Genomic DNA, 121,683 nt, shown 5'->3' with positions numbered 1-121,683 from the left:
CAACTCCTGAGATTCTGTGATCCTGTGATCCCTACTCATCCCAGTGGCTTTTACTATTAAGGCTGTCGTAGAAGCCCTTCTTGACGCTCCTAACATTCCTAACAACTGCCAAGGTAAGCTCTGGCTTTCCTAACACCATCTTTCCATGCCCAGACAATTTTTCTAAATTTCTCCTTTGTATCCTGTCCCTGATTCCACCTCTCAAATGCTGCCTTTTTGCATAGGAGCTCTACAGTTATACCTGTTCTTAATAAAGCTGTTTTCTTGATAAAGGTGCTTACTTTCCTGAGGGTTCTTATACTTTGCTGCTATCACTTCCCTGGCCTGCATGCAATACTGTCACAAAAACTCCAACTGTACATGCTGTCCCTAAAGGCCTGCCAGCTTTTTTGAGCTCTTATGTTCTTCAGAGCTCTCTCCCATGGAATTCTCCCTGTCTGCTAAATAAATAAAGACTAATCTGAAGTCCACTAGACTGAAGGTTCAGGGTCTGTATCCTGCTGATCTTGTCCCTCACTCCTTTCAGGATCCTGAATGCCAACCATTTATTTCATGGTCACCACAGAAAATGTTGTCACTGATTATCATGTCTTCAACCAGTTTTTCCTTGATAGTGAATAGCAGATCTGGCTGTGTTAACATCAGTTCACGCGTCTAGTACAAGTATCAACCAGTTATCCCAAACACCCTTCAGAAGCCTTCCTCCTTGCGTGCCACCACATTGTCATTCCAGAAGATGTCAGGGTCCGCTGCGAGGGCCACCTTCTGTGACACAGAGATGTTCTCCAGTTGTTTAAAGAAGTCTTTAAGCTTACTTCCTCACTAGATCAGGTGGCCTGTAACATACCAAGTTATTTCAAATTTTTTTAATTGATCAAGTCAGTAGCCTTCACCTGCCTAAGTGATTTCACCATCTGGATTCTTGGCTTTCAGCTTCTCTGTAGGCACAAGTGATTTGCTCTCCCAAAACCCATGGCAAATCTATAAACACAGACAGTCTTCTCCTCACGCCAGTGAAGGATCCTTCTGGCCCCCAAGCATTCGCAGTCACATCTCTGCTTCTTAAGCTCTGCCCAGTCATATTTACACACAATGTAGTTGCTGGTGCTGGTTCTTGTGCCAGCTGTGGTGCATAAACACACCAGCACATATCTGAAGACCCTGATGGGATTAACATCCACACCAGCAACATGCACCAGTCCCTTTGCTGCTATCACTGCCCTGGCCTGCATGCAATACTGTCACTAAAACCCCAACTGTACATGCACAGGTCAGGGAAATCCACTGGCCTCACCTCAGTGGAAAAAAGAATCAAAGCTGAAAATGCCATAAAAAGGGAGGCTTCTTCCTTTTGTTTCCACACATAACTATTTTTGTGCTTTCTTCTGAAAGCCACATGAACAAACTTAGTAGATATATGCTTCCTTTAGCACACTAAAAGGTCTTAAAAGTTTTGCTTATCACAATTAGCAATGGTCTAAAACCCTGCAAGATGAGCTGACAAAAAAGTGCATGAAAGAGCAAATAGGACAGAGAGACCCTGTGGCCGACAGAGCAGCGTATTGGCAAACTCAAAAATGTCATAAAGAGAAGTTCCTTCAAGCCTGAAACAGTGGCTTTCAAATAAAAACTGAATTCACTGACGCATATATGACAGTAATTTCTTTGATTCAAATTAACCAGTTGTTTTAGCTCGCGTTTTCCGCTTGTACTTATTGACAATATATTCACACCAGGTTAACGGACTGACCTTTTTTCTTCTTTTCTTTAAGTGACTGTAAGGTTAGCTTTTTGGACTTTTGAAGTGGTTGGCCAGATGCTTTCAAAAGGAAGTTAAAGTATGTGAGTTTCAATCTCATTAAAAAGGCCTCTTTTTTTTTTTTAAACAAACTTTCCTTTTGTTCATATCGGCACTTACTTTTTTAAAAGACCCCAAGAGAGAGTTCCAGTCTATAGATCGCTTGTCCTGAAGAAAGCTCTGTTAACTATTTATAGATCATGTCCTTTTGTACCGAACTAGATCAAGCAATTTATTCAGTGCATGACTGCAGGAGAGAAATTCATTTGCTCTAAGTGTCATCAAGGCAGCCTTTTACCTGCTATGAACAAGACCAGAAGATCTGAATTGCTGGGCTTTTACTTCAAATGCACATTTTGACATTGTGTGGGGTGCCATCATTTCTTTCAAGTTTTCAAAGTATTAAGCACATCCATAGAATGGGCAGTCCTTAATCACAAGAAGAACAAATAGCCCATGACCACTAGAATAAAGCAAACACATGTGCACACATACAAATGATCTCTCTTTTCTTTAAAGTAGCACATATAGATGCAAATTACCGTTAGCTGCTTTGGTATATCTTACTTTAGAAATGGGAGCATGCCAGCCTAGAGACCAAGAGAAGCAGCACACAACAGGCAGCAGCTCCTCACTTAACAACAGAATCAAAACAAAACAAGAGAAAGGAGTGATGGCCTTCATCACCTCTGATCAGCAAGGGCTTTCTTTGAGCATTCACCAGGGAAATTATCCTCTCTGCAAAACCTAGTAGAGAGGCTGTACACAGCAAAAATGCTCCACTGCGGCAAATGCTTTCTTTTACTACTTCAGTTGTCTTGGTGGAGTCATTACTAACATAGTATCTCGTATTTGTAACCTGCCTGATTCCACTAAAGTTAAAAAAATATGAAAGTTCAAAATACAGCAAGAAAATAAAGCAGCTATTAAAAAGCATTGAAATCTGTTGGCAACAGCTTCAGACAGAAAGAGCACAGCAGGTTTGGGGAATATGGGTGTCTATTCTTAGAGGACCAATGCAGAAGAGAAGAAAGAAAAAACATGTCTTGCTTGCCTTTCCCAGTTGCTCTACTGAGACAAATCCCCTGGCTCTGCCTCACTAAAGATGCTCCAGCCTGGCTACAGGTATTGCTCCTAGATAGCTGGAAAATGGTGCAGGTGGTTCAGAAAGTATTGCTACTATCATGTGCATACCGGGCACTTTCAAAGTTGCATTGCACTCCAACTTTCCTTGGTTGACAGGATGACGTGCTGGGGATATTCTCCTCTTTAGTAGCCCTTGAGCCATGATTCATGCTTATGTACTGAAATCACTATACCTGCCTGATTCCTAAATACTTTCAGCTGCAGTTTCCATTCATTCACTTTGAGGGACACAGGGATCCCAAGCCCCATCCCACCTGACAGTATAAATTCTCAAAGAGTAGAATGATATTAAAACACCAAAGTGCCACTGCAACACATGACAGACCAAAACTCATGCTACCATTTCAGACAAAGAATGATGAATGGTTAAAAAAAATTCTATTCCAAAATGTGTTCTTTATCATGGACAATATCCATCAAATGAGAAGTGTTTTATTTCATACATCATTTATAACTTGATGCAGAGATCCATCAAAATCAGCAGGCTCCAAAATGACTGATGAGAAAGAAAAGCATCACTTTATTATATTTGGAAGTTGTACTCTACCTTGGCCTAGGTATGTAGGGTGGATGCCCACACTCAACAGAGTGTGCCACTGATTTCAATTACTTTTCCCATTGTACTACCATGGCAGCAGGACTATTATCTTCTCTCCAAATTAGTAAACAGCTAGAATAAGCAACAGTTTAAAAAAAAGTCTCTTTGATTTGACATTGTGTAGTGACAAGAAGAAAGTACAGTGGGCAACTGGGTATGGATTTCATCCAGCAGTTCCAACCTGCTGCTCTCAGCTGTCACAACAGGATCTAGGTCAGCTCTAGTCCTGCGCATATCCCCAACCCAAGGTTATTCACCACTTAAACTAAAAGCTTTACATGCAAAATATCTGCTGTTGCATATCTTCCCCAAATTGTCCCAGATGCTTCAGGACAAGCAGAACATCCCAGAATCACACCTGGTTATTTTTAAAGCCAAATCTGTTCTGATATCATCTGCAATCCAATCTATGCCCTTCAATCAAACAGCCAAAGGGAACACTTGTGTATGCTGTATCAATCCACTGGATTAAGGAAAAAAAATTGAATGGTAACACCTAGACTAGCTATATAGTTTCCCAAGTATAAGAAAAATAGTGGTTGTAAGAGACCTTTTCTTTCTTATAGCCAGAAGATAAAAAAGCTACTTCTATTTTTGAAATAAAAATAAGCATTGAGGAAGAGAAGACTAGACACACAAAAAAACCACCTGTAAAACTATTCCCATTGTTTGGTTAGTTTCCAAGTTTAATAAGTTTAAAATCAAAGCAAGTGTTTTAACTGATGACTTTCAAGAAGCTGGTCAGAAGTAACAGCATCATCAGATGCTTCCCAAATCCCTTTCACCATTCCCTGCTCCCCAGCCACACTCCTGAATCATCTACTTTGGGCATGTTTGACTAGCACCAAGGCAACAATACCCAAATACCAGCCATCTTGCACGAAAAAGAAAGAAGTGGAAGGAATTACCAGGAGTAATAGTACTCTCAGAAAAGGGAGCGAGAATGTTGGACAGGGCTTTGGGCAACCTGGTCTGGTGGGAGGTGTCCCTGCCCATGGCAGGGGGTTGGACTGGATGAGCTTTAAGGTCCCTTCCAACCCAAATCATTCTGTGATTCTATAATGTCTCTGCTCCAGAGGTGTCAGTGATAAACAGAAAAGGAAGGAATATGGGCCCACACACGAGGGGTAAGGATGCAAAGCTGACACAGCAGGGAGAAGATGAGATACCAGGAGAGTTAGAAGTCACTTACACAAAAGAGGAAATGCTAAAAAGCTTAGAAGTGTTTCCATAAGCAGAACAAATCAAGTAGCAATGTAAAAAAGATGTTTACATCTAATGCTATTTAACTTAGTTAATGGGATTGCATTGTTTGTGTTAACAAACCGATTACCGTGAATTCACTCAAAAAGCATAAAAGTAAGTTTGTGAACAGACACCTCTTCAAATTCAGTATTTCCTCATGGTTCCAGCTACTTACATTTAAATAGGTGATACTGGCTTTTACCAGAGTAAATTCAAATTCACCATGCTAATAGAACCAGTTAAATAAAAAACAGTATTTCCTTCAAAAATGCCATGTAAATAAAATTTTAGTTCTTTTTTATGTTTTGGGTTGAATAATCTTAATTACATTTTTAGCACATGAAAGTTGATATGGAAACTGTTCCACAAGTTGTTTGGAACATTCAGTTTTCCGATCTACGTAAATGTAGGGGAAAAAGTGAAGTGCACACCCTGAAACAATTTGGCATTAGAGACAGATTACCTACATCCTTTAGCATTGAACAAAGATGACTTCCTCAACAGAGAAACCTCGTGAAATTATTACGATACTGTAACTACAAAACTGCATCAGCACCTGCTAAACAGCCTTTTTATTTTAATCACTAATAAATATTCAGACTTCGGAAAAATAAAACGCATCTTTATAACAGTTGTCAGCAAGAATAGACTAAGTTTTACACTAATAAAACATGGGATTGCCACACATTAAGCTGCATATTCACTACAACACTGAAATTCTGGAGATATGAATTAGATATCAATTAGATACTAAATTAGAAGCAAACACACAGAGAATAGAAAACATCTCACGCAGCAACGAAAGGGGCATCCTGACACCAGGGGTTTTATAGGCTTTGTGTGTTTAGATATCATGGGAAACATAGATTTCTTTTTTGAAGCTTTTGTCACAAAGGGCTTATCTATCACAGAATTGCACTGTGGAGCTAAACACATTCTGGGACCTTTCAGAAACTCCATTAATATTTCTTAAAATTTTCTATCACCTTTTTCTAAAAACCTAGAGGACAAGATGGAATCTTTCAGCCTAGTAGCCATCATTTCATATTTGCCGATGTAGCCACAAAACACCAGTGAAATTACAAAGATAGAGAAATGTGAGAAGTTTACCTGTGGATAATATTCAAAGCCCTAGCAGTCCTCAGAGACACTAACATTTTCCCACTGGAAGGTACAAAACAAAAAAATCACATTAAATATTTTGCTCTGTACAAGCTTTAGTTCAGAAAGTAAGAGAAAATATAACTGCACAATGCATTCTTTGGAGAACCAGGGCTTTCATCAGGCTGCACCTAAAATTCAAAGAATCAATGCAGCTCATGTGGGAAATTTAGGAGATGGTCAATGAAATAAAGCAAAGCCAAACCAAAAATGCTAAGACTTTCCTAATATTTTTAAAGAGCTTAAAAGAGGTTCTGTGCAAGTATATCAAAAGGAAATGTAATACAGTACTAGTGCAAAAGTAGGTAAAATGAAAAATTAAGTAGACAAAGTTTTAAAAAGCTGAACGTTTTCCAAAAAAATCCAAAAGCAAGTTAGAAATACTAGGGGGAACCCCCCAGAAAAATTAAAATAAAACACTAGCAAGTGAAAAAATTAGTTTGGGATTCAATAAAAAGCCAAAATAGTAACCCCAGGTCAAAAAGGCAAAGGATGTGATCTCAGAGCAGGGAAATCAGAGTTTCTGTCTAAACAGTGGTTCTACCTAGAAAACAGCATTAGCAAAGCTAACTTCACACACTAAAAATCAAACACATCATAAGTTTTGGAAAGAACTATAAAGAGCCTGGTAAAATCATTTCTCCATAATTTGAGGCCTCATTATTCAAAAGGTGGTGACGAATTAAGGACACAGCACAGAAAAAGCAGCAAGGACTGAAGGTGGGCTTGCATATCCTGTAATGAAAAACAGCAAAAAGTTGAAAGGGGCAGTGTTCAAATTATTTGTGACAGGCCTACATAATACCACACTACCATACTTGCTTCCCACTTAAAATGACCCTCCAGACATCAAGTCCAATGCTTTGACTTACAGGTAGACTTCAGCACGCAGAGGACAGGTAGGAATAACAATAACAATTTGAACATCTCCTGCAGGTGTATCATCACAGTTCTCTCCTATTACTCACCTCAGTAGAGCTAAGGAGAAAAATTAGGATGAGTCAGGAAGAATCTTTTAAACTGATGAACAAGAAACTTCCCTTGGGAACAAACTGCCAGGGCTTCCCCTGCTCGCTGTGGGACAAAGGCCTATGAAGGAAGGCAGCGCTGTCCCTTCACGTTTTCCTCTACTGCCTTTCCCAAGCACAGAATGCAATGTTTCGCAGCACAACTGCTCCTCTGTAAGGGACTGGGATGACCCCTAGATCTGAGAGCCAGAGTTTGGGCTCCTTTACCCTCCACACCAGGTGGAAAGCAGCAAAGGAGAGCCAGGAAACACACCACCATCCCAGTCCAGATTCTTCTTCTCGTAACAGAGCTATGTCATCCTTACACGTACATAAAAACAGATATACTTTTACCCTAACAATTTTAGTTTATCCTCTATTTTAGAAACTTTCAGAGTAAGCTGCAGAATCTCCCACTGCATGTTAAGAGCTCCAAGTAATGAGCTGTGTCTGTAAGCACTCCTTTAAGCAAGCGAGTTAACCTAGTGCCACGTGTACAAAGGGTCAGCAGACGTGAATGGAAGATTCAGCTGGCTTCAAATACTTAAAATAAAATTGTTATCCGGAGCTAAACAACGTTGAATGATGCTAGCATGGTATTTTAACTTCCAAAAGAATCCAATAAGCTTTTGTGAGTGCCATTGATAGAACAGCACATGATACTACAAGAGCTATTAGGAAGCTACTTCTTGGAAATGAATGATAGCACAAATCACAGACAAGCCCTAGTTTTCATACAGCCATTATATACATGTCATTTTCAACTTGCCACTACTTGCACCTCCCGTAACAATTATTCTCAATTTCTTTTCATCCATCCCATAAAAAATGATTGCTTCTGCTTTACTTAATCCTCCACTTACATCAACCCTATTGTTCGTTTCCTTCCCTTTCATCTTCTCCACATTAATTCCCCACATCGCTTTTGATCTAGCTTTTTGTTTCCTTTTTTTCCCCTACAGATTCTTCCTGATGAAGAATTTACAGCCATAATGTTCATCTGACGTGCATGGTGATATTTTATTGATTCGCTACTCTGTCTATTAGTTTTGTATAATGAATAACATTATACAAAACACAAGATGGGTTGCCTACGCCTATATCTTGGATCTTAAAAGTCAATTTAACTGAACTTGAAAAATGCTCCATTTTATCGGTAAATATTCATATTTAATTATAATTGGAGCAGCATACACAAAGGGCAGCCAGAGAAAACAAACATTTCCTCCTCACAGTCCAAAGAATTCCTCTTTGCCATAGTGGCAAGCAAAGTAAATAGAATAATTGCGATTTTCACTGCTGCTAAATAAGAAATAGAAAAGCTCTCTAGGAACTGTTCTGTGTGGCTGTAATAAATGCCCAGAGAAACAAGCTAACCTGCATTATTCATCCCTCTGCAGAAAGGATGGTCTTTTTAGAACCGGAAAGACTGCAATAAGTGGAGCAGCTGATGTAAACAGTAAGTTGTGTTTTAAATGCTTGCTGTATTTAATTTTTAAGAAAAAAAAAATGGTACTTATATCGGGCAATTTTTAGAGCTTCATGCTGAACAAGTGCAGGTTTTATGTTGATAAATTAACAGCAATACCCAAGTATATAAACCTCTCAAAAATTTTTTTTGCTTACCCTACTATACTTACTGCAAGATGAATATAACCTAAGCTAAATTTTGTGTTTACTCAGTTGTGTCAAAACCAGTCACTGGTTAAAAAAAAAAATAATCTTTGAGCAGTTCCAGAAGTAGAAACCAGTCTGAGGCTCCCTCTCCTCCAGCCTCACAGTCCCACAACCTGCAACAAACTGTGTTCCTCCACCAACACTCGATCTCCAGTGTCACGAAATCTTGTATTCCTCCTTGCATTAGTACAACGTCAAGGAAAGAAGGGGTATCATTGCTCCCCATCTCATGAGACAGGTAGGAGGGAGAGTGGCCCCAAGCTCTCACGCTGAACTCAACGCCAGCAGTGTTTGTTAGTCCACAGGTGGCAACAACCAGTGTACGTTCTTCAAAGGAGGCAGGTGTACAAACACCCAATCCATCGTGTGTCAGTAGCAACAGGTAGGAAAGGGACGCCAATGCCTCAGCCCAGGCAGGATACTGGGAATTGCAGGCATGTGCAAGTACCAACCCTCTCTAAACAGTTTCACTCGCCAAAAAAAACTAAGCACCTGAAGTCTTTCCAATACATTAAAAGTTAATCCTTGATTTTGATGAAGGCATCCCAGGAATGAAAGGTCAACATAGCATCTGCATACAACACTGAGCTCTTCTACAGACCTAGGCTGGTTCTTTGGTATGCAGAGTGAATAATTTGTCAGGTTTATCATCAGAGTCACCTAAGATTAAGGCAATACTGAACAAATTTAGAGAACTAATCTCTACTGTCCTCCCTCTGCCCTAACTACTGGCTGGGGACAGTGAAATGCTCTTTTCTTAATGAAAACTGAAAAATACTTCACAAAAGGAAAAATATCTAAAATACAGATTTTTAGGTCTCCTTAGCTTTCCTTTTACCTGCTACAGTTATTTTCATGAAAACACTTGCCCATATCCATCACCTCTCCTAATCTGCAGAATAAGCTCTCCTTATAACATGAGCACAAACACTTGATGTCTGCCTGGAAAAGATGATGACTCGGCAAGGGCACCATTTGGTATGACAGGCATTAGCCACAACACGGTTGTTGCCAGACCTCTGGCTTGGTGTTTTGAAGGCATCCTAAGAGGAACAATTTGGAGAAGGACTGGAGAAGCAGAAGAGGGAAACTTTACAATGAGTAAATTGAAATTATGTCTGTTGCCTTTCTAGTCAATAGATAGTAGAATGGAAAGCTTAAGTATCCCTGAGACTATTAATTTATATTAAGAAACAATAACTAACAATAAAAATCCTTCAACACAGACAAGTGAAGTTGACAAAAAGCCTGTTTTTTCTGCTTTTAAGAAAACCTGGGAAATACAACTTTTCTGCCTGCCTACCTACACCAATTTTCAAAGCAATCACACTCATTACTGCCAGCTATGAAGACTGACACACATACACACCTTTGACAGTACACAGGTGATGTATCTACGAAAGGTCAAACTACCTAGAGCAATCAACAAGACCAGCTGTCAAAGCCCTAAATGCATAATGAAATGCTAAAATTCTAACACTGAAATGTCAGAACTACAAAACGATGACACACTAAAGCAAAACAGACATATTTTACGTATTGATTTTCTCACTGGTCCTGAAAATATTTTGGCACATTCCTGAATAATACTTGTATGAAAATGTAATTCAGACAGGTTCATTCTGTGACAACAGACCCCATGAGGTAGAGCACGCATCATTCAGGTCTACTGTTGACTCCTGTTCTCTACAATGGATGATTTCTACTTTTTCCACAGAGACAGTTTAAAACCTGAGATTTTTTTAAAAGTTAAGGAAGCCCTCCATTTTGCATCACAGCACCTACTGACTACAAAAATAATCAGAGCTTGTTAACATACATATAAAATGTAATTACCTGGCTGCGCATTGATCTTCACTGTGGGGAGTTTCCTTGTTATAACCACAACAAAGGTGGCATCTAATGATAGTAATGGCAAGCAGGACTGGGAAAAATGAATATTCAGAATTATATGATTAATGAAAAGAAACTCTCAAAATTCCTGGAGCTTGACAAACTTCCTACCCAAGAAGCTGCCAGTTATTGCATTAAGTTTACAGGTCTTCTGTTTGTTAATGATTGCAAAATTTGATCATTTCGTAGCTTTGTACTTCTCTCTATAGGAATACAGTATCTTCCTGCCCATGAAGTGAGGATTGTTCAGGTTGAATTACCTTTGATGCCATTAAGAGTGAGGCCCTGGGCACTGACATTTTCTGATACAAAGAATTTCAGCCACCTCACAATGGAAACTTTTCATACGTTTTTCCTCTGCGCAGCCAGATAATGTAAAACAAAGAAGGATCTCTCTTTTCAGATTCTCCAATTCTTTCAAGGTTTCAAGCCATTACGCTACTTGCTACTTAGAAAAAAAATCAGAATATAGATACATTAGTATTACTTTTCATATCAAATACGTGCCAATTTTTTCTTCGCACATTTTGTTTCCAGACAAAAGACAGCAGAACTGTCTTATAAGTGACAAAAATGGAATATACTTTCAGCACAGACACATATTCTGTATCCGTACTCTTGCTGAAGGCATTAGTTCAGCTAATAAAGCTCAAACTTGCAAAATCCTCCTTACCATTATATTATGTAGAAAGGAATCTTATGTCTTCAGAAGCAGAGAAATACTGAATAAAGCAGCTCAACTAGGCAGAAAATAGAGGTTTGAAGTACTTTACTCACCAAGTTAACCTAATTGTGAATTAGGAGAATGTCAAGATGGAGCCATATCAATAGGACCCCTGCTTTAACTGCTTTTATTTTATCAGCTGTTGTGACTTTGATGTGATGAAATAAGTATTAATCAATTCTTTTACGTAATTTCTCTGTACGTCAATCCACACACCTACTTATTGATGTGGGTTTTTTTTCTTGAAGTGCATCCTGCTCTATTATAGACCTAAAAATGAAATCTATGTTCTCTTCAGTTTGCTTACTGTAAGACCTGCACAGCCAAACATGGTTGAACTGAGACTTGCATCAACAAGTGTCTTCTGGGACATAAGCTATAGTAGGTTAGCTCCACTTTATGTTCGGGCAGCCACAAAACTATAGTAGTTGTTTTAGGAAAAAATATTTGTGGGTCTTATGAGCTATTGCCAGAATTACAGCAATTACAAGGATAGCAAAAGACAGTGCCCCTACTAACGACGAGTAAATTTTTACTCTGTTTCCCAGATCTCCTATTAGAGATAAAATAGATTAATTTTGACAGCAAACATTTTCACAGTAACTTTCACAGTTACAATACTACTTGCAGCAAAGGAGTCTGCCAGTCCTCTGCGCCCTTGGAAACAAAGCACTCTCTCTCTCGTCAAGTTTCCAAAGCCTTAAGATTTTCTTGAATGTGGACACAACACAGTTCCAGTCTCCTTAATTCAGCTTCTCAGTGCAGAGTCCATTTGCCTGGGAGATCTGCCTGCTTCTGGTGTGAATAGTTCATAGACAAAGATTTCTCTTCACAAGAAGGTACCATTTGTGCTTTCTTGAAATGACATGACTGTGCCATCTACATAGATGCTGCTGCTGTGTTGTCAATCACATTAGGAGCACACTGTTCCTCAAAAAACGTTTCTGAGACTTGATAATGACAGTGTGGTATCCTTCAACCCCAACCAGGCAAAGCTCCCCTTCTTACCTGGCATGCATCATGTTCTCTGCATTGGGCCCCTTTTCTGTGGCAGGATACCTAACGTAAAAAAGCTGGCAGCTCTTGTTACACACTCACTATGGTTCCAGCCCTAGATGACAAGAAGTATCTCCAATAAAACCACTACTGAGAAAGCTGGAAGAGGAAAAGGAGTAGCTTTCAACTTAACCTACTCTGATAGAACCTATTTCTTCCTGTTCCCTGGACTCAAACCAGAACGGAGCATGGGGTGTTGGATGCGATGTGCTCTTCACACTCAACAGGATCTTTGCTCGAGTCCCTCCATTTGCTTTCACCTTTGCTTGAGTCCTTCATAACTCATTTGATTCCTTCAAAACAAACAGTGCAAGCCAAGATGGCTACTTGCATAGCACAGATGTGCACCATAAAGCACATAGTACTTGCACCCACAGATGTGCACCATAAAGCCATATCAAAGCTATATGTAGAACTCTACTTGTGTGCATTTGCTTTAGCAGAAAATAAGGAATAGCCTCTTTGTAAATAGTAGTTATATGAAAAGAATCATAATAAGATGGGCCTTAATTCAGTATTTACAACATCCTTAAACTTGGGAATAGACATTTTTTCTTTGTTGATTTTCCCTTAAATTAATTGTTTCTAAAATAAATTATACAGTTTCATTAATGTGCCTAGTTTTTTGATGCAATGTACAGACTAATACATGGTATTGGCATTATGGGAATCATACAAAGTATAAAGGACGGGGGGGGAACAAAATAGAGGGACCTGTTGTGGACAATGACAAATAACATTAAAGGCTGGCAAACTCAGCTGGAGATAAAGGGTACCTTACAGGTGAAAGGCTCAGACACCTCATTTCTTCCCAATGTTAATCAATCTTCTACTTGCTTTGCACAGATTGGTTTTAGTGTCACAAGAAAAAGATTTAGTAGGATACACTCAGAGATTATTCCAAGTCATGAAGCTATATCTAAATCTTATTGTTCCCAAACTTACCTGTGCTTTTTATTTACTCTTCAGACATTTCTTAGAAATAAGACCAAATTCAGAGCTGGAGCACTTTGGTTCAGTTCAAATGCAACACAGGGTAGTGCTTTTTTAAACAACAACAACAAAAAAATACCAAAAACCAATGACATTTTAATTTAAAAAATTCACCAAACTATGTCATGTGGATTAAAACAATTCTTGATTTAATATTTTAAAGAGATAATTAGGTCTAAATGAGAGAGAAAATACAACATTAACAGATTTTGAAGAAATAATACAACATGTCAGCCCATGTTGTTTTTAATTCTGATCTAGAGAAGATGAGTAATACGTGCTTTAAAAGCCTAATTTTAAGTACTAAAATATGCTGGTAATTAGGAAAGCATACAACAGAGATGAAATATAACCTAGAAGACCAAATGAGAATTTCTACTCTGAAATAATTTCATTTGTTAATCACTCCAGCTAACTGTACCAGAAGTAAGCTTGCTAAAATGAGAAACTAACAGAGACCATTAAAAAATTCCAGCTGAAGAATAAAAAAAACCAAACCACCAAACCAGCACATATCTAGAGAAAGAGCTATGCAGATCTAGTAAAGCAGACTAACAGTGCTGAATGACTGAAAAATGCCAGAGTTTTGTGTAACATCAAACTTACTTCCTACTGCCATTTTCAAATTTCCCACCTATTCTGGAAAACATTCCTAATATTGAGCTTCCTGGGGCATATCCTTACCTACTGAAATAGCTTCTGCTGGGAATGTGAATTCTTCAACAGATTCAAAGGATCCCACTCAGTAACTCCTTTAAAAGCTTTCATTCTTAAGGCCACCTAGCACTTCAGTTTCAAGCATGTTTTTACAAAGCAAAACCACGTACTGTGAATTAGAATTTATGACATAAATTACAACAAAACAAGTAATGAGCATTCGCACTCCACAGGGTCAGCCTGAGCAACTTAAAATCACTTTTGGTGCAGTCTGGATTGCAGTGTATCCCATATAACAGACCAACAGGATTTGATCTCACCACAGACTTCGGCTGGGCAGACTGACAGACAGATTGATCATGACTGACAATGACCATCCCTTGGCCCTTTTCCCACCGGTTCCTATGAACTCGCCTATTTCAGCAAGTTTTCCTTTGCCAAGGACAGGAAAAATCCATTAGCTGTGTAAGGAAGAGGGTCTATTTCTCTCTATTTTACCTTAAGAGTTGCCCTTTTTCAAGGGCATCCTATTCTGGTTGGTTTTGTTCTTGGTCTGTTTAACTGTTAAACAAAAGCGGCCCAGGCTCCCAGTTTCTTGAGATTTGGATGTATTATGTATCTCTGTCCTTCTCTTCATCTATTGCTGTTATCTTTATACAACAAAATCAGACTTCATTCTTGCTTACTGCTTAAGTGTTCAAGGTCAGGTCAGACAGGCCTTTGAGCATCCAGTGAAAGATGTCCCGGCCTATGGCTGTGGCGTCGGAGTAGATGATCTTTAAAGGTCCCTTCCAACCCAAATCATTCTGTGTTTCTATTATGCTGATTGGCTATCAATATAGCTTTCCTTTCAAAGTTTAGATTATAAAATGACTTTAAAGGATTATAAATTACTCAAAAGTATGTTTGTTATAAATTAACAATATGCAAAGCTCACCATCATCAAAATAAAGATGCCAGTTTAATCACACACAATATTCATTAAATTATTTCCCTTCTCCCCTATCGGCCAAGAGAAAATATTAAATTAAAATGGGATAAACTGTGCATGCAAACTAGTCTGTTACCATCAAACAACTGGGCTGCTCCACAGCGACAAAGAGGTCGCTGTGCGAAAATACACAGCGATTACGGCAATAAAGGAAACAGCTGATAGGGGTTAGCTGGTGGAAACAAGAGGGCAGCCACCACAGAAAGACAAGGTTGGAATGGAGACAGAAGGAGCACAGGAGGAGCAGAGGAAGAGCCTGCCAAAAGACATAGATCTGGGAGATGGAGCTACGGTATGAGGGGGAAGAGAGGAGCCTTAGTGCCAAAACTGTCCAAATCTTCCCATCATCACGCTGTATTTTCAGTTTCCTACAACTCGGATGAACTCTGTTTAGGCTAAACAGCCATTTAGAAGTTACTTTAGAAAGGGAAAACTTCAGAGAGAAATATGCAGCCATTTCTGTCACAGAACAAGGATATATTTTTGGCCACATGGCTGAAGTCTTATAGACTTTTCTACGAAAGGCTGCAACATCTCCTTTATGATTTGGAACATAGCACCAAAGGAAGAAGCAGCAGTATAAACAACCCATAAGCAACAAAAACTGGACACTGAGGGCCCCGTGACTGGAGAAAGCAAACTGGAACAAAGACTGCAAGTGTCAGTGAAGGAGGTGCAGAGAACATGGAGAGGAAAAATTGGAGTAAGAAGTAAGGTGTGGAGAACTCAGTGAGAAAGTGGCCAAAAAATGGAGAAAGAAAACAGAAGTGGTAACAGAAACACACGAAACCTAAATCAGAGAATCAGGAGATGGAGCATCCACTGACTGAAATGGGACAAGCAAAAACAGTGCTGAGGCCCTGAGAAAGGAAAACAGAAATGAGGAACAACGCATGGATGAAATCCTGGAGGCCCGTGGAGCAGGGCACAGCTACATGGGAGAAGGTCCTGTAGAAGAGAACCACAGCTGACTGCTAAGTGAAGTAGAAGTCCAGAGGGGAGACTCAGACTGGACAGACAGTAAGCATGGCCCAGGCGAGAAGACTGAGGGGTGGAAAAGTGGACTACCCAGAAGAACACAACCAGAATCAAGAGATAAGATGGGAAGAGGCAGGACTTGAAAAATGACACAGTAGTGGCAGTGAGCAGAAAGAAGCAAACACACAGAAGGCACAACTTTTGAATGCTCAATCACCCTTTAGAAATGGAGCCTGGAATAAAACTCAAATGCCTGCCCCTTGCTGTTCATTTCTATTACTGTGCTGCACCGAAAATGGCAGTTTAACCAGCAATTACACTCTCAGCCCACCACAGAGGTCTGTGCAATGACCTTAATGAATCCAACCCAGCTAACAAACCCTCAGAGCATCAGCATTACATTACAAAGCAAACTGGGGGGGAGGAACTATTGCATACGAACAGAAGTTTTCGTTCTCACATAGAGTTGCTAAATTCAGACACAACTTTATGTGAGTATCACAAACTGATAAAATTTGAGATATGAAGCACTACCTGACTTCATCTCCTTTGCATTCATATTTTAAAGAGGTTCAAATACTGCAGACACATTATTGAACAACACTTATTAACAAAACTAGTGTCCAAATTGTTCAGGCAGGCTCACTGCATGCTGCTCAAGTATCAGTCCACAGACAGGAGTATTTTCTTCATCATACTTTTCATGTCTCCCTTAGCACACAGTATTTCACTCCTTCATGTTAGAGAAACATCAGTTCATTTTCATCATATTCACACCATCAAGTAGGGGTAAGACACTGACAGATCACAGTTTAAAAAGACTACTAAATACAGGATGCACTTGAAACCTGATACTGCAGGGTACTTTGCCTTGTAACTTTAAGTATTCCAATAGCAGTGATTTCCCCAGCACCTGTAAGTATTCAGCATTTCCACAACTGACTCTAGTGTGAAGTTTGAGGCCTAGAGAATGAAGCGCATACAAAACTGACTCCATTTAGAAATTATGGTTTCAAAGATTTGGCCAGCACCTCTGTAAGATTTTGGCAGAGGCAGGGACATAAGTCAGCACACAACCCCATTAATCACAAGGCTGACCCTTCTCTTCCCACCCTCCCCTTGTACACTGCCTCTCTCAAAATTTCTGCAACAGATGAAACAAAGGTCTACAGACAACAGTTCCCATCACTAAAACTATGGGAAATACCCAGAGCTGGCCTATATAACACACCGAAAAACAAAGGGATTCTGCACTCAGTCACATAGTTAACATTATTGCAAAATGCACATCTGACATCTGGCATTCCTTAAATCTAAGTGATTTTGGAACTGCAACAACCACCTTTGAAATGAAGACTGGTGCATACGATATTACCTGAAATAATTCTAGAATTATGGAGCTATAGGTCTAGTTCGGTTTCCTGTTGATTTCAGTTTATTGTATGTCCTTGAGATCTGTAGATTTTCTCTGGAAAATGGAACAAACCATTGGCAGTAGTTTATGACTACTTAAATCAGGTTCCTTTTTTATTCTCTATATGAGCCACAGACAGTGACGCAATTAATTTTTAATAATTTAGAATAATTTCTCTCCTCCTGCATTTAGAATGACCTTGTTCTTCTTAACCCTTTCAGTAACAGTACCTTTAGCCTGGTCTCAGAAGGAAAAAGGTTAACAAAATGCACTATTTGCAAGTCCCTCCTGTAAATCCTCACCATATATTCAGCTTCTGAACCCACTGTCTGGTCAGTATTAATCAAACATATTAAAGTCCCTTTAAGTTTTATGAAAATGAGAAGCTATACAAAGAGCAAAATTACTGCCCGCATTCAACTCCTGGACAGACAAGGACAATTTGGTTGTCACCCAACAGCTGGGCTGGCCAACCTGTATGTTAATGACTGGTGAGGCACTGGCACAGGTTGCCCAGGGAAGTTGTGGATGCCCCTCCCTGGAAGTGTTCAAGGCCAGGTTGGATGGGGCTTTGGGCAACCTGGTCTGGTGGGAGGTGTCCCTGCCCGTGGCAGGGGGTTGGACTGGATGAACTTTAAGGTCCCTTCCAACCCAAACCATTCTGTGATTCTATGACTGCACGATTCAGACCTGCTTTCTGGCAGAACAAATGGGGAAACATGAAGCAGTCCATTGGGACACGGTGAGAGGCAAATGGAAGAAATGGCTGAGTAAGGCTAGTGGCAAGAAGAAGTATAGCAGCGAGAGTTTCTTCAAGAAGACACACAAGTTTGCTGGAGTTACTGATGTGGACAAGTAACAGGGACCTCAGCAGCAGCCCTACAGACCAGCCAGTTCCACCAATGCCAGGTTGCTCACAGGCCACCACATCTCACTCTCCTCTCCTATCAACATGTCCTAGGTGCCACCATCTGAGGCAGTTGGGCTGGACCACCCTTTCTTTGTCAAGGAAAAGGAGAGGGCAATGGCAATCACCAGAAGCAAAACCAGCTCAGTTACATTGCTGGGAAGCAGCAAAGTACAGCCAGCACAATTTTGCAGATAATTCCCCTTAGTCTAAAGGGCATCATAACAACAAAGCAGCCAGTGGGGAACAGACACAAGCAGAGCATCTGTCACCTTGTCTTCCTTCCACTCGTTTTCCTTAAGCATCAACCACAGCAGTATCCAAGTATCTGCCGAATATTTTACACTGATGAATCAGACGCTTATCACTGCAGCTCTCATGATATTCTTTGTCGTGGAGGTGTTGTGACACAGCATAACGCAGCGTCACGTGGAGATGTGCAAGCCAGCTCTAAACAAATTACTTCAACGAGGTGCAGCACAGCTGCATTAACGCAGCATTGCCCAAACTTGGTTAGCCAGTACTCGTTCCTTTGTACTGTACTAAACTGTGCCACGTAAATGCATCCTAAAATGAGGAACAGCACAGAGTACAATGTCTCTTTGGTGACTACTGTATATAAATAATAAATAGGACTGCTCTCCATTGATGAGCCTGATCATTTGTACCCCTAATCTTCATTTTCATCCTCCCACAACCCAGGTTCCTCGATTTTATTAAAGCATCCTGCCTGCATTCAAATTCTTCCTTACAACAAGCTTAATAGCCAGGCATACAGCTGTCCCGCCAGTCTCGTGTAGCAAGATCTATTCCACTGATCTCCAACTTCCACCAACAGCCAACACTGATACCGAATGAACTCTCCTGAACAAAGCTATGTTTTCTTAATAATAACAGTTGTATAAACAGAAGGTCTTCTCAGTTAAAGGGAAACCAACATCAAAAAGCAGTAAAACATGGAACCCTAAACCCTTCTTTCTTTGAAGAAACACGTTTGAAGCGAGGTGTTTCTAGTTATGGGTGAATGAAATGAGAATTCAGCTGCAACAAACGGACATCCAGTCCGTATGAAAGACTAATTAGATCCATCTGAGAAGCTGTGTCTAAAACTGCTTCACGTATTTCAAAGGAAAGCTCTTTTAGTCTATCTTTTGAGAAGACGACATCAAAACATTTAGTCACAGCTGACGCACATCTAGCCACTACAGCAGCATTATTTTTCATAAGCCATAAAAGCTACATTAAAGTAATGTTAATAGTCTGGCTTACTTAAAAATTAAATTAAAGGGGGGGGGAAAAAGCACCAAAGAAATTTAGAGCTAAGAAAGAAACTCAAAGCAGCAAGGACCTTACAGTTCCTCCTATGCCAAAGCATCAAGAGATCCCAGAGTAGAGTGTCATATGGAATATTAAATGTGCCGAGATTTGCTCAGAGAATAGAATTAAAGACGAAACACCATCCAGGAGCTGCAGAGTTAACTATGGCTTTTGTGGTAATAAGCCAGGCTCTCAACATCACATTAGCATGCTTTTAAATGTAACTATTGCTACTCCTGAGCCAGCAGGAGGAGCTCACAACATTTTTTTTAATCTCTTAATTCTACAAAATTTGCCAGGGGGGAGGGTTGGGAAGATGGAAGGGTTTTTGAGGGCAGGGAGGAGTTGGTTGGGCTTTTTCTTTCCAGTTTTGTTGGATGCAAAATGAATGGTAAAGAAAAGCAACTAAGTGATGCTTGTTTAACATTGTTTTTAGAAGCTAGAAAATAATGATGCAAATACTGTGGTGCAGGATCTGAAGTATGCACGGGCGCTCCAATGAATGGAAGACAACAGCCATGCCCCAAGGGGTTTTCAGTCTTATACCAAAAGACTACAGCAGGACTGGAAGGGTGGCAGGACACATTAAGAGCTGTTATGCCCAAGACAAGACATTCTGAAGAAAGAAGATGGTATGTTATTGCTCAGTATTGTTACAGATATTTAATTTATATTTCAGTTTAGTGTTCACTGGAATTCCTAGAATCACTGGGTCACGACCCATGCCAGAACACAGTGTCCATTTTCATCCCACAGGAATCCATCCTATGAAGCCACCTGTGTGGGTAAAAATCTTCATTAGGTAATTCAGAATTACTCACTGTAATCTACCTCCTCCCCTGCCTTGCAAAAATTACATTTTAAAACAATGAAGAGAAGCCCAGTTCTAACAAAAGGAAATTAAATATCCAAACTAACCATGCAAGCTTTAAAAATACTGTACATTTTAGCATTTCAGACCTTTCATTGTATTTTCATTTTTAAACATTTCTTGTAGGCTACATACCAGTGCCAGACCACACGTTACTGTGATTTTTATAGCAGAACTACAAATCTCCAAAAACTACTACAACCAAGCTATTACACTGCCCTGACATAGAACAGAGAGCGTATTTAAAACCATACAATTAATTCATTACTTTTCGTGTCATTTTTAGTTCTCAGCCTTGCAGATATTTTCTCCATATGCTTACGAAGTACTGTATGAATAAACTAACTGAGATATGCAAACAAACCCACACCAACAATCTCTCTTTACAAAGCAAACATGCACCTATTGTGCCAGTCCCTTATGCATACCTACTGCTAAACTAGTGTGGTATGTAAAAAACATGCAATCCAGACACACGCTGCTTCTTTTTTTGCTTAGTACACAAGCACACTTAATACATTTTTACCTCTCTCTCACCTAACATGTCCCAGCATCTAAATTCTCTTAGAGACTCAATGCAGGCAAACACATACCAGGAACACCGAGTTCACAACAAGATACTGAGGCCAAGGCCACTTTCATTTAAAAAACACAGTGTCAGCAGCCACAGAAACGCAGCAATTAAAGCACTCGCCCCCAGAGTCAGAATGCGAGGATCAACGCTCTCCTCAGGTTGAAAGGTTCAAGCACACAGCGCTTCCCTCCCAGGAGGGACGGTCCACCCAATGAGCAGGGTAGGATGGGGCAACTCCTATCCTTCCCATAGAAATCCGAAAAAGAAAGCAGGATCCGTAAAGCCCCAAAGTCAGTCCCCAAGAGCTCTACTACAGCCCAATGATAAGGGCAGTCAGTGATTTGCAAGGGTGGAAAATCATGGGTCCAGCTCTTGCTACAGGGCTAGTGTATGCATTCTGCATCAAAATGCTATTACAGAAAACAAGTCTTACAAACAGAAAATGCTTCAGATTTGAACCTGAAGTTAAAAAGTAGGTACCCAACCTTTGAAGCACGGAGGTTCTACAGGTATACAACATATACAGCTTGGTCATGAAGAGTTTTGTTTGCACAACTACACATGCACCGCAATGGAGGATTTCTGTGCTACTGCACAAATAAAACACAAACTTGGAAAAAAGGCAGGAAAAGGTTTCTGCTTACAGCTGTGAGGATTATCTAACTGATCCTACCCCTCCACTTGTGCCTTTACACCTGCACTTTCCCTTCATTCAAACTAACACAGGACATTGGAATAACAGTATATTTCATTCCATGCATATAGCAATATAACAAATATAACATTCCAATATATAGCAATATATATTTAGAACTAGACTAACCAGAAAATATTCATTTACTTCTGCTGGGGATATATGTTAATTTATATCTCTACTGGCTACCTCTCTTTATCTTTTAAATTCCTACAGGTATTTGCTTTTCATTCCTATTAATACAGCCCTCTTATTTCTTTTATATGACCAATTAGTTATATATTATTATGTGCCTGAAGCATACCAGAAGTGTAAAATATTACTAAAAGAGAACCGATAAAATACCAGAATTATTAACAAGATCATCAATTTTATGCCATAGGGCTGGGCAATGTTATTCTTCTACTTAGACTATTGGAAAAGTAAAACTTAATATACACAAAATTATGATCCTGCTCCATTCACATTTGTGTTTAAGAAATTAAATGTGGACTAAGTTTGCTTACAGCAACTTTCTGTATCATTGCTCTGATTTTACATTACGCTATTCCTTTTTAGATGTGATGCTTTGCATACTTCAAAAGCTGCTTTTAGTTTGATTTTTGGGTGATATTTCTTAAGCATTTTTTATCCTCCCTAAAGAGAATTTACAAAAAAAAGAAAATACTTCCCCAAGTAATTTTAAAATCAACTTACCCCTCAGTCATAAAATTTACAGCAAATTAATACAGTAGAGTTCTCCTCATTAAATGTTTATTCTTTTTAATTTGAAGTCAAAGCTTAATTATAACTACATATACATGAATTGACTAACTCAATTAAAGCATGCAGATAACTACTTATCTACTCTATGCTGATGATACAGGATGTATTCAGATAACGAAGGAGGCAATGCCTTAGATCTGTATTTTATGATCTCATTTATGTACTATACAATAGGTACTCTCTTGAAAATACTAAGTACACAAGCCAACTTTCCACCTACACAGATATCTAATAAATTCTTTACTGCTTATGATAAAAATATAGAAAACACATTGCTTTTCCCTAAAATTTAAAACATTCATTAATCAACTTCTCATTGGGAAGAACAAGCTTCACAAATTTTATGTAGAGATTTCATGTCTGCACTATATTTCCTTGTTCTTAAATTTGAATTTAGGAAGTTATCCAATATTTTGTGAAAACGGTAGCCCATTGTGGTAGCAATCTGAAAAAAGTAATTAAGCTTTCTCTAGTCCTCTTATTCAGTGTTTGACCTACACAGGTCCCTCTGGAAACATATCAAATTTCCATTTGCTCAAAGTAACTTCTGAACTATTTCACCTTGTGCTTTTTTTAAAAAAATAAACAACTTTCATTCACCACAACTTCAATGATAAGAAGCTACTTTATAACTGAAAACATCTGGAAATTCTTTGTCAACTGAACAGATGAGAAGATGAGGCTAAGTGGTCTGGGAAGCTATGCATCTACTACAGAGATGAAGAACCCTAACAGAAACTTTTCAGACATGAGAAAGGAGAATAACAGCAATTACTTGCAGAGAAATCACACAAATCAGCAGTAAGGAATTCTTAAAACAGAGGATTCCTATACTGTAACAAGAAATCAGAAAAGGGATCATGCAAAAAAGGTTTTTTAAAATGCACTTTATTGCATAAATACAGCTACAAATTCTTTCTTGAACTAAAATTGGATCCTCAACCTAGGCAGAGAGAAAAAAAAACTTCAAAGAGAAACATAACTGTATCTTCTAACATACTTACTATTGGTATTCATCATTTGGGCTTTTGGATTTTTACACTGCTTTTGTGAAAGCTGAGGTGTAGCAAAAAATCAAGATGATCCATCCCTTTCTACCACCTTCACCACCACAAAGATATCAATAGAAACCAATCCTTAGTTGCCTAATTCAAGTGACATCAATAATGGAATAAAAAAAACCCCTGAAGAATATTGAAGGAAGTAAGGAGGGTGGGTTACAGCAATGAGAGGACAGCACTGCAGTTATGTAATTATTTACCTTTCATTCCTTTGTTGAATGAAAAGTATAAAGTGGTGTTTGAAAATTGAACTTTAAAATCTCTTTTAAAATTTACTTTAAGTTCAGTAAATCGAACTTTATTATTGGATACTTGGTCCAATGTATTTATGTTCTCCCTTGCTTAGGCCACTTATATTCTTTGCTATTATTTTTATTATATGCTTTAAGTGCATTACCTACATGAAATCCATTCCCATTGCAGACAATGTGTTCATGGCTGGCTGTGATGCTGAAGTCCTACCCTCACCAGCACACCATTAGCAGAGGAACTCCACACTGGCTTTGAGCAGGCAGGAGTGGAAGTCTCCAAACAGGCAACAAAGCCACTGTCGCATAGATCCAGAGAATCCTTGGTGGCTAACATCTGGCTCTGAAGGGTGAATTTAGGTTGGTGCAGGGAAACCACACAGCTACCAGGTTTGGCCAATATATGTAGGTGCCCATTCGCTTTTGTCTCTCCCACCCTTTGGTGCTTTGCAGAACACTCACATTTTGTAAAGTAAGGACAGACTCTAACCTTCATCAGCAAAACTGGACCAAGTCTTTGCATCAATGAAATCAAAATAAATACATTTCATAGCCAGACTGGCAAGCAAAAAGGGCAAGATGAAAAAGATTCCTGTCTGAAATTGAACTAAATAGAAGTTTACAAAGTTTGGTGGAAGGATGCTTCTGGGGTGTTCATTGCTGTTTTATATTAGTCTGCAGTAAAGGAGGGTATTCTTCCTTCAAATTCTATTTTAGCAGTAATCTCAACTGTAAGGTGTTTAACTCCATTTATGAGAAAAGCTATTTTAAGCATAAGAACACTAATCACAGCCCAGAATCTGAACATCTGTCTTCCAAAGAACTAAATGGATATATATGACAAGCAGTTAGCTTAAAGAGTCTTCTAGCAATTAACGTACAGGACAAAGAACAAAGAATAAATGACATTTATATTAATTTAGTTGGCAAGTTCTTGGTAGACAAGCAAATCTCACTGAAGTTGCTAAATTTTGTCAAGTCAGGTCTCTAGAATATTTTAATCGTGAAAGCGTTTGTTGTTACATTAATAGGGTATCACCAGAAACAACTGTACAATACTGAAAATTCTACTACACTAATTTTATACAAACACAATTTATATTTATTATGTATATAAAATTTATATTAGTATATATGTTGCTGGCTTCCAAACAACAACAGAGCTATTTCTATTTTAAAAGAAAAAATATCAAACTAGGATTCACAAAACCTTTTAACTTCTACTGGAAACAAGAAAACAATTATTTTTGTTTGCACTGCTTCAGACAAACAGCATTGCTCATATTTGGCCATTTCTCTTTTAAGTCCTTCAGTTTGGGGAAGCAAGGCCTCTAAAGCAGCCTAAAGCCAGCTTGCATCAAGGACCTCTCTTACAAATAAAGCAGTTAAAAACAGATGGTTACCAAACTCAAACTCCTGAAAAATAAAGAGCAGCGAAGAGCAGTTAACAGCACACAACTCATTAAGATTCTCATGGTAAAGGAGGGAAGCCACAGCTGACCCACAGGCTGAGATGCTGACGAATGATATGCTGGCGAACAGCGGGAACCATGCAGAGGCCTGCTGCTCGCACTCCCTGCGCAGAGAGCAAAGCACTGCACACTGTGAGGTGCGGAGGTTTCGGCTGGTGAGAGTAGAAGAGTTAAGGAAAAAAAAGAAAGGAGTCACTGCTGGAAGAGTCCCAGTGGTAAACAAAGTAAATCGGGATGCGAACGCTGCTGCTGCAATGCACGGTTTGAGCAGGAGTGAGCTTCTGAAGGGGAATGTGAAGGTGGCCCTCCCACCGGGCTACCCAATTGCACCACACATTCAGCTATCTTTGCCACAAGCCACAAGGGGACACAACTCCACAAAGTCAGGAGCCCATGTGACACAGACTTAATAGCAGAAAGTAAATGCAGAAGTTCAAAAAGTGAGGCTTGTGTTTCTGAGTGAAAGTTTTAGTAAAGAAGGTTTTGAATTTCCCCATATTTTATGAGGGTATGTTTATACCTCCTGATCAGAAACAAGATTTCTCATTCCTAGCCTTTCACTTCTCTTCTTCGAAGTTTTAAGGCAACTGTTTTTCCATTGTAAAGCTTTGAATAATAATTCAGAAGTTCTTAGTTTGTGCTGTATTTTCTATATTCTTATCTGTGGCACAATCACACAAGAACCCCAGTAAAAAGAAAATTATTAATAAAGAATAACATGACCTCTGCTATTTATTCAGTAACAATGAAAAATAAGTGCAACTCTAAATAACCCTGATATTCAAAAGCAGTTACCTGTTTTTTTACAAACCCAAGCTCAGGAGTTAATTTTAATACTCTATACCTTAAGGTTTAAATGACTGTGATTAATTTAAATGACCTCTGGTCACAGTGAAATCCGCCTACTGTGATTTATTTCACCAGCCAAGGAATTTTCCAGTTACAAATAAATAAGGAATTATCTCTCCCCAGGTACAGAGGCTTGGTTAGGGTAGAATGAAATGCCAAAAGCTTCTGTCTCCAATCCCTCTAGCTCAACCTTTAGGGTACGCAGCCTGTCCTACCTACTGCCTCCCTGTTGCTTATTCACCCCTTCACCCGTGAGGCTGGGGGATGCTCAGCTCCCCAGGGGTGGGTGCTCCTCTCTCCTTACCTAACAGTAAGAGGGAACAGCAGTAGCTTCCTACAGGGATGCAAGGAACCTCCACAGGTCTATTGCTTTCCACCCCACCCCAATGGGATTCTTGCTGCTATCCCGCGGCGCTTTCCCTGCTGAGGGAAAGTAGCAGAGAGGGCCCTAAGACAAAGGAATCTACAAAAACAAACAAGAAAAATAAGATCATGCTTAGTTACTCATCCTTGCCTAGTCCATTAATGCCAGACCAGCCACTTGCTTATGTTAGAGGTGTTAGTGTCTGAATAAAAAACTGAAGGACTAGAAATCAGACTCCATATATGTCTTGTTAAACTACACTAGCTGTAATGCCCATACTGCTGCATGACACCAGAACTGTTTAGCAGTCCTGTTTAAACTGAGACATGGGCTTGGACTATGGTATAGGCAGGAATGATTTTCTGTATGTTAAAATTATATATGAGCAGCAATAGCATTACACGTTCAGCATCCTTTCTTGGAGTTCATACCTCCTGGAGATAAGTGCAGTTTACAACCCAGCTGCTCCACTGCAAGTGGAATCCAGAACTGACCCATATATGAGTTTGTATGCTCAGTTACCTTCACAATCGACAGAGACAAGAGTAGAAAAGGATGCTTAGTCCTTCTGTCTGTAAACTTCCCTCAGTTTGATTTAAAGATATGTCTTTATTGAATTTAACTATGCAAGTATAAGTGAGAGCCTAGATAACTAAATGAAACTTAAGTACATCACTCAAAAATACGCGTACATGCATGCATGCCTGTGTAATTAGTTGTGCTAAATCAAACTCTTAGTCGGGAGAGGTCTAGTTATGGGAATTAGACTTCTGGGCTGAGAGCAGAAAGGACCTACGCAACACCCACAGTGACCAGCAGACACCCTGTATCTTCCTCACAGCTCCAGGCTGACTGCTGTTAGATAGAGGCGTTGCAACAAAAATGAGGAAAGGCTGGGGGCAAGGACTACTGGTTTGTGTGACTACTCTGCCACATTAACCAGTGCCAGCCCAACTCTAAATGGGACTGAAATCTTAAGAGATATTTTGGTTTTTGAGCTATGGCCAGTTAGGGACACTATATAAATTTAATTCAGTAAAAAGCTGCACACAGTCATGGCCTTTGCTCCTGAAGCAGCATTCCATGTGTGGGGTGAGTGTCCCAGTCATGCAGCAACACTGTGTATTAGGTACTGAGTAGGCAGTTGTTCAAGACCTCCTGGAATTCTCTCCAAAAGAAACACTACAACTAAAATGACCAACGTTCTTTTACACTTAAAGTAGTACACCTGCAAGAGAAAATTTTTAAAGATGCTGGCCACAACAACTGACCTTCTGTACCTATGATCCACATAGAATATAAAGGATCCCTGCTCTCTATTCATATTCTCACATTTATCATGAGCATATATAAAATACAGTGTGATGGAGGTAAAGGCAGCATTAAAAAAAGATACTGGTTAGGCATCTTCTTCCCCCAGTGAGGCCAGCAAAAAGATTTCTTTTTAAATAAGATCCCACCTAGGTTTTCCTTTCAATTTGCATAAGAGAAAATAACTACCTAAAAACATGACCAATTTCAACTGAAAATAATGACTTTTACTTGACATTTCAGTAGAGCAAAGCAAAAGTGAACCACTGAGACAGTATCTTCATTAGATAAAATGTTAATTTAAATGGTCTTTTTCAAAGGAGTCTCATGATTCTGAAGGCAACATAGGTGTGAACATCATGACTATAAAAATATCATGGAGCAGGTGTTGCAGAAGTTTCTTCAATAAAGGCACACAGGAATAATAAACAGCTGTTCAAGGAAAACTAGAGGACTCTTGAGACTTCTCGTAGTCCTGCTTTTCAATGGTTTAAGAAAAAATCACTTCTTTAGACCCTTTTGAAAACTTTTGCCTAAAAGTCAGCAGATAACATGTAATTCAACTGTCTATTTAAAAAAAAAGTCTAGGTTTAGGTGTGGAATTACCATTAACAGACTTAAGAAGTTGCTCTCTATAAATCTACCTTCTCAATGCTCCAATTCATCCAGCTAGCGTCTTGGCTTTATTCTGCTCAACAACGTTCTTCTGTTGCCGTAGTCTGTCTTTCTGCCTTTCATGCTAACACCATTAAGCACTTTAGCAAATACCTTAGAATATTTGTAAAAACAATAGTTTATACACATTCATCTGAAGTGACCTAGCCACATCTTGAAACACTAACACTTTACTATGACCACATACAGTTTTACCACTGAGGTGCTGAATAATTCCATTCCAGTATGATTATGTATTCAACTTGCTTGGTTCTTTAATTTGTTTTTGTTTGTTTGTTTTTCAACACTAACTTAAGCTAATGTAATTTTTGTCAAAACTGCCCTTATTTTCTTGCTCTCATATCTACAGTGGAGCCTAAGACCTTACTTCTAAACAAGACACTAAACAAGGTCATTAATTCAAATACTAAACAAGTAAATACAAAAATGTTCCACAGGCATGAGCAGAGAAAAATCTTTGTACACTTATCAATATAGAGAGTCTTGTTTTGCAACTCACAGCAATGCCTACAAAAGACAAAACACATCTATGTCTGGTCACTGAACAGATAGAGGATTGTAGTAGGTGTCAAGGATAATATACATTGATTCAATACATTGAATTTCTTAGAAAATCAGCAGAACTTACAGAAAATGATGTGCCATCCTTTGAAACTGCAACTGGGTGAATTCCATCTCCTAGACGCACAGAGAGGTCCCAGCTACTTCTCTTTGATTTAGCAATAGGAATTCTAAAAAAGAAACAGACAGAAGAAGAACTTTTAACAGAGATTTCATGCTTCTCCCATTTTAACCAGAAGCGCTTGCCTCATAGAATGGTCATGAAGGATATAAAATATCATTAATCTATAGACACAGTTGGAGAGCATACTTGAAAAAAAAAAAAAACTAAATACATTTTTCTGTCAAATGGCATATAAGGAGAAAATACACTCCACTTTCTTTCTAGATTTGCCTTGACATACTGGGTACACTGATAAAGTTATAGGAGGCTCTTGAATACAGCCAGCGCTTGCTGCAGAATTAGCTCAAACGGATGAAAAGCAGATGAGAAAGTGGGTTGGCAGGAGAATAGCAACAGTGATAGCTGGAGCATTCTTTGAAAGAGAAAAATATAATCATTATTTCTTTCATCTCATTCTCAGTAAACTGTAATTAAAGGCCAATTACAGACAAAAGATTCAGCCAAACAAGTAATACAAGTGATTTTATAATTAATATACATTTTAGAGTATCTCATCTGCAGAGCCCTTCAAGGAAACTGAAAAAATAATGATATATCATCACAGTCTCCATGCAGGATTATATCTATTCCAGCAGCATTCTGTGGCTGCACCAGTTATCAGGTAATACAAGAAACGTGAATCTTTTCAACTTTAGTGTTAAGCAGCACAACTGACAGCAAAGAAATGAGATTCAAGACTCCTTTCTTGGAAGTTCAGAGTGAAATAATTTTCAGCTATTTTATTTAAATATATATTTTATTTCACCTTCCTCAACTCCTCAAATCTTTTCCACTTTCTTGTTAACAACTGCTGTTCAAAGGTATGCTATAACTTTTCTGATGAGTGGTTGTCATATTCTAGCACTGGCAAGCGCCATGTTACCTAAAGAGAAGATATGAAAGTGGAGTTTAAACTCCATTAAAGCAAAGACATTATTTTGGTACAGCTTTTATTCCACATTGACTCCTACACATGTTTAGATTCTCTGTAAGAAATCTAGAGAGAGAAAAAGTTCATCACCTTTAGGTCTCTTCTTCAGGATAATTTCTGCTATACTATTAATCTATTGTGCATTCAAGAGCTTACTACACCATTGTACTGCAGTCTTCAGGGTCCTAAAACTTGGAAACACATCTTTCTGTATTGTGTCACATGCATCCTCCTGAGGATTTGGGTGCCCAGTGAACCACATCTCTGTCGAAGGGAGTGCTCAGGTTCCCTGTACAATCAACAGGGAGAAGCACCTGTGAGGCCTCCAGAGGCCACAGGAAAAGAAACTGTCTGCCTAACCCAAGGATAACACACTGACTTGCTAAGGATTTCAGCAATTTTAAGGTTGAGTTTTTAGACGCCTAAAATATAAAGCAAGTACAAGCTCAGGTTTTCCAAAAACTTTGTCTTGCAACACGCCTGAAAAGGGGAAATGGAAAGGCTATGAGCTAGACAAGCCTAGGTACATACTTACATAGTTACTTCGGGATCCAAGCCAAGTAAGTCTTACACCAGATTTTGCCTAACAACTTAGTTCACTTCTAACTATCACAATCTACGAAGTTCAAGAAAACAGATACTGAAAATAACCTGTTCCCATACTAATGATGCTAAGTGTTACCTTTCGCATTCAATATCCAGCAACAACTGTCAAAACAACAAATCTGAGGAAATATCTATGGCTTATTGAGTGCAATGACATTTCTCAGCACCTCGTCTTGAAATTCCTGTATGACACCAAAACATTTAGACTGGCTGACAGGAAGCACGACAGACACAGGAGTTCCTGAAGAAGAGGAACAGGAATTTCCTGCACAGGTAGCAGGCAGCAAGCTGAGACATTTTCATTGCACTTCCTGGCATCGGAGCACCAGTAAGGAGGAACGTAGCAGGGTTTTGGCAGAGCCTGGCTGAATTCTCCATGGTACTCCACTGCATTAACCAACAGGATTTAGTGGTTTACAGCAACCTCATATTTCTTGCATGAAAGGTAAGACCTCATCTCAAACACAGCTTAGTAGATCCACTTCACTGGTGGCATGAGATTCCTTATAACTTTGCTGGCACGGCCCTGGTTCATATTGCGTTTGACTGGAAGTGACCTCATGAATCTGGCTGCTGGCCATCAAAGGAAAGACAGTCTTGTTCTCCAGCAGGGATTATTTTTGTTCAGTCCCGTCTTGCTGAGCTTTGTCAAGTGTATCTCCAAACAGGATGCATGCCTCTTGAATGGCATGACTATGATCCCTGCTTTGCCTGGGTTTCAAACAGTCATACAGGCGTATAATTCCTCTCCCTGCAACACTGGTGGTCAGGAGGGCAAAGTACAGAGCTGCATCTAAGACCAAGTACCCAGCGAGTTGTACTTCCCTCCTGGAATTGCTGGATCCATTTGCACAGGGATATTTTTAAGCTTTGCTAATCAAATGCCTGTGGCTCTGTAAGCTAAGACAGATACTCACATTAGCTCAGGAGACCCCTACTTTTTCTTCATTAAATCAAACTCTTCTCAAATAGACTATTTTTATGGGATTCGGAGGTTGGGGGTTTTATGTTAGGAAGGATCACAAAGTCCAAAAGTAAGGATCAAAGTCCAAGCTTTTTGGATATGGAAGTTGCTCATATGGAAGTTAACTACTTTAGAAATGCAGATGTTTCTATTGGGCTAAGAAACAGGCTTCTTGGTGGGTTTTGTTGCTGTTTTGTTTTGTGGTGTTTTGTTTTTTTAATGTCTGAGAAGTTGGAGTGCATGGGAAATGATCTCTTTGTTCTTGGGCAAGGTTGCTTCCTTAGCTGAGAACTCCTCTAAGTCCTCTAAAGAAAAAACATCTGGACTGCCGAATATATTTTCTACCAGCTCACGGAAAACTCCCCGAACTTCTGTCTGTTTTCAAAAACATGTAACTTCGAACACTTAAAATTCTACACACTGAACTGAAATCTGACTTATTCTGTTTACAGAAAATACTGAAAGAAAAAATGTCATTTTTACCATTATAAAAGACAAAATAATTTAAGGTCCTTCCCCTTCCCAGCTCAAATTCAGAATCCACACAGTACGTCTTTCGTAGGGTTCAGCGTGCCCACCCTGTCTTCTTCCAGTTTTGGCAAATGAATTGCCATCGAAAAAAATCACTGAGTGCAGTTCATCAAAGAAGTTTAGCAACGTTACATGCAAGGAGAGGGAGAGAGCAAAGGCAGCACCAAGGCCACAGCGGGAGGCAGGTGGGGATGGGTGTTAGGAACTCTCTCTGTAGAGGAATGGGCAGTTCTGAACCTCTCCACCCCAAAATTGCCTTCTAAAGAAACAGGGGCACATATAAAGAATACGGTGGTGGCTTGGCTCTAAGTCACCCAGGCATTACTCTAAGTGTTGAAGTCATAAAAACACGTAAATGGTGCAAGAAGCAAAACAGTGGTGTTCATCTGCTTCATTAGTTATTTATTTTCAATCTCTGGTGCTGTTTGTTCAACTACAGATTATGTCATGGTCCCATAATTTATGTCATACATTGCACAGTGTATTATGTCCCTTTTACCCTCGAGAGAGAGAGGGAGATACTTGGTAGCAATGCAGCAATTACAGCCCCGGTTTTCTTTGCAAGTTTTCAGTGAGGAAAGTAGACAACTGCTAAAAATTTTAGATCGACACACGCTTACTGTGCTCATGGAAAACAGACACGAGTTAAACTATTATCTATTCTAGCAAAAAAAAAAAATAATGAAAGAAAACAGACATTCACAAAAGCAAGTCAAGTAATAACTCTGCCCCAGCCCGTCCATTTTGATTGTCATTAACCAATCAGATAGAAGGAACTCAATAAAACTACAATTTTCTGCAGGTTTGTGGCAAATAAACTCCCCTCTCCCGATTACTGTTGATGATGTAATGAGCTACGATAAATGCCACCAGCTCCTCAAGGGTCAGGAAGTTGAGTATAGATTTTTTAACTTCCAATTCAAAATGTGTTCTAATGCTAGAGGGGGAAAACTTACAAATTCTCTTTACTTCTGATATTTTTGCTTTATAACACTTTACGTAAACACAGAGAAAACCCAAGCTATCATAAATTCTCCCATAATGAAAGACTATAAGCGTTTGAAAACCACATTATATGACACTCTGTAAAGCTGTTTTTCAATTGTGCAATTACCTATTCAGCAGTTAAATAAAAGTGAAATATTGACTTAAAACAATGTTAATGGTCAAAGAATCATTAAGAAATCCTTCATCATAACTTTCACAGCAGGTGGCCTGTAAAATGATCAAGAATAATGTGCTGGATTCTGTAGCCACCAAGGTCAGTTTCTGCATACAAATCTTTGCAGGGGGAAAAAAAAAGACCTTCAGAAAGTGGGCCATTCATCTGAACCAAGTTCAGAGAATTTCCAGCACTGTGAAAAGATATGTTATGCAAGCACATAGATGTATTCAGTGGGGGTAGACTGAACCAGCTACATGGAGACTACAAAGGAGCCCTCCCATGGCTCATGAATAAGTCGAGGAAATGATCAGAAAAAAATGGAGAGATGTTTAGACAGATGGCCCACTTAAAATGCCTGGGACAGGGCATAAGCAATTTTAATGAAACTTTAGATCTACCATATAAATTGTTTCTTATTTTCTTCGCACTTCCCCCCCAACAAAAAATCTCAAGAAAGGCAAATAGAAATTTAACAACTCAAACAAGAGCCTATCGTAGGATGTAAAAAAAGGAAAGGGGGAAGTAAATCTCACACTTTTGAGCATTATTGGTTTAATAAGTTCACACACAAAGAAATATCCTTCACAGAACCTTCAGCTATCAGATGAATATAAAAGCAGGGAATGGATAGATTAAAAGAATTCTAAACAGAAGTGTACTGCCAAACAAAACAAAAATCTAAGCTTTACTATCTGAGTACTTTCAACACTTTCCAACATAAAAGTTCATCTTTGCACAGAAAAGATAAAAGCAGCACTTTCACAGGATTATTTTAAGAACTAAAAATTATGTGAAAGGAATGTAAGAATCTGGGAATATTTTATTCAGCAATTTGAAGCATTTTCTACATCTATTCACACACAGTTTCTACATATATTGAGATTGATTCATCTATACATATCACGTGCACTTTTACATAAAAATAGCTTTTCCTTCTTTCTGCTTTGTGTGTGCTTATATATACACATATACCCCTTCCACTTAGAGTATGAAAATATACCATCATTAGAGTAAATTATAGTTCTGCATGTCATACAAAATAAGAACCTCTACGAGCCAGTGTGCCAGCTGATCAGACAAAGGCTGAAAGAATTACTCAATGGTTATGTCAAAATGGTTTTACATTACATTTTTACATCTTCTTACATATTACATTTAGATAAGTAACAAATACGCATATATATATATATAGTCATGTACTCTATCTGAATAGTGACCACAGGAAAAAATTCAACTACGTGGAAGGTAAACTATTAAATAAAAAGCACACGCAATGGAGTGCACTGTGCTTTGATTCAAAACAGGGTACATCTGAATGCTTCCTTTTCCTTCACAGAAACCTTTTGGGGGATCTGCATTGCCATAAGGGCCTGCAATCCAGTGCCCAGTGAAAACCTCCAGTGCCTTCATCAGTGAACCCCAGATCAAAGCTAAGTAAAAAAAAAAATAGTTAAAGCTAAATCTTATAAATCTAGGGTGAATTTAGCTGCCCAGATCTAAGTGTGTGGGCTCAACCGCTTTCATCTGTTTAACTAGCAAGTACCCCTGCAGACAACCTGAGCTCACACTGGCTTGCCCTCTTCCACTCTGCAGGTCTCTAAGGGTGCAGGGGTTGGGTGCTGCAACCAGAGTCACCCTAACATGATTGCTTTGCAGAATTAAATATGTGGGTTATCACCCTGTGAGGGTTCAAATATACCTCCCATCTCTCAAGAGAATGAGACAAGGTCCAAGAAGGCATTAGGGGACTCACCATCCTACCCTGTTGATAGTAGGAAGGAACGAGAGATTCATGGAGATTCAGAAATCTAGCTTTGCAGCCTGACGATGCATCCTCTGGGACAAAAGGTTTTGACATTTACTCCAGGAAATTTCTATTCACTTCACATTTAAACTGCATGAAACAAAGCAATCCTGGGAGCTGCAAGTACAGCTCAAGACCTCTCAATATCAGGGGAGGATCAGACTGCCCAGTCCTTCAGTAGATGCCAGCACACCTTGAAAATTACAAATAAATGTAAAGCATGGTATCTGAAACTCATTTCCTCTCCTATGACATGTCAGGGCCTACTTCAGCATTTGGGTTCTCTCAGAAAAAGGAAACATCACAAGCATTAATGATGGATAAGAGATGTTGCTCCTTGTCTCATCTGTGAGATGAGAAGCAAGGAAGCTTCAAATCACATGTTCACAAGTACAGAGAAAAGACATTTATTTTCCATATAATTTACAAGTCTGTGCTTCTGATCTGTTCTTCAAACCATCTTTCCTAAATCAGCAAGACTATTTACCAAAGAACGAACTACTTGCAAGCAAGTGTTTTTGATCAGATCACTCAATATTGACTTGTGCATGCTGACAATTGTTACAGAAAGAAAAATTTGAAAATCTGTTCATCATCAAAAATTTGGGGCTATTTCTCCTCCATTAAAGTAGTTAATTTCACAACTGTGTTTCTCTTTAACACCCTCCATTTTTATTAAGAGTTTACTTTGGGCAGTTGGAAAACATCATAATCATCATCATAATCATCATCATATAATTATTAATAAATAATTAATGATAATATATTATATTAATATATAATTAATATTATTATACACATATATAACAGATAATATTAATAATATATATAATAATAATAGTACACTCCGCAAAAGGAAAATTACAAACTCCTTTTCCTTTACAAGTTCTCCTGTATTTCTTTGAACAAGGAAACTTATTAATTCTTTTATTCTGCAGGTATTTAGGAATAGTCTTAAAATAATTATCTCACTTTCTTCTAATGCTCAAAGAGCCTCAGAACAAATCACTGTGATGCAGCAGGGAGGACTACAGATCTGTTAACAATCATCTGGTAGCAGTTGTATCCTTCCATATAAGATGACGGTATTGCGATGTAGCTGTTCATTGGGCAGGCTGCTTCCTGCACCTCCATTCAAAAAAAGGCTGTGCCCAGTAATATTGTGCTATCTTTCACTTTGAAGGGAGTTTAGAGTATTACAGGTTTCCTGTGCATGTTAAAAATAGGCAGCAAGCAATCTCTAAACTACTAATATGAAAATGGAGGTGAAATGATTAAAAGATTACGTACTGATAAGTTTGGTAAGGTAACAGTCATTCAGTTTTACATCTTCACATAAGACAACTTTCCATACTCTTTTTTTTTTTTTAAACATCCAGGCAAACTGTGCATTAGTCTTGCTCTACTCATCCCAGTAGCGAAATCTGCCTTAGTTTGAGATTAGTAGGCTACATCTAAGTTGCCACTAACTGCTGTAAACCTGAACTCAAAACACACTTGCTGCTTTAATCCATCATCCCTTTTGTCAGAATTTAGCATTTCAGTTATTCACCCACATTTTCAGTAGAAGTTTGAGAGTATGGTAACTCAGAATTAATCTAGACAACACATAGTGGGTGTGAGAACATCAGTATTTTAGTTCAAAAGTCAAATACATACAGTGAGTATCAGCTCATCACAAACTAGAAATCCACTCATACCAATACACACACTAATTATAGCTAGATTAAATACTGATTCATCTTTTATTCACATAAAGAGATTATCTTAATTACTGTTTCTGCAATTACAGTCCCTCAAAACCATAAGCTCAGTATTTAGTTTAGATATTGGGCAATAGTTTAAAAAGTAAACAAAAAAATACTTAAATTCAGGCTCAAAACCCCTTACTTAGTTGTCCAGTAAAGAGTTATGTTAAGTGCTTAGCACCTGCCAGCTCCTCTCAGTTGAAAGCAATGAGAATGCTGCAGAGTGCAGCACATTTGAAAAATCATTCTACCAATCTGGAGGACAGAATACCTTTATTAGAACCAAATCTTAAACTTCCATCTTGAAGAAATCTTGGCCTGACATTCCAGCACTGTCTCTATTCCGTTATATAATACCTCCTTGAACACACCACTGTTTCTCCAACTAGCAGTAATTTACAAAGTTAATCCCCAAAAAATACATTAACCCAACTCTTTCATATTCAGAGATACACATCTGCACCCATAGACTTTCATATCCTCCATTAAAGGCAGTAACATCTGACTGAAATGCAGCATTTCTTTAAAGAATAAAGTTCATAAGACCCAGTACAGTGAAACCTGTCAACACTTGCTTAACTTACTAACTCTAGAACCAGATCAGGAGCAAGACACAGCTACTACAGTCAAGGGAAAAGGAAAGACATCAGAATAAGGCCACCTCCGAGGAAATCTGACAACAGCACTGTAAGAATATCAGCCTTCTTCAAGGCTCACAGGGAACACATTGTGCAAACTAATTAAGAGTTATAAATTATATTACACTAACAAAAAAAAAACAAACACAAACTGTCTTAGAGCCAAACTGAAAATATCTTCATACAGAACAACATCTCCAAATATCTTTTTAAGGTTATTAAGCACAATGTATTGAGTGGTACCTCTCCTGCGTATAATAGTTTCATTTAGGTCTCTCATCTAAGATTTAGTGCAGTCGCTTTTGATGTGTCAGTCCCCTCAGAACTGACCAGACTATATTGCTATAAGTATGGAATGATTTTTCTTTTTTCCACACTTTGTCATACCAATAATTTGACTTGGTCTCTTTAAAGCCTGTCACATATGCAATATGCTGAAAGTAATTATTTTAAACAGAATTCTACTCTTTTTGTTGTTGTTGTTCATCTTGGAAAATATGTTTGCACGAGACTTCAGGAGGGTTCCAGAGTGCTGTAAGAGCTCACCTATCACACAGAGCTTGCCATCTCCTGTAAAGCTGGTTGCAGCAGAACCAAGAGAGTCCATCCATCTCAAGGCCATGAGGTTAGTTTTGTGATATAGCTGACAATTCAAGAAATACACTGAATGCACATTCAGGATGGCACACAGTCCCAGAAACAGATGGTAAGATGTTCCCTTACTAGCCAACCTGTATGCCATAGTGCAAGAAACAAAAGCTCACCAAGAACAATGATTAATTTGAAACAACGTAGTTTTCTAGACAGTGGCTAGCATTTCAAAAAGATGCTCCTTTACTGCATACACAGGATCTAGTGCTGGGTGACAGCACAAATATGAATGATGTATCTACCAAACCACAGACAAATGTGATTAGAGCATTTGGCTGGAGGTACTCAAGGCAGTTTCCCACAGGCAGTGTGACAGCTACTTCCTCTCCCTAACATGTAAAAAATGTGGCACATTTCACAGATTCTAAAGCTTTGTTCTCTGTTTGTTCTGCACTGAATTCCTGTGGAACAAATTAATGCCACTAATTCTGTTAGAGGAAAAAAACAGCAGATGAGAAAAACCCCAAGAGTTCATTAAAATTATATTAGATAACATAAAACATGCATATCTTCAATAAGTACTAATTCTTCATGTCTAGACAGTTAAAGCACATAGCAGAGCTCCAACGACTCACAATACCTTCAATACATCTTCTACTGTACTTTCGGCTTACACCCAGAGTTCACATCACTGAGACTCTGTCACCTGACATTAACCATCTTTTCCCTTTATAACTAATGGAAAGAGAAAGGTACCTCTCCACAATGAGTAAGACCTTACATAGGCTGAACTACCTTTAGGTGACGCTTATCTGTATTTATTACATTACTTAGGCACTACAAATCTGGGCCAAACGCAGGCTCAAATTGTTATTTGACAAAGTCATATGTATTCAAAAGAAGATAAATCTCTATTGCTTTCAACATATTTTCATCCTTTTAATAGGGCACCTGCCATTGTTCATATTATGGTCTCACAAGTAAAGAGAAGAAAGCAAATAAGAAAAAAAAAGTGTGTAGGTTTCCTACTTCACTAAAGTTATACGCATCAGATGTGAATGAAAGAAATCCAGAAGAAGTTATCCATTAAACTAGAGTTGATTGTGAAGGACAAAAAAAAAATGTGTAACATTGTGTAACACATGCCTCATGCTCAGTATTAACAAAAGATACTTTTGCCCACTATGCATTCAGCTGACTAAAGTCAAAGTAGAGAAGACACTGGCTGTGTAGGTGGGATGGACCCACGGAGTGGCAGTAACACAACTGCACATGAAGTTTAACACAAGGGGGGTCATCATCTTAGATTTTCTTCTGTTTATTTTGGGATAATCGTGATCCATGGAGCATGGGAACATAAAAATGGACATACTGGGTGGCCCAAATACCCACCTGGTCCAATATTCAATGATCAACAGTAGACAGTTAAATAAGGTATAAGAACAGTACAGGACTGCAGTTGCACTCCTACAATTTACTTAACTAGAAGTTCCTTCTCCTTACTTGCCTTTCACCATGACAATTAGCACTAATCAAAGTAGTTCAGCAATTCACAAAGCAAAGAAATAGATGTCCCAAATATAAAACATTCTTCACACACAGAATATACATAAATAACATAAGCCACATATAACATGCTATACAGGTACCTTTTTATATGCTATACAAAACATTGTTCTTTAAACGTTATTTCTTACACATTGATTTAATATTTAATGAATATGATTACACTTTTTTTTCAAAGATGGTAAGGTTCCTCTTTCTTAGTAAGCTACTACATAAAACTATACTTGTCTGTGCATGTTCCTACTATAAACAACCATGAACAACCACCACTGTGGTCAAGAGGATGTTCAAAAAGAACACTAAGTTTATTTTTTGACAGAAAAAAAAAAGACATTTTGAACAGAAATTGTAAAGTAAAACTGTTGCACAAACAGGACATGACATACATTACCTATCTGGTTTTGATCCAGTGTCTGCAACTATGTCCACTGGTATCTTCTGAAAATTTAGATGGAAAACTACCAGTAATCAGCAAAGAAACAAACAAATAGCAAGGGAAAAGCCAAAGTATTTTCAAAATACACCTTCAGAAGTAGTGTATGGCAGCTGAGAGAGGCCACCTTAGGAAGATGTTTAGAAACTGTTCCCACAACTTTGCCTTCAACCCCAACCCTTCCTCTGTGCTCTCCCGCTTCCACTGAGGGAATCCATACATGTTGACAGCCACATTCCTTCTAAGCCAAAGTCTCCTCACCCATATCCAACATAATTTCTCTAAAATGCAAATGACTGCAGTCCCTTTTGGGCCTTCCTGTGTGAGACGAGGTGGCCTCATCTCTGAAGAGTGGTGTTCCACTCTAAGGGCTGTGAACGCAACCATTTCAAGCAAACCAACTTACTTTAAACGCAAACAGCAAAATCCTATCAGCTCTCACTACCTCTTGCTTCTGGGAAGACACATCCAAATGACTGAAAGCTGAGGAAGTTCCGGAATAGTGCTGCAATGCCTGGTATAAGGAGAATGAAACTTAAATGGCCAGAAGACTACCGGGATTTTGGAAATCCCTGGAAAAGGGATTCAGTCTATTCACTCAGAAAGGTTCACTTCAAATAGGTGTTAAGACTTGGGAAAAGGAAGCCTGTAGTAGAGGCAAACATGCAAAGTCCAAGATAGAAAAGTAGAAAAATCACAGCTAATAGAGGAGTAAGGTGAATTTAAAGTTAGTAAACATCTTTAAATGATTGTGATTTGCCTGAGGATATAAGTAACAAGAAAAAAGGATTTGCTGCAGGGGGGTGTGGGGAAAACATAGCGTTTAGAAGAGAAGTACTCTCACTAGTTCAAGGAAAGGAACAGATAAAAGCTGTTGGTTTATGGCATCTCCCTTGTCTAAGGACTTTAAAGGCTGGGTGCAGCCAGATGAGGGCTTGCTTTAAATTTCAGTGTCTGGTAGAAAAATGGGCAGCGGGGCCTGGAGAAAATCATTACTGGGTGACCAAGGCGTATCAGATCATCACTCATAGCAGAGAGCTCAGCCTCAGAAACAAGTGCCACAGCATAGGGGTCAAGACAGAAGCTTTAAGTTCAGGAAGGATAACAAATATCCCAGTTTTTTTGATATGTTTTTTAAATGTGGAATTCAATACATAAATAAATTATTTGTTTCGTCGCACTATTAGCTGCAGCATGACTAATTTTACTGAGCACCACAGAGAGACAGGATAAAGACCTGTCATCATCTCCTTTCTAAGTCAATGGGTAAACATCCCTGGTTTCAAAAGAACCGGGTCCTGCTCTGCTCTTTCCTGCCCAATCTTTCTCACTTTGAAGATACACGTTAAAGGGAAGCCACAGCCAAAACAAACTCCAAGCACCACATCTAGCTACATGGAGAAGTAAACCACTAAAGAATGGTTTGTGAAAGATACTAAAGAGTCATCCATAATCACAAAAGAAAAAGTCATCTGAGCAAAAAATACTCAGGCCTTTGAATACTTAATATGAGCCAACAAAAATCAGTGTATTTTTTATTTAAGACACCATCTACCACAAGTATCCCATTTGAAATACGGTAACATATTCATCTAGTTTTTAAGACTCACAACACCACCAGTTACAAAGGTGAATATTTAGCATCTAAGGCAGAACAGAGAGGGCTACCTCTAACACAGGTAGCTGATCACTGATTTTGAGTTGTGCAAGTGTCAGGCGTGGGATTCAACTCCAAGATAATGAATAAAAGCACAATTAGCAATGCAACCTCTTAAAAATTTCTCCCATTAAAATTACATAAATCTCCATTGACACAGAGCAAAAAGTAGGCCTGTGGTCTTACATATAAAGAAATGAAAAATGATGTTCTCTTTATTATTACTTGGTAACGCGCATACCAGGGGATGTCTTACCAAGAAAGTGAAGAAAGAGCTCTCCAAGACTTCTGAGAAAGGCAGGACTCATTTTTCTTGTGAAAATGTTTCTCCAATATTTTTGCTTAAACACACACACACTCTCTAAAACTATGCAGAAGTGACCTGCCTCTCCAAAAGCTGAAAAGAGAGAAGCCTTAGCTCAATCTTATATGTTTACACTTTTAATCTTACCCTTAAACGAGACTGAATTGAGCATAACCGCACTGAAGGTCAGCTTCTATACAGGCATATCAAGTTTCAAGCCAACAGCTCTTCTATTTAAAATATGTTAGATAAAAAGGTAATATGCTCTCTCTAAGAGTCCCCTTGAGGTTAGAAGAACCAATAAATTAACTGTTACCATATGTTTGGCTCTTTTTGGCAAAATTCAGTAACAAAACACTGCCAAACCTCTTTTGGCAGGTAATAAGATTTGGTAGCTTATAGTACAACTTGGGTAAAAAGGAGACTGGACAGAAAACTTGGAAATTAATAGAAGAAGCTGCATCTCTATCCTTGTATAGTTAGCTATATGCTATTGAAAGAAAGTCTAATGAAGTCAACCCTATGGGTCTGATCTATAATAAGCAGCTGTCTCCTCAAAAAAACCTGAATCAAATGCAAACCCAAACACTCCAGCTAATACAGTAGTGCAAATATATTCTGCATCTCCTTTTTTTAAACAAAGCTAGATATATATGATCTATTTTGAAAATGAGAAGCTCTGTAATGTTAGTACTCCAAAGTGTTAAAATGCATATTATTAGTGCTTTCATTATAGTGGGTTTATTTCTTCATAAATAAGCAAAGTCTGGGCTTATTTGCAATGGTGTGTTCTTCTCTTATGTTAAAATTAAATACTTTTGTTTTCTCCACATTCTTTATACCTACATAATTGAGAATAGAAAGTGACAGATAAAAAGCCTTTAACATTACACCTCCAATTGTAATTATAGACACAGGATATTAAATTCTGGGTATTTTAAGGACATCTATTACAGACTTTAAAAATTCCAGCTAAACAGGTGGGGGCAAACCTATTCCTATTCCTTTACCAAGACAGGCAGGACATCCTCTGCAAGGTCACAGTTATATGAAATCAATGCTTATTCAGATATAAAAATATTCATTTTATTTTTGTAATCACTTATGACAACATACCCTAAATTCATTATTCTCATTTCCAATAAAATTAATATAGCTTGTTCTTCATGCCTTTATGGTTTGCATGTACAGACACTTAAAAATTCCAATCAATTGCATCATCCCATTAAATTCTAATTTTATGTATATAAATCACTTGCTATTCAGCTTACAGCTCCACACACACATCTGGCAAGCAGTTTGAAGCAGGTTGACAGGTACAGGCCAGACATTTCACTTCTTAAAGTCATGTTATTGCATGGTTAATCCTATATTTGCATTAATTTGATTACAAGCATTTACAGGTAAAAGTAATCCTGAAGAGTAGGTCTAAAGATATTATAAGTTTCTGGAAGGTTTTTCCAGAAGAAAAATATTTTTGCCTTCTACAGATGCTCGCCTCATTCAGCCATTTGGGATTTTATTAATAATCCTCTCATTACTGTATTAATCTTCTGATTTCTTATTTTTTATTTTAAGTAAGGCAATTTCCATGAAGACTTGACACTAAAATCAGAGACGTCATTACCCTGCAAAATATATCCTCAGTTCAAAGTATTTAAGAGGGTTAAACAAAATGCAAACATTTAATGCAACATTAAGCATGTGAAATAAAAACTTGATTGCCTAAAGAAAGCATGCTATGCTGTTACCCTGGTGACAGGTTAAAAAAGGATTGTGAGCTGAATGGCTGTATGATATGAAATTAAAATGTTTCACATTGAACAATCCAAAATGAATTGGGAAAGGTTAGAGCAGAGGAGAGAGAAATCAATTCTCCAATGGCAATGGTGAATGGAAGTGAAGTCTGAATAGGATTTGCCAGTGGGGTGCAACAGCTGCCAAATATCCTGCAGCCAAAGAATTACAATAATACTGATGAAGTGTGCAAGAGCTTTTGGAATCATTGCAGGGAACAGAGAAATACTCCTACAATAATGAGGCCATTCTATGTCCCATCCCACTTTCGCAGATGAATCAAAGGAAAAAGAAACAGCTGAAAATTGTAATACTCAATAACAAAAGTATAAATGAATTATCTGTCCCTTCAATCAATATCTTATCTGTAACTACAGCCTTTGTGAACCTTGAATGAAGCAAGCATGCTAAAGAATGGACAAATCAACACACATACATGTAAAAGTATGCAGACAATATTGAATGAGAGACTTTTTTTCTCCATATATTTTGTTGACAACATTTCTACCGCAACGGCATCCAGAAAAAGCTATACATCACACAAACAGCAGGACACAACCAGTGCCTCAAGGAACTTCACAAGGTAAGGACCTGATGTTCATGCTTATCTTTTTTATGTTAATAATCCTAGGAAAGAAACATCAGTAAAACTTCTCATGTGAATGCATTTACTGAGCTTAAGAGTCCCTCAAAGTCAAGAAAATCTTTGTCCTTCCATAAAAACCTCCAACACAACTTCATTTCTGCCCTTCAAAACTCCAAATAAAATAAACAGATGGAGAGGAAAAACTATGCTAAAAATAGCTGTAAAATGACCAGGGAGCACATGGTGATTTGTACGCACCTTGTTAGTTCTATGGTTTCATGCAACACTTTTTACATGGAGACAAATATTAAAGAACAGGTTTAGGAGGTGTAAACCTGAATGAGAAAAAAAGAATTGTTAGGCTTATAAAAGGGATCAAAGCAAAGGAAAGACAGAAAGGTCTTCTGGTAAAGAGAGGATCTTGCAGAAGAGGAGGTAATAAGCAAGGGATGGATGAGAAGAGGGCCAGATGCTCAACTAAAAAGGGCCAGGAATACAGCAGCACAACAGAAAATATTTGCATGTGTATACTATGTAAATTCAAGTTTCAACATTAAGTGAACAGTAGCCACAGAAGCTATAAAGCTCCTACAGCAACTGCTCTAATAAAAAATAAACCTAAGTACATAGCCAAGTCCATCTACTTTAGAGAACGGCTTTGCCACCAGCAGTCACCTCTGCAAGATGCATGTCACTGGCTTTGGGGATCTTCCTAAGAGATGCCCAGTGAGGTTCAAACTTTTCATAATTATTGCCTTCATAATGATTTCATAGTGGTTATCAACTCTAAAGACTGAGCAAGAGAGGATACCTGAGTGCCCAGGACACCTTTTTCCCTATAAATGACATAGGATGACAGGCTATGTAAATTTCCCATAACAGACCATTCTGTTTCTAGAATATATGTTAATGAATCATATGAAATGATAGTTCTGCTTTCAAACTATATAAATACCTTATATTACTTATGCTACCAACTCCAATTCCATTAATTGAATCCAATCAAATAAACAATATGATACATACATTCTGTAGAAGTGGACATAAATGCTACACCTTGAAATGTCCCATTTCAACATTCATACTTTACATAAAAGCTTATTGCCACTGGCCACAAGTACCTGTTTCATATATTTGCATCTACTTCTTTCTCTCTAGCATATATAATCCTCTTTCTGTAATGAGCAACTGAAAAATGTACATAAAGAGTAAATAAACCAAAGATGCTAGATTATTACATAGGGGCACGTGGTTTAACAGTGACTAAGCAATAATAAAAAAATACATTAAGTAATTATTTATGAGAGGTCAAAAGAACAACATCAAGTAGCACCTAAAGAGACAAGAGAGAGTTGTTACAAATCAGAAGAGCACATTATAAACAAGGACAGCACACACAAAAAAACAGTCTTAGTACCTTGCTAGGCTACACGGAAATTGCAAAACCACACAGTGGAATAACAGTCTGAAGCTGCAGTAGTGACATAAACATATCTAGCACTTTCAATGGCACAACAGTAAATCCTAGAAAGAATGCTTGACTTGTTGACCAGGGTACCAGAACAGTAAGGATAGGACAGTGTTATTTTGATGAGCTGAGGATGACTTCAAAACTCCAAAGCGAGGGAACGAAGAAAGCCACAAGTGGGCTGGACTTGGTCATCCTTTCCAAATGAAAACAAAGTGGTTTACCTTTATTTCACACCGAAGGGTGTTTGTAAGGCAATGCAAAGGATAAATATTTAGCTCTACTTGCAAAAACTGTTCATGTTATTACTGCAGTTCAGGGGCGGGGAGGGCAGAGAGCAATAGAAATCAAGTAATACAATTGATACAATTCAGCAGTGCCTGTGACTGCTGTGAGTCAGAACTCTCCCACTTTCCAAGTGGCCTGTTCAGATGACTCCAGTGAGTTTTCCCGACATCACCTTCCTTCTTCTTAAAATTAATGTCACATAACCTTATCTCGTGCTGCTCCAGCAGTGAAAGGGCACCAGAAAGCTCTGCTATTGGGCAGCTGACCACCCCTCCATATGGGGAAGCCCTAGGCTGGCAAAGAGCTGGCTCCATCCCACACTCCAGTAGGGTAATAGGTGCAGTCCATGGGAAAGCAAGCATGCCTGAGAGGTGTGGGGCTCCATTGTTCTCCAAGCGGTTCCCTCACTGCCCTGATCCTGCAATGGCAACAGGCATCCAAACCATCATTATTAAGTGTACCTGAGGATTTACATCAATACACTGGTACCAAACCAGCCTAGACACAAACCTACAATAACTCATTAAATAAAAAGCTCAATGCATCTGTCTGTTCTTGCAGTTCACCAGTCATGTTATGGCCACGGCACTGGACCCCTGGATTTTCAGAATTTTAAAACATATAAAAATTCAGACAAGCTATTTCAGAACTTGACAAAAACTTGCTTTTATTTTATCTTGTCACTCTACACAATTGCCCTTCCTGTGAAAGTATTACTTTATGCTTAGAAAGCATCATCCATTTTAGGTCTCAAAATACTTTATACATGTTGATAAATAAGTAATTACAAAACCTCAATAATGTAATAAAGTATTAAGGCCATTTTGTTAAATGAGGCCCAACCCAACTGACTTCTCTAAGGTCTCCCAAGAACAGTTAGGAGTTTAACTCAAGACTCCCTAATCTCAGTCTCCTATATTGAAAACACAGGAGCAAGAAAAAATTTAAGGGTTTTTGCTAGCAATATAAAACATTTTCCAGTGTGTTACCATCCTTTTGCATGCAGCATCAGGTAATATGGGCATGCAGCCTCACTGTTTTTTTCCAAGCCATAAATGATGAAAGGGTAAAACCCATAGAAAAATTAGAAAAATACACTTAGCAGCCAACACAAGCAACACATAGGAAGTGCTGCAGGCAACTGGGTTTAGAAGTATAAACATCACATTAGTAGACCCATGAGATAGCATGATGTAGCCACACCTGGAGAATCACTCTCCTATTCCTCTCCCAACCCACTAATGAAAACAAGTCTGAAGCCAAAATGTGAAGATTCGACTGTACAACATCATTTTTGGTCTCAAAGGCTAACTACATCAAACAGATGTAAAATAAGCTGGATTGACTTCAGCCAAAATATGTTTCCACTTGAAACAAGATCGAGGTCTGTCTAGAAGACCTTAGGATTTTACTAGATGCTGTAAATCTGTTCAGCAGCTGTGGGTGGCACCAGTTTCACAATAAACTGGACTATGGAATAAGTAGGAAAAATCCTAGGTAAAATAACTGAAAGCTGAACAATGAAGCAATCATCAATCATTCATGGCTCTTTCCTGTAGGAAACATGTGCTCCGATTATCTGGATACCACTGTGAAATATTCACATTAGCATCTGACTCATAAAATACCAAGCACTTTCATTAGCTAATTATCTTTAAAAAAAATAAAAACACACAACCTTCTTCTCAAGAAAACTGGTTAAATAATGAGTTACATTTAAAAAAAGCAAATGCTCTAAAATATTAGTTTACATAACAAAAGTAAGTGTCTATATTTCTGTAACTCTGAGGATGCACAGGTCTCCAAAGGTTGGCAAATTAATCCTCAGAGACTGTTGGTGAGGCCAGGGGCATACAGCAATGCTGTGAGTGGAAACTCACCTGTGGGTGCTCCACCCAAATCATAACACAATTTACTCTAACACAGGAAAGGCAAAGCAGCCTTCAGCTTATGGCCTGCATTAACCTCAGAGTGACATCAACTATTGCCACAAAGAATCCCACTACAGGGGTCACATCTAATTGAAACTGGCTGAAGAAAGTTGAGCTTTTGATCCTAATGAGGCAAAAGCTCGCAAAGCATCAGAGCACGTTCCAGCCAGAACCTTACAGTTAATGATTCAGTCACTCACAGGATCCCAAAATATGTATTTTCCAGTCACATCCCTGCAAATATCACCCACTGTAGAGGAGAACTCCCCTCACAAGACTGCTACCAGTCTGATCTGTGTCACAGATCCCAAGCTCACCTCTGCATCCCCCTTCTATGAGCCATCCTCTGTTCATCTCTTCCTCCTTGCTACACATTCCCACCCTTCCAGCTCTTGCAGAATAATTTCACGTGTCACAAGTACTTAACCTGGTTCTGTCAGAATAATCTCAAGTTAAGTATTACTGCTTCTAGGCTAATATGGGTCATTTTAGCAGAACCAGAGCAGAAAGCAACTACATACAAAAGCACGTCTGTATATCTGGAGGAGGAGGAGAAGGGAAAAGGCAGAGGCCAAGGAAAGAGCAGGCTGGGACAACAATTCCTTCATCTGTCAGCTCCATTTCATCCAATCACAGTCTCAGTAGCACTGCTAGTGAAAAGTGGAGCTTCTGTGAAGACTTCCAAGCATGGCTCTTTCTAGCTAGCTATCTGGCTAGAATAACAATCCTGAGCTTGGACTGAATAAATCACGGCAAAAAAAGACCTCAAAATACCCCTGCTGTTGTGAAAAGAATGCATATGATACATATGGCTCCCAAAAGGGAAAAGAAAAAACAAACCAAAACCAAAAATAAGCATATAACTCAAGTTCAGCAAAAAACCTGTCTATTTGGCAGCTGTGACAAGTTTAGAAGAAATGCATAATTTCAAAATACTGCTTATCAGTGCAACTCCTCACACAAATTCCGCAACTGCTTTCAGTGCATGCAAAAGAAAAAACTGCTGTCAACATAAATAGTGCCAGAGAGCTGAAGTTTTGAAGATGATCATCAATATGACAATACAGTTTACCAACACACTGGGAGAATGTTATGGATCAACTCTGGGACATGCAGTCTGCCTAATCTGCTTACTTCCTCCAACATGGATTTAAAATTCACACAGACTCCAAATGCCCAATTCTGCCACAGCAAACCGCATCCAAGATTACAACTGGCCTTTTTGATCTGTTGCCAGTAGCATGGGTTCCTACTCTGCACTTTTAATTTACTGGTATTTTTCAAACAGATTGCAGTCATACCAATAAAGATGTGCTTTCTGTGGTCGCAATCCTGCTCCCTAAAATGTCCCTGTGACACGGAACACCTTCAAAAACAAGTCAAGATGCAGTTTGGGTAAGTTAAGGCGATGCTGTGAGGTATCTTGGTGGGACTGCAGTAACTTGCATGCTCCAGAGTTGTCAGTCCCCTCTAGAGGGAGTCCAGTAGCTGCTCTGAGGAGTGGAGAACACTGTCCAGGACACCACAATCCTTTGACCTCATTCTGCCTTTATTTCTTTGACTTTTCCACTGAAGGAGCTGCAGGATTTGGGGGAAAGGGTATCATTATCAGGTTTGGATTTCTTCAGAAGTTACACACCAGTAAGCCTTCTGCATTAACCTCATCGTAATTTGGCCTCAAACAGGCAGATTTACTATCACTAAGACAAGTAGATCTAACAACATATGTGGATTAAAACAACAACCTATTCACTAAGAATCACACTGAGATGCCAGTTAGAGAAAATTTTAAGGCTTAACTTCTAAAGGATTAATTTCAGAGCTGCATATGTCACAACAGACAGAAAAAAAAAAATCATCCTTTGAAAGCTGAGCTGAACGCAGGTACACCCAATCACGGCAAGAGAAAGTGAGCTTCCCTGGACTGGAAAGACTTGTCAGCTTCACCATTTAAATTCTGAAAAAAAAAATAAATCAGACCTTAATCTAGTCTTACCGAGCACAAACTGCATGTGATCAGATTTTGCTGCCTTCTCTGCTCATGTTGGAATGGAGGAAGTTAGGTTAGAAGGACTCAAAAAAATATAAGCTCTTTTTTTTTTTTTTTGCTTTCTTTATCTCTCAAATCAGGAGTGTATTTGTTTCCCCGATGTAGCACAAGAGAGATGAATGATCACGCCTGACTGCTCAATGCAATACTTTGTTTACATATTTGACATCTTGGTTAAAATAGTTGTACATGTCTTTTTTTATTCAGATACATAAATACCCAGTACTGAAAGAAAATACTTGCAATAGAAAGAAAACATTAAAAGAGTCTTCAACAATTGGAGCATTTTTCTTTTCTTGTTAGCAAGTAAGAACATCTTCCAGGCCATAGAAAAAAAATATCTCAAATTGGAGCAGGGAATGCAAAAGCAGTTTGAGAATCACAACTTCACTCAACAATTCCTATCCTTACTCCATGTGCAAAGTAATCCATTACTTCTCTATAGCAGTACCAGACTCCTTAACTTCCTATGCTGGCCAATAAAAACTACAATCAAGGCTCCTCCTCATTTTCTTTCATTCATCTTTTATTTAGAGATCAGTGGCCTTAGAGTGTCTGTTCTCCTTATGCCATTTGCTATGGAGGACATAAGTTGTGGAAGGAAATAAGAAGGTGCTTTACTTTTCCACATAGGTGCATAATGCAAGCAATAGCCCTACATATGCTCTATATTACAAAGTCATTATGCTTGCTCTAAGTGTCTCTCTTTTTTTCCCCTCCTGTGTGGTTTTTTTTTAGCACCATATGGTACTATTTATCTTTGTGGGTACAAATAAAAATAAAGACTTCTTGAAACCACAGTTGATTTATTCCTGACCACTGTAAAATCAGTAATAGAATATACTGTCAAACCACTGGCATAGAATGTAAATAATGTCTACCCTGCATTCTGACTTCCCCCTCTCTCACACAAACATGCAACTACATTAAAGATGTGAGTAAAGAAGAGTGACGCTGAAGTTAGGATTCACTGTACGCAGCTGTTGCAAACACCGACTACCCGAGCAAGGTTCACATATTCAATTGTCATAACAGGTCTCAAAGTGTTGACAATGATGGGCCAGAGGACAATAAAAGCTAGAAACATCCCAGATGAAAAGAGCACGCTGTTCCAAAAAGCCAAAGCAGTGAATTAGTGTTCTGACACAAGGTACTGCAATGGTTAGCCAAATAACCAAGTACTACCTAGGTTACTAGAGCTACTACCCAAAAGATTGAGGGACCACTCAAAGCACCAAAAAACATACTTAAGATAAGGTGCTGACTCTTCCAGCACTTACCAGTCAGAAAGGGTTCTCAGAGTTAGACCCTAAACTATTAAAGTTCTTCATCAAGGTAGCAAATTACTCATGAATCCACAGTATTTTAAAGCTCTGTAGCTGAACATTCATATTATCTCAAAGTGCTTAGATCGCTTCAAAATGGGCACATGGGAAATTTGTGATGCTCAATTTGTGGTTAGTTACTAATGCAGCAACATTTTGCATTAATGAAACTCCTGATGTGCATTAATTACTGTACTGGCTTGTAACACATTTTTGTGCCTATTAGTTTGCTAATACGTAGAATAAAAATAATCATGTATGACTTGTCTGAGTAGGGAAATGTAAGCCACAGCTCATTTGAATTTAGAAAAAACAGACTATATTAAGAAACCATGCAGTTTCTCACCAGTGTCTCTCGTGCATGAGAAGATGCCATTAACAAAACACATCAGCACATCCGAGTTCCTAGAAATGAACTTACCTTGGAGTCCCTAGAAATCTCTGCGATCTCAGTTGTTCAGCCACGTACAAAGATGCTGCTGTTGCCAGTAGTTCTCTCCTTTCAAGATCTGTCAACGTGTGTCCTAGTTTGCAATAAGCAGTTAAAAAAAATTAGACACTAGAGAACAACACAGACAAAAAGTAACAACTACCAGTGAGGACCCTATTCAGTCCTTACACACGAAACCGACATTTTTCCCTCTAAATTAAGATGAAGCTCAGCATAAGAGACGCTCCGAGTTTCAGAGTTTAAATTGCGTGTTTTCATACAGACCAGCCCTACTGCTAACAGTAGTATCTCTGTTAAAAACAATTTGACAACTGAAAGAAAAAAAAAAAGAAACGATGCTGCAGCATCTTGTTTTCGTTACTGAAATGTCACTGGTTGACATATTGTGCCTCATGCTGGTAAGGAATCCATCTGTACCTTAGAACTTACTCAAAATATACCGCATTCTTTCTCAGTACTTTACCTTGCAAAGGCTACACATCTTCCAGGCAAAAGGGATAACACAACAACATAAATCCCAGAAATAAATGTAGATAAAACTACTCGTCAGCCCTGGGTTATTTACTGTCATTTGTGTAGTCATTAGTTTGTGATTAATTGAGTCAAAGTCATGTCTGGCACTTCATAAGCAGAAAAATGGCTCAAAGTAGCCCACAGTCTGAAGGCAGGCAAGCTAAAAAAGGTTTGGACAAAGAGGTGGAAACCAGGCCAACTAGAAGGACGTTTTCTCCAAAACTGATCTTGTTCCAGAAAGTGAAGTTAATTAGAAATTCAATTGTCCATTCAGCAGGCTAAAGACAGAGCACAGTGACAGAACTTACTGCTCTCTACAACTATTGCTCTCTTAAGGGAGACCTTATCAATCTCTACAAGTACCTGCAAGGAGGTTGTAGGGAGGTGGGGGTTGCTCTCTTCTCCCATGTAACTAGTGATAGGACAAGGGGAAACGGCCTCAAGTTGTGCCACGGGAGGGTTAGATTGGATATTAGGAAAACTTTCTTCACTGAAGGGGTCATCAGGCACTGGAACAGGCTGCCCAGGGAAGTGGCTGAGCCACCATCCCTGGAGGCGTTCAAGACAGGTAGATGTGGTACTTAGGGACATGGTTTAGTGGTGGACAGCTTGGACTTGATCTTATAGGTCTTTTCCAAACAAATGATTCTATGATTCTAAGTGTTTCAAAAGCTAGAGGAAAGGAAAAGGCAACAAATAAAGTTTAAAAAAAATAGAAAGGTAAGACTGAAAGATTCAGCTGAAACCAGTTACAACAGAGCTCTCAAAGTGCTTTATGCAGCTGCTGTCTGCCTCAGCAGACCTTCACATGTACGTATCAGAGCAAATGCCATCATCCATGGCAAGTACAGAGTCACATGAAGGGATGGAGGAAGAGATGGGGAAGGGGTTCATAAGACTGCATTTGCCTGAGCAACTCTACCCACTGGGGCACACTTGCTTCCAGTCCTGCAGCAGAGAAAGAGTTACACCGTTCCCTCCTACACCTCCACACTTCCATCCCCTCAGCACTACTGTATGTAATGTTAACTCACATTCCTCAGTAACAGCAAGTTACCATTTCTATCAGAAGCATAAGACTAATGCAATCCTCAAGAAAACCCAGAATGGAGACCTCTGCAAAGGACTGGAGCAGACTTGAGAGTAACAAGTGCACAATTTCCAAGCAGGATGTCTTCTGCACAGGACCCATCCTTTCACTGGGCACATTAAGTATGGATAAAGAGGCTGCATAGAGTCTGCCTCAGCAATGCAATCATGCCACAGCAATGGAGACACACTCATTACAGTTCCAGCTAACAGTACAAAGGAACTGTCACAGGCCAAAAAATGTAAATTTAAAAATAACAAAAGCCAGTAAATCTGCATCAATTGATTTTTAATTTAGTCCTTATTAACATATTCTGGCTAAAGATTACTGCAACTTCCTTTGCTCAGTGTTTATTATTTTTTATCTGCCTTGAAATGGAAACTGCCTTCCACAAACATACGCAGAAATACAAATGTTGAAAGGTTGAGGAATTGGCTTGAGAAACAAACTCGATCTTCCTTTGGCCAGTTACTAGAAAAACTGATAGCAAGGCAAAAAGTGAAAAAATGCTGAACTTTTGTACTATTTGTGTATATATACAAACACACGTATGTGTATATACAAGCCTTATATAATTATACAATACAATAACACCAACTACCTGGCTTTGAAATGCACCAACATCCCAGTTGTTTGCACCTCGGGAGGGAGATCTGAGATCATTTTTCCAAAATGTTGTATCTAAAATTGGTAATTTGTTTACATGTCTCAGCTAAAGATACACCAGGAAATCCATCCTAAAACCCTTGCTTTCCAGCCACCCTGCCCAATACCCATGACAAGTCAGTGTAACCAAAAGTGCAAGTTCCCACCTGGTCCAATGCACACTGGTACTACCAATTCATATAAAGGAGCAAGGTAAAACTAGAAAGATCCCAATTTGATGTTTTTATTGCATGACCTTCATCTTGGATGAAATCAGTAACTGCTTTTGCACTTGCTGTCCTGCAAAAACTATTTTCTTCCTGTACCTTCAATAAAAATCAAACTCCAAACAGCGAACAAAGGTCAATAATTTAAACAGGTTAACAACCAATCAAGAGTTACATTCACCTCTTCATTATCACAAACAGGAAAAGAATGTTTATCCACTTTCTCCATTTGTCACTATTTGCATTAGTTGTGGCACAGAGGTAGCAAGCAGAAAACCAGTCATGACCATAGTATCCAATGTGGGCAATTTGCATTTATTTTCTTAAGTCTCAGAGATAATATATACTGTTAAGAAGAACACACCAAAATTAGGTTTTGGTACTTTGCAATAAAGATACAATCCTACCACAGAATGTCCTTAGCCTAACTTTGGAGGCTTACCTCAGACGCCTGATTGAAGGCTGCTTCCTAAGGATGGCAATTTACCGTTATTATTCAAGACAGACTGCCTTGGTTCTCTGAACTCCAGTCCCATTTCCCTTGCCTACTGCTCTTGCTCTGCTGCTACGCTCAGCAGAATTTAAGCAAATTTAAAGTTAAACTTTCAATTACATTACTATATTTAGAAATATACAAATGTACCAGATAGCAATACCTTTGTTTCACTTCAAGTCTTATTTTACCTTACAAGCTGCTCCTCAGGATTTCAACTGGATGTCTTGAGGTTTAAGTTAACATTCACTATCAATAACGATAATAACGCAGCCTTTCATGTTCACCATGCAGAAGATCGATCTGAAAAGTAGCAAAGCTACCTCTGGGGCATTTGTCCAAGTGCTGCCTTGATAGGGAGCGAAACCAGTAAGCAGCAAAGGTTGCCCAGCTTCCAGCATGGTAAGTCCTGTCATTGCTCTTTTCCTACCCTCATCACTGCAGACTCCTGGGCTACACGGAGACTTCACCTCCACCACAAAATGTAAATCAGCTCCCAGATATCTCTGCTCAACCTGGGATATACTTCTGCATTCTCACTAGCATCACCGAATTGAATTATATAAGGTGAACGTAAAACAGGATTAATGGCTATAAAATTAAGTCACAACTGAAGGAGTGGAAGCGCTGTGGTTCATATTATTTAAAACTAGACCGCACACATCTATTACTACTAAATGACAGAACCCTGGTCAGAAGAAAGACAAGAAAAAAGTATTTCTCTCTCATTTCCCTGATGTTATGATTGCTTAAATCAATATTATCCCAGTATCCCCCAAGCTGAGTCAAAAAGGTTCATGCAATTACTTTACATAACCAACTTCAAATTAAATTACATAAAAGGTCATTTTTCCCATAACACTCTCATTCAGTCTCATTTGCATTCTGTCCTAGAAATGTGTTTCCCTTTATCAATTACAGAGAGAAAAGAAAAAAAACCCCACAACCAAACAAGCCCTGGTTTTATGTGCCTGGGTCTGTTACTCAACACTTGAAAAGTGACTGTTTTCTGATAGGGGAGAATAAAAATTAAAAGTAAAATCAGTAAGAAAGTACAATGCATAATTCAGATCCACATCAATGCAGGCAATGTTTATATCATTCCTAGGTTTTGTTTCGGATTAAGTTTTTCCCCAATGGATTTTGAAGTTGGCCATTCCAGATGGCAAGTATACCAAGTAGGCTGAAGCAGAAAACAAAGCTGCATATTTATTAAAGTTTTTAATTTCTTTTCAAGACCAGCAGAGCTTTGGTCCACCGACATGGTCAAAGACAGACAATATTAACTGTGTATGCCATCTCAAACCGCTCAGAATAGTGAGGATGTCTCAGAGAGTTCATGATCACTTATAAGTTGGATGCTACAGCATACAGAAAGGAAACTTCTACTGTTTTGAATTATAAAGGGATTAGTGACAGACCAAGAAATGTTTCTTGGCTTCACCTGTCAGAAAGAAGAAAGTCAAGCAAGCTATTTGTTAAGTCAATTTTTCTAATCCAGTAGCTTCATAAAATGAAGACAAATACTAGATTCCAGTGTGGAGAAGACTAATGGAATTAACAGCAACCACCCTTCTAACAGTAACACAAGGGAAGCTGCATTATTCCTCTCCAACTAATAACAGAAGTCTTATCTACAGTCCCAATTCACCTAAAAAGCACTTTCATTCATAGCAGAACCATGGAATGACTGAGGTTGAAAGGACTTTGAGAGGTCTTTAGTTTATTCAGTGTGGACACCCCTCTCCACTGAGCCACACCCATCTCAACATCAAGTTCAGACCAGGTTGCTCAGAGATTTGTGCAGTCAGGTCTTGAAAAACTCCAGTTTATGCATACCTCACCGAAGAGCCTGGCTCTGTCTTCTTGGGAACCCCCCTCAGAAGGCACAAGAAGGCTGCCATGAGGTCTACCTTAAGCTTTCCTGTTTCCAGGCTAAACAAGTCTGATTCTCTCAGTCTCTCCTTATAGGTCCCCTGCTCCAACCCCACAACCTTGGTGGGTCTTCTAGACTTACCAAAGTTTATTGACTTATTTCTTAAGCGCATCAGGAGGTTAGAACGGGACACGGTATTCCAGAGATGGTATAATTAGTGTTGGGTAGAGCAGAGTAATCAAACCCTTCAACTCATACAATAATAACAATGAAAATGTATCTAAAAGCCTCCACCTCAGACATATTCTCTGGAGCCAGCACACAACTGCAGGAAAGAGAAGCATTTTCTCTTTCTTCCCTTTTGCATTAGAAATCAGATAACATAGGACTGTCCATCAGAAATTCTGCTCTTCCCTTCCACGCAAACAAGGTAAACAGGCTAAAAGAGGGGCAAGTAAAGGATTCTTTTTCCTTTTCCCCCCGTGTTTTGGTATGACTTCGGTAATAATATTTCGGAAAATACTCATTTCTCATTTGCACAGGATGTCTCTTCCAAAGAGACTAACCAAGCATTTGAGATGTCATTTAATAACCAGGAAGAGTAGACAATTAAAAACAAAGAAATTTCAGAATTCAAACAGATATCCAGGAAAAGATTGATTCACTGTGAAACAGACTGAACCACAAAGAACGCCCCAATGGATAGGGTACTAACCTAAGGATCCTTGAGTTTTATTTGCTCTTTGTCAAAGATTCCTCTTAGATCTTTGAGAAAATATAAATAATTTGTCTGTAAAACAGTGATAATAGATAATATATTTCTTCCTCACCAGGAGGTTAGGAAGTACAGAAGCATCCCACACTGCTTGGAAGCTGAAGGACAGCTCCTCTGACAGTATCTGATCATACGGGCTACTCCTCCACACTTAGCAAACATTTTTATTATGCAAACAAAGTGGGGGCCGCTCTCAGACAGATGTATCTGTATCATCTGATGTAATCAGTGTTGCTGGACCCACCCTCAGATCAGCACTCCTCCCAAAACATGCGTGCTCAGAGCAATCACCCACTCCAGCTGACCCACTGCCAGCCGGCATCCAGGCCATCCACCCCTCCCATAGACAACAGGAGGGTATGACAGCAGCTGCTTTCCCACACTAATCACACCCTGAGCACACTCAGCTTTAGCACAGCAACATCTTAAAATAACCTGCAATAGACAGTTTGTTAATGAATGCTTATTTAAAGAAGGGAAGAAAGAGTTAAACCCCAATCATGACAATTACTCAACATTCCCATTCTCGATGTAATTTGAAATGGGCATCACAGGTTAATGGAAAAGCTCCCAAGATATTTCTAATTAATTCTTTCCTAACTTATGGTAAAAGACTTCTAATAAAGGACTTATAATGAAACCCTTGAAAATTAGACTGGAAAACAAAGCATCTCTTATTTTACTCTTAAGTAGGACTAAAATTAATATTTATATTTGAATAAAAATGCACATAAGAAATAGGCCAGTACTTCATCCAGACCCCAGGAACAACACAGCTGACATTCATTGCTTACCATCAACGTAGACCAACAGAGGCAATTGTGTAGTTTGCAAGACACACACACAGGATTGTGCTCAAGCATTAATATAGCACACATCTTCATTGAAATTTTTTCTTAAGTTATCCAAATTTAAAATGCTTCTGGTATGGATTTTTACTGTTAACAACAGCACACATTTCTAGGTATTTCCAAATCCACTTTGGCAACACATTGCTCTAAGTTTTCAGACTATCCCAGATTTTGGTTTTTTTGTTTTTTTGTTGTTTTTTTTTCCAGCTATATATCTTGTATCAACAATATTAAGATATATGAAGTTACTTAATTTTCAAATCCTTCTAGCAAAGTTTACCCTGTATATTTATATAAAAAGGTTAGTTGAAGTGAGTAGGATCCTGTATTGCATAAGTTAATTTGCCTTTGTTTCTCTTGCTGACCTTCTACCCATCATCTGCCCACCACCCGTGCTTGCCTTCAACAGTTCTCATTAAAGTCTTTGCATTTGCAGAAATAATTTTCAGTAAGTACTTTAAAAACTATCCTCTAATTCAGCTCACCAACTTTTTTTTTTAAGCCAGAAGGGTCTGATGCAGAGCAAACTACATCATTAAAAGGGCTCTCAATTATTTCAGTGAGCTTTGAATCAGTATTTGTGAATAAGTACTCTTGACTTGAAATACAAATGCTTTGTAGTAAATGATATCTGCATTTTTTATCATTAACAAGGCTAATGCATGTTTGTATTTGATACGCGGAAGAAGAAGAATGAGACTTTTCATACAGCAGGAACAAAGTCTAGTTATTTCATGTGTCCCATTCATTAGCTTCTAGTACGAACTGTCATGATATCTCTTCTTGTGTCTTCTAGTGTCTAGAGCAAAAGCTTATCTTTAAGACTCTATTAATACAGTATTACTGTTTACCTGAGACTGCGACACTAATCAGCCATTTGCATCAGTGTGCATATGCACACAAATAAAGTACATATACAATTCAAGTCAGATCATCCCAATTTCTTATCATCCTGCAATTTGTGGAGCAACAAGTAATTGATTATAAACAGATTGGCATCACAACGCAAAACATTAAAACAAGAATAAAAGAACAAAAGACAAGAGTGCCTTTCCCTAGTCAAAAATCCAGAGCAAGTAGTCTTCTCCTGGGTCAGCAAAATGTGTCCCAGCTTCTCACAAGTGACCAAGGGCCCCAGCAGACACATTATCACAAATAAGGGTAGAACAGTTCATGTTTCTATTGTTCTCAGTTGTCTCTCAGGTGACGCTGCCTTTTCACAACATGGTACAAACCTATCTAACATCCTGCATCCTTGCCTTTCTCCTCCACTCTCTTCTCCCCATTCCTAGCCTGCCACACACTTTGCACATCTGTTGCAGTTCACCAGATTCCTTTACAAGCTAAGTCAACCCAAGAACTCTCAAAAACTAACAATAAAATTACAAAAATTGCAGTTTTCTGGTGGTTTAGGGAACAGAATCCACTCAGGAAATAGTCCCAGAACAGTCAAAGAGACAGGACATGGGATTTCATCTGAAAATGTCAGGGAAGGGAGACAGACCAGCTAATCTATGCTGGATGAAAGCCAGCTGAGTTACCTGAAGATTAGTTAAGCACACCTTAGCAAAGAAGACAAATGAACATTTGAGCCTCAACCACCACAAGCTTGCTGTCACCCAAGGTGACAAACTCCTATTGCTTTGGTTGCAGTCAGGAGCCAGTAACAAGCTGGACGCATTAATCCCACGTGTAGGGCTGTATCGCACAAAGCTGCCAATTGCGTCACGGTATAAAGCGGTTCTGCAGATGAATATGCTTTGCACCAAACTCACACACTGAGTCTTGAGGTAAGAAAAATCTGTTCTGCTCCTTAATGAGACTACAATGTGGCAAGGTGCCAGCCATGTCGTCTGACTGCCAATCTGGCAGCGCTGCCTCCAAAAGAGGATGGAGGTTCTGCCACACTGGATTAATGATGAGTGGAGGAAAAGGAATCTCCATGGGATTCATAAAGGACCCATGAATGATGAGCTATAAATACTGTCTTTTTTATTTCTTCCTTTTTTTTTTTTTTTTTAAACCAAAGAGGTTCTGCCTGGTGAATGACAGCTGAGGTATGAGGCCTGTATGGAAGGACCGAGTCTCTGACCACACAGGTAAAGAAAGCATCTACAGCAGATTGGCTGAGAAAGAAGGCAACCTTTTAAAATTTGTTCTTTACGAAAGGGAACCAACCTATTTGTTTACTTACATTTCTCTACAAACTGTTGTTACATGTTTTTGAAACTGAGCTGTTTCAGATGTCACAAGAAACATTTGTCTTTCTGATAACCTGGTAGTATATGAGTTAATAATTTCAATCTTATCCTCAGTTAACAGTAGGAGCACTGTCTATAATAAAGCACAATAGCATGGCAGAGTTAAATTTATGCTTATTTTACATATTTCATTCACCTACAAATTTGTTTTCTTGACTTTGGGTGTACTTCATTTACTATTTTGTTACTCAAAGTATCTATTTTGTCTTCTTGAAAGCAAAGAAACTAATTGTTTTGATTATATTATGCATTATTTAAAAACACTAATTGTGTGTATGCACAGATACATTTGAAGAAAAAAAAGTAAAGACTGGGGAACATGTCACTATAAATATAAAGGAAAAATAATCAGAAACAGCACCACTCAAGATAAAAAAAAAAAAAACAGAAACATGAAACATTCCCAAGTGGAACAAACCTTTAAAACCATCAGGATAGACTTCAGGAAGGAATTTAGTGCTGATGTCTCCTTGAACAAAGCGTGGATGGATGATCACTTCTCGCAGTAAAGAAATATTGTGAGCCACACCTAAAAACAAAACATCAATACAAAAATCAGGTAAACATACTAATCCCAAATTACACTACAAAACATCTTGTAAAAATATGAGCTCTTATCTTGGTACTTGTTCATAACCTGCAGACCGCACTACTGATGCAATTAAGACAGATTTACCAGTTACGTTCCACTCCTTAAACACAGTTTAATTAAGGAGTAAACTTTCCAAATTTTCACCTCACCAAGCCTAATTCAAACACCTTGTTAAGTCAATGACAGCAAAGACAACCAAGAGGCTTTTCGTTCAAGCCTAGTAAATGTAGATAAGACCAGAGTCACCTCTTTGAATTGACAGATCAGTCATGACCGTAAGTACCAGCTCAACTCCAGTGAACCCTGGCCCACCTTGTCATCCTGCCACCTTACACGCTCTCCTGTGGAAGATACGTGCCATGTCACACCTCCATCACGGCAAGGAAGGACAGTAAAATTTTTAATCGCATATACAATTTTAACATTTTTAGCATGTGCAAGTCATAAGAGACTCCTGTGGAACTCAGGAAACAAAGAAACCTTTTGCTTGCTCCATATAAAACTTCATCCAACCTTGCCTGGCCAACTCTTTTATGGAATGCCCTGTTCCCCCTTTAGCGCCATCCCATGACCCTGCTAGGCACACAGACCCCAAAAAATCCTTTAATTAGAAAATTACTTATCATAGAGCCCTTATAGCCACTTTTGTCTTTTAATTTCTTTGAATATTATATTTATTTTCTGAACTTCTTCATTTCCTTTCATTCTACTTCTCAGCCTGACTCCTGGGTTCTTTCTGTATTTTTCATTCTTTTCTTTTTCCCTGCTGTTTGTGCCAACAAAGACAGACAACTTCTAACAAATCCAATCTAAAGCTACACGGTTCAAAGGATGCTGCCAGTGTTAGTCCAGTACTTGCATATGAAACCGTATGTCCTTTGCCCCTTCCTCACACATGAGTAAAAGATTAATTTGTTTTCTCAGAGGAAAGGAATAAACCATATCCCATTTCCAGCATAGGCTGGAAAGAACATAATCAGGAGTCCATGTCAGCACAAGATAGGTACTAAGGGTAGTTAACACTGGAAAAAGAGATTGCCCAGGGAAAGATCTGGAGTCAGTGAAAGTGTTTAAAAATGGGTTAGATAAACATCTGTCAGGACGCAGATGTAGTTGGTGTACCTTAATTCAGGCAGTGGGACTAGATGACTCTCCGAAATCCTTCAAGCTTTATTTTTCTTTGAATTTAACAGCACTGGGTATCTAAATAGCTTAATGCTAAGCTGCACTTTGCCAGAATTACTTGCAGTTTAGCACTAAATATGGTGGTCATTAAAAGCCACTTCACTGAAATATAAAGTACAAATACGTCTTTATAGGAGGTGGGAGAGGAAAGGAGGTACAAAAAAAAAACTCTAAGAAAAAAATCCCCAGATTATTTAAATTATCTTCTGGTTACTGCCAGAGATACTTTCTCTTTTGAGAGTAGCTCACAGACCATCTCTGGAAAGGAAAGTTAAAGATTCCGCAGATAAGAGGAAAACACCACCTTTATCTCAATTCTTTTCAATTGTGGAAAAAGATTGTAACAGAAAATCTGAAAAGCCACCACAGTCCAAACCCAATGTGACTACACAGAATAACACTGCCTCATAAACATTAATATCTCTTAAGAGAAGCTGAAATAAATGTGCAATTCAGGAACATAAACTGTTGCATCCATTCCAGATATGGGTAAATGAGGAAGCAGCTATAGGAAAGGGGTTATCCAACCTCAGCTGTGCACATTCTCACCCTTCAGGAAATACAAAGTCATTCAAATTCTTTCCTTTCAGTGTCAGAGGGACAGGCAACTCCAAATCACATTGCATTTTCCAGGCCACATGAACTTTGGTGTTACGTGTACCACAGAGTGCATCACAAAACAGTATATCTTGTAAAAAATTGTCTGTGTATCCATATCTTTTGTAAAGCACAAGATTCTGAACTTCAGCTTTTAGATATGTTTACTTATAAGTTATTATGATAAATACAGTGATGACATGACTCAAAGTTATTTGCACATTTTTTCTAATAGCTCTAGTTTAAAATAACATGAGTAAGAACTCATTGTAAACTCAGGTCCCTCAACTGTAAGTTAAGCTATTTGGATTTTTTTCCTCTATCGAGATCTCTCCAAAGCAAAAACACCAGCAGTTCAGCGTTTGAGAATTGCTGCAGCTACAAGAAGGAGATTCTTTTGCACTCCTACTTCTTTTCCCTTTGTGTTTTTCCAGTTTAGAAGCATGAATAACACTCTTGTTATTTTATATGCAGGCCGGTTCAAACAGTTTCAAAGCTTTTTTCCCCCTACAGTCAGCTGCTGGTGTGAATTTTCAAGCTCTTTGTGTGGCCGTTACTGAAACCACTTTCAACACCCAGAGTCAGACTCAGTCTCATTGAATCATGAAGTCATAGCTTTAGAGGCAAGTCCATGAGCCATTAAGTAGCACATTACACAACCAGTACAATGATGACAAGATAAAAATGTGAGCGTTTGATTACAAGAGGATCAGCCTCCTTGCTGCCTGTGACCTATATAGCCATGCATGGACCCTGATTTCATAAACACTGAATGAAACTCACATTGCATCTCCACTAAGCAAAAAAATTTTTTTAAGTCTTCTGCTAAATGACTATAACTTGGAAACAAATCAAGTCTTTCTCTGGCTGCTACAGAATCCACCCAAAATTTCCCATTTGAATAGTAAATTGAAATATCACAGAGATTTTAATCTATTAAGTACAGCTTCAGGACTATAACCAGAAGACAAAGAGGAGCTCTTCAATGCACCCTGACTTTGAATCCAGGCTTTAAACACGCTATAGGGTGTAACCAGATCATCTCATGTTTTCCTTTCCTAAAACGCTGTAAGATCCCTAGTGAGATGATGGCTGATGACGGATGACAGAGCTTGGTGTCTCAACTGACTGCCCCAAAAGACCTGAAATCAAAAAAATACTTTGACTATCTTAATTATTTCCAACTCATGCGCAGCAGAAAAAACAGAAGCTTCTGCAATGTTTTAAGGTCCAAAATGCCTTTAACAAGTTCAACAGAGCAGACAAGCCTAGGTGTTTGGGAAGTAATATAACACATGTATTTTACATATGCAAATTAAAATCTAATAAGCAACAGTTTTCCATTAAAATATCAAGAAAGGCTATTTTCACCAGTCCCCACAATCTTTGTGTGAGCGATGACTGCGTGGTTGATCTACATCTCAAACCCAAGTTGATACCTTTAGTGATGTTCCCAGTCATATGGCTTTAAAAATAATAAAAAAAGAGTACCAGTGTAATCCTTCAGAAGTCTAGAAGTTTAAGATTTGCAATTTAGCATGACCTCTGTCAAAGTTCACAAGGTCTCCATCTGTGTGTGAGTAACTGCAGGGCCACAGAAATATGGACCCCTAGAGCAGCTTGCTCCTGACTACCTGCTGCTTCCAAAACACTGGCCAGACATTAGCCCCACTCTCTCACAGGATCAAACACATGCTAACAGGCAGGGCTTATTTCATGCAAAGTTAGGCACTAAACTGAAGTATACTGTATTTACGTTGCAGTGGTTTTCAGGGAATTTTTCTTGACCAGGTCCTGCAGTCTGCCAGGTACAAAATCACATTTGTTAACCTGACAAGCCATGACATTTTCAACAAACAAACAAAATCCTAAACTATATCAATTTATTTCCCCCCCAGAAAACAAAATTTCACATCAACATCATTTTTTACACTGTTTTACACTGATGCAGAACTGCAGTTACAGTTATACTCTTCTTTTCTCTAAGTCCAAATATAATAAAAAATAATAATCAATGTTCCTCGTACCTCTGGCTTTTTATTTCACTTGGCTGTATTCTTCACACAGTGTTACATCAGTAGAAGCTCAATTTACAGTGTACTACTCGGATTTCAATTTTGACAAGTTATTTTCCACAAATACATTTGTAAAAGAGAGCAGACTAGCATTTAACTTCTGGAGACCTAATGAATTTTTAAAAAGTGTTTATACTTGTATGTTTTATATATAAAACTTAAGTATTCCTGAGGTTACACTAATTTTCCAGTTAAACTGTAGTTATTGTCTAATGAACACGAGTACACTAAATAATTACATTGTTCAGCAGAGCTGATTAGTAACCACTATTTGAAGAATGCCTCATTAAAAAATAAATAGAATTATAATCAGAAGAAATTACTCCACATACTGCCTGTCTCTATCTTGCCTCCTTCCATTCCTCACTCTCTGGATTACATCTGTCTTAAAACCTTGCTAAATATACCAGACTTTTCATTAACTTACAAACTGTAGCCTAAGTCCTAACCTGCCTTCCCAAGAAAACACGAAGAAGAAAAAGACAATAAAACTAATTTTATAGAAAACAAAAATCCCATAGCAGGTTTATGAGCAGGATATCACACCACATTTTTACTCACTAGAAAGCAGACCTTGGAATGCCAAGGCACAAGCCATAGGCAATGTTTTCACTGTAAATATTTACTGACACTAAACATATTCAGTGTTGATTAGCCTTTTTACAGTATTAAGCTTCTGTCATCTTGACGTCTGCAAACACAAATCTCCATTTATCCGTGTAAACTTAATTGGAGTCCTACATGCCTCTCTGTAGATAAGCAGTTGAATATACTTAACTTGCTGATAATTTCAAATTGTGCTAAGTGGCATAGAAAGAACTTTATCTGCCTACTTACTGATTGCAAAAACGTGTGGAGTACAGTACTAGAGGTTTCTCTTGCAAAGCTAAATTTTCACCCATCAGTTTAAATGCTGAATAAGAATCAATACTATGAAGTTTAGGAGGCATCCCAGTTGATTTCTCCAACCAAAAAATAAAAAGCTATTAAGCAAGCTTTGCACTGAGTGCACCGAATATGTTCCTCTCCACTTAAAACAGGAACATTAGCATAGATTTGCACAGACTACAAAAATACCACTTTCAACAAATGAACTTTTCAAAGTCCAAGATTATACCCCAGCTAGCCTCCGCATTTGCAATTCCAAAACCTGTCATAATATTCCCTAAAACCCTCAATATGCAACTGTTTAATTGTCTTTCAAAGCTTGTGTTTTGCTTCACTTCACTTCAGAGCAGGCTATCCACACAAAGTCCCAACCCAAAAGCAAGAAGAATCTAAAAAAGATTTGCAATTTAAATACACAAGCATCCACATAAAGTTCTCACATAGGATCAATACACCACCGACCCTCAAAGCTGAACACGTATTTCAGTTAAAATATTAATTCTTTCAGATATTAAAGTCTGGAGCTCACAGTACTCTTATGACCACAGTAAAGCGGCGGGGAGAAGAAAGGGGTGGAAAAAGCAGATAATATATAGTAATATCCTACTGTCAAAATCATTAGTTCAAAATGAAACCAAGTTTTGTACTATGTGCACTTCTGAACCTCTTAATAAGATGAAGCAAGACATTATTAGTGGTGTCAGAAAACACATATGAATGTTTGAATCAGCAGAGTAATTGGAAGCAGAAGTTAAGCAGGCTTTGTCAAGAACAAGTGGAAGAAAACGGATGGGGCTCCTGCTATCACCCCCTCCTTGGCCACCCCTTTACTCTAAAGAAGAGGAACAGAACACCAAGACAACATTGTACCTAAGTGGCATAACCAGGAATAACAGCACTCGTCCCTCAAGAACCTGAGAAGAGGGAAATCATGTTTACACATACCACAGGCACACTGGAAGGCATTCTTCCAATATCCTATTTCTGCTGTTCAAAATAAAAATAAAAAATAAAACACCACAAAAAAAACCCCAACAAAATCTTAAGTTTCTGAAGGAAAGCGGCATAAAACAAGAGAAAGATTAACTACCAACAACAGTGCAAGCTCATAGGGAACAACTTATGCCTCATTCCAATGAGCAACACCTCTATGCTTGACCGACCTCTTGAAGCTTTCAGTATTCACAAATTCTCCAGTAACCACAGGACAAAATGAAAAGTATATCTGCTTGAGACAAGACACCTTGAATATCAATCATCCCTGAACTATACTGGAATACCCATGAATAAAAATGCTACCTAATTAGACTCTTCCTCATTTAGAAGTCTCAACTGAGATTTTGAATTCAGATCAGTTCTCAATGGAGGAGTCGGTTCCTATCAGAATAATTTAGACTGTAAAGGAGCTTAGGAGACCATTTAATCCAATCCACCACTCAAAGAAGTGCTATCCTAGACTTACACTTGCTCCCATTAATAACATTGTAGATATTACACGGAAAATGAGATGTGGATTACATTCCCATGACCACATTAAACGTATCCTGAGTTAGTCACATTGTTAGCACCTACCAATGAACAGACCAAAGAATTTCTTAATTAAAGGTGCACAAGTTATCACCAGTCCAAACTGTAATAAAATGTTAATATAATGGACATTTTCAGAGCATAGCATTGTTGCAAATATTACAATTTGACTCATTCAGCATTTATAATCACAGAATGGTTTGGGTTGGAAGGGACCTTAAAGTTCATCCAGTCCAACCCCCTGCCATGGGCAGGGACACCTCCCACCAGACCAGGTTGCTCAAAGCCCCATCCAACCTGGCCTTGAACACTTCCAGGGAGGAGGCATCCACAACTTCCCTGGGCAACCTGCCAGTGTCTCACCACCCTCACAGCACAAACTTTCTTCTTAACATCTAGTCTAAATCTACCTTCTTCCAGTTTAAAACCAATACTATTACAGCCACTGTATGATGGAGGCTTCATTGCATAAAATTTTATTACCTCAAATTTTGCATAAGTCTGCTTTCTTGCAAGTATTAGATTACATTTTTTGAAAATTTAATTTTCTTCGCAAAGACTGGCAGGCAGATTTAACTGCACAATTGAACCATGGATTCAAGGCCAGGTACTATGCAGTCCTAGAAATCAAGTCAATAAAGACAAGTAACAAGTCCTCAGTCTACAGTAAGTAGAATGGAGCTGAAAGGGAAGAGGTAACTTCTGGATATCTTAAGGCCACAGGAGTAGGAATTGAATGTATCCTCATACAGCCAGCAGACGAGGAACAGCAGAGTAGGTCCTTGCACTTCACACTGTCAGCATGCCCCAAGCCAGCCAGGATGAGTCACCTCCTGGAGGGTCACTGGGCCGCTTTGGTCTCTGGATTCTCTGCTGAGACTGCCATGGTCCACATTACACGGTGGCATTTGTTCCAAGAGGACATTTGTCTTTTAGGAAGTGGATAAAGACCACTGATTTCACACAGGTCAGCAAACAACCATCAAAATATTAGTGACTAAAAGTCCTTACCAACTTTTGCCTGCTTTTAACTGGTGACACAGAAGTGATGGGAAAGACTCCGTCTTCCATTAGCAGTCCCCAAGCTACACATTATATGGTCCCTGACCTGTACCCAGTCACCCCATCCCATTCCCACTCCATGTGGGCGAACAAGCATTTTTGCTTCCAGAAATGTTGCAATTCTCGGGAACTCAAATTTTAATTCTCACAGTGTATATTATCAGTAAAATTCACACTGACTTCAACTGGCAATGCTTAGGTAAAATGCTTTATAACTCAGAAGAGACTTGTTACTTACAGGGAAAGATACACTGTCTCTGAAACATCAACCAAACACAAAAGCTGCTTCCCAGGAAACTGGGGGGTGAGGGGAGTGTTTCGGAAATAGGAACATGGAGCACACTATGAGGAACACTATGGTGACCTTTAAACAGTTATGCACAGGCTCACTATTCCAATATAAAATCAAGAACCTTCAAGGCTAGGTAAAAAACTATTCTATATCTTTTACTACTACAACAGCTCTGTTATGGAGAAGACTTCATGTGAGGCACTTTCACATAAGATCAAAGTGACCAACATTTTAAAGCAAAAATACACAGTTGTTTTAGAAAAAAGTGTATGAAATTGCTTTTACCTTCCTGATGCTTAATTATTTTGACCATTTAAACACCAATATATTACTAATTCTGCATGACCTGCTAGGCTTACTTGAACTTATTTGAGGCAACTCCTTTGAACAAGGTGGAGTGCTGTATATGTCAACACAGTTCAGAATATTACAGACAGGACAGTTTCAACAAACTGCCCCATCCAGCATCATTCACACAAAGCAAGAGAAGAAATACTTCAATATCCATGAATGTTACATTTTAAATAAACCCTGAGAAGAATCTACCAGCTGTGTAAAAGTACACAAAAATCCTGTTAGTTTTGAAATGGAAACCACTGCTCACCGTAACTAAAATAAAGTTCTGGAAATTCGTCTACTTTTGAAACCTGGGGTAAACTAAAATTTGTCCTTTGTGATACTTAAAAAAACCTGCATTGCACCCCCATAGTTCATTTACTACTCTGTCAATATTTTTAATAGATGAAGAGCTTTTTCACAGGTAGAAACACTACTAAAATATCGGGTATGAACACTTAGATGCATACATGCATACTAACAAAAGACTAAAAAAGCAAGAATGCAGATTAGTAATTTTCATGTAAGATGTCATATCCATTGTAGGTACTTTTATTTATATATCTGTGGAACTCTTATTAGGTATATACACACGTGTGTAAAACATCTAAGAACAAACAATTAAGTTTTATCCCATACTATACCACACAGTAAAAGACCACACACACAACTCCAATATTATCATTAGTTATAATCCTTCCAGCACAATTTTCTATTAATTCAAACCGAGTTTAAATCCAGAGCTTGTCTCCATCAAAGACAAACAAAAAGCCCACCATACAGTCTAGCTATAGTGGTATAAATTTCTCTGTTTTGTAAATTTACTCAGCTGATATTCAGCAAGGGTTTACATCAGCGCATTGTACTGCAGTAGTCTGATGGCTCAAGTTGCACCAGTATAAATCCAATTTAGAGTTACGCAGCTCATTTACAATGGCTAATCCCACCACCTATCTGGCTATCCTATGGCAGAGGGATGCTCGTTTTCCCCTCAATAGATAAATCTTTCTAGTATGACATCGCATCTGTAGTATTCAGCAGATAGCATTAACTCCAAACCAAGTTCTACAGAAACATTTGAATGATTCTCTGCTACATGAGGCCTCTCTTCCCAGCCATTCAGAGGACAAATTAAATAATTGTTCTAAGTCTTTCTGCTATTTCAAATCATGGACATAATGTGTCCAGCAACCACAACAAGGAACAAAGACAGCAAATCCTCCAACAGTTTCCTTTCCACTTATCTTCATTCCTCAAATATACCGATTAGCAATGAAAAAACTCCCTCAAACACCCACACCATTAAGGGATAAAATGATTTTTTTGCCACATTACAGTTCCCTTCTCTAATCATCAGAAAGGATACGAAATCCAATTGTTTCCCCTCTCCTGTGAATTTTTCTTCTTATTTTCAAAAGACACAGAGGAAGATCTAAAGATCTCTCCTACACAAACCATTACTTCCCTCTCTAAAACTTGAAAGGAGTTAAAGTGGTCATGGTTGATTCACCCCTGGTGCGTGGAAAGGCAAGAAGAGTAGCTACTTCTCCTAGGCTGTGAGTCAGCAAGAGTCAAAACACTGTCTGATCACCAACCTATACCTGTATTTGCGCAAACTTGAACAATTACCTTGAAAATATAAAAAAAATATATACACACAATCAAATACTGCATTGTGACATTATTTGACCATAATCAATGTATTAAACAGCTATAAAATAGCAACTACTTTAAATTTCTTACAGTGTAGTTGTTTTTTTTCCCCTCTACAATATAATAGATCAATTAGATGCTACCATTTTATGAAAATTCTTATGAGTTTAAGGAAAAAAAAACAAATATTTATCTCATAATAGTCAAGGAAAAACAATGGAGAAAGAATAAAATCTCTTTAGATTTGATGTATCATCTCAGCTTAATTAACACAAGCTTTTTGCTGTTTTAATTTGCACTTAACAAGCAGGAACTTTACTCAATTTGCTAATTACTACATTTTCAAGCTGTTTTCTCAAAATAGATGGCAGCCTATCACACTAGGAACCCAAATTTCTGTATTTACCTCGGATTACGTAATTGTCCAAAGCCTTTTCCATTATTTTCAGTGCTTCAGCTCTATTAGAGCCATAGGTAATCAGCTGGAAAAAAAAAGTATTTAGGTTACCAAGAAATGAGATAATGTTTGTCTCTGGATTCTGAATAGCATTTGAAATGAAAATGGCTTGTAGAACTTCAGCAGTCACAAAAACATTTCTCTCACATTACTCTGTGCTTCAGAGGCTAAAATATCAAGAGACAACTAAGATCTCTTAAGCCATTCTGTGGAAAAAGGCCAATCACTTCTTCATAAAACTTGAACAAGTTCTCTCTTTTTCTTTAGGTGCACAGTAAATTAGGGCAGAAGTTCAGTATCTAGTTGGCTCTCCTGACTTCTAATGCCCAAACAACTTCTAAAATCTAAGTGTTACCTTTTTTGACAACTGAACTCTGAGCATAATCTCATATTTTCATTTTACCAATACGTTACTGATGAATAGGAACTAATACTAAGAGACACTATCAACCATTTCTTTCACTGCTTCTTTTTGGATGTCAGAAATATTGAAATTTTAGTTCTGGCTACGTTATATTAAAAAAGATGGATTTACAGCACCTAAGTCAGAAAGTAATCAAATTAGAATTCTTTTAATAATCAGAAACTGGAAGACAAATAATTATGGTGTCAAAAGACAAAAACAATTCTGTTTAGAAGTGACACGAGATCTCTTCTACTACACATCTTCCTTCACTTCTTTCATATTCCCTTGAGGCATGTTATGCCTAGAACCTTTAAAATACTGATTTACCAATCCTTTAACACACTTTCCCTCTCTTAAAAGATCTGTGTATAACACTAGTGTTTCATACCTTTAGAACATTTTAAATTAATCAACTCACTTTTGAGATCATGGGGTCATAATAAATGCTAATTTCACTTCCTTGTTGAATGCCACTGTCAACACGTACCTTCAAAAAAAATAAGAAGCAAAAATAATTAAATATTGGTTCAAAAGTATTTCAACTTGAGATCAAATCTACCTGGTAGGCTTAAAACATAAGGCATGGGAAGCTGATCAGATGCATTTTTTTTCCCCTTGAAGAACTAGAGTAATTATTTGTTTTCAGAGAAACTGGGAGGGGGGATGGGGAGCTCTTTCCTCCACCAGCAAAACTATTTGCAAGTTATTCTCTCCTTTAAAAAAACCCGACGACTTCAATCTTCAGTTGATAGTCAAAACTCTCTTTTGTTCTCCTAGAATGCACAGCAAACACTAAATTGGCTCTAACAATTTAGTTGTGCTACACACACTGAATTTCAACTCTGAACATACCCAATTCCGACTTAATCCCTGTAATAAAATACAGTTGTAATTATTCTTCTGACTGACATCTGGCATGAAGGATGCCCCTTATAATCACATCCTTTCTGCATCTCTATGCAATCACATCCACCATGTTCTGTTCCAGCCCTTCTGCGGGCTCCAGGAGGAATGCAAGCAGGGAGCATTCAGCAGGGACTTGGGAGCTCTGCTTATCAGCTCCATAGGAATACTGATCCTGTGGTTTTCATGTCTGTAACACTTTCCTTCTTCATCTCACCCTCTCAACTGTAAAACATTTTTTTTCCCTGAGGCTTTAATGTTTACACAGCTTTTTCCATGGCTTTGCTTTGTAAGGACACAGCCCCAATTAAAGCTCCAATTCTGCAGTATTCACGGAAAAAAAATAACACGAGTTCAAAAATTTCTTTTGAAGAGGCTGATTGCTGTTAACCAGCCAACAAGTTAGTTAGTATATTGCTGATTCTTGTTTTCATCTCTCAGTTTGATTTCATCACTGTAGCAATGAGGTTAGCCATATAAAACTTCTCAAATGAGCAATTTCTGGGGAATAAATATTTATTAAATTGCAGCTTTTGAGCACTGGAATCCAAAATATTTTTTAAAAGCTAATCAGAATAACTCAAGAGCAATAAACGCATTCTAGGGATCATAAGGATGGAGGGCTCTAATCAAAGCTATTGAAGCAGCAGGGCTCTGATATTCTGCATTGCAAAGGGGGTGGGGAAAGAGGGTCCTGGAATCTCACTTAAATCTTCACCTGTGGGAAGAAACCTTTGTAATAAACAGCAGCTCATCTGTCTGCAGCAAGGCAGAAAAAGGTCAACGCAACGGCTGTTAGGCCTTTAATATTTTAATTTAGGCAATTATCAGGGGACCACATGTAGAACCTCTTGTCTACAGAATCCACATGAGGGCATGATGATGACTTTATTATCCAAATGACATAAAAAGATACCCTAGCAGGTGCATTCACTTTCTTCAGCAAAAAACACTGCCCAATCAGTTTTTATGTTGTTTTATTTTTAAAAGCATATATTGATCCATATATTTGTATTTATATTTATATAAAGTTTAATACATTTATGTTTATTTGTATACCATATTTATTCCTATGTAAAGGTGGCAGCACTTTCGTAGCATTTTTATGACAACTTATACGAATGTACTTTATCTAGGCTTAACTAGGCCCCCTACTACCCACATCAGGTATGTTTAACATTAGCTACCGAGGAAAAGTTGGTTCAGACATGTCATGACTACAGAAGAAACATACATCCCAGCTCCCCTTCTTGTAACTGCTAAACCATTCTTCCTTCCAGGATGTCTGCCTATGTATAAGTCAATGCATACATTCTCACATTCAAATCAGAAAAAATTAATTTACCTACTCCATTCCAGATAAATCCCTTGCCCATAACATTTTTTCTAGTATACAATAATACATATATAAGACGTGAAGGTATGACATACATACTTCACATACTTGAATTACACTGTGACTTTTGTCTCCAAAGTAGCACCTATAAAGTGATTACACACAAGTGTTCAGGGGTGCTTTACATGCATACATGTGCATATAAGTATACATGTATACCATATTTTGACAAAGCAAAAACACATCAAAGGTGCATAATTCAGTCCCAGAGTAAGCAGGTTAGCCAGACCATGAAGTTTATGTAAGGCTTCTGAAGCTACTGACTACACCCTCCGCCTGTTCTGCGTTTCTGTTGATACACAACATACATACCACTACACAATTTATACTTTTTCCTAAATAGAATATCCTGAAAATAGAAAAATTAGTGAGAATTGAAAATTCTTTTCAAGCTATAGAATAATTTCCTTAAAAAAAAATCTGGATTTCTCTGTAGAGGTTTAATTTTCATAAAATAAACTCAAGCTGACTAAAAAAAATTACAGCAGAAGAGAAATACATTTACCATCTTCAGTCCTCTCTGTGGTGCTTGTTTTTAGAGCCTGGTAACAGTAGGTGATTTTATAAACTATATGGTGTGACAGAACTTAATGAATGTTGGATGAAAAAGAAACCCTAATTCAATAGATACTCACTATAATGTGCTTAAATATTGCTATTATTTATCAAGTTATCAGACCTCCAGCATTTATTTCTGCCTAATATATTTCCTTTCTTTTACTCAGTATTTAAAATACCAAAGAAAAGCTGTTTCAAGATCCTACTATACCCTATAGCTCGTTGGTATTACAACCCCCAACACTTCCATTGCTGTTGTACTGCCATTATGTGTTATTATACCAGGACAACAGTAAATTGAAAGATAAAGCTTAAGAGGGGAAAAAAAAAAGCACAATTTATGTCCCAGTCCTGCCACGAACTATTAGTGCATCAAATTCCACTTACCAGCACATACAGGTTTCAGTATTTCTCAACTCAACATCATGTAAGAAATCAGTTTTCTCTTTCTGGCAAGAGCCATTAAAAGACCAGACTGCCCATCATACTGGTGAAGACCAATACTGGAGCTCTTCAGACACAGCAGTGCATTTGCTATGTTGTGTAAGGGCATTGAACAGGAATGCTCACTAGCATAATATGGGGTTTTGTGGTTACCTATCTTAAGCTTCACTATGAAAGTTTAAAAAAAATTATATACACACATATACATATGCATATGTACGAGTACCACGCTCTAAGAAAACTACAGACTACATGACACAAAAATAGCCAGTACATTCCTACCTGTGGGTAAGAAAAAAAAAAAACCCTTACATAGTCATGCACACCAGTTCATCAGCTTGAGCAGCTGGCACATAGGCACAGGTAGAAAATCAGAGCTAACTTGAGACAGATGAAATGAATTGAAAATGCATTGGCAATACACTACTCATAAGCTGAACTTACTGTGACACACTACAAGTCTCCACTATTTTTTTTAAGCCAACTTGTTGACAATTCTAAAATCTAAAATGCAGAAAACAAACACTGTGGCACAGTGGGCCTGTAACACTGAACTTTTTTAGTTATATTAATTTTCTTCTAAGCGGCATGACATTACCAGGAGAGAAATTAGTTTCACAGTGGCAGAAAATATGTATTAAGACACCAAACGATGAGTGCCTACATAAAAATAGCTGTTCTATTTTTAATACAATAGAAGTAAACAGAAAGAGAACAGCCCAGACACTCCACGTGAGCTCCTCAAACCGTTGCTCTGAAGCCTCCAGCGTAATTAAAATTTCTTTCTTCGGTACCACGACGGACCACGTGAAGCGATCAGGCATCTCCCACCCTTCATTTCCAATTCACCTCTCTGCCTAAGCACAACTCCCAGCCCACCCCATCTACCTGACAAGTGACAGCCCAATCTGATTAAATGCTTGCAAGGGAGGGGACTCATGGGCCTCCATGACAGGCCAAAAGTGATCACCATGGAGATACATAATTACAGCTGTCAACGCGTCTACTGTCCTGCTGGCATCAATTTGATTGCTCCCAGCAATAATGATAGACAAAGCTTAGTGTGCACTCTCCTGCACCCAATCACTTTATCTATTCCGTGGTCCATTTAGCTGACATGCAACATTCACACAAGCAAATAACAGCAGTAAGCAGAACATTTAAGGCATTTTAATTGTTTTTTCTTTGTATGGATGGCTCACAAGCGCAAATGTTATTACATAAAACTCCTGCTGCAGCATTAATTGAAGAAAGATTTGGTGGGACAAAGACTGTAGGGGGTATAGTTTGTCCATTATCACTTGTACTTTCAACAGGTCTCACGTTTGGAAAATTGCAAATTGCAAAAACTTGCAAGGGCAAAATGTTTGACATCCTGTTAGCTGTTACAACATGGTGAAAACTTCTAACAACCACTGGAGAATTCATTATAAATTCTTATTAAATACACTCTTTGTTTCATTAAAAAAAAGTTTAGATACATCCAGTGATACCTTTTTCCCTCATCTCCTCTAAGATCACATAATGCCTTTTAGATCTTCACAATTTTTTTTTCTGCTTTCAGGCTTTGAACACAGCATGAGGCCTTAAAGACCAGAAAGGGTCAGGTCCCTTCGGAAACTATACGGGCAAAAACAATTTAAGGAGCGAAATAAATCATATATCCAATAACATCTCCACATTTAAGATTCCTTCTGTAATCTTTCACTATTTTCCGTGCAAGCAATCAGACTGAGTAATCGTATTCACAGATGGTACGGCCTTGTCATTCCACTGACACAGCGTCATGTACATGACTTAGACTACCTTGATATTACGGAAAGGTGGTGTTCTTGTTCTTTACGCATAGCAGAAAACACTGCTTGTTAAACAGCCGATCCATATAGTTACAGCATACCCTGAAATGTGGAATAATGGCCGTAACAAATTTCCTCTTTAAAGTATAAAAGCTAAACAGAAAGCATTGGCAGTGTCTCACTGGTGTCCCTAGTTCTCTGTGCTTAAAGAGCTGACTCAACATTTAACTGCCCTTGCTAAATCACCACAGTGTTTTTACTAAAGCTGTGTTTGAAAAAACTTAAGCTGAAAGTTACAGAATGCAACAAAATATTTGAACATATAACGGTTTCCCATTATACCCAATTTGAACATTTTAGACCTAGTCTGAAAGTGTACATTGTTAAGCAGTTTTTCACGCTGCACAAATAACTATTGCCATGTCCTATTCCCCCAACCTGGCAAAAAGCTGGAAAAAAAGGTTTGATTTACACTGTTGCTGAGTACTTACAGTCTGACTATAAAAGAAACAGTCAACATCTATGAAAATCAGATCCAAGTTACTTACACCTGGCAAGTGCAATGGTTCCTGATACTGAGACAGTTTACCAATGGATGGCAGGCCAAAAGATTTGTAAGGATCCTGAAACAAGATTCAACATGAGAAAGCATTAAGCTTTTACAGATGCAGAGAAGATAACATTAAAAACTTGAATTCTAACAGAAGCCACTGCTGGAATAACTTTGCTTTAACTCCAGGATTGCTTATGTTGAAGTACTTTTCTTCATCCACCTACTTCTGCAACTCCAAATAAATAACTGGAAGAATGTAAGTTCTCTTACGTTGCAGTCAAAAAGTGGGAAAGAAGTACTCTGCACATAGCTACAGTACACCACTAAAATATACAAAGATTACTTTTTCATCTGCTACATTGTGCCTTGGAAGAAGGATGGGAAAGTATTCAGAAGGGTGGAAGTGAGAGTATAAGGAAAAAAAATTCAAGATAAAAAAGGCAGTTAGAAGTTCAATTATCTTAAGAAATCAAACTAACCTTTATGCCTTCGGAAATCTCCTGCACAATGCAATACCTAATAGGACAGCAAATAAACATATGGCCAACAACATAGTTGAACTCACAGAAAAGTAGTTGGATCCATTATTTATAAGTGTGAGGGAAATCAAGTCAAAAAAAACCCAAAACCCAAGCATCAGTTACTCCAGGGTAAAGCCTACTCATACTCGGGATAGCTTCCATGCCAATCACAAGGCCATTATTTATTCTTTATCAAAATAGTTCATATAACTTGTCATCAGTAGAGCATTTTGAAAATTATGTGCACATCATTAAGAAAAACTAAAAAACAAAATTAAGATGCCCTGGGTAAAGTTAAGCAAGAAAAAAAACATCTCAAGGTGCTGAATTATTTTTGGAAAGCAGTTGCCTAAAATGTTCCTCAAATTGAAGGAAGCTAAGCATCATTTTTTTCTTTAACAAATCTTGATTTTCACGTATCAAAAATGACAGCAAAAAAAGACATTGCTTTGAAATGTCCTAAACATGCTTGAAAACATATTTATATTTTAGTAAGCTTTTTTCAGGGCGAGAGTCATAACAATTATTAAAGTTATTGTCTGGGAGTGCAGTTTGAAAGTTTATACCATAAATTGTAGTTTCAGAAGATCTATAACTTCCTTTTTCAGGAACCTATTAAAATGTCTTAGTACAAAAACAAAAATTCTGTATTGAATTTCAACTGTCTTTAAGACAACAAGTCTCAAGTATACAAATTAAGAAACCTAGAAACACTAGTTAAATGTAGCAAATAACTCCAGCGTTGCATCAATAAATGCAAATGGAACATATAGCAAGTGTCCTTAGAAATAAAGCTGAGTTATTTCTTTTACCATTTTTTATTTTGATTTTCAGAAAAAGGTACATCAAAATACTTACAGTATTTTCAATTAAAAAATAAAAATTCTACAAAGGCTCATTAACCACTTGTGATGCATTCTCTAAATGGTGACTTTCATACGATATTCCTTGACTTCACCTTGGCATCTGTCCACACCTGGGTATTATTATTCCACAATTCAACCACCTACCCTCCTCCCCATTACCACTCATTTACCTCAGCATAAACTCGACATTCAACCGCCCAGCCGTTGATGGGAATATCAGCCTGTTTGTGCCTGAGAGGGTAACCCTTAGCAACACGGATCATTTCTTGGACTAAGTCCAGGCCGGTAATGCATTCTGTGACGGGATGTTCAACCTGCAAGGTCAAGAACTGTCAGTCAGTAGGTAACAAAAACAACCAAAAAAAAACCCCGCAAACCACAAAAACCCACAAGCACTTTTTGTGAACAAACAAACAAAAAATTAAACCAGCCAAAGAACAGACAAAGTGTATGTTCCCATCTTGGTTTTTTCCAAATAAAAATTCTACTTGACAAACTCCAGCAATCACCTTCTCTGCAGTGAAATCCCCTAAAAATAAAATCATTAGCAGATGACAAAAGCTAGTAAGTACAGAGAATACCTCTAGAGGAAGGTTTGTGGTTTTGTAGGGCTTTTTTATTTTCCTCATTTAGTCTACAAATCCAAATGCACCTGGTGACGACAAGTTAATTTTCCTTTGTTCAGAAGCTTTCCCTATTCAGTTTGGATTTGAAAAGACTCATGCTGTAGCCATAAATATATTTTAACTGAAAAATCTCCAAGTAGCTGATAATCAACCCATTCTGCTACACTTAACATGGCACGTACAGGAGCCGCTTGCAATTTTCCATAGAACTGGCCTACCCTAAATCTCACCCATTCGCCTGCTTTCACTAACCTGTCCTGACAAGCAACCAGATTAGCGTAATCTTGCATCAGCGCAGTGTAGCAGAAATGAGCAGATGGATCCTTCAATTTTTTTTCTCTCCTCTGCCTCTCCTCTCCAGACTTATCTGTTTAGTGCTTAGCATGCACAATAGCTGGGCTGGACCAGCAGAGTCACTCGGTGCTCCCAGCAAATTGCTGCTAACGGCTCCGGATGATGCTGCCATGGGAATACCGGTCCTTGGCGCTCACCCCGCCATGTGCATACGAGCATGTACACATGTGTGCACATACACAACATACACACACTTTCCCCCCCCCTTTAAATGGGTTATAAATTGACATTTATTCACATTTTTTAAAAAAATCTTTAACTAGACATAGTACACTAAAAAACCACCCAACAACAGGAGGGCGCACCATGTATACAGGCATGCTAAAAGCATATTCTCTAGAGACAGCTGTAAGACTTTCCATATAGAAATCATGACCAAACCTGCCATTTTTATTACAAAATTTGTCTTCCAAGGGCCAAAATGCCTTAAGAAAACACACTTCACAATGGTTTCTCTATTATGAGATGTCATCCTAATACATATGTTTTGTGACACAGGAAAAGGTCAGTGACCAAACCACTTGTCTTTCTTTCTTCCTTCAACTACACCAGCATTAAGGAAAACATTCAGTCATGACAAGAGTCTTGTGGTGTACCAGAACAAGAGGGTGCTTTGGTCTTTAAGAAAAAAGCTTTGTCAAAATAAACAGATGGCATCCATAATTAGCCCTGTGTGTGCTGTGAGTTTGTTCAGAGTTTCAACAACATTTTAAGACGTTTTGACATAATTTTAATGACAAATCATCACTGAAACAAGCACCTAATCTTTGAAGGATAAAAGTGACATTGAAATGGGAATCTGATTATTCAGTTTAAGGATATACCTTTGGGATTCAATCTTGATTCTGCTTAACACATGATATTCCTCACCATGTCAAGCTTAATAACAGTATTTGGAGACTCTATGAAACATCTCAGTGTCTACCCTGCAGTGATAAACTGAAGCAATTTCATTTCTATTAAGACTTGAAGTTTCTATTAAAACTTAGTAAGTTTTAATAGGAAGTTACTTATCACACATTCATATTTGGACAACAGAACTTTTATCTTTTTTAGGATTTAAGCCTCAAAAAAATTACCTTTGAGTTGGGAACACATTTGGAATTCTACCATTCCAGATAATGAAAATACTGTATATATATATATTTTTTTTTAAAAGACATTTGCATTATTTAGTTATACTGTCATTATTCTTGGATTGCAATTAGCATTCCAGATTCAATAGCTTCACTGTTGTTTTCCGCTTTATTGTTGATGATCAAAATAGGACGGAATGTTTCTGGAAGGAAAAATGTTTTTGTTGTTTGGTTCTTAAAACTCACAAACATTTATTTAATCCATTCTTCAATACAGATCTTTGACTCGGTCAATATTTTCCTCTGTTTCTTCAAAATACTCCCTTTGTGTCTGCACACAAAGCAGCATTCAGAAAATATGAGGAGGAAAATTTTTAGAGGGTTTTTTTGGGGTGAGGTGAAGTTGATTTGCTTTCTTTTAGGGCTGTGCTTCAACTAGAGCTGTTTAGGCCTAATGTAGACAGTATCAATCATGTCATTAATTGTGGGGTACCAAATACATTTAAAATGCATTTTAGTATACATTAAGACCATCAGATCACTAAAATGGGGTAAAGAACAATTTTAACCTTGAAATCCTAGTTGACTTATTCGTAACTTCAGTCTCCCAGTGAGGTACACAGCTCAAACTGCACTTCTTTTAACATTTGCAGTTTTCTTTCAGCAAGGAGAAGTGCAAGAGGGGGTCAGTATTTTTAGCATTATACTGAATACACTTCAGCATAAAGTACAAAAGGACATTAAGAAAGCACTAATGCAATATTCTGGTTCAACAAGCACCCTGCAATCTGGTTCTGGAGGTGCAAGAATCCACCTACATGGTGCACATACATGCAGAACCTGAAATTAAAGCTCTCATCTTTTATAAAAGAAGGAAGGATGGGGGTAGAAGAAATCAGACCACCCTTCCCTCTCCCTCCCTTCCCAAAATAAAGAAAATACAGGCATAATTCCCTACTTATGAAAGCTCTAGAATATCTGTCACAGCTTGTTGACTATGGTTACTGTCGTATCCATTTTAAAATCACTATTAAAACCTAGGCTTTAAACATTTTCCTCTTTTCAGCCTTCTACTTCAGGTGTCATTCTTGTCTTGCCCACCTGCCATATTTTCCCCTATGGATTTTATGTTATACCTCTTCTCCATCAACAGCCTTAGCATCCATAAGACAGCAAGCAAAGTCAAGGACTGAATTTTTAAATAAATTAATGCAAGAATGCTCACAAATGGAGGAAACTGATCAACTCTTCTAGCTTTGGGCCAAACTCAGATTTTTGTAGTTAGCTGATCCAAGATCTTGCCAATGAAGTCCCAGTCGATAAGGTAACAGCCAATGGTGGTATGGTAATACGATAGTGGGGAAATTCACACATTATCTCTGTCCTTAATACAAAGGGCAAAGCCAGACATGTCTGCAGCAAGCAATCTACAGATCATTGCTGTATCAAGGCAGCTGCATCTTATGCTCAACAGGAGAGGCAGAAAAATTGACCAGCAATAACTCTCAGCAGCCAAAAGTATCACCTTTACTACCGGTTCCTTTACTTACACAAAGTCTGGTCATAAACAACTTATAACAAGTCATTATTCCAACACACTTAAGTATGATACCTAACTCCTTTAAAAAGTCTTACTCTACACTTTCTGTGACCCACACGCACTCTTCTCTGAAAAAAGCCACTTACGTTTCTGCTTTCAAGTCCACAAAGCCCATAGCTGTTATGGCCAGCAACATGCGTACAGGGTAAAGGGGAAAGAGCTTCCCCTCCATACAAGATCTGCTCTTCTTCAGCCACCCCACAGCAATCAGCTTCCTTGTCAGCATTAAAAGTGGTTTTGTTTCCCTAACCTCCTTTAGCTTATACAGCAAGCAACACTGGTGGCACAGTCTATAAAAAATAACAAATAAGACTCAGTATATAGATGGTGAAGCAGGTACAAAAGAGCCAGGGGAACCTGCCAACATCGCAGTCCAGCTCGCATCTGTCCCCAGAAGAGTACAAAGAGGCTGGTAACTCTCACCCTGTTCTGTGACTGCCACTGGTCTTAAAGTTTCACCATACTGGGGTTCATCCAATGCTACAAAAACAGTCAAGCTATTTCCATGAACAGTTGGAGCTAAGAGTTCAATTAGCGATGACTGCTCCCCTTATATTCAGGGGAATGATTTCAGGACACATTTTTCTCAAGACCAATAAGGTACCCAGATCTAATAGCAAAGACTTCTGGATGCTCTCATAGATTGCTCCTCTTGCCCCTGTGTGCATAAGGCATCAAGTTACTCACACGCCAGTTGGAGCATTCAAGCAGATCACAGCAGCCAAGAAAATCTAAATTTCAGTAGATTTGAAAGTACAGCTTATGTCACCCCTACTACTGTAAGTCCCTAGCTGGTATCATATACTTCTTTGCATTCAGATAAATAATCTCAAAACTAACTTTCAACATACACCTCAGTTTGCAGGAAACATGATTCACCTGGAACCCCATGGGCTTTTCCGCAGCAGCCAAATCCAGTATCAACTGACCCAAACCCACGAGCTTACAGATGCTCCTCAGCCCCCTTTGTTCAGTAAAAGCCTGGTTTCTATTTCAGAGAACAGCAAGAGAGGTGCACACATGCTCTGCTCTTCAGGCACGCCAGCTTCCCGACTGCTACAAGCAGGAGCACTCTGGGGTCACATCTTCTTTCCACAAAAGAAAGCCATGTATATGAGGTTTGTGGACACATAGTAAAAAATAGCTTTTCAGAACAGACAATGTTTGGATTAATGTACAGAACAGATAGAAAACACACAGGAATACGTAACAGGCAATCTCCTATGCGGTCTTTTTCTATAGACAGAGTACATAATATGAGTTGCTGCTTATGTTCTGATTTATTAGTATGTGAATGAAGAACAGCACAACCAGAACTACAAAAATTTCCATAAACTAAGATGCTCAAAAAAACCTAATGCACAGGCATTCAGTACCAATTAATTTTTAATAGCCTATAATAACTTTGAGAAATATTTAATCTACTTCTTTATAAAAAGTTATCTTCCAATAATCACTGATTCAGTTCTGTCAGTTTTTCTTTGCGAGGATTTGTTTCTGTATTGCACTGGACAGATGTGGGTAAGAAACCACGTACATAGCCTATGAATACTGAATCTGTCTTTCCTGTGTTTTTAAACAAACGAGTTATCTAAATCACAATTTCAACAGAAGGTTCTGAATTAGCATTCTGCACTTAAAAAAAAAATAAATCTTGCCATTCAGTAGTTCAAGACATTTACTTTCCGCTACACACTCCTGTAAGAAAATAAAGAAACTTGCATCCACAAAACCCAAAAGCTTTCTTTCCCAAAGATACAATTCCTGCTTTCACTATATTTAGCAGCACTATTAAAGCGCTCTCAGAGTACTTTGGTCAAGGTGGCTCTGGTCACACTGCAGCCATTCTTGGGTTTTCTTTACAACAAATTCACCAAAGGAAAGCAACTAATGTACCCTTTGAAGAACGATCTTTTGTTTGTCTGCTTTTTAAAAATGGAGGGAAGCCTCCTTTTTCTCTACTTTTTTAATAGCATTCTATGATAGTTACGTGGTAATGTTGTCTCTAAGATATCACTCCATGCCCTGGCAGCACTGTTAATGGCATCTTTCAGATTCAATGACTTACACAAACAATGTCGTTCTCTTCTGTCAACAACAATTAGCAATGCTTTTCTGTAGCTCTTTTGGGAAGCCTGAAGAGCAGACAACCAGTAGCTACATAATGGAAGTTGCATTAGGAGGCAAGAATGTGGCAAAAATCTGGTTAACTGTTGTCGGCTGACCCTCTTGTGTGAAGAAGTGTTGTTTGGCAGCAAAATCACCTTTTCTTTCGGTTCTAAAAATGGCCATGAACAGCTGGTATAAACTGTGTGCAGAATGGATTCTGGTGGGCTTAGGGGCTTGGTAATGGGATAAGAGACCTTTCACCTTTAGGTCAGTAGTTCAAACTCAGCCCAGGTTAGCAGCAATTGAAAGTCTTTACCATCTGACACTGTTCGTTAGCCTATTTAAAATGACTGAAGCAAAGTGTCACAGTAAAACAAGATTCCAGTATTAAGAAATATGAAGAGCCTCAGCAAACAGCAGAAACAGTCGCTTGAGACTTCACTTTGAACTCCCGCCATTCAGACTTTGTCGGAATCGACTCCCCTAACTCCTGACAGCCCCTTTCACTGCTTCCTACCCCTGCCCACCTATCACAATCCATCCTCCAGGCAGCTACTTACATGCACCAAGACAACAAAACCACCTCTTGCTGTCTCCTGGGTCTGCTACAGATACTGCACCTCTCTGTGGTTTTAAGCAGCCAATCCAGACTCAACTCCTCACTCTGCTATTTATATTTTGCTGCTACTGTTTATGCGGTGCAGCTGCAATATTTGTCAGTGCTTCTCCTCCTCACTGAGCAAACGTGTAGCAGGTGCTGCCTAATAATGCGCAACAGAGTGCAGATACCACCAAGAGACTGCTGGAACCAGAAGTTTATAAGCTGTGATGCTCCAGGCAATCACCACCAGCATTTCTACATACTTTTACACATTTCCTAACCGTGATATTTACACTTTCATGAGTGGACAAACAGATAAAAAGAGAGGTAGAAAGAGACATGTTGTGTGTAAAAAAAACTTCTTCCTCTGCCTTCTGTACTAATTTTGTACAAAACCAAAGCTCTGGAATGTAACATTTTCCAGTGGTTAGTAAATTCTGATGGAAATGCTGAAAGTTATGAACAGAAGTCTTAACATTGTTTAATGTTTTAAGTGTGTATGGAAGTTTATTTACATTTGCCTTATGCCTCAGAATCAAGTTACTTTAGAAGAACTTGAAAACATTTACATAAAATACTCACTCTACAATTAACTGTAAAATAAAAGCAGAGATAAGTAATTTGCTTTCAGTAAATCTTACAAACGCATCAAAATTAACTTTTAATCCCTAAAAAGATATGACAAAAATATTCAAAACTGTCGCAGGAGGAGAAAACACTCTGCTACTCAAATTACTGTATTTCTCAACTCCGCTGTGCTGAATACAGTCTATACAAATCATCTTTTCAATCAGATTACCCGAAGCAAATTTGATCACATTTTGAGGAGGAGTGCTCACTTGTTATTTAAGTTGCACAACTCATGAGGGAAGCAGCAGATTGAGAACAGACCTGAGACAGAGACGTACAAACTGTATTCAAAGCTAAGTGCTCTCTTCACACTGCTCATCGCTTTTCTCAGTTCTCAAGCCACCAAGAGATGCTTCTCATTTCAAGGTACTTCTAGAATATGTGATATTTTCCCTTTGCTGATCGTTCACATGTAAGCCTAACCACATGGCACACCCACATATTAACAGATATTCTTTACTTACAGACTGTAGATTTTTCCTATAAAGTCAGAAAGGAACACTAATCGTTCAGTGAAAAGCAGAACAGACTATTCTGGTGAAAGCCAGTATTTCTGATGGTAGCATCCTAAGGATATTTTGACACAATTTGGAAGTTAGAAAGGCTATCAACCTAAGGGGTCAGAATTTTTTTATTTATTTCAAAGCTCTTGTTTAGCTATTTCGGACCATGACTGCCTTTGATTAGGCTGATGACAACTAGGTAAAACAAAGCACACCGCGGCGTGAGCAGCTCTAAAGAATCAGATATTCAACATCTGGTCTGCCTCAGCAATCCTAACAGTGGTAAGCTGCCTGAAAACCACTCCAAAAGTGCCCTAAATGACAAGTACAGAAGTTCTCTCGTAGCTGCAAGGGTTTTTTTTCTTTGTTTTCTTGTGAAAAGCCAGAATAACTAGTTTTGCTATGCAATTATCCAATCTCGTGTCTCCTACTTACAGGCTAGCCTCTGAAAGATGGCAGAGCAGCAAATACAACAAAAAGTACATTGCCAACAGCAAAGAATAAATCATTCTAGCTGAATCACTTGGAGGGAGTGAAACATCTGTAACAGATTTGTGTAGCATACAAGAGACACAATGGAGCTGATTCACCAACTTTTTTTCACTTTCCTACCTCATATTGTATTGCAGCAACACTTCAAATAAAAAAATTAAGTAAAACATAAACTTCCTGTAAGGTGTTACTTATACTTTTTTGCAGATCTATACAGCAGAAAAAGTATATTCCCAAAGAGTTTCCCAATGAGACAGTCAAATAATAACACAACTCTCAATTACTGCAAAATAATTTACAGAAAGCACTGGAAGATATCTGATGGATACTCCAAAGGGAGGGAGGGGAGAAATCAGCAGGCGGTGCGAAGTATTGAACGTAGTTTAGTTAGCTTTATCCAAGTATATTCTGAAGTCTGTAAAGTGAAAAGGCTACAGTGATCTGATTGGAGTCTGCTGAAACATTAAAACAGACATAGGAAATTGCATAATTTAGTAGACGCGTTCTGATGATGCTGACAGGTCTGCAATGCACGCTAACAAAGACCTTAGGAGCATTGTTTATGGATCAGATGCCCATCATTTCGGAAATTTCTTCCGGCTGTGAAGCATTCAGGGGGAAAAAAAAAGGTAAATAAGCCTGTTTGCCACTGTTCACAGTTGCGACGTGCAAAAGGAAAAGGCTGAAGCAGTACAGGAACATCTAGATACTCTCCTGGTTCTGAAGTTAAATCTGGACACGCTTCATTAGAGTTTCTATGTTTGGCTCTTAATAGAAAGGGAGCAAGAACGAGATGTTAGTCGCATAACTGTTTGCTGAACAGAAAGTAAAGCTTGAGACCTGGGAGAAGTGACAGATCAACTGTGTAAGCGTGGGGAAGAATCAGAGGAAATTACTACTCTCCTGCCTCAAGCTGAAATACTAATTAGAGACAGCACATAGGCAGGATAGAGGAATTGGAGAATAGCTACACAAATACTGTAATTTAAGATTAGTAAATTTCTTTAAGAGTTGGAAAGAATGAGTCTGCTGTTATAGGGAATTGTCAAACTGCTTAGGCTGTATTTCAAAAGGAGTCTTTAAAGTCCTTAGAGATGGAATTGTGAAAGTTTTCTTACTGCGTATGCAAAGATCTCTACAATTAAGCGAGTTTGAGGTTTGTGACTTTGAATGCTTACCACTACACATTGCGGGGGAAAGACACCATAACACAGCAATGCTAACATCTTAAACAAATCACAAAAAGAATCGACTCCAAGGATACTCCATTGCTAATTCCATTTAGAAATTAATGGACAATAACATACTACACCAAGGAAATGGTTTTGTACTTCTGATGGGTTATGCAAAAAACCCTAAATTAATTTTCTCCTATGCAAACAAGAACATGAAGAGTCACTAAAATGTTCTCCCAGAAACTTCAAGATTGGGAAAAGCGTAAAGAATATGACCGAAGGGACACAAATTCTTCATAATATCTTAATGAACTATACATTGCCAGTAACCACCACACTCTCTAGTAGAGGTAGAGCAGATTGCATCAAGCAAGCTCCTAGCAAAAGCATGTGAAGTAAAACTGTCATGACTAATTCCAAAAGCACTACTGCCCTGCAAGGCAAGGCAAATTTTACCTGCAGTCTTCTGCTGATAGAGGGGAAAACTGCAACACTCACATTCCTCCTTCCTAACTCAAATGTTCTCTCACCTAAATAATAATATCTAATGATACCTAAATCAAATTCAGCCAGCTGTTACACAAAGTCATACAAATATGTCAGAATTATGAGGATCTCTTTATGCTCAAGCACTGCCCACATGTACAAGCAGCAAGAGGATACAGCCCGAAGGAAATGCAGCTAAAACAGAGTAAGAGGCTAATAACTCTATTGCTCGATTCCACTTTTCAGTCTGACATTATCCACCTTTTTTCACTTTTAAAAATAAAGATGACAGAATTCACTTGTTTGCAAGCTGAACTTTCTTCCTGTCTTTGAGAATGATATCCAGGTTTTATGTGCCTGTTTTCTTAGATTATGACTAGAAATGCATTGTAACAGTCAAATAAGAGGTAAAGGGGGTTTTCCATTAAACAGTTTGTCCATTCATTTGCACCATACATTATAATATCCACTACTGACTACATCAGTTGGTACAAAAATCCTACACCATGTCAGCATGTTTTTTTACACAGTCGCATTCCAGTCACACTTTCAATCACATGCAGATTGTGAGAGCTTTTATTACTGATATGCACATATAGTGTTAACCACCCTCCTAGAGAAAGTCAACAAGCAAAGTATAAAAAAGAAAAAATAAAAAAGAAACTCCAGCGAGCAGTGGGGAAAAGCATCAGAGCACAGTGGCTGCCCACTTACTGTGAACTCACAGTGGCACTTAACAGTGACCTCTTGCAAGGTCTTTAGGTCAAGTGTAACCAAGAGCAAAAGCTCCAAACGCTTTCTCGAGTGCCGTGCAAGGGCTCACTGCCACAAAGCCTTGCACATGTGGGCTTATTTAAGTGAGCAGATCATTTAAGTTCAGTGTAAAGTGCTCACATGCATCAAGTTAGTTACATGTAAGTCTTCGCAGGAGCGGACCCCTAAGTATGGAAAGAGGTTATGTTCTGTTTTTTTAAATAACAATTTTCTGAATCTGTAGAACTGTTTTTCTTACCTGAAGTCTAGTATTCATTTCCAAGAAGTAGAAATTCTTACTGGAGTCCACAAGGAATTCTACTGTTCCAGCAGAGGAATATTTTACTGCTTTGGCAAGAGCTACTGCTTGTTCTCCCATTGCTCTTCGAGTTTCAGGGTCTAGAAAAGTGCTGCAATACAGCAACAATGCCTTTCTTTAGTTAAAAAAATAATAATTAAACCATTTAATCTTCTGCTTGAAGTGCCACCAAAAGACGACATATTTAAGCTATGAAAACATGCCAAGACTGTCAAATGTATACCTTCACATTTATATTGCTCCTAAATAGATATACTGCATGCTTCGCAATTACTGCTAACGTAGAGGAAATTCAGGATAAATGACAGTGTTCTCTAAAATATAAAACAACAGAACACAACTTTTTTAGAACACTGAGATCTATAATAATGCAAGTTAAATGAAAATACATACTAACCCATGATATTACAGAAGGCATATCTATTTCCACAGAAATCTGTAGCTAAAAAAATCCATCCAATGGAAATAGGAATGCCAAGGCAGGAGGTCTAAGGGGAATTTGTTTTCTGACCCTGAATTAGAACAGCATGGCCATTTCATTGATATTTTTATGGAATACAGAAGCTCTGAAAATTAATGAAGTATTTATTTGGGCTTCTTATGTGCATAATACTGCAATGAAGAAACTTTGGGCATTCATAGTATTAAACTAAAATACTGTCAAACAATATCATGACGTAATACATAGCCTGTATTTCCACTCTGAGCTTTACTTATAAGTTGAAGACAAGTTATCTGTGTTTGTTAATTCTAATTCATTCCTTTCCACAAATCCTGAACACTCCAAGAGCATCCAAAGCTCAGCTACCACCTTGGGAGCTACTGTTAGCACTGACCAAATGCCGAGCCTTCTCATTCTTGGAGAGCAACATGCCATTTCCACTGGTCCAGTGAATCGAAAGCCTCACAAGGTACATACTCTGCTTGCTACTCTACTCTGTACTGCAAATTCAGATTTAGATTAACCTATGCAGATTATTCATTTAAAGCTAGAGAAATTTCTGTGGCTTCCCATCAAAGCCGCAAAACCAGTTGCTCCTCACCCCAATACACTGACCTTCAAGGAAAGGGAAAATGTAGTTGTTCAACCTATGTAATCTTATAAATATTCTTATTATATTTCTGTGGTGCCTTACATTAGGCACATAACTTGGCTATCATCTTAAAAGTACTTTTTTAAGGAAATAGGAAGCCATTTCTACCTTACTTCTAAATTACTGTTTAAAATTAAAATATCAAATAGTATGGATTTCCTGAGATGTCCTCAACAGTGGGTCCTAATTCTGCAAAGGACCAATCAGGAACCTCCACATATCTGGAGTGGCCCCAAAGCCAGTGAACCTCTCACAGAAGCACTAGATACTTCTGCCACAGCAAACCATATTTGACATGATACAAGGTGAGAAAATATTTAGGCAAACTGGGAGACAATGAAACCATCTTCTTCACAGGAAAAGGTGCCACTTAGCACCTCGATCCTTCCAATGCCCACGCAAGCAGATTCTGATGGATGGTAGGCTAGGTATTTTCAGAACTTAGGAAAAAAAAATAAATTCTTTCTTGGCAAACAAGGGGATCAACAGGAAAAGAAAATCAAGTTTGATCCTAAGAAAGCTATCAGATCCTACACTAGATCAAAGGGAAAAAACCAGAAGATGTGCAAAACTGTCATACCTATCAAAAATGGCACCAATAATGTAAGAGTTTCATAATATTTCTTATGTTGGCACAATAAGAGGATAATACATTACACAAAATCAACAATCTATAATTCAGTCTGGGGTTTCTGCGGAGCTTTGATCATGAAAGGTCAACGAGTGGCTTAGAGAGAATGGGATCTTTTCAATATCGGCTTCGTACTCTATTTCCAGAACAACCATTATTACTCCTCATATGGATGAAAGCGTTATTCCCCCTTATTACAGTGATGTCTTCCCTATGTTTCTTAAATGTAGGTCTGAGATCTCTGTTCACCTCCTGCTGCAGCGAAAGAATGGAACAGAGGTGTCACACTGCTAAACTTGATCTCTGCCACGTGGCTAAGCTTTATGCTCCAAAATGACTGGATAATCCCTACAATCAGCTAGGTTAATCAGTCATTTTCCTATTCCCCTCTCTGCTATACCTTTCATATACATTGTTTCTCCCTTCTTTAACAATGCACCTTTTACAAGTGAAATAACTCCTCTCCAACCTCATCAGGCATCACTTGAAAACACAACATTTTAAATCTGACTTAAAATCTTTTTCTTACACATATACCTGTTATTCTTTTGACCAAGTAGCTCCTATGGCAGCATGAAGGCTGCAAAATAGAAAAAGGATTTGCAAGATAAAAGCATCAAAAAGAAAAAAAATAAGATCAGACCTGACATTTCACTTGTAAGACCTTCAAGCTATTGTGAAGTTGATCAAAGGCAATATATTTGGTTTGTTCCATTGTTTCTACATCTAGAGAGATGACCACATGAGCAAGTTGTTACCCTTCTAGTTCATCAGACAATGTTTCCCAAAATATCTCCATCGTGTTCTCTCACAGATAAGGTTGAGATTTTGAAAAGTACAGACAGTTACATCATCAGTGGAAATTTACTGCTCAGCTTAGACCCCCTCCCCCCCACCAAAAAAAAAAATCATCAATAACATTTACTCTCCTTCTGAAGATACCACTACACTGGGAGAGAATAGTACCTTCATTTTCCCAGTGTCCAGGTCAGCTTACTTGCTCTCAGGAAACAGTCAGGCATAAAGTCTGTTTAAAAAAGCAATTACTTACCTACAAAAACCATTCTCCTTTGAGATATCTGTTATGACCTAATGCACCACAGGCATAAATATGCTAAAGTATTTGAGAACACGGTTTTGCCCCCACATCTAATCCGTGCCCACCTATGAATCCTGTACACAGTCACAAGCAGAACCTGCTCACTGTTTCTCTTAACCTCAAATCCTTCAAGGATTTCTAGACAGAGCTATAGGAAATGTGGAGTCTGATACACATACATACAGCACAGCTCTAAGGAGAGCTTGTATGTAGAGTCTAGTTCAATAACATACCTTTCTGCTAAGATCTTGCCTATACACTTTCGTTCAAATTGTCGGTGGCTTCAAGTAGCACCTTGGCAGTTAATTTGGAATATGATCCTGAAGTACTTGGCATCATACTGAGATCTTTCAGAGAGAGCTTAGAGCAAGTGAAAGAAGCTGCTGTCTGTGCACCTTCCAAGAACAGACACATTCCTGAGAGAAGCTAACAATGGAGCATGCAAAAAGTCACCAAAACAGGTTAACTGTTTCATTGGCATTCTAATGCAGTCACTTACTGGTAAAATTGCCTCCCTTTTAAATATCCTACCTCTCACATCTTTCTGTCACAGGGAGAAATCAAAAGAAACATTTTTGTTCTTTGAACTGCAACTGAAAGAACATCTTTCAATTTAAAAAGACACAGCAAAACTAACATTTAGGATAGGTAAGGCAACCTCAACTCTAAATGTATGCAGCGAGGAAGAAAAAAAAAATATTTCCTGCCTGAGACAAAACTCAAATTTTGGGAAACTGTTGAGAGACAGTGCTAAGAATCACCTTATTCTCAAAGTCTCGGATGCTAAGGTTTAACCCAAAGGACATGGGAACACCAGAGAAAAGTAGAAACATTAAAGGAGAATAAGCAGGCACCTAGCAAGTGCTAAGGACTTGCTCACTGTGGATGCTAACATGGATCTCACACGCTAGTACAGAATACAACAGCAGGGTACTGTGCTGTCATTACTTGTACAGGAAAAGCCTGAAAATGCAGAGAGAAGGTTTCACACCCAGTGTCCTCAAGCTCAGCATTTTGAGATGTAATAGTTGGAGACCACATCTCGAATACTGTGTTCAGTTTTAGGCCCCTCACTACAAGACAGACATTGAGTTGCTGAAGTGTGTCCAGAGAAGGGCAACAAAGCTGGTGAAGGGTCTGGAGCACAAGTCCTACAAGGAGCAGCTGAGGGAACCGGGGCTGTTATAGCCTGGAGAAAAGGAGGCCGAGGGGACACCTTATGGTGTCTTTATGTAAAGAGGTTGTAGTGAGGTGGTAGTAAGTCCCAAGTAACAAGCAATAGGAAAAGAAGAAATGGCCTCAAGCTGTTCCAGGGGAGGTTTAGATTGGATATTTGGAAAAAATCCTTCACCTAAAGCATTGTCAAGCATTGGAATAGGCTGCCCAAGGAAGTCACACAGAATCACAGAATCGCTCGGTTGGAAAAGACCTCTGAGATCATCATGTCCAACCGCTCCTGTCTACCCACTAAACCATATCCTTAAGTACCTCATCTACCCGCTTTTTAAATACATCCAGGGATGGTGACTTCACCACCTCCCTGGGCAGCCTGTTCCAGCTTCTGACAACCCTCTCAGTAAAGAACTTCCTCCTTATCTCTAACCTGAACCTCCCTTGGCACAGCTTGGTGCCATTTCCCCTTGTTCTATCCCCCATCACCTGGGAGAAAAGACCAGCACCCACCTCTCTACAACCTCCCTTTAGGTAGTTGTAGGTGGTGATGAGGTCTCCCCTCAGCCTTCTCTTCTCCAGGCTAAACAACCCTAGTTCCCTCAGCCGCTCCTCATAAGGCTTGTTCTCCAGACCCCTCACCATCCTTGTGGCTCTTCTCTGAACACGTCAACAAGTCGTTGAGTCACCATCCCTGAAGGTATTTAAAAGATGAGTAGAACTGGTGCTTAGGGACATGGTTTAGAGGTGGACTTGGCAGTGTCAACATTTATAGTTGTACTCAATGACCTATAGGGTCTTTTCCAACCTAAATGATTCTATGACTCTAAAAGGCGTTCCACAGAGGATCAAATGTTTAATCTTTGAGTGCTACAGCACAGTGCAGGATAATGGACACCTGCTCTCACAAAAGCAAAGTTTAAGATCATTCCTTTGAGCTCCAGTTATTGAATAAGAAGTCAGCTAAGACTCATCTATATATGCTTTCCATTGATTTACTTTAGATTGATCCTAAAGGATCAATGGATTTTCTGATAAGCTTATGGGCCTTGTTTTCCACATGAGGAAGAATGCCTTATTAATCACTAACAGAAAATACAGCCAGACCCTCACATGTTTTCTTGCCAAAGTGCACTGTCTCATAGCAACTGTCTCTGAAAATGAATAGAGAAGAGTTTGGGCAGAGGAGGAACAAACACTGAACTAAGGAACAACAACAGACTATTAAATGTTACTCATCTGTTTAAATTTCAGCATCTGTGGTGAAATGAGAAGCCAGAAGCATCTTCCCAAGAGGTGTGAAGCTAGAAGCAAATTGCTGTGTCACTGGAAGTTTTGCATACCACTAACTTTGGCCAGCACTAATTAAAAAACTGGCGATCATCAGATACATCTTATTGTCTGTGCTTCCTAGAAGATAGTAGGACAACTATGTTAAAAGGGTATAAGCAAAGTTTCTTGGTCTCCTGTTTGAAACTGGGGGATTGACCACCATCAACACTGGGGCTCCCTTGAATATCACAGCCTCATCAGGGTGTGACGTAGAAGAGCTTTCTCTACTCAAAAGAGGGTGTTTTTTGCTGTTATTGTTGGTTTTTGTTTGTTTTTTGTTTTGTTTGTTTGTTTTTACAAGAAGCTGAACTTCCTTAGAAAAACTGGAGATTCAAACACAAAATAATCCCATAAGGATAAATTCAAAAGCTGCAGACTTAGATTTAAGAAAATCATAGAGATTATTCTCAAAGCCAAAAAGCTCAGTACAGTCTGTCTTTTAAACTAGATACCTAGCAAAACACCATCATAGGAAAAAAGTAAGTCAAAAGAGAATTGAGAAGAGGCCAGAGTCAAAAAGCCCTGAATTGTACAAAAGACAAATAACCATTTTAGCCCATGGCATCCATACTGCCTAAGTTTCATTAAAAAAAAAAAGCTTAAACCTATTTCAGAGCCCTTAACAGCAGCTACCATTTAAAATAGGAAAAAAAAGGACTACTGAGGACTTTGTATTTCCTCCACCCAGCCATAGAAGTAAAGGTGTTTCCAGGAGTCATTAATCAATGAGACTGAAACGGCATTCACAGGAAGGGCTAACTTCAGGCCTCTACGGTGTCTCACAGAAGTTAGTGCCTCTCTTATCTGCAAGAATCTTGTAACCCTTTGTAAATAAATGGATTCTGCAGCCAACTGCAAGTGGCTGTAAGGCAGATAAGGCTCCCAAAGCTGTCAGTAAAAGCCTGGTAGAGTCTAAAACATTCAACAAGAAGGAATAGTTTTCATGCCAAATTTTGGAAGGTATTGACTTGCCCACATTCTTTTGTAGAGTTAAGAAGGGGATAAGAAAACTTACTGGCAACTCCAACAGAGAAGCCCAAGAGAGTTAAAAGGCAGGTTACTCCTGACAAAAGAAAACACTCCAATCACAGTTGGCTGATGAGAGAGACATGACTCCCTTTTATTTACCACAGGAATGGAGAATGAGCAGGTGACAGTGGCAGGCAGCACCTTACATGTACTCCTGAGGCAAAAAAACTCTCAAGTGCCTAGATATATGCATGTGCATGCACATATTATATCAGGACCTGAAGACATCACATTTTACAAACAAGACCTTTAGGCATAAGGCTTCAAAGAAACCCACGAGCACTACCAAGAAGCAACACGAGCTATATAAGTATTTATTAGTGGGTTTGTATTCTTATATTTAAACTATTTTTTTTAATTTAAAATCTAGGTCATAACACAGTGCTAGTTCCACAGTTATGATACAACATTAACATACATGCTGCCTCTAAATAAACATCATTTGAATTATGTGCTTTTCCTCACATCCTAAATTGTTGCATCACATAGTTCTGTGCTATAAAATAATAGCAAGCCCATCCCAGCTGGCAAACACGTTATTTTGGGAATTCCCACGGGTAGTGATATACCTGTGTCTGTTTTTCTGAAATCAGAACTTCCTTCTCTCTTTTTTCTACACATATTCTCTGATGAATACCATGCAACAGAAAACCACAGCAAGACCATACCCTGCACAGCAGCAGTGTATTTCAGCTTCATTTGAAATCGGTGAGACTAAGATAATTTAGTACTTGGGAGTTACTGGACACTTACACTTATAGTTCACTACCACAAATGGTACTAAAAGTAATGCAGAGCATTTAGTACTTCATGTTCCATTTCAAATAGAAATAAATTGTATTATCTGGCCCTCTCAGTTACTTAACATATTCAAGTATCTGTATTTGTGGTTAAATGAATACTTATTCCATATTTTATTTTACTCCCAAATTCAAAAGTTGAATAGCAAACAAAGTGAAATAGACTATATATATATAAAGAAAGCCACCTCATATACACATATCTGATTGGCAAGATCCATATCAATTTTATACAAGGTCATAAAAAAATTAACACAACACCTGCTTTCTTGTTACAGAAAGACATCATGAAGCAAGATCAAAATACCCTCAAGTGCATCAAAATTGCATTACAGTCAAATGACTACCTTAAACATTTATTGTCTTCATAGTTCTTAACAGAATAACATTTGCTTGCATTTGCACAATAAACAAAATCAGCACCTTTCCAAAAGCAGCATCAAGAGTCTAGTATACATACCTTGGTGCTTCCTCCACAACTTTTTGGTTTCTCCTTTGAATGGAGCACTCTCTTTCATTCAACCACAAGGCATTACCATGTTTATCTGCCAAAACCTGAAATCATAACACACTGCTATTAACAAACAGATGTATGCAAACGACCTTTTGGAATTATACTATTGTGTAGCATTCAATTTCATTTTATTTTTTTTTTTTTGCAATCTAGAAATACAGGTTGGGAAAAAATGCTAGCATAGAAAATTAATTGTATATGAAATAACAAATGAATAGTCCTTCAATTCTTAACAGGATTATTTTAAAGCCCCTATATAGAGACTATATGTCACAAAAAAACCACTTACTTCAAAATCTGTGAGAAACTCCCAAAAGTTCAGAAATCAAACTGAAATAAGATTAAAACTACATTTTTAATCATTAAAAATTGTGCTGCATAATGAAATTACTCAAGCATATTGTTAGCAGTATCTTGTGTCAGCAAAGGAGAGAAAAATCTCAAAAGCTGCTGCTAAATTTTGCTCCCAAATTACATACAAAATTTTCAGAAACAATGGCTAACAGAGATTTCTTAATAGGCAAGAGTCAGCACTGTCTTTAACAAAGAAGGAAAAAAAATCTTTCATTAAGGAGAATAAAATTTGCTATTTCCTCAGTACTTTCAAAGGAAACTAAAGCAGTAGCTTCAAAGGATTTCTTAACAATCAGGTGTCAACTACAATTCTTGGCTGCAGCTTCAGTTCATGAGAGAGTTAAACATAAGTCATGTATCTAGATCCAACTACCTAAATCACCTTAGAAAAACCACAAGTTCACCACGTAACAGAACTCTCAACTGATTCTGCAACTGCAAACTGGAAGTACAAAAAGGAACTCTTTATGAAATGGACTGTATGGTGCAGCTATTTCCAATAGCAGGATACTGGATTTAAGGATTCAAGTAGACTTCTTCCAATCTTATGCTGTTATACTCCACACTTATTCCTGGAACAATTTTATTCATTGCAGATCACACCTGCTCCCTTTCTTCCTTATAAAATTTTCCCTCTAATCCATTTTTTTTTCCATCTATCTTCCTGCTCTAGTCGGCGGGAACCTGTGCCAATATTCATGCTTCATTCTTTAACGGTGTACTTCTTCACTGAAAACCCACAAGATTAAAAAATGATACAATCTTCCTCAAACTGCGTGAACTCAACCATATCTACTCACATATGTGACAACGAACCTGTATTATTTATTATTCCTCTTAGCACCACAGGGCGAGTACGGCAGTACGCAAGATGAATTCCTGCATCTATGACACCAATGTTTGCTGATGCGCAAATAATCTGGGTAAATGTGACTGAGAACGAGGCACTGATCTCATGAAGACAACTCGCGTGCGTGGCACGGCCCCAGATCCAGAGCACTCCAAGCCCTGCAGGATCAGACGTGTCTTTTCCTCAGAAATTCTGTTGTGCTCCTGTAAACTTATGGAGCTTTCTAGGAAAAAAAAAATCCCCTCCAAAGAGGGGATGCTGCACCAGCATCATCTAAAGCAACTTCCTACCCAAGTCCCAGCTCATCCAATTCGGAACTAAACATCACAGAGCTCTACGGAAACCCACTTGGGAGGACAAAAGATTTCTTTAAAATGGTTTTTTTTGTTGTTGTTCTTTAATATTAAAACAGTACCTCTAGGGCATAGCATAGTACTCAGATGGAAAATCGCTGTCCAGTAAGTAGAATGATTCTTAGTGAGCACTTCTGCTTCACTGCTACAAAGTCTACAACTTCCCACAGAATTCAGCCTCACCAAAACAGACCAAAAAGGCTTGGAATATTTCAGTTAAAATTAGTTCCTGTTCTTCTCTCTGTATTTTCCTGAAGGGGATAAGAAAATATTTTTCAAGCCAACTAGTAAATATTGTCTTTTATTTCAGGACATTTAGAATCACAGACTGGTTTGGGTTGGAAGGGACCTTAAAGCTCATCCAGTCTAACCCCCCTGCCATGGGCAGGGACACTTCCCATCAGACCAGGCTGCTCAAAGCCCTGTCCAACCTGGCCTTGAACACTTCTGGGGGGGGGCATCCACAACTTCCCCGGGCAACCTGTGCCAGTGCCTCACCACCCTCACAGTACAGATCTCTTGAATCTTACTTAATTTCCGCAACTCAAACCTTAAAATAAATGTCTTTCTAATACCAGATAATATGGCTCAAAAAGAGACATGCATGAACTTTCACTATGAAAACAATTATAAATAGAATAAGCCAAACAACATAGTGTTAGGCTTTTACTTTCATTTTGGGTCTGCTGTTTTCACTATCCAAAACTAAAGAAGTTACTTTGCAAAAGAATTACATTTCAGAAGACATTGACAGAACATTGAAATAGTCACCTCCAAGATGATGCGAGATCCCAGTACACATATCATTAAAACTATGTCACAGCTACAGCTTTTTTTCTAAAAACCTAAATATTCCTAAAAGAAAATATGTTCTTGTTTGTGAGATTAGACGATTACGACATTAGTATATGCTATGCATATCTACATGCCAAAATAATTAAATATAATGTATTGCAATCTCTCCTACATGATTCAGCTAAATTCTATTTCTAGTTGTACGACTGCTATTGAGCCAAGTAATAGAAATTCCATGTACTCTTACTTTAAACTCAAGTCCTTTATAGAACAAGACTTCAAATCAGTTCAAGCATAAAGTTTATTTGGACTCTATTTTCCTGTTAATTGTTTTAGTCTTTTCTCATGTTCCACAAAGTGATTGTTTTATAGCTAGACACAGGAAACCCCTTATTTAACAATTTTAAGTACTAATGCTTTGGAGCTATAAGAGAATGTTTTAAAAAGTTCTATTTAAAAGCTCCTGCTAAATTAATAAATATTTGGCATCTGGTTTCAAACTGTTTGTATATTTAGCAGATTGAAAATTAACCAAGGTCAATGTCCTACAACTGATTAGGACATGAAGTTAAAATGATATGCTATGATATTGTTAAAAGCTACCAAAGTGTTTGTCTAAGGAAAAAAACATTCATTGTACACTTTTTATAAATAAATATGAATTATTAATGGCAAAGCTATTTTGTTTAATCTAGGTGAAATTATTCAACTGTTCTTAAATACAGTACTGCCTAATTTTATCGAGGTAACCTTTTTTAAAGCTAAAGGAATCAAGACCGTGTAAAATCTGACCTCAACTCATGAAAGTATGGGGAATCAATCTCATCTAACTTTAGGCATCACAGAGTCAGTACAAAGCAGCTGAAGCTCCCAAATCTGCAAGCACCAAAAGGAACAGATCATTAAGGTGTACTCATTTGCATACAAACAAAAAGGAAACAAAGACAGGTAGCCAAATATTATCAGCCATTGCAAGAGAACATAGGAAGACGCTCCAGCAATCTGCCCGCTTTTGCAACCCAAGAACAATGCTCGAACTAAACGTTCGCTTTACACCTTTCCACGATCCTTCGGAAGATAATAGCTTGGGGTTTAATTAGGCTGGTTTATTTCATTTTTACAGCTTGCTTCCTCATTTTACAGATGCAATAAGTTACCCTGCGCACAGACAAGTTTTATATAAAAATCTAAAATAAATAAAAACATGGGAAGTATCAGGTTTGAGTGGGCATATATCTGGCAGAGTAAAAAATACTCAGTATTTCTCTCTAACAAATCATTCTGCACCATCAAATTTACTGTTGCTGGTTCATTCAGTCATTGAGCTACTGTCAAAATACTTCAGGCTCTCGCCGTAAAAGAAAACATGCCACAACTTAGAGTTTGTTTTATACAAAAAAATAAATTAAATTTCTGTTGAAATAGTCCATGCAGATTTCTTGTCAGGAAAGATTATTTCAAGGCTATTGACAAACTGAATTTAGGTGCCTACATAAGATTAAACACATCACAAATTTTTGAAATCATAACTGTGTTAAAGAGTCTGTCCAAAACAAATTTCTTGTTTCACATTAGCGCTTCTTGCTTAACACTAGATCAAATAAAAGATATAAATGGTCACAGCCCAGAAGTTAAGGAGAACACACATTATTTTGAACCACAAATTGTCCAAAATGGGACAAAAATCCTCTTAAGTGCCTAGGGAGCATTAGATACTTCAGAACAGACTCCAAAATACTGACAAAACCACCTAGAGCTCGCAAGAAAAAAAATGTTAAGTATGGCAGTGCTTGAACTGCTACCACCTTTGCTGTGCCCAAGCCCTGCAGTCAGGATCCAGAGTTCAAGCTCCAGCCCTCAGGACAGATGCCTACAGACTTTTTCCCCCCCTCAACAAATCAAGCTTGGTTCAATGTCTTCCTGCTAAAGAAAGGCTAAAGAACAAAAACAGGAAGGCTGGATCGTGCACGATAGCCATGGAGTTTGAGCAATGGCCCAAGACACAGGAAAACATAAGACCCTAGGCCTTTTTTAGTGAAATGTTTGAAAGGTTTTGATCTTCAATTAGTTTAGGAGTCCATCTATTATTAACTAAGTAATAAATAATAACACCACCACAAACCTGGATTTCTATGTGACGAGGATTATCAATGAACTTTTCTATCAGTAAGCGATCATCACCAAAACTTGAAGCAGCTTCTTGGGATGAAAACCTAAAGCCTTCCCTTAAATAATGAAAACAAAAAGAATAAGCTGTATTTAAAAGTTAAGTCAAGTTCTGAAGTATACAAGGAGAAGGAACACTTATTCATTCCAGTCATCTGGCAGTTTTCATCGATCAGCACACACAACCAAAACCCAAGTTTTACCATTTGTATTTGATTTTTTAATGAGCATCCCTTTTTTCTTTTTCTTACAAAGACAAAAAAAACCACATTATCAAAGCACAAAGAACTTCAAAGCATTTAAAAAGTCTGGGCATTTGTGACAATTATTAGTATTACTTTTCTTTGTTGGCATTTTCTTCTCCAAAAGCAATAACAATCAAATTTTAAAAACCAATTATTACAAAGTACTTGTTATATAAATGTAAAGAGGTGAAGATCACCATTATTTAAAATACACAGCCCTCTTAATCCTCAAGAACAGCAGAGGTTAGTTGCACATTAATTAGATGAAAGAACTGCAGCTATAACATTGCAGACCTTGTAAATTCAATCGCTGAACACAACCAGAAGATGCAGTACTTCACTCTATAGAGCATGCTGGCTGTACCACTAGTTTTTCCCCGCATGAAATTAACTGTTATGCCGCACATTCCATATACTTCTGTTTTCTTATTTACATATGTATTTACTCAAATAAAGATTGTAGGGTACTATATTTATTGATTTTTTTTTCCGTGGCAGAAAGATCACTCCTATGGGGTATAACTGCTGACAAACAACTTCACATATAGCTTTCTCAGGGTGAAATGCACCATAATGCAGGGACCCAAGGGCTCCACAGAAGTTTTCTACAGGCTTAGTAATCCCATTTATGTTGATACATACAGGAAGTTTGGGGTAAACTTCTGTGGGACTGACTACTGAAATGCAGCAGCCCTATTTTTTGTGCCCCAAATAAGAACTATGGCACAACTGAGTTGAAGCTTCCATGCTTTTCATCTCTTGAATATGGTTCAATTCCACAGACAAAACCCGGATAACAGAAATGTGAGATAAGTAATTCTACAGTATAGAGATGCCTATCTTTAAAAGTATTTCTTCACCTTTTTTCAAGATTGTGGAATAGTATGTGTTACAATTAAGATATTATATGCAATGTACAGACTTGCCTAAATTCATATTTAACATCAATGTATTTAATTACTTAATAAAAAGACAGATGTGAAAATTAGTGATTCTGTACACTACCTGATCTGTCCAAAAATACAAGGTGAGGTGGCAAACAGGCATACATAGTATTTGAGCTTAATGAAACAGATTTAGAGCTATTTTAACTCCTATATCAAAGGCTTTTGTAAACATTATATCAGACACTTCTGTGCACAATTTACTATTTTCCGTCATTGAAGTATGTGCTAATTAGAAATCTAAACTGCAATACTCGTTAAAAAAGAGTCAGATACCTAATTATCTAATCCATACATCTGTAAATCTTTTTTAAATTATATATAACAGGAATTACTAGGTATTCTGACCTTGTTTGTATCTTACAAATGTGTGTAGTTGCACTTGCTAAGTGATAAAAATTACCATAAACACACTTCACCTTTCTTAAAGGGATCATGCTAACCAAATGAAGATGAATCTGCATATCTTCAAAAATATTTAAAATTAAAAAAAAATTAAAAATCTGTTTAGGCTAGAAGAGAATTTGCACTTGAAGCATCATCCTTTCACCAAGCACCAGCCCCACAGAGCCTCGCTGCAAGGAAGATGATCCCCACACAGCACAACTACACCAATACACATGACCAAGTCCAAAATGTTCCTGCCCATGCTAATACCAGAAAAAAAGTGGAGGGGAACTTGGGACAGGGAAACCTGTCTGGGCCAGGCACAGTTTACCACAGAAGCAACATGTTGGCTGCGGCCTAATTAAGCCCTGACATTTGACAAGATACAATCATTCAGGCTGATGTGTCTCACCTATACGAAGAGCATCGTTGGTATTCTCGATGTTATGACTCAAAGTAAAGATGGTCAGAGCACACCAAAACCAGCACAGTCAAGCAGGCTTGCTGAATATGAAGGATTTACTTATCCTGCCATAGCTTTCTTGTGGTTTTCTGAAGTGATATGGTCCATGCCAACTTTCTGCCTCCAGCTCCAAAATCAGCATTGCTGCTTTAATTATGCCATCCAGAGGGACCTGGACAAGCTAGAGAAGTGGGCCCTTGTGAACCTCATGAGGTTCAACAAGGCCAAGGGCAAGATCCTGCATCTGAGTAGGGGCAATCCTTGTTACAAGTACAGGTTGGGGGATTATGTGATAGAGAACAGCCCTGCAGAAAAGGATTTGGGGGTACTGGTGGATGAAAAGCTGGGTATGAGCCAACAATGTGTGCTCACAGCCCAGAAGGCCAACCATATCCTGGGCTGCATCACAAGAAGCGTGGCCAGCAGATAGAGGGAAGTGATTCTGCTCCTCTACTCTGCTCTGGTTAGACCTCACCTGGAGTACTGTGTCCAGCTTTGGAGTCCTCAACACAAAAAGGACACTGAAGTGCTGGAGTGGGTCTAGAGGAGGGCCACAAAGATGATCAAAGGGCTGGAGCACCTCCCCTACAAAGACAGGGTGAGAGAGTTGGGGTTGTAGAGCCTGGAGAAGAGAAGGCTCCAGACAGAACTCAAGACAGAACTTAAGCCTTCCAGTACCTGAAGGGGGCTTAAAAGAAAACTGTTTACAAAGGCGTGTAGCAACAGGACAAGAAGCAATGGTTTTAAACTAGAGTAAGGTAGATTTAGGTTAGACACTAGGAAGAAGTTCTTCACTACGAGGGTGGTAAAACACTAGCACAGGTTGCTCATAGAGGTGGTGGAGGTCCCAACCCTGGAGACATTAAAGGTCAGGCTTGATAGGGCTCTGAGCAACCTAATCTAGTTAAAGATGTCCCTGCTCACTGCAGAGAAGTTAGGCTAGATGACCTTTAAAGGTCCCTTCCAACCCAACGCATTTGATGATTCAGATACCAGCTTCTGAGTCTGAGAACTGCTGAAAATTAGTTTATTTTTAGTATTACATGGGATGTGGATGCAGCAAGATGATATATGAGGTAAACAACTTCTCATGAGATATTAAAATTATCAGATACGTTGTTTTGTCAGTAATGAGTTGAACCACCTTCAAAACAGTCAGATATCCTTCCTCGGACACACAGAGAGGAGCAATCTTAGTTCCATAATGCAATTAATGGACACGTAGAACAAAAGTTTTACAAACTCACAGATACTTCTTCAAGACAGATTATAAGAGAAAGCCAAATGTTCTATTTCATATGTAAATGCAAAGTAAATCTATCTTCAGCTCCCTTAATCTCACTTATCTTCCTGCAACAAGTACTTTGTCAAGCTAATTTTGCCTTCATTGCTCTTACACAGAAATATTAAGGTACACATTTCTCCTTGATATAGGATCAGTTACTAGTGTTGACTTGTCACTCAGTTTAGGTGTTCTCTCTCTCAGCACTTTTTAGATATTACTCTATAAAATTACACTGTAAAGACAAGGCTTGCATTACTAACCAAAAGGATTATTGTAAGAGCACCACTGGCAAATAAGGATTTAATGGTATTTCAAAGGCTTTCCATGAACAAAGCAAACCTCTTAAAGTAATATCACTAAACATCACCAGGTCAAAGTAATATCACTAAATGAATTATGTACGCAAGTGTACAAAAAAGAACATCTGTAGTTGGCTTCCTGTTGATACCAACCAGCTCTATCAGGTGACTTTATAAACAATAACCACAACTTCTCTCCAAAACAAATTAGCAATCATTATTTTAGATTCAGTTTTTTATTTTTTAAGCAGTGACTTTAACCAAGCTCCTTTGCTCCTTTCTGAGCAAAACAAGAAATGAATGCCTTCCTTTCACATCCAACAGATTCGATTGCTGCCTGAACAAGATCAAGGCAGTAATTTTGGATTCTAAAGCACTGGGAACAACGCATCCTTGTAAGAAAGCAGGTTATTCTAGATCTTCATTCTAATGCACAAAACCTTATCTTCCTATTTTGATTTGAATATAAATGGACTAGAGGTAGCAAGGTATGAAAAATATACCACCTCACATTTTCTTTCAATCTAAAGTTTAACTGCCAGCCATTCATTGCTCTTTTTTCCAGTTTTGAGGTTTTGACAAATTTAATGGAGAACACAAAAATATGACTGGGAATTCTTACAGGTGACTAAATTAAAGTAATGGAAACTTGAGTTGTGGTTTGAGTTGATTCCAGCATATGTGTTGTTCTCTCCTCTAAAAAATCCCAAAAACTAATTTTTCTGTAACATCAGTGGTACATGGGGTTGAAGCCAGGCTCCTCACTGCCAGAAAATCCACAGAGAATGGATTGTAAAACTTCTCATCTCAAGTCAATAACAAAGCATCTTGAAGTGTTCAGGATTCGGACAACCATGAATAGACATGAAGATGTCTGCGTGTTTAAACAAACATTGTTTCAAATAGGCAAAAGCACAATGGTTTGCTGAGACAAATATTTTAAACACAGACGTATACAATTCACTAGCACACATTCTAGAAACATTGCGTTTCCGCACAGAAATAATCAGTTTCATCAATTTTAACAAAACTAACAGCACGCATTAACATCTGAGAATCAGGGCCAGTGAGTATTCTGCCTAACACACAGATAATCAATGCATCAGCATGCTGAAAGGCATACAACTAAATGTTATTTTTGGACTAAAGGCAGTTGTGTTTGTTTTCTACTCAAATTAATGGACCATGTTTTGTAAGGTTTTTGCAAAACGTAATTTTAAACAGACACATGCAAATTCCCAAAGTATCTCTCTCACAATACTAGAGGGAGAAAACCAAATAATATTCAGTTTCTGTTTAACATTTCATATCTGCTCAACTGTCAGCTCACAGTGGCTTAATAGGACTTTAGTAACTGCAGCATTCATCAAGGCAAAGCTTTTGGACAGCGTCTCACCTGGTCTCTTCATCATCCCAAGCGATTCTCATGCCTTTCCCACCACCACCTGCTGAGGCCTTGATCATGACAGGGTAGCCTAACAGCGGGGAACAATTAGACAGAAGTTCAAACTTTGTTCAGTTGGGCAGAGGAACATGACAACTGACCACATGTCCAATCATGCCAGCAGACAATAACTTCGTTTATTAAAACACTTTGTTTGGAGGAAGAGGAGAGGAGAGATTTTTCTTTTCAAGACTGAGCTGTCAGCGCAGAGATTTCTGAAGCCAAGAAAGGTTGTCTTCTTCATTTCATTTATACCAAAAAAAAAAGCACTGAATGAATTACTCCCAAGTAACAAAGTGATTTATGAATAAAGGTATTTGACCTTTTTAAGCTCACATTTCTTTAGGAAAAAAAATTTGGTCATCTATTACTGCCAAAATAAGCTGTAGCTACGATTGGAATTTTTTTTACATTACCAGCAAAATTAAGGAGGAAACCTTCATAAACTATCACTCAAGAGATTCAATAAGCAAACCTGTATCTTATCAACACTTTTGGTGCAGTACATTTTAAATAACAGAACACCTCAAAAGAGCGGTGCTGCTCCGATATTACGCAGTAAGTATCACAGGAAACAGATTATTACATTTCCTTTAACAATAAAAAGGATTTTCCCCAAATTGACAAGTAGTAAGAAAAAAAATAAATGAGGAGCATAAATCTGACAACATCTTGCCTAACTTAATATTTTACTTTCTGAACAAGATACCATAATATGAGTATGAGCCAGGATCTTAGTTCTCTGAAGGCTAGAAAAGCACAGTAACAAAGTATGCAGTGAAAAAGTGGATTTAGTAATGATCGGTTATCTTGCAGTACAATATTTTAATTCAAAGCAACTTCTTAAAACAATTTCTTATTCATATAAGTGAACTTCACCTTTCTTTCACATGAATGTACAGAAATTTGAAAATTAAGGATCTGATTAGAAAGTTTTTGACATTTCTAGGTTAGCAGAAAATTCTACAAGCCTTTGGTCTCCAGTATGTTTAATGAGAGTCATAACATTAAGCCAAATATCAAACCAGCTGATACTGTCTGGCAAGAAGAGTTCCTCTTCTCAGAAACTGAAGATACATCCTATACAAGACCTCGATCTAGGGAGAGAAAGGGACATCTGAATATGGATTCTAACAGAAATGGTCAAGTCTGCTATCCTATGTGTATCTAACATTCACAGGTTCTGTCTGGAAAAGTAGATCTACACCTGCTCTGCCAGTGACAGCGATACAGTGCACCCTCCTCCCCAAAGACATTTGACTGAAAGAGAGTTCAGGAGAAAATAATTAAAAGCAGCAAGATCTGGGGAAACTTTTTTTAAAAAAACTGAAGCAGACACACCAAGAAGGGACATGATACAAGCACAAGAAACAGAGTAGCACTGATTGGAAGGTGGGAAAGCAGCAACAGTACAAGAGAACACTAGATTAAAGAAATAGCAAAAATCACTAAAACAGTTTCCATCATAAGATGTTGTTAGACTGTGGATCTCCATGCTACAGTGCATTCATGTGGCTGAAAGCTGCAGAAAAGTAATAAGCATATGTAGAGCATAAATCAAGTTCCTCTAGGCAGGGATGTCCAAAAGGCTATAAATCTTCATGCTTTAGAGTTTAAAGTAATCTTTATTTACTAAGTATAAGGGCAAGACCAAGGCATACCGATAAGCTTGCTGGAGCCTTATGTTTCCCTACAAAATATCTGATGCTGCCCACAGAGGAGTATGGGATTCGATCCGGAACTAAGTATTTTCAAGGCCCCTACAATCCCAGAAATAAAAAGGCATGGGCAAAAAAAACCCAGATTGCATGCAGCGAACAGTGAAGTTCAACTCCTTTTCATGAAGTGAAGCATATGCAGTACCTTCATAAGGACAATTTATCTATGCTGTAGCTGCTTTTCCAGAACCCTGGCAAGTCACTATCTCAAAATAAAGCAAAAAGCACATATCTTATGATTTTCATGCAAGAAGTGAGATTGAAGTGGGTAATGCCAGAAAACTCACACCTCTGGCAACACTATCACCAGCTGGAGATTCTCTCCACCTCAAGAGGCTGCAAGACTGAAATTCTTAAATAAGCATCGTTTTAAGCCTTATTACGTCAAACTCACTATAGCAATTTCCATCACCTAATCTGCCTTATTCAGCATTACATGTACTTGACAAAATAATCATCAATTATGCTAACAATTCCATTTTAACAATATCAGTCTCTTGAATGGCTTGCTGATTTTAATTCTGTAAGCAGAGCCTAGCCCTAATTTACTGTCCTTTCGTTTCAACAGCAAAATAGGCATACACTGGCAGTGAGCCTCGGTGAGTTTTTATATGCTACAGAATATAAGAGTTCATATATCATAACTCACATGGTTAAATTATCAGATGGGATATGTGAGCTACTGGTATCACTCACAGTGTAGGAACACTTTGCTTCCTCCAGCTTTTATGTATACTGATTACGTGTTGACCACACCTGTATGCAAGGCAGCTAAAGAAGCCAGGCAGCCACAATATAGCTAAAAACTTTAAAATAAAATAAAATCAAAGTAAGGCCTGTTTTGAATAGATGCATACATCTTTTCAGGTTGAAAAGGAAAGATTCTTTGTAACAAACCTCTACAAGTTAGGATGACGATTAGCCACTCCCCTGAAAATATGGGGACTTGAACTTCTGCTCAAATACGCTTTTACACACTACTTGCTCTCTGGGGCACTGAACTAAGTTAAACAGTAGCTCTTTGGCCAGTACCGAAGACTGATGTGTGCTGAGACAAGGAAAGCTTTGTAGAATCTAAGTTTTGTGTACATATTGGGTACAGGATGCTGGGATCACGATGTGTTAATCATCGTTCTGCTGACCCCTTTTGCACTATTCCGCAGCAACCAAAACCGCTGAAGTACACTCACATGGGTTGGTTGGATTAGTTTTGGGGAGGCAGAGGCATGCATGTGGGACCCACACAACAACAGCAATGAAGAATGTGACAAAGCAGGCACATTTTTGAGTAGGTGTTCAGTTTTCAACCCTTCATTCAAATTAGATGCCAATTTGCATGAAGTTAAAATCGCATGTAAGAATAAAACCTACTCTTGCTCTAGTTTTATATTTCCACTACATATCTGAAGGATGAGTCTAGAAAGACCTTAGAAGGCAGGAAAGTAAAAAGCTGTCAAATTTTAAGATAACTGATGCTGAATAAGTACTATTAAGTTAGGACTGCTTTGTTTCCAGGGTTGTTACTACTCTGAGAATCTGGATGGTAAAAGGAGTAAACAAACTTCTGGTGTCCCAGAGCTGTTAGTTCCCACCTTTTGCCACCATGGTTTTAGATGTTATTTATACGTTTTCATAATGTTGCAGGTAGTAGACCACAGAATGCATTATACAACATCAGTTTGAGCAATACTGCATGTGGCAATACCAGATTCTTTTCAATATCCATTATTGAAAAGCCAGTAGTGACCAAACCCATGTCAAGTGAAACATGACAAAACCAAGTTTTTCACCTCTTCAGTTTTGTATAGACATGTATTTAGTTTAACTGCCTGCACTTCATAGCTGTTCAATTCTGGAGTTTCATCGATGCTTCAGAAATACCCAACTTACAGATCAGCATAAAAGTAGCATAGGAAAACAGACAATGTGATTGAGCATTACAGAAAGGATCACAAGAGAAGAACAGACAAATCTAGGAGAGCACAGAAAGGAGTCTAAGCAGCAATTTGTGCCTGAACTTCTTCCAATTCCTGATTTAGCCTAGTATCTCTGTCTCATTCTCTCTCGACAGCTTGGGAGAGCACATCTCAAATGCAGGGCAAAAGATAAGTTTCACTCCTGTACGTACAAAATTTGTATCCATAAGTAACAGACGCTGAAATAGGTAAAGGCAGTATCTCAACCCTGAAATGTGATGCTTCACTGCCACTGGATCTTTGGCCAGAATATAGCAGGGAAAAGCAGGGAAAAATGCAGGTAGCAAAAGAACATTACACAATATTTTAGAGTTTTAAGCACTAACCCACAATGAATTTTTTTTTAATTATTACTTAAGCATTCTTGGAAGACCAAGGCTCTGGATAAGTAAAATTAAAAGTAACCCGAAAGTATTCAGTTGCATATCAAGTGCTTTATATATGAGGACAAATGCACGATGCACATAAGACACTTACTGTAAACCCTTTGAAATTACACATCACTGGGTTTTATTCTGATCAGTGGTCATGATTAGACAGAAGCTTAACCAAACTAATCAACTGGTCTAAACATGGGTTGGAACTTTTCTCTTTGACTACATAGCATCATAGCACAAATTTGTTTTGTATCAAAATGATTTAAGAATTTGCCCTCTACATAAAGCACCACCCAGCTGTCTGTAATTTACTTCAATACCTACAGATTTAAGACTGCCTTGATATAATGACCTCCAATGTGCGACTGATACTAAAGATGGGAACAAGTCAACAAAACACCAGAGGAACTCAGAAGAAAATTAAGCAAAAATACATTTTAAAGGGTATCTAGGAAGCCACTGAATGCTTTCCAATTTACATTAACCAACTGCTTTCAAAATAATTGCAGGAAATATTTAACAAACAAGATCAAGGAATACAGGTGAAACGAAACTGAACTGAAAGAGTCATAATACTATGTAATGTGGTTTTTTAGGGACTAAAACCAATTTTATTAACAGTTCTCCTCCAAATATTCAGGTTTGGTTGATAACCCCTTCCTTTTGTTTCTGCTCTCATGACAGTGATCAGTAATCACTTGATTTCCCAACAGGGACACAAAGGCTGACCCACAGAAACGTTGACTTCAATTATGTCAGCCTAAAAGCCAGCCAAGCCTACACTGAGAGGTTTCAGGGCAGTTACACAATGCAGGGTAACAAATCCCAACTTAAATTTAACATGGAAAAGTGTTACGCTGACAAGAAGTCATCTGCAGCGCTGCAAATCCCAATTTGTTTGACACACAAGGCACAGCCGTAGCCTTTGACATAGGTGAAAAGTATTTGTAGCGAGATCAGTAAGGGAAGCTTCAAATGTAGACACATACTTCGAATTATATATCTGTGATGAACATCAACAGCTTCTCACAGTGACTTTCTCAAAATGAAAATGCAAAAATCTCCAGTAAAAAAATCTTACTGCATTAGCTGCTTCTTCTAGAAAGCATTTAGGAACGTGTAATTTCAAGCATATGGTTAAATATTTTCCCTAATATTAAGCTTTAGTAAATAAAAGCCAACACTCATTAAACACATATTACACTTAACCTTCATCAAAACAAGTCCTAGACAGTTTGCTAGTTGCTCTTTTCACCATTCTGTACGATTTTCAGCAGCTGAATAGTGACTTTATTCCAGAAAGCACAGAAAAAAGGCTGGTGGTCTGGATGATATTCAAGCTAATTGCAGCCCACAGAGTGATGAAGAATGAAGATCACAACAACACTGGTGTCAGCTTCCATATAAAGAGAAATGTCCCATGCCTAAGTTCTGACTATCATGTCCAATTGCAGGCATACTTTGAAATAACTCCTTTACCGAGCTGCTCATTACTGCATATTACATGCGTTCCACAAATCATGGCTGCACTTGTTCTGTGAAGTCCAGTTTGTAAAGGTAAAATATAATTATTTAAGAGACAGGGCATTAATGCTTAGATTCTTCCAACCCTATAGGCAACAGGGAACTTACAAACTCCTAAAACACTATTTGTTCTATAGGGATTACTTATTACACATTCAATTTAGTCAACCATGTCTGCTGAGAGGCACACAAATCCCACCATAGCTAATTTAAGAACTTACCAATTTCCCTTGCAATTCTGACAGCTTCATCTGCATCCTGTAAAAGCAGGAAATGAGACCCAACGTTAATCCCATCAGCCATTGCACTGTGTCCTGAGGGCAGTCATATATTGCACTACTGTCTCCTCTGATTCATTTAATGTTTGATTTTACAACCTTCTGACCCTTTTCAGCCAGAGGAATGTAAAATTAATACCATAAGTGGAATGTAAATTCTACCTCATCATTAGTATACAGAGAAACTCAAAGCAAGGAGGAATCAGCTGACAGGAAACACAACCAGGATCACAACATTATTTTCTGCAGTTGTAGGAATTTAAAGCTAGAATTTAGAAGTTTACAATCAATAATGGACCATAAATCAGATCATTAAAGTTTGACCACGACCAGCTTGTTTCTGTCCTCACAGGTATTTCTAGTGTTTTCCTGGTTGTTGTCAGTAGGGGGAGTTGATTCTCTATTGTTTGGGAGTGATTCAGGTTCAGAAAAAATCTCGTAGAACTTTTTTAAAAGACAAATTTTTTATTGGTCTACTGAAAGAAAGAGCACAAGCATTTCACTTTTGTAAGTTTTTCGTTCTAAAGACAGAATAAACTTTAAATGCGTCATTTTAAATTGTATCCGAAACGAGAAAACGCATGTAAAATTGTTTCCCTTTAGGAACCCACACATGACTGGCGCATGACAATTAGAAAAATCCTTTTGTTGATGCCACCTATTGCTTCAGCTGATTCATACTACTAAAGCCTGGTACAGAAACAAGTATTAGGAAACCCAGAGAATAAAAAAAAACAGAAAAATCAAATTGCTTTTTAATAACCAAATCTCTTCTCCTGCAGCAGTTAACTCTGGTTTCTTCTACCAATAACAATATATTTCTATTATACAATACTAGAAAGAAAAAGGGGTCAAAACAGTGGCATGGGTTAAGTTCAAAAATTCCACCCAAATTTGCTAATATTTATACTATTCCGTGACATGCATTAAAAAATTTGTATGGAAGGCAGTAACGTCTGGAAACCACCAGCTGCTAAGTGCGTCTGAAACTATGGGGGCTGACTTATGAACATTAAAATGAAACCTGATATTTTTAAAGCTTTCAAGGCAATCCGTTTTAAAAGCACCCAGGTCAGAACTTCTAAAAAAAATACATTAGAAATGTTCGTACCTGGTTCATTTATGTCCAATAATAAAACAAAATCCTCTTTAAAAGTCTTCAGTACCTAGTAACAGCCCCATGAAGAATAAGGGGGCTGGCAGGGGAAGTTGTCAGAAAATTTAATTTCCTTTCATTAGCTAGTCTGCTCCACAAATCGGTGCTTGTTAAGTTCAAAGCAGTCCTGAAAGCAACATCAGTTTTAAGTCTTTTTACTCCAGTCACATCTGTTAATGAGATTTTTCCAAATAACAATTGTTTTTAAGTCAAGAGATAAATCTAGCGAAAAAACCTCCCCCACCCAAAAAATAATAATAATTAAAAAAATCAAGTTTTACTGTTTTATTACACCTTGCTGCTTTCCATGACCCTGCACCCTCCAAATTTTAGCTTAAAGGGATAAAACGCATGAAAAGGGTCATTTCAGAATGTTAGTGGTTTCCACACATTGAGTTTGAAGGTTCTTTGTTCCTGCCTGTGACAGTTATGCGAGAATACTTCCCCTTAATAGCCTCTCTGTCAGGAAGTGTTAAACCTGCCAAATGCTGACAATTAGAGCCTCTGGAACAAAATGCAGGAAGAGTGATGACTGATGAAGAGCCACGATTATAGCCGAGAAGGAAACTTTTACATTTCTTTTCTCTTGCAAATGCCCTCATATATTTGCAAAACAGAATTAAGAAAGGGGGGAAGCAAACACGGTCTTTTTTTTTTCCTTCACTTAGTTACCTGCAAACAAGTGGCTCAGTGACACACTGCGGTCCGCAGGCGGACAAGCTGCAAATCATTACAGGGAAACTTTTCACTGCCACTGTATTTTTATACAACGACTTTAAGTAATAAGCGGCATCACATCAGCAGCGCTAATTGTCTCTCTTCGGGCTTGAACAGACTGAAGTGATCTGCCCAGCGCAGTTACTCATTTACACTATTTCGACATCTGTTTCTTTTACAGTTCTAATATATTAGAATTCAAACTCCAAGATTAAATAAAAGTCAATGTATATTCAAATTCTTTAGCCTTCAAAGAGTGTTCCTGAAATAGAAAACAAAAATATGCTGTGCTATAAAGGAAAAAAACTAAAACAAAATATTAATAAACAACTGGCATCTCAAAATCTCTGGTTAAGTCTTTTGATCTTTTCCTCTAGGAAAGTATGTTTTAGTATCACGCATTTCACTTGCAGATTACACAAGTGCAGCAGCAGGTTGAGCACTCAAAAACATAGGAAAGTGGTTTCAGATTTTTGGTGCAAAGGACTTATGAAAGATACACATCATTTGCCATAGCAGGGCAAAACCTGAATGCTATGACACTGCACAACACACAAGTCCATATGTGCAAAATATACAAAAAACACACAGGCACTAAAAATATTTTGAATTCTTTTTAAAAAGCAAAAGTTCTCACTGATTTACTGCCATTTCCTCGAAAAAAAAAAAAAAACCAACACTTTAGCTACACTACCATTTTCCCCACAATAAACTGCAGATTGTAAAGAAATATATAATTTTAGCACCACCTTTTATTGTACAAATAAAAATGTTCAGGTAATGGTACAAGTTTATAAAAATCGTAAGAGTTGTAAAATGATGTCATAGTAGTTGGTTTGGTTGTTTTGGTTTTTGTTTTTTTGTTTTTTTTTTTTTTACAAATGGCTGATTTCATTAAGGTAAAAAGACAAAATAGCATAAGAATTTCTAACCTCTTACTTTCTGGTACGTGCCTCTCTGCCAGGTACCAGCAGGTGGAGACAAAAAAGCAAAACTATCCTGGTGTAGAGGAATGCCAGGATAAAACTGTTTAAGAGACTCCAAGAGCTGTAAATCATTATATTGATTATGAAGAACTACATAATAGTTTTCATGGCTGAGGGAGTTGGGCTTAGAGAACCTCCAGTTCATGCATAGTCTTCAACAACCTCTCCAGCACTATAGTGATCATTTAATACCAATGTCAATACTCCAAAGCAAGAAAATACAGCCAAAACAGATTCCTGAAACTTCAATACAGTAAATTCATAGCCTTGCTGAAAGCCTTCAACGTGTCTGCTGACATCTGTGAAACTAAGTAGACACCCAGAGACGTTAATCTTCTGGGTCTACACCCAGCTGTGTTCTACCAGCCATAAAACCAAACTGGCTGTACATGGTGAAACAATATAGAAGTCTTTCTTCCCTTGTCACTCTGTCAGTTTTTAACGCAGCATCTCCTTATACTCATTACTCAGCCTCCACTTTCTTCTTGTTACTTATTCATGTACATCTTCTCAGCTCTAACCTTAGTATAGTCATTGCTCATGTGGATTAACATGACTACTTTTCATTAGGACTATTTAACACTATCTCTCCCAATCAGACTTCAGGAAACTAATTGGAGTTACAAATTTAGAAATGAACTATCTTTGAATGCTTTTGTTGACTCTCTAGCTGATAGTACCAGACTTAGCTTCCTTACATGTGTGAACTGGATATCCCTTGCCTGAGCCAACTGAGAAACTAAACCAGGGATGAGAAGAAAATTACTCTGTCAAACTACTTTCTCCACTCTCACTCCACATCTTTCCATTCTCCATTTCCTACTTACTATAGCATTTGCCTGTATGAGAATAGTCATAGTTGTGTCTCTTATGCCAAGCATCCTCCTCTCTAGGTCTTTATGTATACTGTTGAAGGGCTTCCTTCTCTTAACTTTCTAATTTAATTTCCTACTGACCGGGAATTGTTCTGCATACAGCTTCTCCAAGATGTTATCACAAAAGCTTAGCAACTCCAGTTGCTACATCTAAGTGCTAAGCAACACAAGAGGGGGAAAACACTTATCCTTTATTAATGAAGGACCTATGTATCTGCAGCACTATTTAACAAGTGCTGGATAAAGACAACTCTTAAAGTGAAGATTTTCAGTGCAGTCCTGGGTTGAATAACAAAGTACTAGAATTTGCTACTCTATGTTCATTTTAACTATTCATCCACAAAGAATATGTGCAATTGATCTTTCTTAACTTCTGGAATTGTCAGAGGCATGAATACAGTTTTCTTCCAGCTTTATTAGACTCCACTATAAAGACAAAGCCACCACTAATCAACTCAAGTAACAAGCAGACACTTAACTCCTTCCTAGGACCTTTATAAACAAATTATTTCTCAAGAAAAAGAGCCCTCAAAGATTTTGAAAGCTTCATAATTCTGAGGAAAACAGGTCTCCTACAGGACAGAAGTCCTGTAGAGCTTCCAATTCCTCCTGTGTTGCTCTTCTGATCACACCTGATATGACACAGCTTTGCCCTTCCTATCTCAGTCTGAATTGGCAAAATAATACATCAAACCAAAAGACACCAAAGATCAGGCATCTGTATGACCTATTTACTCATGTATTTATTACCACAGAAAGGAGATCAGAAGAGAAACACAGGCATGCATTTAGATCCACAGAAAGATTAAGAATATCAATTATCAGAAGTTTTATTTTCTGGAACTGGTAATCAAAGCATCTGTTAACCTGAAATTTTCATCTCCCCTTCTTTTTGGAAACAACAATGCTGGCAATGTCTGTGGACTCTGGACTCTCAGGCATCTTCATCCAATCCAATAATTCTCCGAAGGTGTAGTCCCTTTGTACTCTATTCACCTTTCTCATTTAGCTGGGTTGTTTTTTTTTTCCTCCTAACAGAGTTTAAAAATCCAACTTAGCTGATCTGAGGCTGAACACCATTGCCCCGGTGTACGTTGTTCCTTAAAATACAATCTGCATCCTATCAATATATTCAGTTGTTCCCAATTACCTTGACAATTCCTATTTCATCATGTAAATAAGATTTATGATCAGAGGTCAATAGCAATCATCATGAATAAAGCCTGAAAACTTTTCCCTTCAAGTATATTAAAGTGTAGTTGAAACAGACTTCTCATTTCTTCCTGCAACTCAAAGTTTCAATCAGATTTTACTTGAAAAATAAAAGATATCTAACTTGACATATTGAGCACAAAAATGTCAACCCAGGAGGTCAACATTTTATAATACATCAGCATTTTAGGCACATACAATGAAGATTTTTAAGGAAGAAAGCTTATTTACCTACATTAACTCAGACAATATACAAAAGCACACAGGAAAGCTTATAACAGCCCAATACTTAATGGCTATAGCAGAAAATGAACCAAAACCAAGACATACTTTATTTCACCTCACAAAATACAAAGAAACAACCAAAGTATTTTGAAAAATCTGTTGGAAATCATTCCTTCTGAAGCCCCAGGAAGAACAGTAGCTGTAAATTCAGACAAAAAGCCACCAACTTCCCCTCACATCAAGTCTTCCAATACATGGGAATGTACACCAGCACGGACCATCAAATGGAAGCTTCATACAGTGTAACAACCTTCACTGTTAGCTTAGGGCTGTGAAGATCTTGGTCAGCAAGAAGTAAAGACCTGAGAAATAAGATAAGTAGAAACCAGGCTTGATACTTAACACCTTTACCTGCTTTCATGTTAAATTGAAAACACTTCTAGAGGCTCCACAGAAGTAGTCTTTAACACATCATTTATTATGAAGAACTTTCTCTTCTTTTCCAAAGCTCTCTTGCTAGTAAAAATCTGTACCCCGCTTTTAAATAAATCTTATTGTAAAAGAAGTTCAAGTTATAATTACATTCTGCATCAGACCTTCAATAGGTGAACTTCAATTTAGACACTGATCCTCTAGTGGGCAGACAGTAATTAAATAATTTCTCACCTTGACTACTCCATCAAAGCCAGGGATCGTGTTGACCTTTGCATTCTTGGCTAACAATTTGCTTTCAATCTTGTCTCCCATAGCTTGAATAGCGTGTGTGTCAGGTCCGATGAAGGTGACACCTTCTGATGCCTGCAAAGACAATGAAGAGATCACTTCAGGAGATCAAACTAAATATCAGCTTTACACAAGTTTTGTTATTACTTTTTTTTTGTCCTTTGAACTAACTAATGAAATAAGGTTTAGAAGACAGTGATCTGTTTATGTAACAACCTCACAATATATAAGCAGCAATTCAGCCAGTTCATTAAAAATGTGTATGACCTTAGGAAACTATGTATACACAGATTCAAAGCTCCTATATAATTAGCATTTATAGAAATCAAAGCCAGGCCAAAGGAAAATAGCTGAAAGGGGAAGTACTCCAGCTTGAAAGTTAGGAATATCCCTTGAGAAACCAGAGGCTAGTTAACTCGCCAGTGATACAGCCACAAGTGATTCACAAAGATACGCTTGCTAAACTGTAATGCATTTCATTATGCATTCCTAAAACCAAACCTCAATGAAATAAAAATGCAAGTGCAGTCTCTTACTCTACATATTTAAAGATCTTGAAAATAAAGTGATAAATGAAATGTTTCCCCTGTTCTTTCAAGCAGCTCTCTTTTTCAGTACTAATGTGGAACTAGGTTAACATAAAATACTTGTAACACTTCAACTTCAATACTTTAATACTTAGGTAGAATACTTAATTGCCTATTTCTCCCTCCTGTTTCTTGATGCCAGCAATAGACTTCAGTGATCAAGTATAGAGACTTTTTTTCAATCCTCTCGAGGGTCAGTACTATACAGAGCTAAAGGCATTTTTATCAAAACTGTTTCACCAAAAGTCACTGATGCATCAGTGCATACATTCAAGTTTCAGGCAACTTAACATCTTTTGTACCATAAGAAAAAAACATTCAAAAGAATAAGCATTGCACTTCTTTTCCCCAACTGTTTCATTGATTTATTTTTTCCCCAGTTCTAAGATACTTATAAAATGCTTAAAAACAACTTGTTTCCAGCTGATGGGCAGTTTACTTAATACCAACACTAATGCAATGGCAAACATCCTATTTCTTATATCAGAATTTGTGTCTTAATATTTTCTCTTTCTTGTGCTGCACACATTAGGGTTGCCAGATAGCTATAGATACTGAGAATAAAAAGTAATTTACTGAACCTTTGTGTATTTATGTGATGGTAGTACATGACCACAGAACAGACACAGGAAAAATATGGGGTTTTTCAAGTTGGAAACACTGTAATAGGAAGCAGGAAGGGAAAGGAAGACTCACAGAAGGGTGCAGATCAATTTAATATTATAATAACAAAGGAGGATGTGAACACTAAAGGAATTCACTTTTTAAGTAAGAAGGGAAACAAGAAACAAAAAGTTGATATTTTAAATCATAGCGACACGAAGTTTGAATCTGACCATTTAAGAAACAGCAGAATATAACCTGAAAACCAATACTTCATTCTTTCTTAACAAGAGTTTGAAATAGGTGCCTGAATACACCTGGAGGTAGGGCAGAGCTCCCTTCTGCCATCAGATGTAGGCCAGTCTTGAAAAGCTCTGCGGAAAAGGTTCACTCGCGTACTTGGCAACTGCAGATGATGCTGTCCTTCTTGTATCGCTTCTAACCTGGAAATACTCCATTTCTACAGTTTCTGCCATAACATTGGCACATACATCCTGGTCAATGCCGCTTCCAACTTCACCAAACACTGCTTCCTCTTCCTACTCTCTTCTCAAAAAGTCTACCATCAAAAACATGGCATCTCCAGAGGTCATCAAGACAGTAGGTCCACAGCTTTTGCTTTCTGGTGAAAGGCAGATAGGGGACATCTTGCTTGACTTCAATTGCCTCTTCTCACTGCCTTGTGGTGTGGCCTTGCAAAGTGCCCAGCTCATTCCCTGCTCCTGTCCAAGCAGGTTGTTGGATAGGAGGACAACAGTACCTTTCAGGAGAGATTTATGAACTGCCTGAGAAGGAACACTCCAGCCCATTTCACAAAATTAATCTGCTTAATCCAGTATATTTGTCATGTGAATCTTGTAGAGCTATAATATTCCTATTCTATGTGGATACAACCAATACTTATTAAAATTAAGTACTAGCTGTGCAACCTATACCTTTGGTTTTGGTTTTTGAAAATTTTTTTCCGATGTTTACACAAAACTGCTCTTCAACTGTGAACAAGCAGCAGCTCAGTACCACTATCTAGTCCCCTATGTGGTTAGTTAACTGGCATAGTCATCCTATCCAGTTATTTCCCAGCAACAAAATCTGAGACAAAAAATAGTTCAACTCAATGTGGTATCACAGGATACCTGAAGCCACAGAACTCTGGCATGCTGCAACACCCTTAAGTCAAAAATAAGTTAACAAACCAAGGAGGATATGACTTGCAATTGAATTTAGCTAAGCTCACAAAAAAAGACTTTGTCAGCTTAAGGCACTACTGGAAAAACTCTTGCAAGCCTTGTTAGAATAACTGAAGACTCCATCACTCGAAGATGCTTGCTCAAGCCCTCTGGCAAAGGTTGTCAGCTTCTTACAAGAAAAGTGCCTCAGCTTCTTCATTGCCAATTAAGCACACATACATGTGTGTACAGCTGTACATATACAAGCTTACATGCTGCATATCATAGAAATTCTTCCAGAAGTCCTGTTACTCCTCCACAGGTTTGGCAACATCCTCCAGCCTTGAAGACACAGGAAATGTGTCCAGTTTCACCATTAACATACACCAGCATTTTCTTTAAAAATACATCTGTGATACCTGTGTATCACTGCTCTACTTTGCATAGTCAAAGGTACAGACAAACAATAAGGAATATTTTATAAGAGAATCACAGAATCTCAGGAGTTGGAAGGGACCTTGAAAGCTCATCCAGTCCAACCCCCCTGCCAGAGCAGGATCACCTAAACTAGGTCACACAAGAACACATCCAGGTTGGCCTTGAATGTCTCCAGAGAAGGAGACTCCACAACCTCCCAGGGCAGCCTGGTCCAGTGCTCTGTCACTCTCACAGTAAAAACGTTTTTCCTCACGTTCACGTGGAACCTCCGATGTTCCAGCTTGCACCTATTGCCCCTTGTC

At 38.2% G+C, this 121,683-nt stretch overlaps 2 protein-coding genes across 2 annotated transcripts; both read right to left on the bottom strand.

Moving 5' to 3' along the window:
* Nucleotides 1-897: 897 nt before the first annotated feature.
* LOC104535893 (14 kDa phosphohistidine phosphatase-like) lies at nt 898-1,232 on the bottom strand. Its single transcript, XM_010180488.1, is given in 2 exon segments — nt 898-950; nt 953-1,232. Coding segments are annotated over 2 exon segments (333 nt in total).
* Nucleotides 1,233-27,565: 26,333 nt separating this feature from the next.
* Nucleotides 27,566-118,662, bottom strand: PCCA (propionyl CoA carboxylase, alpha polypeptide; the record flags this gene model as incomplete). Its single annotated transcript, XM_010180487.1, has 14 exons — nt 27,566-27,688; nt 29,075-29,177; nt 51,975-52,077; nt 61,154-61,264; nt 71,349-71,424; nt 72,224-72,292; nt 77,451-77,525; nt 79,013-79,156; nt 89,507-89,657; nt 97,182-97,276; nt 101,710-101,812; nt 106,773-106,851; nt 112,637-112,673; nt 118,531-118,662. Coding segments are annotated over 14 exons (1,401 nt in total), but the record flags the coding sequence as incomplete, so codon positions are not given.
* Nucleotides 118,663-121,683: the final 3,021 nt, after the last annotated feature.

The sequence above is a fragment of the Mesitornis unicolor genome, unplaced genomic scaffold, assembly GCF_000695765.1.
Source record: "Mesitornis unicolor isolate BGI_N332 unplaced genomic scaffold, ASM69576v1 scaffold14133, whole genome shotgun sequence".
Classification (NCBI taxonomy): Eukaryota; Metazoa; Chordata; class Aves; order Mesitornithiformes; family Mesitornithidae; genus Mesitornis; species Mesitornis unicolor.
The sequence above is the reverse complement of the archived record's forward strand: the minus strand, read 5'-3'. Positions and strand labels throughout refer to the sequence as shown.